At 45.9% G+C, this 144,179-nt stretch overlaps 3 long non-coding RNA genes and 2 pseudogenes across 7 annotated transcripts; all 5 read left to right on the top strand.

Annotated features, from left to right (window-relative positions):
* The first annotated feature begins 27,776 nt into the window (after positions 1 to 27,776).
* Positions 27,777 to 68,938, top strand: LOC131272996 (uncharacterized). 3 transcript variants are annotated; one of them, XR_011646158.1, is made up of 6 exons: positions 27,777 to 28,054; positions 56,077 to 56,188; positions 60,402 to 65,323; positions 65,447 to 65,575; positions 67,427 to 67,544; positions 68,053 to 68,938. It is a non-coding gene; the product is annotated as an uncharacterized lncRNA (long non-coding RNA). The 3 variants fall into 3 exon arrangements; XR_011646157.1 differs by lacking the exon at positions 27,777 to 28,054 and adding an exon at positions 54,777 to 55,233; XR_011646156.1 differs by lacking the exon at positions 27,777 to 28,054 and having other exon boundaries at positions 55,524 to 56,188.
* LOC131273756 (C-type lectin domain family 4 member F pseudogene) lies at positions 52,994 to 54,088 on the top strand (annotated as a pseudogene).
* Positions 68,939 to 72,698: 3,760 nt separating the features above from the next.
* Positions 72,699 to 115,877, top strand: LOC131273755 (factor in the germline alpha-like; annotated as a pseudogene).
* A 79-nt stretch (positions 115,878 to 115,956) lies between these two features.
* Positions 115,957 to 132,650, top strand: LOC131273995 (uncharacterized). The gene is made up of 3 exons (XR_009181193.2): positions 115,957 to 116,250; positions 127,992 to 128,025; positions 131,759 to 132,650. It is a non-coding gene; the product is annotated as an uncharacterized lncRNA (long non-coding RNA).
* A 728-nt stretch (positions 132,651 to 133,378) lies between these two features.
* Positions 133,379 to 141,427, top strand: LOC139436765 (uncharacterized). 3 transcript variants are annotated; one of them, XR_011646154.1, is made up of 2 exons: positions 133,379 to 139,394; positions 140,688 to 141,427. It is a non-coding gene; the product is annotated as an uncharacterized lncRNA (long non-coding RNA). The 3 variants fall into 3 exon arrangements; XR_011646153.1 differs by having other exon boundaries at positions 140,678 to 141,427; XR_011646155.1 differs by having other exon boundaries at positions 140,674 to 141,427.
* The last annotated feature ends 2,752 nt before the right edge of the window (positions 141,428 to 144,179 follow it).

Raw genomic sequence — 144,179 nt, 5'->3', positions numbered from 1 at the left:
GAGCAACTCTGTCCGATCAGAAACAGGCAAAATTTTGGCCTCAGCTTCCCACCCCTCTTCCCTTTGCTCAGAGACCCGGCACCTGTACCATCAGGCAACTAGGCAGCCCTTCCTTCTCTGCAGTGGCTGTACACTATGTGCTCCCATCCTTATCCCAAGGACTGACTCTAGCAAGCTGGCATTTAAAAGGACAGCAAGGAATTTAGGTCTCAGGGACCAAAATGGCAGTACTTGAGGATGGCATTAGTTTGGACCCAAAAGAAAGGGCTGGAGGCAGGAGCAAACCCAGTGAAAGCAATGTGTTCTGAGGTGCAGAGGTGCTCAGATACATCAGGCAGTCTGGAAAGGAGAAAATCCTTGTTAGGCCATTAGATCAGTGCGAGATGAGTGCAACTGGCGTAGGAGCTGTGTACCTCAACCAATGATATCATCAGCCTGGAAGACGATACTTATCCCCCAGTATTCCATAGGTATGTCTAATTCACTCATCTACCTAATCATTCATTCATTCATTCATTCACTCAACAAATACCTATTATGGGGACAGGGTAGTTGTGGCAAAAAAGTGAAAGATTTTACCTGAACAAGCAGGTTCTTGTTTCCACATGTTTCACTGCAAGCATCATATGTGCATTTGCTTTCTCATTCATTGTCCCACAAATGCCTGTGGAGTAGGTTTTATTTTTTAGAAGAGACCAAGTTGAGGTTCAGTGAGAGTATGTGACTTGCCCAAGGTCACATGGCTAGTGTCAGACTCCTGTGTCTGATTTCTAATACACCACAGATTTTGAATGATGCCTTTTGTTATTCAGAAAGGATATCAGGCCCTTCTTTCCTTGTTCATGTCACTAGAAGCTTGCATCTATCAGAGGGTTATTATCAGTTAGAGAGTGGGCTCTCTCAGATGTCAAACTCTTCACAAGTAAGTTAAGAGTCCTTTCTGTCCCAGGTGCTAACACAATGTCTGTCATATGAGCCATCAGTTTGAGTGAATGAATATATTAGGAGTAACTATACTTCTTCTGCCTTTAACACAGGGTTTTGAAGAACCAATGAGATTTACACAGATGAATATTTGTGTCAACTAAATGCTGTGTGGTGTCGGGGTATCAACACCAGTCACTCTCAGGTTTAACATGTTAGCTCACATGAGTTTATGATTGCTTTCCTTCAGAACAGATGGCTAACACACAAGAGGCCAAAAGTTAGAGCTGAGGTTGGTGCAGGGGGGAGAAGGAATAAAGGGAAGAATGTGGCTCATGTGACTGGGCTCCCGCCTACCATATAGGAGGTCCAGGGATCCATTCCTGGGGTCTCTTGCTGAAGGCAAGCTCATTCGTGTGGCGAGCTGGAGTGAGCGGAATGCCGGCCCAAGTAGGAGAGCAGGCCCACATGGAGAGCTGATGCCAGAAAAAGAGACACAGAGGAGAGACAGTAAAAGATGCAGCAGAACAGGGAGCTGAGGTGGTACAAGAGATTGAGCAACCCTCTCCCATTCTGGACGGTCCCAGGATTGGTTCCAGGTGCTGCCTAAAGAGAAGACAAGCAGACGCAGAAGAACACACACTCAATGGACATGAAAACAGATAGTGAATGCAAACACAATGGGGGAGGGGAGAAATAAATACATAAATCTTACAAAAAGAAAAGAAGAAGGAGTAAAGTCTGGGGTTCTCACACTGGACTCCTGATGTACACCAGCTTGCCCACTCAAGGGTTTGGCAATAAAATAGAATAATGATATTTTTGCTGTTCTCAAGGAAAACTAAGTGAATAGGTGAACTATCTCGATTCTAAGCTTCATTCCTACATAAATGGTTCTTGCTGCCTACCAGAAGATAACATCAAATGTACCTAGGCCAAACAAACTTGTTTTTCTTAAAAAAAAAAAAAACCTTTCTTTTTTTTTTTTACAAAAGTGGCTGATGTTTACTGTGAAAAATGCAAACAATGTAAAAGATGTGACCCACAGATCATACCTCACTCCCAGACTCACTGCTCAGGAACCATGGTTTACAATTTGGTGTGTCCTCTTCCTTTTCCTTTGCCCTTCCCTTAGAGAGGGGCACGACTGGGAGCTGGGGAGGAGGGAGCCAAGGGAGTGGCTGGTGTGCTTAGAAAATTGGCTCTGCACAGGGCAAATAAATCAATATATTGAGGATAATGGGGGTCAGGATTCTCACTGTTGGAGAAGGAAATTAAAAATAAGGAAAGGGGGAAGCTAGAGAGAAATCTGAGGTGTTGAGTTGGAACTGGAAATATTAATGTGCAGTCATGGCTTTAAAAATAAACACATGCATAAGATGTGCACACACATAGATGTAGATATAGGTGTATACGTGTAAGCACACAAGCATTCCGTAGGCTGAATCTGCCCAATGTTTCCTCATGTTGAGACTTAGTCAGGCCTTCTTGGCAGGGATCCCATAGAAACGGAGCTGGGCTTTTCTCCATACATCTCATCAGGAGTTGCATGATGTTACCTGTGCCCCCACTGCTGATGCTAACCTTGATCACCTGGTAAAAGGGGCGCCTGCCAGGTGGTTTCACCCTAAACTGACTAGTTTTTCTTTTGTCATTGAGAACTATTTCATGAGGAGCAACTCCTTGGTGTCCATGGTTGACTCCCTGATGGTGGCCAAATTGGTGGCATCTATTGTGAGAGAGCACTTTCCCTTCTCCAATTCGTATCAGCATGGGCCCATGTATTTCTGGAATCAGCATAGCCCAGACACAGTGAGAATTTCTTCTTCCTCTTCCTTCCTCCCTCCCTGTTGGAACATCATTTCTGCAACTTAAATAGTCCAGAAAAAGAATAATGAAAATGGGACTATTCATAGAAAAGGGTGATGGAGCAAATGTGATTAAATAGTAGAGAGAAGTGGAGGCAAGAGCTCTTTGTTATTATTCTTTCACCTTTTCTACAACATTTATGTGAAAATGGATTTCTAAAAACTTGCATTGCAGTTAATTTGTGTCTATGCTTACGTGCACACGTATGTGAATTTATGCATATGTACAGCTGTCTTTTTGAATACACATGTAGGAATAGAGCTGGAATCGTCTACTATGGACATGCTTCCCTCCCGCCCCCGCCCCCGCCCCCCGCCGGGGGATGGCAGGTGCAGTCAATTTCAGGAACCAGTGCTGTTCCTCAAGGCTCCTGGTAATCACCGGTGGAGCTAGTTAAAGCCGATCCCTGCCTTTAACCCTGGCGGCCCAATTCTCCCTGAGCGCGGCCTCTCCTCTGCCCAAAAGGGCAGGGGCTGCGGGGGGCGGGCGGGCCCGGCCTCGCGCTCAGCCATGGACGCTGCGCCTGAGCCCTCAGGGCCCAGCCCGGCGCCGCCGCCTTCCTGGACGCCCCGGAGGCCGAGGTGCTGCAGGACGTGCTGCGGGAGCAGTTCGGGCCCCTGCCCAGCTGGCTGCCATCTGCCGGCTCAGGCGTCTGCCCTCGGCGACTACGCGGCGACCCAGGACTTGCAGTTGGCGCTGGAGCAGCGGCGCGGGGCCAAGGCCAAGGAGCGCGGGCGTCCAGGGCCGTCGTTGCTCGGCCGCCTCCGACCCCTTCCCGCGGGCGGGCTGGCCCTGCCCTCTCAGCCTCCCCGGGCGGCCTCGCTCCCCTCGGCTTTGGACCTCCTGAGGTCCACCTCGTGCGCCTGGTTGACGGGGGAGTGACGGTGGCTTTGGTGCCCCTACCATAGCCGGCTGCTTTTTGCCCACCGCGCGGGTGGCCTCCTCACCGCCTGGCCTTGGGCGGGAACCGGGTCCCGGAGGGGGACAGCGGAGGCTCGCGACAACTGCAAAAATGTCTCCAGGGACAGGTGCTTTTAAAGAGCTGATTAGTGCATGTACTTTGAGCCTCATTTTCCGACCGTCTGGGCAGGTCCAGTGCTCAGGTCCTAAAGGACGCCCCCTTCAACCTTTTCCTCCACATTTCCGTCTCAAAGCAAATCCTGGCTGGTGTCCAGGGGGAGCCAGTTCCTCTAGGGCTGTGCCCTCCAGGGGCAAGGTCATCAGAGTTCCAGAACTTTAGAGCTGGACAGAGGGGGACGAGGTGTCACACTCCAGAGAAATGAGGTGCTGGTAGCCCAGGGCCTCCGGCCTGTCTGACAAAAAAATGAGGCACCTCACGCTCCATTTCAAGTGTCATCAACTACAGATTCTTTGGCCTCTATAACATTAGCTGAGCTAGAATATTGGAAGGGTTGGTGGCACAGTGCCTGAGTAGACAAGTGTGTGTCCATTTTAGTCATCATACCATTTACTGATGACTTTTAAGTGTGTGATGCTTGGTGAGGTGTTTTTACGTGTCCATTACATTGTACACCACAAAAAGCTACAGGGTTGGTATTCTCCACTTTTCAGATAAACAACCTGAGGCTGAGTGATTAAATACCCTACAGGCTTTATAAGGTAGTGAGTGGGGGAGGGGGTTTTCTGTCTGGGTGTAGCTGACTTGGAGTTTTTAACAAAGACTTCCTAGTGCTTCTCTACTACAGTGCAGTGGGCGCCCCTTCCAGTGGGTGGGGGACGGTCAAGGGACGATGTAGACGTACCCCCTGGTTCACCCACAGTGCTGAGTTTTGTGCTCCTTTTGCCCTGAAAGTCTCTGCCAGTGGAACTACTGCTCTTCAGAATATGCCTGCTTAGATTCCCCAGCCAGATAAAAGGGCTGTAGACATGAGCTTCACAAGCCCTTTCCATGGGTTGGGGAGGTATATGTACAAATTAGCTTCTCTGTGTCACTGTACCTTTTTGTTTTCTAGATAAAAATCTCAATCGTGGTTTTGCCAAACTGAAGGCACTTGTGCCATTCTTTCCGCAAAGCAGGAAGCCTAGCAAAGTTGATGTCCTTAAAGGGGCAACTGAATACATCCAAATTCTCAGTGATGTGTTGGAAGGAGCCAAAGATGCTGAGGTAAAGCCTTAAGAATTCAAAATGTCACTAGCTATCATCTAATGAGCCTTTTCTGTGTGCCTGGTACTTGATGTATACTTCCAGTTGGTGTCTGACAATTCTGTTGGCTAGTTCCAATCCCTGTTTTATAGAAGGAGCAACTAAAATTAAGCCCACAGAGCTAAGAAATATCAAGGCTGTGATTTGAATCCAGGTTTACATGAGCCTTGGTCACATTCCTAACCATCTATATACTTAGTTCTTGTCACTGTCCAGGGCACCTGGATCCTAACTGCTAAATATTTAACTGAATCTTGGCATGTAGAGAGCCTGCTTTGCAAAATGAAACCCCGGGTATCACCGCCGTTATCAGGGTGGCATCCTCAGAAGTGTCCAATAAGGCATTGGAAGGCTGGGTCTCGTTTTATGGGCTTATTCCACAGAAGGTGTGAAAATGGATCAATAAAAGGAAGAAGAGAGACCTTAGAAGTGAGCCCCAGGGAACACCTGTTGGCTAGAGGAAGGAGGAGCCATCAGAAAGAAGGTAGAGGAGCCAAGGTGGGGTCAAAAGATCAAGGGGGAGAGAGTTTTGGCCACCATGGGAAGCTGTGAGAAGCTACAGGGGTGCTGAGGAAGCGACCAGATTCAGCATTTGTTAGTAGAGGAGTGGGCTGGGAGTCAACCGGTAGGGAGAGCGTTGAGGGAATATAATTGGTAAAGATTTGGAATCAAACAGAGAGCAGTGGCAGAGTTCAAGTTCCAGTCAACCTGAAAGTCTGTTAGAAGAGGGATCAAAAGAATGGAAGCAAGAGAAAAGCCATTAGATCAAGTGAAGGTCATATGTTTGTATTTAAAGACAGATGAGGAGAGGGAGAAAAGAGAAGAGAAATATTTTGTCAAGTTAGGGCAGAAACAGCCAGGTGTACAATGTATTGCTGAATTGGTTCTTTCCTTCTGCTTGTCCCCCAGTACTGGTCAGGTGGTGCTGGGAGGACACATCCTGCAATGGGGATGGATTGTCTATTGGCCAAAGCGAATGGTTGGGTTGTGGTGTGGTCACAGTGTTTAGACTTGTGCAGGTGGCTGCCTTAGGTTTTCCTTGTGTTTTGTGCAACAGAAATGATTTTTTTTCTGCTTAAAGGCAGAGCAGTTAAGACTTTCCTATGCCGTAATATTTAGTTGCCCAGTACAGATCTTAAGGTTATAGAATAACAAAATTAGTTGACTGGGTAATACTTTTTTCTCCATACCTTCAACATTGCCCTTACTGCTTAAATGAAACTTGGTCAGTTAAACCTCTGGAATATATTGATTTAAATAGCCAAACTCTGCCATATTATACTGTTTGATACCAAATATAGTTTCTAGAAACAAGACCCAGATGATCTGAACTATAGCAAAAATAGTTCTGCACCCCATAAATCCGTGATTAGAGAATCATCCAGAAGCATCACCCTGCCTGCCAGCTGTACAGGCGCTCTGGGCAGAGGGTGGCAGTGGTGACTCAGCATACACTTGTCACCAGAGCATGCTGTCTACAACTGGAGTTATCTCCCCTATCAGGAGACTGGTAAAGTCTTCCTTCTTAAAGTCATCTAGGTGTCAATGTCTATAACTTGAATTTGAAGTGTGGCTATTTCCATGCTAAAACATTACAACAATTTTGTGAAAACTTACCATGCTATTCACACCTCGTACTCGTGTGATCCATTTAAAATAGATGAAAGCATACTTAAATAATTGTTCTACTTGCTCTAGTCCATGATTTAACTTGGGGTTCACTGTGTTCCTTGGATTTTAAAAAATTCTTATTCTAGTAACATGCATACAACCTAAAATGTGTTCTTTTAAAAATTTTTTATTCTTTAATATTTAAGTTTCCTATTAATTACATTCAAGTATGTAGTTATGTCCACAATGTTGTGCTCTAATCACTACAATCACCACCATCCATTACCAAAACTTTTCGTGATCCCAAGGAGAAAATGAGTACATCTTGAGCAATAACTCCTAGTATTACCTACCCCCACCCCATCCCCTGGTAAACGATAGTCTAGATTGACTGAGTTTTATTCTAATTATTTCATATCCATGAGATCATACATATTCTTTTGTGTCTGGCTTATTCACTCAAAATGATGTCTTCAGAGGCCATCTGTGTTGTGGCATGTATCACTGCGGTCACCCCTCGGGCTGAAGTGTGGTTTGCTGGCCTGGCAGGGGAGCGGCCGCGGTAGGCCTAATTCCGCTGCCCCCATAATAGGGTGGTTGGGCGGGCCCACCGCAACCCCTGAAGGAAGCTCGGCATGGGCGCAGAGTGCCCTCGGGTCTCCCCTTCTCGGCAGCCATGCTTCCGCGGCCGCCCCTCCTCCCAGATGGTGCCACCCGATGCCTTGTGGGGCGGCACCCTTCTTCTTCCTTCTCCCTGCGCAGGCGCAGGGCGGAAAAGTCCGGTCTGCCCTTTTCCCTCCCCACGACAGCAGCAACAGCCAGGCGTGGGCGGGAAACTCCAGTCTGCCCTCCAACCCAGCAACAGCAGCCACCAATCCCTAACCCTGCCCCTTCCCCCAGCAACAGCGACAGCCAATCCCTAACCACCACCCCTCCCCCGTCCAGTACCGCCCACTGACCTTTCTCCGGCAACCAATCAGAACAGGGCGTGGCTTTGACCAATCAGCCTTCCCCAGCCCCTATAAAACTGTTGCCTCTCCCTCAATAAAGTGGACTTGCGTGTTTACCTTGTCTCCGCGGTAGTTCTTCTGCCGTGCGCCCTCCAGTCCTGAGAGCCCCCAACAAGGGCCTGGCCTCCCTTGTCCCCAGTTCGTCGCCTGCTTCTCCGGGCGACCCCTTCGTCGCCTGCTTCTCCGGGCGACCCCTTCGTCGCCTGCTTCTCAGGGCGACCCCTTCGTCGCCTGCTTCTCCGGGCGACCCCTTCGTCGCCTGCTTCTCCGGGCGACCCCTTCGTCGCTGGCTTCGCCGGGCGACCCCGTCAGCCGAACCGCGCAACCCCTTGTGAGACCGATCCCTCATCTGCTGCCGGACCGACCCCTCGTCCCAAGTGGGACCGACCCCTCGTCCGCAGCCAGACCCCACCTCTACCGACCGAGCAAGCCGTCGCATATCACAATTTCCTTTTTATGGATGAATAATCCATTGTTTATATACCACACTTTTCTTCATTTGTGGATGGATACATGGGTTGCCTCCATCTTTGGGCAAGTGTAAATAAGGCCACTATGAACACGGGTATGAAAATATCTGAGTCCCTGCTTTCATTTCTTTTGGTTATGTAACTAGAAGTGAGATTGCTGGGTCATATGGTAGCTCTGTAATTTGAGGAACTGCCAGTTGCCTTCCATAGTGGCTGCACTGTTTTACATTCCCACCAGCAATGAATTAATTTGTTTCTACTTCCACTCAATAAATATCGTATAGATTTCCTTTTTTCTAATAGTAGCTATTCTAATGCATATGAAATGGTATATCATTATGCTTTTGATTTGCATTTTCCTAATGGCTGATGTTAAATATCATGTGCTTTTTATTTTTAGGTTTTTTTTTCTTTTTTTTTTAAGATTTATTTCTTTCTCTTCCCTTCCCCCCCACCCCCGACCCCGGTTGTCTGTTCTCTGTGTCTGTTTGCTGTGTCTTCATTGTCCGCTTCTGTTGTTGTCAGCGGCACAGGAATCTGTGTTTCTTTTTGTTGTGTCATCTTGTTGTGTCAGCTCTCCGTGTGTGCGGCACCATTCCTGGGCAGGCTGTGCTTTCTTTCGCACTGGGAGGCTCTCCTTACAGGACGCAGTCCTTGCACGTGGGTCTCCCCTTCGCAGGGGACACCCCTGAGTGGCAGGGCACTCCTTGTGCGTGTCAGCACTGTGCATGGGCCAGCTGCACACGGGTCAGGGAGGCCCAGGGTTTGAACTGCGAACCACTGGGCCAATTCCGCCGCCCCTCATGTGCTTTTTGATCACTTGTATATTTTCTTGTAGAAATGTCTATTCAAGTATTTTGCCAATTTTAAAAACTGTCTTTTTTGAGTTGTAGGATTTCTTTATATATTCTAGATATTAAATACTTGTTGAATATGTGGCTTCTAAATATTTTATCCCCTTGATTAGTTTATATTTTTACTTTCATGATAAAGTCCTTTGTACAAAAACTAATTTTGATGAAATGCCATTTATCTTTTTTTCACTTGTGCTTTGGGTGTAAAGTCTAAGAAACCTTCGTCTAACACAAAGTCCTGAAGGTGCTTCCTTATGTTTCCTTCTAGGGGTTCTATAGTTCTGGCTCTTATATTAGGTCTATGGTCCATTTTGAGTTTTTTTTATATATGCTATGAGGTATCGGGGTGAACTTTCATTCTCTTACACATGGACATCCTGGTTTCCCAGAATCGTTTGTTGAAGAGGCTCTTCTTTCCTCATTGACAGGACTGACAACCTTGTCAAATTTGTTGATCATAGATGTGAGGGTTAATTTCTGAACTGGATTAGATTCCACAGTGTTTGTTCTTGTAAGTACCATGCTGCTTTGATGACTGTAGCTTTGTAATAAGTTTTAAAATTGGGAACTGTGAGTCCTCTAACTTGGTGGTTCTTCAAGATGGTTTTGTCTATTCAGGGGACTTTGCCCTTGTATATAAATTTGGCGATTGGCTTTTCCATGTCTACAAAGAAGTCTGTTGAAATTGCCTGGGGTTGCCTTGAATCTGTAAATTTCTTTGTGTAAAATTGACATATTAATGACATTTAGTCTTCAAATGCATGAACACAGAATGCCCTTCCATTGGCCATCTTGGATTTTTTAGCAATGTCTTATAGTTTTCTGTAGACGTCCTTTACATCCTTGGTTAGATGTTTTTTTCCCTTTCCCATAGATATTTGATTCTTGTGGCTGCTATTGAATGATTGTTCATTACTAGTGTATATAATCACTACTGCCTTTTGCATATTGATCTTGCACCCTACTACTTTGATGAATTCATTTATTATTAGTTCCAGTAGCTCTATGGTTCTTCCCTCCCGTGTTCCCTCCATTTTTTCTTTTTATATAAGATAAAGCAATCTACAAATCAGGAAAGTTAATTTTTCCTTCTCAACTTAGATGGCTTTTCTTTCTAAGGCCTAATTGCGCTAGCTAAAATTTCCAGTACAATGTTGAATTAACAGGGGGGAAAGTGGACATCCTTGTCTTGTTCCTGATCTTAGAGGGGAGAAAGCTTTCAGTCTTTCACCATTAATTATATTAGCTGTGTGTTTTTCATAGATGCCTCCTTTCATGTCGAAGTTTCCTTCTGTTCCTAATTTTGAGTGTGCTTATGAAGGAGGAGTGCTGGATTATACCAAATGCCTTTTCTGCATCAATTAAGATGATGACTTAGCTTTTCCCCCTTCATTCTGTTAATGTGGTATATTCAATTAATTTTCTTACATTGACCCACCCTCGTATCCCTGATAGGAATCCCACTTGGTCATTGTGTATGATTGTTTTAACATGCTGTTGGATTCAGCTTGCTAGTATTTTGAGGATTTCTGCATCAGTATTAATAAGGGATATTGGTCTATAGTTTTCTCTTGCAGTATCTTTATATGGCTTTGGTATGAGGATGATACTGGCTTCCTATGTGTTAGGGAGTGTTCCTTCCTCTTCAGTTTTTTTTTGGGGGTGGGGTGGGGAAGAGTTTGAGCAGGATTGGTGTTCATTGTTCTGGAACACTGGTAAAATTCCCCTGAAGCCACCTGCTCCTATGCGGTCACCCCTCGGGCTGAAGTGTGGTTTGCTGGCATGGCGAGGGGCGGCGGCCGCGGTAGGCCTATTCCAAACCATTGCCCCCATAATAGGGTGGTTGGTAGGGCCCACCGCCACCCCTGAAGGAAGCTCGGCATGGGCGCAGAGTGCCCTCGGGTCTCCCCTTCTCGGCAGCCATGCTTCCGCGGCCGCCCCTCCTCCCAGATAGCGCCACACGATGCCTTCTTTCTCCCTGCACAGGCGCAGGGCGGAAAAATCCAGTCTGCCCTTTTCCCTCCCCCCGACAGCAGCAACAGCCAGGCGTGGGCGGGAAACTCAAGTCTGCCCTCTACCCCAGCAACAGCAGCCACCAATCCCTAAACCCTGCCCCTTCCCCCAGCAACAGCAACACCCAATCCCTAACCACCACCCCTCCCCCATCCAGTACCGCCCACTGACCTTTCTCCGGCAACCAATCAGAACAGGGCGTGGCTTCAACCAATCAGCCTTCCCCAGCCCCTATAAAACTGTTGCCTCTCCCTCAATAAAGTGGACTTGCGTGTTTACCTTGTCTCCGCAGTAGTTCTTCTGCCGTGCACCCTCCAGTCCTGAGAGCCCCCGACAAGGGCCTGGCCTCCCTTGTCCCCAGTTCGTCACCTGCTTCTCCGGGCGACCCCCTCGTCGCCGGCTTCACCGGGCGACCCCGTCAGCTGAACCGCGCAACCCCTGTGAGACCGACCCCTCGTCTGCTGCCGGACCGACCCCTCGTCCCAAGCTGGACCGACCCCTCGTCCGCAGCCAGACCCCACCTCTACCGACCGAGCAAGCCGTCGCACTCCTAGGCTCTTCTTTGGGAGATGCTTACTGATCTGATTTCTTTACTAGTTATTGGTTCACTGCTATCTATTTCTTCTTGAGTCAGTGTAGGTAGTTTGTGTTTCTAGGACTTTGCTCATTTCATCTAGGTTTTCCTATTCATTCCCGTGGGCTAGTGGTATTCTTTTTTCATTTCAGATTTTCTTCCTCTCTCTCCCTCTTTCCACCCCTTTCTGCCCCCTTACCCTCCCCCTTCTAGATAAATGATTTTTTTTGTTTTTTTTTTTTTCAGAGAACCAACTTCTGGATGATTTCTATTTAATTCTCATTTACTCCACTCTAATGTTTATTTCCTTCCTTCTGCTTGTTTTGAGATTAGTTGTTTTTCTAGATCTCGAGTTTTGAGGTAAGGTCTCTGATTTAAGATCTTTCTTCATATTTAAGCATTTAGAGCTACACATTTCCCTCAGCCCTGACTTTGCATCCCTTAAGTTTTTTTTTTTAAGATTTATTTTTTATTTATTTCTCTCCCCTTGCCCCCTCCCCGCCATTGTCTGTTCTCTGTGTCTATCGCCTGTGTGTTCTTCTTTGTCCACCTCTGTTGTTGTCAGCAGCACAGGAATCTGTGTTTCTTTTTGTTGAGTCATCTTGTTGTGTCAGCTCTCCATGTGTGTGACACCATTCCTGGGCAGGCTGTACTTTCTTCCACGCTGGGCGGCTCTTCTTTCGGGGTGCAGTCCTTGCGCATGGGGCTCCCCTACGTGGGGGACACCCCTGCGTGGCGCGGCACTCCTTGCGCGCATCAGCACTGCGCATGGGCCAGCTCCACACGAGTCAAGGAGGCCCACGGTTTGAACCGCGGACCTCCCATGTGGTAGACGGACGCCCTAACCACTGGGCCAAGTCCGTTTCCCGACTTTAAGTTTTGATTGTGTTTTTGTTTTAAGAGGTAGTGGGTATTGAACCTGGGGCCTCCCATGTGGGAAGCAAGTGGTCAACCACTTGAACCACGTACATTTCCCTCCCTCCCCCCTTTTTTATATTATTGCTTGCATGGCATATTTTTTTCCTCTGTCACTTTACTTTCAACCTACTTATGCCTTTTGAATTTAAGATGAGTCTTTTGTAGACAGCATATAATTAGGTAATACTTTATCCACTTCTGCCAATCTCTGCCTTTAGACTGGGGAGTTTAATCTACTTACATTTAAAGTAACTGCTGATAATGCAGTACTTTCTTTTGCCATTTTCCTATTTTGAATTTGCAAGTTATATGTGTATATATATATATTTGACCCTCAATTCTTTTAATGCCTACTCTCATATTTGGCTTTTGGTACTACGCCATTTTGAAAAACATTTCTTTGAAGATATTTTTATGTGTTTACTTGGTGATTACCTGTGGAGCTGAAATTTAACATCTTAACCCTAACAGTCATTTAATTCGGTACCTACTTCAATACCATCCACCTATACCGTTTCTGTATCTATCTTCTAGATCTCTGTCCTTTTTTTTCTTTAAAAATGTATTTATTTATTTATTTCTGTCCCCTTCCCCCTCACCCCCCCAACCTAGCTGTCTGTTCTCTGTGTCTATTTGCAGCGTCATCTTCTTTGTCCGCTTCTGTTGTCAGTGGCACAGGAATCTGTGTTTTTGTTGACTCATCTTGTTGTATCAGCTCTCCGTGTGGGTTTTGCCATTCTGAGGCAGGCTGCATTTTCTGTCCTAATGGGCATCTCTTCTTATTGGGCGCATGCCTTGCACCTCCGGCTCCCCTATGCAGGGGACACCCCTGCGTGGCACAGCACTCCCTGCGCGCATTAGCACTGCTCATGGGCTAGCTCCACATGGGTCAAGTAGGCCCGGGGTTTGAACCGTGGTCCTCGCATGTGGTAGGCGGGTGCCCTAACTACTGTGCCAAATCTGTTTCTCACTTTGTCTTTATTAATTTGCATTTTAGCTGCCGCAGTAAGAATTAGAATTGCATACCATAAAACACGACAGCACTGGAGTAACTGCCCCTATGGTTACCTCTACCAGGAGTTTCTGTTTCTCTATGTGTTTGAACCACTGTCTACTGTCCTTCCCTTTTACTCTAAATAGCTCCCTTTAGCATCGCCTGTAGGGCAGGTCTAGTGGGGGTGAATTCCCTCAGCTTTTGTTTATCTGGAAATGTCTTATTTTCTCCCTCATTTTTGAAAGGAAGTCACACTGGATTTAAAATTCTTGGTTGGCATTTGTCATCTTGCAGCAAGCTAAGTATTTCAACATACTGCCTCCTTGCCTCCACAGTTTCTTGTGAGCTGTGCACTTAATCTAATTGGGACTCCATTGCACATAACATTGCTTTCCTCAGGCAGCTTCAGAATATTTTCCTTGTCCTTTGCTTTCCCCAGTTTGATCAGGATGTGACAGGATGTATTTCTTCAACTTTATCCTGCTTGGTGTTCTCTGAGCTTGTTGGATGTTCATAGTAACGTCTCTTGCTGAGTCTAGGAAGTTGTTGTTTCCTTGAACATTCCTTGTCCCCTCTTCTTCTGGGACACCCAGAATGCAAATATTGGTATGCCTGATGGTATCCCAAAGGTCTCTTGGAATATTTTTGCTTTTTTGAATTCTTCTCCACCTGACTCTCTTGTCTTGTGTTTAGGTTCAGTCGTTCATTCTTCAGCCAGCTCTGATCTGCTGTTGAAAGCCTCCTGGGAATCTTTCATATTCATTATTGTGGTCGTCAGCAGTTCTGTTTGGTTCCTTTTGAAAACGTCTGGCTCTTTGAGATTCCTACATTCATTTTTTTTTAAATCCCCAAAAGCCTTTTATTCCTCCCCCTAACCCCCAACTTCATCTCCTTGAGCAATTTGAAGATCACTTTAAGTCTGTCTAGTACATCCACAGTCAGGTCATCTTCACTGTCCTCTGGATTTGTATCTCTTTTCGTTGAATGGACCATTGTTTCCAGTTTCTTTGATTTCTCATAGCGTACTATACATAATCATATATCACTGTTAGCGCACACTTATTCCTTGACCTGTTTCTTGAGTTTGTATCCAGCTCATGATAGAACAGGTTTTCTTGTGTGTCAGGAGCTAAGAAAACCAAATAAACCTTAGCAGAAACCCTTTCAGCAGTTTGCAAACTGGATATGCATTGTCTGGACTCTCTGCAGGGGTGAGCCTTCTTATCAGGGAGATCAGCCCGTGGTGAATGCAAAGTGCAGGGGCCTCCCTGTCTCTTCTGGCCTGTGTCTTGTGCTGGGCTTGTGCTTGCTAGTGGTGTTAGGAGTTCCCTGTTTATGGAGTTTGAAAGCTCCCTGTCCTCTACCTCTCAGGCCACAGACATTCTCCCTCTCCCTGGTGTTCCCCTGCAGGGGGTAAAGCAGGCCAGCCTTGGCAGCCTTTGCCCCAGCCACTGGCCTCCATTGTTTCTCTCACTGCCTTTGCAGTCTCCAGTTGCTTTTCCCTGGGGGGCAGATTCTGGGAAGAGGCAGGGGGTACACCAGAGAGGAATTTCCTAAGTTGGTCTTTCCCAGTTGGAGCAAGGCATGGGCCCCACAAAGGGAGCACTGGCTTACTCCAAACTGCCCTGAGACGGCTGCCAGGCTGGGTGCCTAGAGCTGCTTCTATGGCTCCCCAAAGCTGTGCTTTCTTGACTTGGCATTTGCCTACCAAATGCATCCCATCCATTGTCCTCCCGCAGCTCTGAAGAAGTATGTCATCTTTTAAGTCTCTTCTACTGCTTCTGTCCAGCGTGGGTTAGAACAATTGGCAGCTCTCAGTGCTAGGTGCCTAGCGGATTGAAGTAGCTTATCCAAAGGAGCAATCAGACCATTCTCTTCTTCCCACCCCCTGGATCTTGGAACTAGCTTTTGTCCCCTTCTAGCATCAGCAAATTATGCCAAGGGCTGGACCCCACTGCTGCCTGCCACGAGATTGGGGGTTGGGTGGTTGTAACAGCTATGCGGCATGTGTGATTCACTGGCATTTATTGCCATGTACCAGAATTTTCTCCCCATTGTTCCCTGAATGCTGTACGGTATTCTACTGGACTCCAGAGTTGTGAAATAGTTGATTCAGACAGTTACTGTCTAATAGTTCCCGGAGCTTCCTGCTTTGCCGTCTTCCCACAATTCTCTGGCTGGCCTTTATTTGACTACAGGTTCCTGGCTGTAGTGAGAGTTCTGTCCAGCTTATCCAAAGTGGGTGACTATGTAAGGTTTTCACGATCCTGGTCAGTTACCCTAACTGGAGACCCGGTGCCAGCTGATATGACACATTGGACTGAATGCTGGTGTGCAGAAGGGCCTAAGATTTGGGAGACAGTTTGCAGAGTAGATTATCTGGGAAGTAGAATCCTGGTGCTGGCAAGGACGGGCATTTATTGTGGGAGGCTGGGGGTAAAAACAGGTAGTACAAAATCAACGTTCCTGGAAGGCAAAGTCCTTAAAGTATATAAGAATTTGCTGATGGCAGGGATGGAGATTGACTTGTGTGGCCAGAGCAGGTTCACTTGGGGACTGAATTAGCAAGGATGTATGCTGGCAGAGGGACTAGAGCTGTGTGTAGCCACAGCATGTGGTTTTGCTAGAGACGGGGATTAAAAAAGTCCAGGAGAGGCTCATGTAGAACTGGTGGAGTTTCAGGATGGAGGCTTTTGCCATGTAGGGGTTGGGTATTGCTGTGTGTTAAAGGTGTTTGTTGCCTCACTTCATTTATTCTTTGTCACCCATGGCTATGACATGGGTATTTCTTGTCATTCAAGAGTGTGAATTTTGTTCAGAATTGTCTGTGATGTTGTTGAGGCTGTGTTTATGGAAAAGGGCCACTCGGGACGTGGATGTGGCCCAGGCGACTGAGCTCCCGCCTACCACATGGGAGGTCTGTAGTTCACTGTAGAAGACCAGGAATTGGTGTGATGGATAGGCGGGGCAGGCTGACACAACAAGATGATGCAAAAAAGAGATACAAGAAGAAAAAAACATACTAAGAGACAAAACAAAATCTTAGAGCAGAGGTTCCCAGGGCCTCCTAAAGAAAATGAGCAAGATAACAAGATGACGTGACTGGCAGGCACAGCAAGCTGATGCAATGAGATGATGCAACAAGATACACAAGAAGAAAAAACATTAAGAGAGACAAAGCAGGGAACGGAGGTGGCTCAAGCGAGTAGGCACTGCCTTCCCATACCGGAGGTCCCAGGTCCAGTTCCTGTGTGCCTCCTAAAGACACAGCACACAGCAAGTGCAAACAGTGTGGGGGTGGGGAGAAATAAATCTTTAAAAAAATAAATAAATAAAGCCATTCAGTTTTGGAGTGAGATGCCATGAGAGATGGGGGCACATATGGATGAAGACCATGTGTGGGGCCTGGATATGGCAGAGTCAAAGATTCAAGTGTTGGCATGTCACAGGAGCTTCCTTGGAAAGCTGCTGAGAGAAGGCTGCTCTGGGGGTGCTGGAATCCCACTAACCCCCTCCTCAGGTTGTGATCATCGATGCATAAAACTGATCACTGGGGAAACTTCCTTCAACAGTTTAAGCTCTGAAATGAGATGGCCTAGATAGTTGGGATAAACTTATTAGCACCCTGGAAACACCCCAAAGCCTCCTTGTCTCTCATTTTCCCCAGGTAGGAGCTACTTGTGACAGGAAAATTTCCCCACTGAAGGTGCCCTAGGCTTCTGCTTGGGGAGCGGCTCATCTGCTCCAGCATTCCCTCAAGGCAGGGCTTCTTAACATGGGGCCCGAAGGCCCTGAGCCCCAACAGACTTCAGCTCCTACAATCTGATTTATTGGACTCACCACACTCAGCTAAGATGGAGTTGAAGAAGGACAACCACCACACCATGGAGTCTAGAGGGCCTACAACTGAAAGCAAGAGGATTGCATCCAGTATCCATGTGGAATCTGAGCCTCCTCTTGACATAGAGGTGCAATGAACACAACCAATCCAAGGTCCACAGAGAAAAGGTGGCATTGGAGTGGGAAAAGCGGACATGGTGGCTGATGGGTATGTGGAATGGCAGGAAGAGATGAGAGGTAGAGGCACCTTTGGGACTTAGAGTTGCCCTGGATGGTGCTTCAGGGGCAATCACCAGACATTGTAAATCCTCCCATGACCCACTGGATGGAATGTGGGAGAGTATGGGCCATGATGTAGACCATTGACCATGGGGTGCAGAGATGCCCAGAGATGTACTTGCCAGGTGCAATGGATGAGTCATAATGATGGGAGTGAAGGTTGCTGTGGGGGGAGTGGTGGGGTGGGGGTGGTAGGGTTGAATGGGACCTCATATTTTTAAAGTAATAATTTTTACAAAATCAATTAAAAAAAAAAAAACACACAAGGGGCCCAAGAACTTGAAACTCAGACATTCGTGTGGGGATATGATAGTGTGGGTGTGATATATTTATTAAATAGTATACAGAATAGTGTGGACTTCGTTTGGGGTCTGTGGTTTTCACCTGACTAGCAAAGGGGTCCATGGAACAGGAAAAGGTAAGAATCTCTGACCATGGGAGGCTCACAGGGCATATTCTGAGGAGTTTGGCTAGAAGAGTATTCCAAACTGAACTTTGTTTGGATGGAGATGTTCTCTGGCTTGTCAGAGTCCCCACCCACCCCTTATTGTATCTCACTAGCCCATTCGACTTGTTCAGATGTCTAACTTGGTAGCCCTGGACTAAGGACGTTAGGGCTCAGAGGGAAGGCTATTCCAGTGGTTCACTGGGCTCTGAGACTTGACTGTTTCTCAATCCTTGGGGGTGGTTTAAGGGCAGGTGCTGGGGTGGTATGTGCTCTGGAAGTTGTCTGGCAGTTTGAAAAGGTGAGGGATCCAGAGCAGGTAAATGGAATGGAAGTAACCTTGGAGTGATGCCCCTTCCAGTGGTGGATTCTCCAGGCTGGGGCCACTGAGCAAGTGATGAAACCAGGCACCCAAGGAAGACTCTTAAGGCTGAATCTGACTGAGATAAGAAAATGTCAGAGGCTTCTATCTCTTGAAACTAAGAGGGAGATTCCCTTTGTTGGAACTCATTTTTCTATGGGGAAAAATTGAAATAATTGTGGAATCTCTTTATGGTATGAATTCTGGCACAACATCTGGACAAGAACTCTCACTGGTGTGTGCTGCCCAAGCTTGTCAGTGAGCTGAGCACAATTTGATAGAGCCAAAAATTCTATTTCTGACGTCCTGGGCCTGGTGGTTAAGTTGACTGAAGTTAGTCCTCATCCGTCCTAGTGGCTTCTAGAGGAAATGTTTCTAGGAGACGCTAGGAGAGGCTTTATAAAAGGCATGTCTCATTTGGTATAGCTGTGGTGTCCAGAACAGATCAGGGACAAAAGGGCTCCAAGGACCATGTTAATGGCAGATCTTTTAATGGGAGGAGAAGGGGTTTATAAAAAGTAGATTCTTTTAGGGACTCTTTTGGTCCTCTTTGTATCACTTCCTTTCTCTTTGGAAAGATTTTTCCCTTTTTTTATTTAATAAAAGGTTTATTTATTTTATTTTATTTCTCTCCCCCTACCCTGTTGTCTGCTCTCTGTATCCATTCACTATGTGTTCTTCTGTGTCCACTTGTGTTCTTGTCAGCGGCACCGGGAACCTCTGTCCTTCTTTGTTGTGTCATCTTGCTGCGTCAGATCTCCATGTGTGCAGCACCACACCTGGGCAAGCTGTGCTTTCTTTGCATAGGGCAGCTCTCTTTATGGGGCACACTCCTTGTGGGCATCAGCACTGCACATGGGGCAGCTCACCACAAGGTCAGGAGGCCCTGGGTTTGAACCTTGGACTGCCTATGTGGTAGGTGGACACTCTATCCTTTGAGCCAAATATTCTTCCCACTCTTCCCTTTTGGAATGTGTCCTTCAGGCAAATCAGGTGTGGAAGACAGGCCTGGGGCACCTGCTTTGTTGGGGAGACTTGGGGGGAGAGGAACAAAGTGGCAGAGTCCCCCAGCATTGTGAGATCTGGACCGGGACCTCAGGAAGAGACTAAGGCTCTATCAGGCTTGGTGGCCAAACCTCTACTTGTTATGAGGGGTTTGGGTAAGTATCATTTGCGTGAATTTCCCTCTGGATGTGTGAAGGCCTGGCTGTGGCCACAATGCCTGGTTCTGGTCTCTGGTACCTGCTGGACTTTCATGCACCCAAAGCAGGATTGTCAGTTATGAACATGACTTAGATGGGAAGAAATGTAACTTTACTTTCTGTAGCATCCTCAGCTTGTCAATGAGTTCCCTAATAAACCCTCATAATTCAGATGATAGGAACCTCTATCTTGCCCCTTTAAGGCCCATCATCTTTGAGTAAATAAAGTCAATTAGCTTTTGACTGTAATCAGTGAGCTTCTTCATGGTTTCAATACCTGAACTTCCTGATTATGATTTGAGTGACTATCTTTTTAACTGTGGATTCAGTTTTCAAGTTGAAATTTCAGAAAATTGAGAAGACTCAGTGATCTTACCACCCTGGTAGAACCAATGACGGAAATACTCTAAATGTTGGTTTTTCCCCTATAGAACAGATTTAAATTTTCTTAGGGTACATAACATTGTGTCCTGTTTTCTTTTACCATTGGCATGTCCAGAGGCTACTTATGTAATCTCGCTAACAAATTTTAGTAGTCCACCAAATAGACAGTTCACTGCTATTTAAATTGTCTTGTTTTCTTCTCAAACATGGCAAATAACTTGACATGGTTAGCCCTTTCCCCATGTGTACTTTGTTTTTCAGGACAGATCCTGAGAAGTGGAGCTCCTGAGTCGTGGGTGTAGGTACTCCCTATGACTTGATGTACGATACCACCTTCTAATACCAAAACGCTCCTGACCTCCTCACATCCTAGCCAGCAGTGGGATATATTAAAGTGATGGGACTTTAATGGGTACAGAATGGTATCTTTAAATGGAAGCATCTATTAGTGAAGCTAAATGTTCTACATTTTGTTTAGTTACATTTCTTCTGTCTGCTTTTATCCTTTAGCCATTTACAATAGGTTTTCTTCTGTTTCAGCCTTCCCCAAGTATGAAAGTAAAAAGGTGCAGGGCTACTGTCTAGAGAAAAATAAGTGCAGTCTTGAAAGTTTTGGAGACTCTGAAATGTTTCGTGATAACTCATTTAACAACTACCCTTTAAATGACCTTGCCGGTCACAAACTTACTGAACACTATTTTTATCTTAACTTTCTAACTTGGAGAAATAAGCTTCAGGGCCTATAGCCCTTGCAGTGTCCCCCAGCTCCCCTCCCACTCTTTGGGGCTCTCTATCTTCTCTAGGACTTACACCTAATATCTTACTCTATTTTCATCATTTAGGAATAAGGGACTGTTACCTGTCTGGGGAAACTAGCCTTTAACAAGAATAAAAACATAAGCTATAGTGTGTGGAGTTGTACACTTTGACCAATGGGAGTGAGAATTTAGGGCTCTCTAAATAAATATGCAGCAGGGCTATGTGGCACAATTGTGCAAGTTAGACACCCAAGGGCCTTGACCATGAAGACAGTCTTCACTTTATACAATAACTAACAACGATGCAGGACTTAATGTCCACTCGGTTTTGTTCACCATGCTTTGTACATGCTAATTTGTTCTCACTACAATCCTATGAAGTAGGTACCACTATCCCTGTCTTACACATGAAGAAACTGGAACAGAAATGCTGAAAGACTTGCACAAGGCCACATATAAAGTGGCAATTCCTTTGATAATAGCTACCCCATTTAAAATTCCAAATGCATCATCTGTGGCAATACCTACAGTTGCCTTAAATTTAACATCCCTCCAGCCTTACCTGTAATGCGGGATTTTTGGTTTTCTATCTATTGGATTTGGGACCTTTGTCTTCATTGGGGTCAGTGAATAGAAACAGAAAAGAATGGAAGAAGGATTGGGGAGAGCCAACTTTCTTCATTAGAGAAGAAATGGTGCTGCCCACGGAAGAAAGGAAGGCAGAAGGAAGGCTAGGGGTTCCTGATGGTATAAGACTAAGTTGGATGAAGACTTGCAAAACTTCTCAATGTGTTGGAAGTGGGAGTTCTTTTGACCATGGGACTGTGTGTCACTGAGTCTCAGGGCAAGGACAAAGAGGCTCCTACTGACGTCATATGCCCTAAGCGGGATCTGTGGAATGAGACCAGTCTGCTGGTTCTAGGCTACTGAGGGGCACTGGGGAACTAAGAGAACCAGAGTCCTGGGAACAAAATGCTCTGGCCTTTTGTTCGGAGGCATTAGCCCTAAGGCTCAACCCTGACTCCAAGAGTAACAACTCTGGAATATAGTAAGTCCTGCCAGGCAAGTCATCACTGGAAAAGGTTCTGAAATCTTCCTGTACCTTCCACGGGACTGGGAGGGAGGAACTAATAATGACTTAGCCTGGATCCCACCCCCATGCCATGAGAGACTTTTGTATCATGAAGGCTGAATACAGTTCTAGCTGTAGCCCTTGACATTTAGAGCTTCCATGAGGGTGACAATTGGAATCTGGGGGTCCTCTCTCCCGCTCCTCTGTCCCTGAGCCTCTTGGTTTTTCTCCGATATGCTGGAGTTATAGTTGCTCATTGCCTTACTTTAATCAGTAATTGGACCATAAGAACTTGGTGTACCACTTTATTTGCATGAGAATGCTGGGGAGCAGGATAGGAGGAGGGCATGCACTGTTACCCCTTTCTCCTTATGCCATAAAGTCTCTGGGACTGAGTCTGGAGCTTCAAGCTCTGGACTTTCTGTTCTTTCCACAGGCCTCACCACAGAGTTGGTTGAATGTTCATTTATCTGGAGGGTGGCGTCTCTAGGACATCTAGACTTAGAATTAGCCACTGTCTGGTTTGAAAGCACTGTCTTGCCTCTTATTAGAGAAGTTGTAGGCTTACATCCTGCTGAAGAGTTCCCATATACTACCCCCCATTAACACTTCTATCCTTCTTAACCTTCAATTGAGTTCCCTCAAATGCAGATTCTGAGACAGAGCTTTAAGCAGTAGTTATTACGTGAAGCACCACCAGGGCAGAGGGAGGAAAAGCCCGTCAAAGATGTATACCTGAGCAGGCTACTGCTGTGGGCAACTCTGGGAGGCACTGTGGAACGTGCCCCAGCGTTGTCCCCTCAGCACTCAGGGATGAGGAAGCCAGGTGTATACTAAGCCTGACCATCATTGAAGCAGGCGATGAACTGGGGACAAGGGAGGCCAGGCCCTTGTCGGGGGCTCTCAGGACTGGAGGGCGCACGGCAGAAGAACTACCGCAGAGACAAGGTAAACACGCAAGTCCACTTTATTGAGGGAGACGCAACAGTTTTATAGGGGCTGGGGAAGGCTGATTGGTCGAAGCCACGCCCTGTTCTGATTGGTTGCCGGTGAAAGGTCAGTGGGCGGTACTGGATGGGGGAGGGGTGGTGGTTAGGGATTGGCTGTCGCTGTTGCTGGGGGAAGGGGCAGGGTTTAGGGATTGGTGGCTGCTGTTGCTGGGGTGGAGGGCAGACTTGAGTTTCCCGCCCACGCCTAGCTGTTGCTGCTGTCGGGGGAAGGGAAAAGGGCAGACTGGATTTTTCCGCCCACGCCTGGCTGTTGCTGCTGTCGGGGGAGGGGAAAAGGGCAGACTGGAATTTTCCGCCCTGTGCCTGCGCAGGGAGAAAGAAGAAGAAGGGTGCCGCCCCACAGGCATCGTGTGGCGCCATCCAGGAGGAGGGGTGGCCACGGAAGCATGGCTGCCGAGAAGGGGAGACCTGAGGGCACTCTGCGCCCATGCCGAGCTCCCTTCAGGGGTGGCGGTGAGTCCGACCAGCCACCCTATTATGGGGGCAGCAGCTTGGCCTGCCGCAGCTGCTCCCCCGCCAGGTCAGCAAACCACACTTCAGCCCGAGGGGTGACCGCATTTCCCCCTTCTTTTCAAATAAGGGCCAGGATGGCAGCAGCAACAAGTAGCCGAGGCCCAAGAGGCAGTAAGCAATGAGGGAAGCGGGGCTGAAGAGGGAGGTGAGTATGACGGGGATATAAATGTACAATTTAGGGGGCGATATCTTGCCGTTTCAAGCAAGGGTGGCCAATGTCCAATTCTTGTTGATCTCGGCGGCTATAAGGTCTATCTGCTGTTAAAAGTCCAGGGTGACAGCGCGTTACAGGTAGTTGATCTCTTCTTGGCGGCAAAGAGCAGCAGAGGCAGACTGTGTGATGGTCTGGAGGATAGCAGCTGTGAGGACAAGTCACGCCAGGGCACCAGCGGCGGTGGTGGCGGCAGCGTCGGGAGTGGTGGAGACGTAGGCGAGGACAGCAAGAAGGCCAAAGTCTCCACGGGTGCGAGAGAGGCCGATGTTAACGGTGCGGGCTGACATGGGGCGGCCCAATCTGCAACGCAATGGAGGTTCAAACAAAAAAGGAGGGGGGCGGGACGAGAAAGGATGCTTTGGATGGCTGAGAAGAGGAGTGAGGTCGAGACAGGAGGAAGCTCCGCAGAAGTATGGGGAGGCGAAAGCAGAAACGTTATTAGATGCTAGAAAGCAGGCCGCGGGCTGGGGAAAGCGGGTTGCGGGCCGTTTAGCGGGGCTGGAGCTGCTTGAGAGTGATGGCAGCATGGGGGGCCGCAGTTACAGAAGACTTGGGGCTGTTTCAAAGAGATCTTACACCGGTGAGTGTCTAGGAGACCGGCGAGGGCCCGAACTTGTGGGGCTTGCTTAGCAGATAGGATGTTATCCATTGCTAATGGCCTTTTGGAGCCGATAAGAAAAGGGGCCCTTACCTTGAGAGCGCGGCGGTGGGAGCCGAGGTGCGCGGTGAGACGAGGGGTCAGAGCCGGTGGGGCTCCGACGGTGGTCGCGGGCCAAGAGAAGGCCCCGACGAGGGGAGGGTGGGACGACGAGCAGTGGAGCAAGGCAAAGGGGAGCAAGTGCGGAGGGGAGGAGGCAGAGGTGAAGGCAGGAGAGATGCTCAGGCACACGCTCCTGAGAGTTTTATTGGCACCTCTTAATCATAGCGGGTCGGTATAAGCCCCCGACATGGAAGGAGAAAGCCATCCAGCGATTCTCCCAGACCGCCGTGGATCGTATGAGGTCGCCAAGTTTCAGGAGCAGCAATGCAGAGCGAAAAGATAGGGGTGAGAAGAGAGGAGGGTGTAGGGCTGTGGTAGGGTTACTTCAGATGTGCAAGCGCGTGCTCCCGAGAAATCCAAGGCTCCTCTTAAACATAGCGGGTCGGTATAAGCCCCCGACATGGAAGGAGAAAGCCATCCAGCGATTCTCCCAGACCGCCATGGATCATATGAGGTAGCCAAGGCTCAGGTAGCAGCAATGTTGCATGAGAGAAGTCCCACGGTGAGAAGAGTGGAGGGGGGGGCCGCCAGGTTATGGAGTGAGGCTGTAGTGGGGTTGCCTTGCCCCACGTTGGGCGCCAGCTGCGGCGGCTTGCTCGGTTGGTAGAGGTGGGGTCTGGCTGCGGACGAGGGGTCGGTCCAGCTCTGGACGAGGGGTCGGTCCCGCTTGGGACGAGGGGTCGGTCCCACTTGGGACGAGGGGTCGGTCCGGCAGCAGACGAGAGATCGGTCTCACAAGGGGTTGCGCGGTTCGGCTGACGGGGTCGCCCGGCGAAGCCAGCGACGAACTGGGGACAAGGGAGGCCAGGCCCTTGTCGGGGGCTCTCAGGACTGGAGGGCGCATGGCAGAGAACTACCGCGGAGACAAGGTAAACACGCAAGTCCACTTTACTGAGGGAGAGGCAACAGTTTTATAGGGGCTGGGGAAGGCTGATTGGTCGAAGCCACGCCCTGTTCTGATTGGTTGCCAGCGAAAGGTCAGTGGGCGGTACTGGATGGGGGAGGGGTGGTGGTTAGGGATTGGCTGTCGCTGTTGCTGGGGGAAGGGGCAGGGTTTAGGGATTGGTGGCTGCTGTTGCTGGGGTGGAGGGCAGACTTGAGTTTCCCGCCCACGCCTGACTGTTGCTGCTGTCGGGGGAAGGGAAAAGGGCAGACTGGATTTTTCCACCCACGCCTGGCTGTTGCTGCTGTCGGGGGAGGGGAAAAGGGCAGACTGGAATTTTCCGCCCACGCCTGGCTGTTGCTGCTGTCGGGGGAGGGGAAAAGGGCAGACTGGAATTTTCCACCCTGCGCCTGCGCAGGGAGAAAGAAGAAGGGTGCCGCCCTACAGGCATCGTGTGGCGCCATCCGGGAGGAGGGGCGGCCGCGGAAGCATGGCTGCCGAGAAGGGGAGACCCGAGGGCAGTCTGCGCCCATGTCGAGCTCCCTTCAGGGGTGGCGGTGAGTCCGACCAGCCACCCTATTATGGGGGCAGCGGCTTGGCCTGCCGCGGCTGCTCCCCCGCCAGGCCAGCAAACCACACTTCAGCCCGAGGGGTGACCGCAGAGCCACATTGGCCTCACCGGATGCACTTTTTTTAAGACCCAGTTCTGTTAGGGGACAGTCACTCCCTCTCCCACCCACCCCCTTTTTTTTTTCTTATTTTCCTTTTCAGAAAAGTACAGTGTGGCCAGTGTGTTATATTAGTTGCTTTTAAAAATAAATCACATTTAATAAAATCGTAGGGTAGCAACCTTAAATCTGAAACACAATAGCATGTAGCATTGGGATAACCTAGAGCAGCTTTGCTCTTGTCTCTGGGAGGCCATGCCATGGAATGCTCTGGAACCAGGGCCCCTGAGTGGAATCCTGGCTGGGCCACCCACTAGTATGACCTTGGGCGAGTTACCAAACCTCTGTCCACAGATTCTTCACCTGAAAAATGGGAATAATAGTACCCTCCTCAGAGCTGTTGTGTGGGTTAAATGAGTAGAAATGCAAGGAAAGCCTCAGAATAACACCAGGAGCCACCAGCGGCTTGTGACTTGAGACCTGCATGCACCAGGGAGGGCATCTGAAGATGTGTGGCCATGCAGTCTCAGACCTGGTATTTCTGGACTAAATGAAAACTGCTCATTTAGGGGCTCATTTATTTTTTTTGCTTTTCACTTACCAGTGATGCCAGGGCCCTGCCTTCCCCCTGCTGTTGCTCGCTGGCACTAACAGTGCCACAGCCCCCCAAAGTGTCTCAGACTCGTCACCTCGTAGCTTTGCACAGATGGGCTCCTCGCGGGGGGAAGCCGAGTTTGTCCTGACTCTTCTAGCAGGTTTTGACAGCAGAATAGGCAACGGCTAGTGGACTTCTTGCTTCTGGAGAAGGAATGGGAATGAGTGGGAAGCCCTGGGTGGGGGGAGAAGGTGCAGGAGTGGGCGTGAGGACGTTAGAGCAGGAAGGAGCTTTCCCCTGGCACTGGCCAGGGACCGCCTGCTGGTGGTTCTGGGGCCCTTGTGGTGGGTTCTCTTGGTCAGTGTGCAAAGGGGTCACGTGGGCTGCTTGTTTCCAAACTTCAGTTCCTGGGCTCACCTCCAGAGACTGAGCACAGGCAGGCCCCATGGTGGGGTCTGAGGGCTGTGGTGGTTCAGATCCTTGGGGGGCGACGATCTGGGGGCCGTGACGGGGGCTTGCCCTGCAGACACAGCCTTCCAGCCACTTAGAGAAATGCTGACTGAGGGGAATATGAGGAGCTGGTAGATAGCCTGGGGGTCTAACATCCAAGGTACCCACTGATGTCCTGCTCCTCGAGGGCACTCTTGAGAAACACTGCCAGCAAGTATTAGACCCCGAAGCTGCCTTTTTAGGTACACTGTCATTTTCCGGGTGAAGATGAGACCCAGAGAGGTCCTGGCTTTATCAAGGTCACACAGCGAATTAATGGCAGGACTCAGACTGCAACCAGGCGTCCTGGCTCCGCATTCAGTTTCCTCCTCACTCACACCTTTTCCTGAGGAGTGGGAGGTCAGCGAGGATGAAGAGGTGAGGCGAGTTAGTAACTAGAATTTAGGGAGCTGGACAAGTCCCATAACCCCAGCGGGCTCAGCAAGACAAAGATTTTTGTCCTAGTTGGAAATGGAATCAGAATTAGTTTAGGGGTAATCTTGGCTTTGAACTTAAACGGTCCAACAGTTCCTGTTAAAATCACTAACAGCGTTACTTCTCAGGGCACGATGTACCTACTTCCTGGACAAAAACATTCTAAGTGAGGCTTCATTTTTCACCCAGGGAGGATTCAGATTTCCCCCTGGTAAGTTAATGCTATTAGCTCTCGGCTGCTGTGAGGGGCTCCCCAGTGGGTGAAGGTGGGCGTGAGAGCAGGGGAGCTGCCCGCGGGGGCCCGGGACTGCGGCAGCGCGGGGCGGGCACTGCAGCCCCCGCCCTCCCGGCGCCCGCCCCGCGGCCGCTAGAGGAGGCTGTGCGGGCGCCGGGGCGCGGGCTTTTGTCAGCGCGCACGGGGAGGAGCGCGTATCCTCGCAGCCCCCGGCGGGAGATGGATTTAGTTCTGATGGCAGCGCTGTAAGCGAGGCGCTGGAAGGAAAACTTTGTCAAGGAGCAGCAGCCTCTGTTGACTGTGATCCCCACTGACCCGAAGAAGCAGCGAATGGCTGGGGGATTTCAGGCAGATGTGGGTAGAGAAACCCTTTCGGCCGCTCTGACCAGCGCGGGACTGCAGGAGGGGTAGGAAATATTGTCCTGCAGGTTAGCTGGGTGGATTTATTCAGCTGACTTAGAGGAGAATCCTACAGGGAAGACCAGAGATGGATGCGATGCCACGCAGGAGGTAAGACCCTTAGGCTTGCCTTGGTTTTGTTAACTTTCATGGAATTCCCGAGCGTTCCGGCATCCCTCCCCTTCCCAGAGCTGCTGGGTGCAGATAGAGGAGTGCCTTGTCTGATTTTGTTGGCATCTGCGCTGCAGCCCTTCCTAGTGGCAGGGTATGTATTTCACACCTACCGATTTCTGTTGGTGTAACATTGGAGGCTTTTTCGGAAATCAGGGCTGCCAGGCGCTGGTCTGCGCATGGGGGGCTGTGGGCCGGTTTGTCAGGAGAACGACGTCTGCCTGGTGGGGCTTTCCTCTGGGTTCCCTGCCTTCCCGCTTGGCCGCCGCCCTGGGCGCGCTCCCTTGGGGCCGGGTGGGCGTCCGCAGCGTGGTTGCAGCTGTTGGTGAGCAGGTGTGAGGTCTGCAGCCGCCAGCATTTTGTTAAAGGGAGCTGGCAGGTGACCTGGCCCGGGTGGGTTTGAATTTTTGTGCAACTCAACCACTTTGGAGGGAAGCAAAAAACCCCACGGTCCGTGAGGAGGTCTTGACAGTCTGTTCATCTCAGCTCCCATCTCCTTTCCTCGGTTTCCTTGCCTCCCTCCCCTCCTCCATCCAGGGAGGCAGCGGGGAGTCCAGGTCCACGTCTGCTGGTTTTGATATCCAGACCGCAGAGTACCTGGTGTTGGGGGTGGGGGCAGGAGGGGGATGGGAAGGGCAGGCAGCTTTAGGTGCTCAGCAGGCGCTCTGGTCTGGCCTACTGTCTTGCCTTTTTTCTTCTCGCCCCTAATCTCCATCCCCTAAAAATGAAAAATGCTCCAGCCCACACCCTATCCAATTCTTCCAAAAACTCTCATTTATCTACGACATGACTATTACCCATCTGTTTCTTTACACCCACTCCTCCCTCTTCTTGCAGTTTGTCGTCTAAGATTTAACTGACTCAAATGAGTCTAATAAATAAGAGAAACCAAATTTCAGTTTCATAAATGGACATCCTGTGTCTTCTGACTAACCCCTAAGGAGGGCTGGTCTGGCCTCCCAACAGAAGCAAATGCACTGGGGGTGCACTCAGCTCTTCTCAGGTTGGAGGATATGAAATGTTTAACTTGTGCAGCGTGAGGTGTTCTCATGATGGGATTTTGAAATTGTTTTAAGGGAAAGTATTTGGTTGACATTTGAAGTGATATAGATAAAGAAACTAATTGTGGAATTTCAGACTTGGAAGTATCTCTTCCCACTAGCATATAAATAATGAATACTAGAGATTTTTTAAAGGGGTGTAAGTTATTCGTTAATAGTTTTACTTTATGATGCCTTAACTTCGTTTTTGTAATGTGAGCAGACTCTTCTCAATGCCTGACCAGGATCTTGCCCAGCCCTCCTCACTGCCCCCAGTCTCCATTCCCCCTCCAAATAGGGCACAAGTAAAAGCAAAGTGTCTATTAGGATGTCTACATCTCTGGTCCAAAATCCATAAATCTACGTTGGTTCTTAGATACTAGGTTGCCTAGCTCTCTCAGAAAGGGCTTGTCACATACACAATACACACAAATGACTGAAATGACATACCACATGTAGTTTCTAGGCTTGGAGCAAATTTGCTGTAAGAGGGTGGCGGACTTGGCCCAGTGCTTAGGGCGTCCATCTACCACATGGGAGGTCCGCTGTTCAAACCCCAGGGCCTCCTTGACCCGTGTGGAGCTGGCCCATGCGCAGTGCTGAAGCAGGCAAAGAGTGCCCTGCCACGCAGGGGTGTCCCCCACGTAGGAGAGTCCCACGTGCAAGGAGTGCACCCCGGAAGGAGAGCCACCCAGCACGGAAGAAAGTACAGCCTGCCCAGGAATGGCGCCCCACACATGGAGAGCTGACACAACAAAAAGAAACACAGAAGCGAACAAAGAAGACGCAGCAAATAGACACAGAGAACACACAATGGGGGGAGGGGGAAATAAATATATCTTTTAAGAAAAATTTGCTGTAAGAATTACTGTAGTACTGGAACTAGCAAACCTCAACTATTCTTTTTTTTTTTTGTAAAGATTTTATTTTTTATTTCTTTCTCTCCCCTTCCCCCCACCTCCCCCGAGTTGTCTGCTTTCTGTGTCCATTCCCTGTGTGTTCTTCTGTGACCACTTCTATCGTTACCATCGCCACCGCGAGTTTGTGTTCCTTTTTGTTGTGTCATCCTGCTGTGTCAGCTCTCCATGTGTGCGGCGCCATTCTTGGGCAGGCTGTGCTTTGTTTTGCACTGGGCGGCTCTCCTTACGGGGTGCACTCCGTGTGCATGGGGGTCCCCTACGCGAAGGGCATCCCTGTGTGGCACGGCACTCCTGTGGGCATCAGCACTGCGTGTGTGCCAGCTCACCACACGGGTCAGGAGGCCTGGGTTTGAACCTTGGACCTCCTGTGTGGTAGTTGGATGCCCTATCCATTGGGCCAAATCCACTTCCCCTTCTCGACTCCTAGACCCAGGTTTTTTGTTTTGTTTTTTTTTAAGCAGTATATGCTTTTGCTTTCCAGAATTATTTTTGATATATTTATGTTTCATAACCATATTATCAGCTACTATTTAGACTGAGTTTTATATGGGCTACAGCATTCAATCCATATCCGATGCTTAATCTTATTATTATTATTTTTTTTACTAATTCCTTGATTAATTGCATTTTTTTTTCAGGAGAAGCCGGACATTTTCTTAGTTCTTGCATGTGTAAAAACTTTATATTATTCTCACACAGTAATACCATTATCTTGAGACATATAATTCTTCATCTAAACCTTTGCATCTGCAATTTTTTTTTTCCTCTTCTGGCATTTTGTATTACAGAAAAGAAGTTTGTTGGCAATATCTGTAAAATCAGTATACAAAAGTCCACAAAAGATTTTTCCCTTCTAATGCCTATTTTCTTTTAAAAATTTAAAAATGTATAGCATAATATACATAGAAAAATGCACAAAACATGTATAGCTCAGAGTATTACAAGGTGAAACACTAGACTACATTTTTGTCTTTTTTTGTGGTAACATGTAATATAAATTTTGCCATTTTAAGGCCATTTTTACTGCATTAAGTACATCATACATTTTTAGGTGTATAATTCAGTGGCATTAATTATATTTACAGTATCATACCCCCATATCTACCAACATTTCCAAAACCTTTTCATCAGCCCAAACAAATTCTTTACCCATTAAGTAGTAATTCCCATTGCCCCTTCCCCTCAGCTCCTGGTAACCTTTAATTAACTTTGTCTCTATGCATTCGCTTATTCCAGATATTTCATTTAAGTGGAACCATGCAATATCTGTCCTTTTGTGCCTGGCCTATTTCAGTGAGCGTAATGATTTCAAGGTTCATTCACGTTGTGGCATGTGGCAGCGCCACTACTTCTTATGGTTGAATAATAGCTTGTAGGGCTGGAGCTCGGGTCTCTGTTCATCTTTGGACACTGGCTCCCCCTGTTGGCTGTGGTGAATAATGCCGCTGTGAACATGGGCGTGCATGTAACTGAGTTCCTGTTTTCAAGTCTCCACCTGCCTGCCTTTTATGGTCATCATTTCCTTGCTTTTATAGTTTTGTGCTCTGTAGATCAGACTTGTTTCTTTGAAACTTCATGAAATTGGAATTGTAGTTTGTCTTGCTCAGGGTTATGACTTTAACTGCTCCATGATGACTACTTTTATCAAATTCATCATAAGCATTCGGAGCCCTTTGCTAGTTCCCTCAGCTCAGCTGGTCTGACTGTGGCTGATGCAACAGCACAGCTGAGGGAAAGAGGTTGTGCAGGACAGTGGCCAGTTTTAGACAAGCTTGAGGCGGGGATGGCTGGTAGAGAGCAGCTCCAGAGCAGACCAGGTCTCCTCCCTGCTTCTAGCCTGACCTCCCTCCCGCCAGAGTGGTCTTCCTGAAAAAAAATCTAATCTGTCCCTCCACTCCCCTACGGATAAAACTCCAGCTCCTCACCCACCTCTCCTGCGTTACTTCTTCCTTCATGCTCTGTCCTGGGCACAGACTGAGGCTCATTGTCCTTCCTGATGGTGTACAGCCAGCCTCCAGCCTACCTTGGGTTCCTTCTGCTGTCTCACGTGCTTTCTCCCCACTTTTTGTCCTCCAAATTGCTTCTTTTGGAAAACCAATAAAATAGAGAAACTTCTGGCAAACGTGTTTAAGACAAAAAAGAAAAAATCAATATTGGAAATGGCATGCAGAGTGAAGGGGAGCAGAGACTTGAAACTGTAACACCATGCATTATCATATCCTAGCATGTGTGAAAAGCTTGACAAAATGGCCAGCGTTCACTGAAAATATAAAGTGCCAATATTTACTCAAGAAATAGAATACTTTCCTGGGTGGGAAAATCCAATGTTGCAGTTGTCAATTCTCACAGTTTCTCTCATGTGGATGCTGCCCTCCTGATAACAAGAAGTGAGGCAAGTTTATTCCTACCTCTATATTCCTTTGGCAATTTTCTGTGGAATTTTGGAAGGGGTAGTTAAATGCTTGTGCTCAAATGTGAATCATCTTAAGGAAAAGTCAATAGAATTACATTTGTCACCGAAGTATTTTTCTTGAACAAGTGAGCTTATTAAACATTTTAAAAAACATTAATTTATTTAATGGGTATTTTTTTGTCTTTATTTATTTTTTTAATACTACATTAAAAAAATATGAGGTCCCCATATACCCCCACTGCCCTCACCCCACTCCTTCCCCCATAACAACAACCTCCTCCATCATCATGAGACATTCATTGCACTTGGTGAGTACATCTCTGAGCACCGCTGCACCTCATGGTCAATGGTCCACACCATAGCCCATTAAACTTTGAAATGCATGGCGACTTTATGAAGATAGAACTTCACTGAACAGCAGGCACGGTTTTCTGCCCATGTTACTTTATCGAGTATGAGTTCTGTCATGTTTGCTTTCTCTACACGGCAAGGAGCTCACATAACAATCTCTTGACCTTTACTCTTCAAAATCCATGGTGAAAAGACACAGGAAAAGTGAAGGCGGGTTCAGTTCTTTCTTCCTTTCCTTGTGTTAGATGGCAGAGCATCTGTACTGATTGTCCCAGTATTCCTTTATTTAGAATTTATTTTCCTTCCCGCTTACCACCACCTTTCTCTTAGATCCTTCCAACACCCTCATTTGTGTCCTAAATTAGCTCCATTTGTTACCACAAAAATGCAGTGTCCAGCTTAACCTGTTTCATGCTGTCCCTACTGTACTGTGAGTTTTCCTTTCTCTTATTGCTTAAAAGATGGCATTTTCTTCTCCTGTCCCCCAATTTTTATTTTTAAGTTGATGCATGTGCACAGTTCATCAATAGGACTGAACAATTCTAATGACAAATAACAATCACTGCCCCACCCCAATCCCTTATTTTTTTTTTAAAGATTTATTTTTATTTATTTAATTCCCCTCCCCTCCCCCGCTTGTCTGTTTTCTGTGTCTTTTTGCTGCGACTTGTTTCTTTGTCCACTTCTGTTGTTGTCAGCGGCACGGGAAGTGTGGGCGGCGCCATTCCTGGGCAGGCTGCACTTTCTTTCTCGCTGGGCGGCTCTCCTTACGGGGCGCACTCCTTGCACGTGGGGCTCCCCCACGCGGGGGACACCCCTGTGTGGGGCGGCACTCCTTGCGCACATCAGCACTGCGCATGGGCCAGCTCCACACGGGTCAAGGAGGCCCGGGGTTTGAACCATGGACCTCCCATATGGTAGACGGATGCCCTAACCACTGGGCCAAGTCCGTTTCCCCCAATCCCTTATTTACAGGCATCCTATTTTTGCTATGTTTTTCATTCTGCTATAGTTACCTCCATATCTCAAAATAATATGCAAATACTGCAGTTTCTGAGTTTAACTTTGATCCATCTCCTTGCCTGCTTGCTCCTTCCTGCTAGCTGTACATTTATTTCTTTTCCATCATCAGAGTTGAGAAGGTGTTCACTCTGTTTCATAAGCACGGCTGAGTTTCTGTGCTTTGTCTGTGGGTGATTCTAAAAGCTGAAAACAGTTCATTATCTGACTGGGTTGATACTGTTCACTGCCTGATAAATAACGCACTTGCTAGGATTTCATATCCTTCTCGGGGACTCCAGTCTCTCATTCCTTCAGTCACTAAGTGGAAAGCTTTACAGGGTGAAGTTCAAATGGGTTTTAGACGCGGGTGCCCTGAGTGACTGGCTAGAAGGGCTGTAGGCTGGGGCACCATCGTCAACCAAGCTGCTCTGGTTCTCCCCCTGCAGTGTGTGCTGCTTCTCTAGAGAAGACCACTCAGCCAGTGCCTAACTGTAGGCCCCTGGAGTGGGAGGGGGTGTGACGGGGGACTAGTCTGTTTCCTAGGAGACCTGAAGTTCCAGACATCTTCAGGGCTCTGCCAGACAGATCAACTGCCTCCTTGGCTCAGCATCCTTTGTCTGAAATCTAGACTGACGCTGCTCAAACATTGGTCACCAGCCTACCATCTGCTTTTCACCCTCCAGAAACATCTCCGTTAGTGATGATCCAATTCTTCATTGTTATCGCAGGATTATATATTTCTATTTCCTTATGACCAGTTTTGTGGGGTCTAGGGTCAGAAGACGTAAGGGATTGGTGGAATAGGCCTGCCATCTTGAATTGGAAGCCTGGGGCATTAATTTTTAATCGAGCCATGCGTAGCAATAAAACAGACCTTTGGCATGGCCATGATTTAAATTCAAGGCCTAGCAGAAGTTGACTTTTCTTTGTTATGAATGTCTTCCAATCACAGCAGTACCTGTCAAGTCAGCTCCAGCACGTTCTCTGATCTGGAATAGTCTAGACACTTGACATACCTTCTTCAACCTTCCACTCAAAGGTTAATGACATTTGATTACATAAAACTCTTAAGAAGTTCAATTATTTCTCTCCAGAGACTCCAGCAAAGTAGAAGGGGGCAAAGTAAAAATAAGTTTGGCTAGTCCTCTAAGAGGGAATAGGGTAAAAATGAGCAATGAGAAACTGAGAACTTTTCCTGGGAGCCTGGAAGGTAGCTGTTGCCCGAGTGCTATGGAAGATATTGGTCAGGGTTGCCAACACTTGATTTAGACCAGGAGACTAAGGAATTGTCTCAGTGAACTCACAAATGATGGGGAGCGGAAGCTGCCTGTTTTCACCTGGACTAGAAGGGATGTGTGTTCAGAAAGTAAGTCTGGAGTTTCTATGCATGAGAAACTTCGGTTGTCTCTGTTTCCATCTAAGTTGCCAAATTTTTCAACTTTAGCAATGATCACTAATACCAGAGATGGACTTTGGGATCCTGATATATTTATATATATATTTAAAACTCTGTTTAAGTTATAGACTGTCAAACTGTTGTTTTGAAGCTTGAATTTATACTTGGTTCTGAATTGAAGACATCAAGATGAAGGATGTCAAAGAATTAAAATCCTTTTAAAAAGTATTTATAGATGAAAATGAAATGTCTAGGATTTGTTTCAAAAAAATATTTTTTGGGGGAGTGATGAATTAGAGATGAATTATCATCTAAACTGGCACACTCCAACCAATCTGAAACTGGATGATTGGTACTTGGGGATTCATTATAGTATTCTTTCTAAATTTTCATAGGTTCAAAATTTTCCATAATTAAAAATTTTCCATAATTAAAGAAAATCCATGGAGCTGAAAAAAGTCAGTTTTGCATTGTCTGTGTCTTATTGAAACGGGAGACTTTCATCCTGAACCATGATGTTAAAAATTAACTTAAAACACAAAATGAAAATACCTAGAGAATATTGCTGAAGGACAAATCTATTTAGTCAGTTTATAATGGGACAAAAATCTATGGATCCTGCAAGTTCGACATGCAGGAAGTAGTAATTAACTTGACAATGTTATGAACCAGATCTTTAGCTCCAGTTTATGCAAAAGAGCTTTTTCTTTAGTGTTGCAAATTGGGTTCATATTTTGTTTATTTGAAAGATTTATTTCTTTCTCCCCGCTCCCTCCATTGTCTGCTCTCTGGGTCCATTAACTGTGGTTCTTCTGTGTCTGTTTGTATTCTCATTAGGTGGCTCCAGGAACCGATTGTGGAGCCTTCTGGAGTGGGAGAGAGGCGATTATTCTCTTGCACCACCTCAGCTCCCTGGTCTACTAAGTCTCTTAGTGTCTTTCCTCTGTGTCTCTTTTTGTTGCGTCATGTTGCTGCGTCAGCTTTCCACCTTGGCTGGCACTCCTGCACAGGCCAGCTCTCCATATGGGCCAGCTCACCACAAGGGCCAGCTTGCCTTCACTAGGAGGCCCTGGGTATCAAACCCTGGACCTCCTATATGGTAGATGGGAGCCCAATTGCGTGAGCCACTTCTGCGTCACATAGAGATTTATGCACAGGTGGATGTAAGCCCAGAAAAAGCATGTTATCGTTTTGTTCGTTCCTGGGGCAAAAAAATCCAGACTGCTTTTCTATTTGCTTACTTATGTAAGGCAAGCTTATTGAGATATATATACAGCACAATCCACTTTTTTTTAGATGTACAGTCTTATTGATTTTGACAAACTCAGTCATATGACCTCCACCAGTGTTAAGACATAGAACAGTTCCCCTGTGCCCCTTTGTTGTGGATCCTCTCCCTCCACCCCCAGCCCCTGGCAACCATCAGTCCCTATAGTTTCCTCTTCTCCAGAAAGGCATATAATGGAATCATACAGTGTTTGCTTTTGTGTCTGTCTGCTTTCACTGAGGACAATGCTTGAGATTCATCCAGATTACTATGGATGTTCTAAAATAACTATTGGATATACTACATATATACAATGGATCCATATGTATGGATTACGTATGGATACACTACAGTTTATTTAACCACTCATCACTGAAGGACATTTGGAGTTGTTTCCAGTGGTTGACAATTATCAATAGAGGTGCAGTATAAATTGGCATAAAGACTTGTGTGTGAGATTCCAGTTCCCTTGGATAAATACCTAGGAATGGGATTGCAGTGTGGTGTCTTTTGTGTATGTGTAACTTCACAAGGCACTGCCAAACTCTTTCCAGAATGTACCATTTTGTGTCACCATCAGCAATGTATGAGAATTCTAGTTGTTATTGTCTTTTAAAAATTAAATCACATTGGTGTGGAGCAGTATGTCATTTTTAATTTGCATTTCCCTATGCCAAATGATGCTGAGCATCTTTTCATGGGCTTCATTCCACAATATCTCTTCTTTAGTTGTCTGTTAGTGTTTTAAGTGGCAGCAGACAGGGGAAGGGTGTTTGTTTCCTTAGTCTGAGAATAGGAACAGGTGCAGCCCTGGAGGCCATCATGGGGGCGTGGAGGAGAGAGGCCAAAGGAAAGGCGATGTTCAGGGGATGAAGGCGGGAGCTGGGGGATCTGAGTCCTGCTCAGGCTGCTTCTGGGGTTCTTCTCTGGAGGATTCTGTAGTTTGAATAATGAGGGGGCTATTTCCTCAGGGAGAGAGGGAAGAGGGAGAGATGGAGGAAGGAAGGGAAATGAGCTATAATATTGATTCCTTTTTTTTTGCTTATTCTGATTTGTGAACTTTATACCTTTAGTTCAGTAAATTTTGTGCTGTTTTTTTTTTTTTTTTTTCTGTAAATTTTGGGCCAGGGATTGGACCTCAGACCTCACATGTGGGAAGCTGGTGGTCATCCACTGAGCCACATTGTCTCCCCCGAGTTGTTTTTTTTTCATTTGTGATGCTTGTTGTTTGTTTTTGTATCTTACAGGAGGCACTGGGAGCCCTAGGACCTCCCATGTGAGAGGCAGGGGCTCAAGGGCCTGAGCCACATCTGCTCCCACTGTAAATTTTTTTTCTTTTGAGGGATGGTTTTATTTATATATTTTAAAAAAATATTTTTATTGTCTTTTTTTAAATGGAGAAATAGATCACACAAAATGTTACATTAAAAAGCATGAGGTTCCCATATATCCCACTCCCCACCCCCCACTCCTGCTCCCCCCACGTCAACATCCCCCTTCATCAGTGAGGCACATTCATTGCATTTGGTGAACACACCCTGGAGTGCTGCCACAGCTCATGGACCATAGTTTACATTGTAGTTCACACTCTCCCCCAGTTCATCCAGTGGGTCATGGCAGGATAAACAGTGTCCTGCATCTTTCCCTGCAATATCATTCAGAACAACTTCAAGTCCCAAAAATGCCCCATATCACACTTCTTCCTGCCTCTCCCTGCCCTCAGCAACTCCCGTGGCCACCGTCTCCACATCAATGATACAATTTCTTCCATTGCTAGCGTCACTACAGTTCTATAGTAGAATACCTGCAAGTCCACTCTAATCCGATTCTTCCATCTTGTGGACCCTGGGATGGTGATGTCCATTCCACCTCCAAATCGAGAGGAGACTTAGATCCCACATGGCTGATGGATGTGATTCTCCTCCTTGCAGTTGTAGACACTCTCAGTTTCCTGGTGTTGTGGTTGACCATTCTCACCTCCCCATCAGCTGACCTAGGTGCATCCAATGAACTGGAGAGTAGCTGTTGCAACTCTGCTGAGGCTCAGGGCCCAGCTGGCACATGGACAGTTCAGAGATTCAAGTCTCCTGCATATACATAAACCCCAGCACCAGTCACAGGTTCAGTAAAAGTGACAAATGAGGCGTGTGTAGAGAGGACACATCTGAGTCGAACTCCATCACAATCAGGAGCACAAATTGCAGAGTAGGACCCACTGGCAAGGCAGTGAACTCTATAGAGTCATTTGTTATGACATAGAACCTGTGTGTTTCATAGCTCTCAGGAGCACCACTACCTGGGGTTGTATCTTCATTGACTGTCTCTGGGATCCTGCTCAGATGTGCATAAGCGTGACCCCTCTGATGACCTCCTGACTAATTTTGAAGTCTCTTAGCCATATAAACTCATTTCTCTTTACAATTTCCCCCTTTTAGTCAAGGTCTTTCTCTAGTTGGATCACCAGCTGGTGATGGTAGTAATCCCTTGGTGCCAGGGAGGCTCATCCCCAGGAGTCCTGTCCCAACTTGGGGGAGTGTCATGCCTTTACATACTGAGTTTGGCTTAGAGAGTGGCCACATCTGAGCAACATGGAGGCTCTCAGGAGGTAACTCTTAGGCACCCTGCAGCTCTAGGCCTAGTTGAAATTTCAAGCACACAGGCTCATAAGCATAGTTATCAGTATCAAGGGCCCATCACTGGACCATTCTTCTTCATTGTCTTTGTCCTTGCACTTGGGGGATTGTTGCTCTTCCACAGGGGAATACAACAGAGCTCCCCAGGATGGAAACTCAGCAGTCCCTTGTTGTGATGTGTAACTCTATCCACTATGAGAAGACCCAGTGAACATCTGAACATATCTAAACCCTATATACATGCCCTGAAGAACTCCCTCCCACCCATGCATCCCCCATCAATGACAACCCACTTCAGCGCTCCTCCTGTGCCACAGTTGAACCCCTCTGTAATCAAAAACTTCCTAAAAATGAAGCCTAATATTTCCAGATTCAATTACCAGGAAAATGAAATAGTATTGACAGGTTTAATTTAGAAATAGAATACATAATAATTAAGAAAAACAAAGTAAAAAATAAGTTGGGGTATTTAAAAATGAAAAATATCATAAAATCATTGCTGGGGAAGTGGGAAAAAGGTTTGATGTTTGGTATACGGGCGTTCCTATATTGTATATGTGACTTTACTGTGATCTAAAACTTATTAGAAATCAAATTTAGAAAAAAAGGATGTAGACACTGAGGAAGGAATGGACGAGATTGCCTTGCTACTGTACATGCAGGGTAACACCTATTAATGTGCTGAAAAGCAAAATGTCAAAAACAAAGTTTTATTTTAAATGTTTCTTAAACAAAAATAAACTTGGCCCAGATAGAAGCCCTACAGTTAATTCTCCTGGGAAGGGTAAAGAAAGATCCCATAAAACATATCCATGAAAACTTTTAAAAATTGAGATATACTAGCAACAATGAGTAAAGTATCATGTATAGCAGGCACTTCTGTATGGTTTAAGCAGACATCTTCCTAAACATCCCCTATGTGCAGTTACTATTCCCAGTGGTGGGGGGGAGGGGGGCAGTGTTGGATGCCAGGAGTAGGGAGGCAGATGCTACTTGTGCAAACAAAGCAACATGCTAACCACTGACCCCTGTTAAAAAGAAATATTCAGGTAACATGAAGGAGTGATTACAGGAGGGTGCTTTAGCAGTGGCCAGGATGGCCAGGGAAGGCCTCTCTGAGGAAGTAGCATTGAGTTGACTCAGGTGGGTTGGTGGGATTGGGTCAGAGGATTAGGTAGTGTGGCCAACTGCAGCCATTTTCATGATGTGATTTGAGATGACATCATGGGCTGAGTGGGGATAAGGAGGGTGATGAGATTTGAGGAGGAGGTGAGAAGGTGGAAAATTGTCCCCCTGAAGCGTCTATACCAGGGAAGGGCAGATTGTCTGGCAATGCTAAATCCTCTGAAATGGATAAAGGTAATTTTGAAGTGAGTCAGTCAGCACAGTTGTATGCAAGTGCCAACTGCTCAGATGCAGACGGGGAGCAAGTTGATGTTGGATTTAAGCAAGCTGAGGACTCTGTGGGGTGGGAAGAGTGGAGGGAGAGAGGAGTAGAGGAATTAGAGGTGTTTTACAAGGACTGCTTGATTTAAGTTAGATGAGGAGGGATGCAAAGAGTAGAGGTTGTAGGGAGAGAAGGGAAAGAGTAGGAAGTCTCTCAGGCATGGGAGAATTGCTGGAGTGGAGCAGCCAGAGTACATGGGCTGGAAGGGGTTGGTCAGGGAAAGTAGGATGTCAAAATCCAGACTTTGGAAGTGGTGATCTTCTTGGTGATGGCGAGATCTAGGAAATATGACCACGGGGAGGCGTGGCTGAGGCTGCTGTGGAAGAAGGAGGGGTGATGGGAGTTCAAGTTTGAGGATGGGTGCTTCCAAGATGATGGGGGTTTTTGAAGGAGAAGAGGATGGAGGTGGCTGTAAGGCCCAAGGAGGTTATGTACCCTTGTCCCGGTCCTAGGGCATGTGGGATGTGGGAGTTGAGCCAGCTGCCACAGGACAGTGCTTGTAGGGAAAAGGTGCCGTGGTGAGCCTGGCTTGAGAGGCTTGAATTTTGGATCATGTAAATGGGCTTTACATAGCTGGATTAGGGGGTGCTGCACAGCATTACATGATTGTTCAATGAGATTGGTTTCCAAGCAGAAATGAAGGTACCCAAGGAGGCATTATTGAGTTTGGGATCATTCAAAACTCTATTAAAAGCAATTAACAGTATCTGGTATTGTTTCCGAAGTATCAGTCTCATGAAGGACCACCTAGCAGTTCTTGTGAACTGTAAGAAGAGGAGAAAAACTCCCTTTCTTCAGGCATCTGTTCTCATGTCACTAATTCCTGTATCCTTCCAGCCTCAGCCATAAATCTCATGGCGATGACAGAAGGCATCTATCCTTTCTCATCATCATCTTGCTGTGGCTCCAAGATGACTCCCTTGTCCAGCTCTGTTCTCACGGTGACCTTTAATGTAATAAAATAATTATAGGATTAATGAGGATTGATGGGAAGATGCTGTATTTTCTAGTGATTTGTGTATGTATGCCTTGGAACAGAACACTTCCTGAGGAATGAAACATGATAGAGGATAAGATGGATTGAAAAATAATATCCATGGCCCAGAATCTGAATACCCCACACTACCTGGCTTTTCTGAGGTTGTTCACTTTCACACTCCTAAAGGACTAATCCCTCTTCTCCAAATCTCTTTCCCTTCCCATTTCCTCTCTCCCTGCTGATGTTCTTGCCTTTGACATGATTAAGAAATATTACAGCAATGAGCCAGGTGCTCCCTTATCTTCTTACTGCTAAATCTACCAGCCTCCCTGCATCTGTACCTGCTTTCCCACCTCTAGCTTTGGCTCAGGTGGCCTGCCTTCTATCAGAGGCCATTGTTCCTCCTGGGCTCTGGGCCCCGTCCTTGTCACCTTCTCAAACACTACTCTAGGACTTGGTCCTGCTCCTTCCTGCATCAGTTCCATTCTCTCTTGTCCTCCCTCATCCCATCCCTCTCTCTCTTGTAATTTTCCCATTGGCATTCAGCCATATTCTAATATTGCTTACCTAAATAATTCCAGCTACGGTCCCATTTCTCTATCTTCCCAACACAACTCCTTGAAAGAGTTGCCCTTGTTCACTGTCTGAATTGCTCTTCCTGCTGTCTGCTCTTGGGCTTCTATCCCCTGCTCTTGTTAAGGTCATTGATGACCCCTACATTGCCATGTCTTATGACCTTTTCTGTTTTTTCCTTACGCCATCAGCAGCATTTAACATAATTGACCACTTCTTGAAACATTCAGGTCTCTTGCCTTCTGGGGTACCTCATTCTCCTGGTTTTCCCTTGGCCTCACTGGCTGTTGATCATCTTTGTGGTTCCCTTCTCTTTCTCTAGACCTGTAGGTGTGGGAAGGCCAATGACTCTGCCCAGGGTCACTTACTTTCACTCCAGCCTCTGTCTGGGAGAGCTCATTTAATCTGGCATTAGACTCCCTTTGTATGCTAATAGTCCACGATCTATCTCCCAAGAACTCTAGTCCATGGGCTGTCAAGTTTTAATAGGGAATTTTAATGTGGGGGGAATGGAAAATTTGCTTGTTTGGGACAGGGCTTGAAATTCTGCATTTCTAAGAAGCTCCCAGTTGCTGCTGCTGATCCTTAGATCCTCCTTTGAGTTTGTGAGGCTGCAGACTTTTATATCCAACTGTCTCCTTTACATATTCACATGGATGTCTTGTCGGCATCTCAGAACCAGATGAGCAAGGCCCAGTTAGAGCTCCTGGCTTCTTTCTTCATAGCTCCTTCTTCTGCATTTTCCTTACCTCAGCATCCCAGTCACTTAAGCCAAAATCTTGGTGTTGTCCTTGGTTTCTCTCTTTCCTTCACTCTACCATCCAATCCATCAGTAAGTTTTGTTGTCTCAGTGACCCAAACATACCCCTGGTGTTTCCACTTGCTCCATAATCACAGCAGTAGCAGACATTGATTACTTCCTGTATGTTCACCTGTTTGCTAATGATAGATTTTTAAAATTTATATACATTTAAAGTCTAATAATAAAAACCCCATGAACTAGATGCTATTATTAATCTCTTTTGTGTGAGAAACATGGACACACAGGCAATAAATATTTGTGGGTTCTATAAAGAATAAATTTTAACTTATAACTAGATAACACCTATCTATGGTTTATGACTTAACCCCAATTCATTCTTTTGGTTTCTTTTTCTCCGTTGTTAAAAATAAAATAGTCACTAGTGTTATTGATATACTTTGAGATTAGGGAACCAGTATCATATTTTAAGTCATCTGTGTCCTTGCTAAATGCAAATTACATTGAAAATACCCATAGGCAAATATCCAAAGTGTGTGCCTGTTAGAATTTATACTCACTGTGGCTTCCTCAAACCATTTTTTGACAAGGTCTGTATGCATTTAAGACATTAAAAATATTTATGTCTAATTACAGTATTGTAATGCACCCTCTTAAGACACTGTCTACTTGCAAAAAGCAGTGATTCTTTTATTTCTCATTACATCACTGCATATTCTGTAACTTGTGGGATATACTGAGAAATGACATTCAAGCTCCAATATTGTTTTCCTCTTCTATCATAATTTTCTTTTGTGTTCAGCCATTCTGAGACTATTGTGATCTTTGTAAGTCATCATGCTTGTAAAGGAGATGAGAAATGCCAGGGGTTCGGGAATAAGCATCCTAACTGGTCAAGCAGGTAGAAACTAGTTCGTATGAAGAAAGTTTAAAGAAACTTGGGTTTAGGTTGGAGAAGAGCAGGTTAAGGAAATACTTGATGCTATTTACTTCAAAGGAAATCTTTAGTAAATTTGTTCTTAAAGACATCTTTTATAATGTGAATAATTTACCTGATTCTATATGTAAGTTTCTCTTAAGGTTAAGAGAGAGTTACATTCATTTTTGTCTTAGTAATTTCTAACACGGCACTATCTAAAGAATCAGTCCTCTCAGTTAGAACTCTCCGTGCACCAAGGCCCAGGGCTCTGACCCCAGGCCAGGCAGGTAACTAATGCCAAATGCAGGGTTCCTGAAAAGTGCCTCTTCAGGGCTTTTCTTTTTAATGTCAACTTCTCCCTTGTTAAATGTCAGAATTCAAGATGTTATTTGCTTTCAAGGTAAAGAGAAAGAAAGAATAAGATATGGCAGAGGAGATGGGTGGGGAAGAGACAGGTTCTCTGGGCAACCAGACCTTGGTGCTGACCCAAGTTCTCATCCCTGGGATGGAAAAAGTTAAAATGATTTTAAGAGTCTGCGATCAAGTTTTACATTAAAACTCTTACTAAGAACTTATGTTTATGTCCTACAAAGACATGTTGTTTCACTGGGCCCAGGAGAGAGAGCTGGACAAAGCACTCAAAACACTGTTCCCCAAAATATATTTGGTAGGACACTGGTCCCAAGAAAGGTAATGTGAAATAAAAGCTTCCATAGTCAAAAGAAATTGGGCAACACTGTACCCTTCTCTTGGACTGTAACTGAGCATCTCAGATAAAAAGGCTTGCAGAGGTCCTCTAATGAAGATTTGTTTTTACCCCATTAATTGCCAAACATATTGAACAGGGTAATTTTTGTCTAACACTCTATGTTGGTTAAAGATTGCATCCAGCTACCTGAAGCAGAAACCCAACCACAGTGACTTAGCCAAAGGGGGGTTTATTTCCCTCAACCACAGTGACTTAGCCACACCCTCATTGTCTGCTCTCTTTGTCCACTGGCTGTGTGTTTTTCTGCGTGTGCTTGCATTATCCTCTGGCACTGGGAAACTGTGTCTCTTTTTGTTGCATCATCTTGTTGCATCAGCTCTCTGTGTGTATGGTGCCACTCCTGGGTAGGCTGCACTATTTTCGCGTGGGTCAGCTCTCCTTGAGAGGTGCACTCCTTTGCATGGGACTCCCCTACGCGGGGGACATCCCTGTGTGGCACGGCACTCCTTGCACACATCAGCACTGCATGTGAGCCAGCTGACCACATGGGTCAGAGGCCCTGGGTTTGAACCCTGGACCTCCCATATGGGAGGCGGATGCTCTATCAGTTTAATCAAATCTGCTTCTCAGGGTGTTACTTCTTGCTGCCTGCTTAATTCTCCCTTTCTTAGCTTTAAATGAAAAAAAAAAGTATCATTTAAAGTCCCTCCTGGGGGAACTCTGTTTAAAATGACACCTGCCTCAAGGTCTTCTCATTTCCCTCTCAAGCAGCTAGGAAGACATAGAAAGAGGCAAAGCTGGGAAGCGGCTGTGGCTCAACTAGTTGGGCTCCTGCCTACCATATGGGAGGCCTCGGGTTCATGTCCATCAGGGCCTCCGTGTGAGGGTGAGCTGGCCTGTGCACCGGAGAGCTGCCTGCCTGGGGGTGGCAGAGAGCTGGGGCAGGAAGAGGAGCAGCAGAGGGAGACAAGCAGATACAGAAAAAACAAAAGAGGCGCAGTGAATGGCCACAGAGTGGAGACAGCAAAAGAATGGAACAAGCTGCAGGGGGTGGGGGGTAATAAATAAATAAATAAATCAAAAAAAAATAAATAAATAAATAAATAAATAACTTAAAAAACAAAAACAAAATCACGGATTTCTGCTCTTAACCCAAGCTGCCCAATTTTCCCTGAGCGCGGCCTCTCCTCTACCCAGCAGCCAGGGGCTGTGGGGGGTGGGCCCGGCCTCCCGCTCAGCCATGGACGCTGCGCCTGAGCCGTCAGGGCCCAGCCCGGCGCCGCCGCCTTCCTGGACGCCCCGGAGGCCGAGGTGCTGCAGGACGTGCTGCGGGAGCAGTTCGGGCCCCTGCCCAGCTGGCTGCCACCTGCCGGGTCAGGCGTCTGCCCTCGGCGACTCCTCGGCGACCCAGGACGTGCAGTTGGCGCTGGAGCGGCGGCGTGGGGCCAAGGCCAAGGAGCGCGGGCGTCCAGGGCCGTCGCTGCTCCGCCGCCTCCGACCCCTTCCCGCGGGCGGGCTGGCCCTGCCCTCTCAGCCTCCCCGGGCGGCCTCGCTCCCCGCGGCTTCAGACCTCCTGAGGTCCCCCTCGTGCGCCTGGTTGGCGGGGGAGTGACGGTGGCTTTGGAGCCCCTACCGTCGCCGGGCTGGTTTTGCGCGCCACGCGGGTGGCCTCCTCACCACCTGGGCTTGCTCGGGAACCGGTTCCGGGATGAGGACAGCTGAGGCTCGCGACAGCTGCAAAATTATCTCCCGCCGAAAGGTGCTTTTAAAGAGATTAGTGCAGGTACGCGGAGCCTCAGTTTCCCGGCCGTGTGTGCTGGCCCAGTGCTCAGGTGGCAAAGGACGCCCCCTTCCACCTTTCTCCGCATCTCGGTCTCAAAGCAAATCCCAGTGGGAGGAGAGCCGCGGGCGGTTCCTTTGAGTAAGGAGCGCACGGGCCTGCGTGCACCAGGCTCCCCTCCACCCCCTGTGGGTGCTCGCGGTCATTGACTGAACGCAGTGCTCCATGGGCTGCTGTTGAGCGGCATCTACTGGTAGCTTTTAATGTCGTGTCTTGCCCTGGAGCACCAACTGGGTTTGACACTTGCAGGCAGGTCAAATCTGGTCTCATTCCCACCTCTGCAGTCTTTGGGTTTGGTGCTGCAGGGGCGCATCCCGTGGCCCAGGGAGGGGTGCGTGGCTTTGGGGCCGGGCTTGGAGAAGTTCTGCTGGGAGCTGTTCCTGAAGACCCCAGGCCCGTTAGAAACGTGGCCTGGGAGCGAACCAGGAGCTTGCCTTTGGGAAAAGGTGTGAGGAGAAAGGCTTGTGGAAACAGGAGCAGACTTGAGGGGAAGTGGAGAAAATTGCAAGGCTGGGGCCGCCTGCTTTGACCAGGCACTAGACCCTTGATGAAAAGAATCCTGTTATCTGACCTGGTACCTCTAAAAGGAGATTCAGATCTAATATTTTGTTTTAAGTGGGCCTTATCACTCTGAAGAAATTTTCTTCAGAAACCTGCCCTGGTTTTAGCCATGGCTTTTAAATTAGTGACATTTATTCTTTATAACAAAATTAAATCACCTGGAAAATATGGACATGACTGAAGAGGGACTTGAGACACATAACCCAGATGGAGCTACCCAAACATTTCTGTGTATCCTTCTAGTCTTTTTTTCCCTCTAGTTGTGTGTAAAAGTGTAATATCCCATACATCTTTCACTTATTTTCACATAAGATTATTGAGAGCATTTCTTTTTTTTTTTTTTTTTTTTTAAAGATTTATTTATTTATTTAATTTCCCCCCCTCCCCTGGTTGTCTGTTCTTGGTGTCTATTTGTTGCGTCTTGTTTCTTTGTCTGCTTTTGTTTCTTTGTCCGCTTCTGTTGTCGTCAGCGGCACAGGAAGTGTGGGCGGCGCCATTCCGGGGCAGGCTGCACTTTCTTTTCACGCTGGGCGGCTCTCCTCACGGGCGCACTCCTTGCGCGTGGGGGCTCCCCCACGCGGGGGACACCCTTGCGTGGCACGGCACTCCTTGCGCGCATCAGCGCTGCACATGGCCAGCTCCACACGGGTCAAGGAGGCCCGGGGTTTGAACCGCGGACCTCCCATGTGGTAGACGGACGCCCTAACCACTGTGCCAAAGTCCGTTTCCCAAGAGCATTTCTTCATTCTTAAGGTTTTCCTTCAAAGAACAGCTTTTGATTGCATAGTCTGTCGTATAGATGGACTGTAACTTATCCAGTACCTTGTTGGGCATATGTGTCACCTGCAGCTCTTTACTGGAACATCCACGTGTACATGTTAGATTGCTGCCTTAGAATAAAATGCTAGAAGTGAAAAATTACTGGGACATGGAACATGTACACTCATCTGATTTTTTTTTTTTTGGATACAAGTTGCCAATTGCTTTCTAGAAAGACATAACAATTGATATACCCTCTTATAGGAAGAAGACTGTTCCCTTTTCATTCTCTCCCCAATGTTGGGTATGATTTTTAAAATGTTGCCAGCTTGGTAGATACAAAATGGCATCTAGTTTCTATTTTAGTTTGTAGTACTTTGATTAAAATTAAATATTTTCGTATATCCTTGTGCGGTCCTTGTGTTCTGTTAGTTGACTATGCCCACTGCCCACTTTACCACTCTGGGGTGGAAGGGGATCAGTATAAATAAGGATCTTGGCTGCATGGTTCCCAGGGGGAGCCAGTTCTTCTAGGGCCTGTATCCTCCAGGAGCAAGGTCATCAGAGTTCCAGGCCTTTAGAGCTGGGAAAGAGGGGGGCGAGGTGTCACACTCCAGAGAAATGAGGTGCTGGTAGCCCAGGGCCTCTGGCCTGTCTGACAAAAAAATGATTCACCTCACTCTAGTTTCAAGTGTCATCAACTACAGATTCTTTGGCCACTATAACATTAGCTCAGCTGGAAAAGTTTGAAGGGTTCGTGGCACAGTGCTTGAGTAGACAAATGTGTGTCCATTTTAGTCATCAGTGCCATTTATTGATTACTTTCTAAGTGTGCCACGCTTGGTGAGGTATTTCTACGTGTCCATTACGTTGTTCACCACAAAAAACTACAGGGTTGGTGTCCTCCACTTTGCAGATAAACAACTGTCAGAGTCTTGTTCAGTGACCCGAGGTATCGGGAATGAAAGACAAAGAAAGATTGAGTTCAGGGGATCTGAGAGCATTGATCTCTCAAGCTCATCAGACAACTTTATTGAGTCAAGGGGCTAGTATATATACCCCTAACATACGTGACATTCAGCACACAATCAAGTTACCTATTACCCTTACCTCATACTATATTAACTAGTGATTGATGAAAACCCAACAAACTTTACTGGAACTATTATTATGAAAATCAGTAACTATACTCAAATCCTGTTACCCAGGTGGTTCTGTTCTAGGTATTGTTCTGCCTGCAGGTGTGCTGACCCAGCCAAGATTGTGCTCCGCACCGATAATCATAAGGGACAGCTTGACTCAGTGGTCAAAGAAGTAACTTCTTCCATGGAAACAACATGCCTTTGTATCCCACAAACAACCTGAGGCTGAGTGATTTAAATACCCTACAGGCTTTATAAGGTAGTTAATGGGGAGGGGGTTTTCCATCTGGGTGTAGCTGACTTCGAGTTTTTAACAAAGACTTCCTAGTGCTTCTCTACTACAGTGCACTGGGTGCCCTCTCCAGTGGGTGGGGGATGGTCAAGGGACGATGTAGACGTACCCCCTGGCTCACCCACAGAGCTGAGATTTGCTGCTCCTTTTGCCCTGAAAGTCTCTGCCAGTGGAAGGAACTACTGCTCTTCAGAATATGCCTGCTTAGATTCGCCAGCCAGATAAAAGGGCTGTGGACATGAGCTTCACAAGCCCGTTCCATGGTTTGGGGTGTCCCCAGCCTGCTGCCATTTCTCTGAGCCCCTCCCTGGCAGGCCAGAGCTCAGCTTGTTGCTCTTCTGGCCTGAAGAATAAACAGGGTCAGGCCGAGGACCCTGGAGCACACATCCCAGTCCCCAGAGCCTTTCCCTTGGGGATGACACCCTGGTAAGAGGAAGGGGGTGAACGTAAACTTGATGGGCCTGGTTTTAAGTCACAGCTGCTCACCTCAGGATCCTGGGACTCGCTCACTCTCCACCCTTAGCGGGTTTCCTTGAACGCGCTTTATTCTGAAGCTAGAGCTGCAGGCCCGGCCCATCTCACAACCCAGGCGGCATTGTGACCTCCAGCAGGGAGGCTCTAGGACTGACACTCTGAGGCAGAGGCTCTTTCTCAGGATCCAGGGACCCCGTGCCGGGGTGTGGGGTGGTGGCAGCCCCACAGGGTGTGAGCTTGCTGTGGGCAGGACCCGTGAAGCAGCTTTGCTCCTGTTTGTTCGTTTGCTCCATCCTTCCTTCCGACAGGCTTGCAGAACTCCTCTTCTGTGGGTCCCCCCGCCCCCGCCATCCTCCTCCATTTCTGGGTGCTGTGCTCCCAGCTGGACTACCTGGATGTGTGATGCTACAATGCCCCAGGTGCCCCTTTCATCTCAGAGGCTCCTTTTTCTTCTCCAGAATCCCTGTGTGATCTGCATGGCTGTTGTTCTCACCCACAGGACAGACAAGGAGACTGAGGGGGCAGGAGCACGGAGCACACGCTCGTCCTGGACACTGGCTTCTCGCACAGGGATGGGCCCCGCGGCAGTGGTTTCTGTGGCCCCCAAGATGAGGAGGCGAGTTGAGGCCACGCTGGTGTTGGCGGTGGTGGCCGCGCTCTCCCCCCTCGTGGCTCTCCTTGTTGTGGGTGAGCCCCTCGCGCATCTGAACCCCAATGGCTCTTCCTCCTCGTCCTGCACAAAGCCCTCTAGGGGACCCCGAATGCACCCAGAGGGTCACTCCACCACCAGCCCCAGGTCTGGGCCAGATGCTTCCTGGGTCCAGACAGAGGCCACCATCCAAGGGGGGAGGGTCCTCTCCAGAACCAAAGCTTATGAGGGAAGACCCTGAGAGGGGCTTGGAGCCAACTCCCCCCTTCTGGAATCCAACGCTAGGGGGTGTGTGCACCCTGTCCCCAGGCCCCAGGTGAGAGGTGGTGTTGACCCAGGAGTGGGGTCTTTCAATTCTACAACCTCGGGCAGATTCCTTATTCCAGGAGTTTCAGTTCCACCTGGGAGACAACACCTGGCCACCACCTGTGGAACCAGACAGTGAGTAGCCACAGTGGAGGGAGGGAGGGCCGGAAGGGAGCCGGTGTGGGGAGGCCCAGAACCCAGGACAAGCCTCTCCCCTGCCATCCCCAGGCCCCTCAGTGGGTCTGACCTCTTTAGAGGAGGGCATAATCTTTTTCTTTTTAATGTAGCTATAAGCATAATGTGCATCTCAAAGTGCACATAAAGTGCACAACCTGTTTTGATACATGTACACCCATGAAACCATCACCACAGTAAGATGCTGAACACATTCACCACCTGCCTACCCCCCACCAAAGTTTTTAACCCTTTGTAATCCCTCTACTCCATTTTCCATCCTCCCCAGGCAACTGCGGCTCTATTTTCTGTCTCCGTGCATTAGTTTGCATTTTCTCCTTATAGGCATATAAGGGATGGACTGGACATACTCTTTTTTTTCTCCTCTGGCTTCTTCCATTCAACATAATTATCCTGAGTTTCACCCTTGCCGTGGCTTGCACAGTAGTTCATTCCTTTTTATTGCTGAGCTGGGTTCCATTTTATGGCTACGCCACGACTTACCCACTCTGCTGTTGACGGGATTTGGGTTGTTTCCAGTTTTTGATTTCAAATCTGCTCTGTCTAGTTAAAAATGGGTTTGTCATCTTGTTGAATATTGAGAATTCTTCATGTATTCTAGATACAAGTCCTTTATCAAATGTGTGATTTGCAAATACCTTCTCTCAGTCTGCTTGCCTTGCCCAAAGTCATGAAGATATTCTCCCATTTTCTTCCAGAAATTTTAAAGTTTAGGTCAATGATTCATTTGGAGTTAGTGTTTGCGTAAAGGTGTGAGGTGTGAAGTGAAGTTCACTTTTTTAAAAAAAGATTTATTTATTTTATTTACTTAGTCCTACCTCCTCCTCCCCCCCCCCAGTTATCTGCTCTCTCTGTCCATTCACTGCATGTTCTTCTGTGACCACTTCTATCCTTATCAGCGGTACCGAGAATCTGTCTTTCTTTTTCTTGTGTCATCTTCTTGTGTCAACTCTCTGAGTTGCAGTGCTACTCCGGGGCAGGCTGCACTTTCTCTCTTGCTCAGTGGCTCTCCTTACAGGACACACTTCTTGTGCATGGGGCTCCCCTACATGGCACGGCACTCCTCGTGCACATGAGCACTGTGCATGTGCCAGCTCCACGTGGGTTAAGGGGGCCCCGGGTTTGAACCATGGAACTCCCATGTGGCAGGTGGACACCCTATCTATTGGACCAAGTCTGCTTCCCTGAAGTTCATTTTCATTTGTTTGGATATTACTATTCAATTGTTCCAGGGCCATCTGTTGAAAGGATTATCCTTTCTCTACGGAATTGCCTTTGCTTCTTTGTTGAATATCAACCTGGACTTCCTTTCTGTTCTTCTCACACCTGCAAAGGCCAGGTGGTCTCCCACTTCCCCTAGCCAGGGCTTGAGGAATAGGGCAGGGGTCCTGAGGGGAGGAAGGAACCAGGCAGTGACCATGGATGTGTGAAATTGAGTCCTTGCTCATGAGGAGAGCCAAGGCTGATGGCAAGACCAGGGGCAGTGGCCGGTGGGCTTGCTGGGAAGGAACCTGCAGAGGAAAGGGCTGCAGTTTCCTTGAACGGCCCTGGTGGCCAAGATCTCTCACTCAGGGCTCTCATATCCCCAAATTGCTCTGAAGGGACTCTTGTCCCTTCTGTTTTCTGTAGGGGTGCCCAGACCTTTCAGAGGCAATTTCAGCTCAGAGGCCCCAGGTGACCTGAAGGTGTGGCACACCTGCATCATAGCACTGCGGATTGAACAGGGACCTTCTGCCAGGGGCACCTATTTTGCTCCTATTGTTCCCCCCCCCCCCGAATTTGTAATCAGAAAATTTGTTTCTGGTTTACATGGTTTTCAGGATTAACAATAATAGGTCAAGAAGGTCAATGGTTGTTGTACAAATATAGCTCAGGACTAAAAATGGGGGCCTTATTCACATCTTCTTTTTCTCTATGAATCTTCTAATGGTGAAATTTCTGTGGAATTAAACTTCAACAGCTCTAAGTTACATAATGAGTTATTTTCAAGTTCAGTTACCACAGCAAAAGAATCCAAGTCTCACCAGCGTGACTTCTGGTGTGTGTGGGGGTAACTAGTTTACAGTAAGCAAGATTTTCAATGCTTTGGATCTGTTAGTTCATGTGTGATGGCTAATTAGGTCTTTGGCTATTGCTTGGTCCAGGGTCAGGGAGGCGACAGGCCACTGGGGGTGCTCTCAGGGCCATGGTGTAGGCATCTCCCCATGGAAATCTTTAGAACGTGCTGGTTGATCTCTATGCTTCCCCATGAAATGGACCTCTTTGCTGGACCTCTGCATTTCCCCCCTGAAGATTCCCACCATTTTGGCGTGGTGGCCGAGATAAGGAAGCGCTGCAGCTGTTTAAAGAGCATTCTAGCACCTGGGCTGTGGAGATGCAGATGCTGAAGTTCAAGGTGGACAATGTCTGTTCTCAGATCCAGATGCTCAGCAGCCACATGGAAAACACCAGTGCTGACATCCGGATGGCCAAAGGAGTTCTAGAAGATGCTGGCACCTGCCATATCCAGACCGAGATGTTAAGGAATTCCTTGGAGGGGGCTGATGCTGAGATCCAGGGCCTAAAGAGAGCTCTGGAAAAGGCAAACACGTTGAATTCCCAGACCCATGATTTCTTACAAAGCAGTTCAGAAAACACCAGGGTTGCACCCCACATGTGAAGCCGAGACCTAGAAAATGCCAATGCTGAAATTCAGGTGTTAAAGTTCGGTTTACACTTGTCAAATATGAGTTTACAGAAGGCCAGTGTTCAGACCCAACTTTTGAATGGCCATCTGGAGAGGGTCAGTGTTTTAAGGACCCAGCACCAGGTGTTAAGCAGCAGTTTGGAAGGGCCCAGTGCTGAGATCCAGAGGCTCTGGGAAGCTCTGGGAATTGCAAGTGCTTTCAATTCCCAGACCCAGCCCTTTATAAAAGGCAGTGTAGACAACAGCACTTTTGAGATCCAGTTATTAAGAGGTCAGTTGGACAGGGCTGGTGAAGTGATTCAGTTGTTAAAAAGATATTTGGAAACTGCCATTGCCCAGACCCAAATGGCAAAGGGCAGGATGGAGCAGACAAAAGCTGAGCTCCCAGGAATAAGAGCAGTATTGGAAAATGCCAGGGGAGTTAGAGACCCTAACACAAGGAATGAAAGGTGCTGCCGTAAATTCCCAGACCCACATGTGAGAAAACAGAGTGTAGGAGGCACAGGTTGAGATCCAGAGGCTACAAGTTAATGTGAGTAATACCAACTCACTAAGCATGAAAATCCAGGAGCAGCAGAGCAGCCTGGAGACCCTCCGTGCAGCCTGTGCTTCACAGGAGCAGCTACAAAGGACCCAAAGTAAGTGGTAGGGAGGGTCCACCCTGTGGAGGGCAGAGTTGCTGGGATGTTTCTGCCCATTTAGCCTCAAGCATGTGTCCCCTCTGGGAAAGAGCAAGGGTGGTAGAGAGAGGACAAATCGAATAAACACAGCTCTTTTGTGCCCAGGCGGTAGCGCAGAAGACATGAGAAACTATGGCCCTGCTCTCAGGTGGCTTATAATCTCTCCACAAAATATCTCCATTTGCAAACCAGATCTTTGTGATGAAGGCATGTGGTAATGGCAAAGTGTACTTGTAGGGCCAGACAACATGTTTGTGACTTCCAGCTATCACAAACTGTGTGAACCTGAACAAGTTGTTTCCCTTTTCTGAGTATCACTTGCAAAATGGGGGCAATAGGATTTGCTTCACAGGGAGGATCAAATGAATCAACATATGTAATGCACTTAAGCTAGTAGGCTGGATTCAAGCATGTGTCTGACACTTTCATGAACATCTACCATGTGTCAGGGGGTTAAAAATGAATAAGAAATAATGCCTGCTCTTGAGAAGGTTACAAGATGCAAGATGGAGACAGACCTGTAAGCAAAGTCATATAGATTGGTGAAGGAGGTGTTAAGTTAGAAGGAAGTACTGGGAACTGAGTGGGGGGAGGCAAAAAGAAGGGGGAGAAGGAACCTTTTGTGGAAGGGGGGAAGGGAATCTATTTATCTAATCATCTATGTAATCTATCTATGCAAGTTTCAAAAAGCAAAACCTTTCCTGCATGAATTCACTCTGACATTTTATATTTATTCTTTAAAAAAAGAGCAAAGCTTGTCAAAATTGGAAAACCAAATTTATGACCCACTAATGGGTTGGTGGTTGCAATTTGAAAAACACTGGGCTAGAGAAGTGGGCAGGGCTGGAGAGACACGGGCTAGATTAGAAGGCCTCTGAGTGAGCTTGGCTTTCATCATCCAGAAAGTGAGGAGCCACTGAAGGGTTTTAAGGAGAACCCTGAGGTTCTCACTTGGGTGGCTGAACAGAGGGGTCCCCAACTGAGGAATAAAGGAGGAAGAGGAGCAGCAAGATTTGGACATGCTGGCTGCGGTGCTTTGGGGGACATCCAAGTGGACGTCACCTGCAGGCTGTCTGGAGTTGAGGAGAGAGGCCAGGGCTGCAGACATAGGCTTGGGTGGCCCCAGGTATGTTGGTTCTGGTTGCAGCAGTCGAAGTGGGGGTTTGCATGAGACAAAACACAGAAGAGGGCCGAGGGTGGGGACAGGAATCAACCTTCAGGAGGCAAGAAGGGAAAGACGTGTGTGTGAACCAACTGAGGACAGGGGAATTGGGAAATGTGCATTTGGGAAAGCCAAAAGAGGAGAGAATTTCAAGATGGGAGTGGTCAGTTCTGGCACATGCCAGAGAGGCCATGTAAAATAAGAACTGAGAAGCATCCACTGAGGCTGGGCAATTAATAACTCATTGGAATGAAGTTTCGGTGGAAGCAGATCACGGTTGTTGGGCGTGAATCAATCAGGTGTATCAGTCTGTCAAGGAGCATAGCTGAGAGGGAAGGTGAGAAGGTGTGGGAAACAAAGGCATGTTGTTTCCATGGAAGCAAGTTACTTTCTGACCACTGGGTCATGCTGTCCCTGGAGATGTATGTGCAGGTGACTAATCTCTCTGGGAAACATAACATTCCAGCAGAACCCAGACTTGATATCTCAAGTAACCTGGACAACAAGATTAATGAGTATATTTGTTTCAATAATATAATAGAACACTATGAGTTTTAGTAACTGTCTTATCCACTGTACACTGTGTTATTTAGAATGAGGTAATGGGAATAGTTAGCTAGAATAGTTGCTGGTTCTCACAATTGCTTGGGGTATATAAAGAAGCCCCTTGAGATTAATAAATTTGTCTGATGAGCTTGAGAAATCAATGCTCTCAGAACCCCTGATCCCAATCTCTCTTTGTCTTTCATTCCCGATACCCTTCGGGTCCATCACTCCGACATTTGGTGCCCACCGTGGGGCCCAAAGTAGTGACTGCAGCAGAGATTCTTCCAAACCAGTAAAGGGAACGCGGAACTGAAAACCTTCCAGAAAGGTTGAGGCATCCATCAAAAGGTGACTCGAGTCTGACCACACAGTGGTAAGAATTTTAATTAATCCTGTTTTCCGCTAGCATCAGGGTATGGGTAATCAACCAGGATGGATGGAAGAATATTCACAGGTACTAAAATCTCTTTTAAATACTGTCAGAGTTTCAGTAAAAAAGGCTGATTTACTTGAGCTTTTTGCCTTAGTTCAGAAACATTGTTACTGGTTTCAGCCTCAGGGGTGTAATGTTTTAAATTTGAAACAGTGGAAATGTGTAATGAAAGCTTTAGGAAGAGTATATCAAAGAGGGGAATCCATTCCTTTATCTGTGTGGGCTTTGTGCCAGCAAATTGTTGCCGCCTTAGATCCTTTACAGTCTGAAGAAGGAGAGAAAGATGAAATTACTATATTTTCTAAGCCCATAAGTAAATTTAAAATGAAAGGAAGTAAATTGGAACAAAAACAGGAAGTTGAGGTGAATGGGGAACCATCATGTTTTTTCCCCTCATCCTGATATTAACCCTTTCATCAATAAAAGCTCAGTGAAGTGTCTTAATGAAATATCTTCTGTGTAGCCAGTACAACTCTCTGCACCTACTGAATTGCCTTCTGTTACTAAGCCTAAATTAGAAATGTTTTCAGATGTTGCCGATGCTTTGCCTTATGTTAAACAATTATTATCTGCTTTCCCCGTAACATTACATGCGATACCACCAGATACAAATAATTTGCAAGGGGGTGTCAAGTTTCATCCTGAGCCAAAAACTTTTAAACTATTGAAAGATTCAAAATGGGCAAAGATACTAAATAATGTCCTTGTTAGTGAAATCAGGCTTGTAAGAAAACTCTCTGTTAAAGTGTTAACTAAGATAAGGAAATTGTTCTGGCAGCAACTCTGCAACCCCCCTGCTGTCTACATGACAATGTAGCTGTGGGCTAGTGGGGGTTAATAGAGTTAAGCCACTGGAAAAAGAGAAAAACATGGCAACATTGGTGTTCTGTTTTATTTCCATGCTAATTCTAATTGGGCTTATTTAACCATGATATTAAAATTAGTACAAAAATTTTATCAAGGTTTAAAAAGGAATTTTCAGTTTTAAATCAATAGTTTACTCCTGAACTTCAAGTCTCAGTATAGTCTTACAGAGTAATAATCCAAAACTGTGTGTTAATGGTCTGTCTCAAGTTATCTTAACTGATTGCTGATAACTAATAAAAATGTTTCCAAGCACAAGCTTGCATGTTACAGGCAACATGGATTCCAGAGGAAATCTTAATAAGAACTTAAAAGCAGGTATACCAAGAAAGTAAGAATTATGAGTTAATTGTAAACTGTATGTTTCTGTTACTGTGTTGTGATTGTTCTGTGTTTGTCTGTTCGTTCAATGTCAGTGTATATTTTGATACCTCCGGATGGTAATATAAATTAATAAAAATTTATAAAAGAGCTCTATTCAAATGGCCAAAAATTAAATAAGTGCTTATATTAATACATAAGTTTAAATGTTAATAAGATCTCTACCATGATAAAAATTGTAAGTCTTGATTAACAAAATTACTATGTCTTTTTATAAAAAGTTGTTCTTGCCTAGATTGAAATGAATAACTTATTTTTCTTCACAGGATAAGATGAAAGATGTAAAACTTAAATGAATATTAAAGATTAAAAGTTTGTGGAAATGCTGACTGACATTTAATAAGTTCTTTCTAAAAAGTGTGTTTTGTCCTAAAGTAGGATGCCTAATTTTCATAAACTCTTGGAACTTAAATGCATGTGGAAAGTTGTAGAAAGTATTGTGGTAACTTTAAGTAAAGAAATGTGTTCTGTAAAAGTAAAATTAGTCTTCAAATAATATAATTATAGTCTATATGGTTATAAATAATTATAAAAAGTCTTATGAAGCATTGTTTAAATTAAAATGTTTAAGTGGCTAATTCCAAAAGGTCATTATTAAACAAACCTGAATTAATAATAATAATAATAATAAAAGGTAATTTTATAACAGAAAAGCTTGGCTGCAGTCAGCCTCCCTTGACAACTTGCTTTTAGGAAACTGTTTCTGATATTGCATGCTATTAAGTATTTAAAGTAAAGAAAAGTTCATTATTTTAACAAGCTTGTTTAGTGTTAATGGTATTATAAGAAGTTTGCTTGATAACTTTGTATGTAGGCTATATGGAATGTGTTTTTATTATTAAGGAAACAGGAGATGATTTTGTCCTAAGATAAAATGATTGGTTATTAAGAAAGAGTAAAATATGGAATATAATCTGAGTGAATACTGAAAGTGCAGAAGTTTCATGGAAAAGGAATTTTTATGGTTAAAGTTGAATAAGATTTGATGGGTCTATCTATAAAATTTTAAAAGCTTTAATATCAAGTAGTATACTAACGCAAAGTTAAAAATTTTGTTCTCTCTCAAGGCCTCTCAAATCAATCTGTTTTGGTAAAAGTTTTTATCCTCAATAATCGGTATAAAAAGAAAGTCTGTTTTATCAAAACAGCTTCTTGTGCTCATAATTTCCTCGGTGTTCCAAGAAAGGAAAGTTTTATCTCTTTTAAAGGAACATAATGTTCAAAATTGCTTTCTCAAAATCAAATCCTGAAAAGTAGCCTTTTATTCCAAACTAATTATAAGAGATTTGTTCTTTTACCTTGAAAGAAAAATTAAAGTAATAATTAAGTTCATTTAATATGTTATAAGTTGAATAAAAGGTGTTTTAAAGTGTTATAAAATTAACAAGTTTTTTCTTTCCTTTAACCCTCTGTTAATTAAAGTTGTATGAGTAAAAGGTTTCTATAAATGCTTAAAAGTGTGTAAAGTTACCAATATTTCAGCATAATATTAAAAAGAAAATTACAATGTGGTTAATTATGGTTTTAATTATTATAAAAGAGTGTGTGTCACAGAAACAACCTCTTATCATAGATTAAAGTAACAACACTGTAGTATGCAGCAATCCCAAACACTGCTAATATGTTGCATAAAATTAATGTCCAACTGTATTGCTATCACTTTGTTTTAAAACTTGCTAAGACTTTCTTCAGTGTCTTCTTAGACAAATCAAGCCAGCTGCATTCCTCTATCTGTAAAAAACCCAACAGTAAACGTTTGCAGTGCTTTTCAGGGCTATGTGCATAGCCCAACCATCTTGTACAGTATTTACTGATAGTAATAGTAATAAAAAAGCAGCATACATTATTTCTCAAAAAGAACAGGTTTGGCAAACTCCTTATTCATCTGCTCAATGCACAGAGCTTTCAGCCATCATTAAGGTTTTACAAATGTTTGAGAGCCCTTGAACATTGTCTCTGACTCTGAATATGTATGTCTTACTGTCAAGCATATTGAAACAGCTCATATCTTTGCTACTAATGAGTTATCTCAACTTTTTGCTGACTTGCAACATCTCATCAGGTTAAGACAGCATCCTATTTACATTACTCATATACGCTTTCATACCTCTTTGCCTGGTCCTATGACAGCAAATAATGCTTGAGCTGATTTATTAGTAGGGTGTTTACAAAGTGCTCATGATTACCATGTTTTAACTCACATTAATGCTAAAGGCCTGCGAAATAAATATCAAAAGTTAACAAGACTACAGGCACAAGAAATTATTCGCACTTGTCCTACTTGTGGACCACTAACAGTGGTGCCTCTTCAGGCTGGAACTAATCCCAGAGGCCTGACTCCTAATCAATTATGGCAGATGGATGTTACTCACATACCATCCTTTGGTAAACTACAGTATGTTCATGTTTATATTGACACTTATTCTCATTTTATGTGGGCTACTGCTCAAAGTGGGGAACGGTTTCATCATGTTCACTCACACCTCTGGTCTGCTTTTGCTGTAATGGGATGCCCTCTGAAAATTAAAACTGATAATAAATCTTCTTACATTAGTAAATCCTTTGAATCTTTCTGTTTAAAATATGGTATTGAACATGTTACCAGCATTCCTTATAATCCTAAAGGTCAAGCCATAGTTGAACACAGCCATCATACCCTAAAAACTACGCTTTTAAAACAAAAAGGGGGAGATGATGGTATTATAACACCAAAAGATCAATTGGCAAAAGCTTTATTTACTTTAAATTTTCTTATGTTTATAATTCATTGACACCTGCGGAATGTCACTTTGGAAAATGTCAGATATCTACAGTGGACGCAGGAAATGAAGATCAACCAATATAAGCAATGAATGGAAAAAAGGCAGGATTAAAGTAAGGGGGCAAGGCTATGCTCTTATCATTTCAGAAAATGGAGAACAAATTTGGCTACCTGTAAAGAGGATTAAACCCCAGAATGAAGAGATGGGGTCTCCTGCAACTTCTGATAATGGTGATCGTAAGTAATGAAGAAGCTGCCAGTAATTACACTTATTGGGCTTATATACCTAACCCCCCATTACTTAAAGTGTTAACCTGGAAAGATCCATTCTTTCATATATATATCTGAATAAAACCCATATATTCCCTGGACCAATTGATGATTCATTGCCAATTAAACTCTATGAAGAAGGACAAAGAATCAATAATCTCGTATTACCATTTGATTATCGACCCTTATGCATTGGTAACCATCCTTCCTGTATATATGTTAAAAATTGGGCCATAACTATCTTCAAAAATAATAATACTCAGTTTATTGTGACTTTATTTCCCTCTTCCAATTTATTCATGACCAAAAATCCTACTTATGATTGTCCACTAAAAGACAGTAGGGATAAAGAAGGATGGCAAGAGTGCCATATAGGAAGAGGATCTGTCATTTTTAATGATTCCTATGGAATAGTGTGGGAAAGTGCTTCTATGGGGAGTTCCATTGAATATAATGACAGATTTATTTGGCATGGTCTAAATAGTAAAGGACAACAAAAAATATTTTTTACTAAAAATAATAGTGTTTGGAAACAGAAAGGGAAATTAATCCCTTCTCCATGGTGTAATATTACATCTATACACAAGCAGAAGCATCTGTGGAAAGTTTTTCTAGGAATAGCTCCTACTATAGAATGGATTGGGAATAATAGTAAGAATGGTCAATATCTGCATTTAAATCAAATTCATCATCTTCAGGCATGTGTAAGAGATCCTTATGTGTTTGTGGTTGGAAAATTAACTATAACCAAGAATGCTCTATTTTATAAAAGTAGGGCCTTGCATACTTATTTGTCTGAGAACATTTTACAGAATGGAGATTTCATTACAATGACTCGAAGGTGGCGGGGAATGTGGATCCCAGTGCGACTGAACCAAATTTGGCAATCGTCACCTGAGAGTCAACTGCTGTTCCATATGGCTCGAGAAAACCTGAAGCGCTCGAAGCAATTTGTGGGACTGATAATAGCTGGCATCTTAGGAATGATTGGTGTCATTGCAGCTGCCACTATAGCTATCATGGCCTTGCATGAGACGGTGCAGACTCAACAATACATGCATGAATGGCATAAGAATGCTAGTGACTTATGGCATAGTCAAGAATATATTGATGGAGAATTAAACAGTAGAGTTAATAATTTAGAATCAGCTGTTTTGCATATTGGAGATCAATTGTATAATTTAAACTTAAGGGGATTGAAATGTGATTAGAATGAAAGTAAATTTTGTATTACTCCACTTGCTTATAATAATTCTATATTTGATTAGGAAAAGATTAAAAATCATTTAATAGGTCATAAAGGTAATATGTCCTAAGAAATAGAAGAATTACAGAAAAAGATATTAGAAATGTCTCATAATCAGATTTATGTAGCTGAAGATAAGGATATCTTTAATGATTTAATTTCTCATATTAATAAGTTTAATCCAGTAGATTGGTGGAAGTCTCAGCATTTTTTATGAGCATTAGGAATAGGACTTTGTGTATTAATCTTGTTGCTTATTGTGGTTGCTTGTCTGGGACGAGAAATATGCCAAAGACGGCACCATGTCGACGCGATGGGACAAGCTAATAATTTGGTACTTGCTAAAACCCTGATATAATTCCCCATGGTCAGAGCGCTTGGCTGGTAGTCAGTGATGGGTAAGACTCTCAGAGGAGGGCAACCTAAGACAGGCACAGTCACCCTGACTAAAACAAAAAGGGGGATATGTGGGAAACAAAGGCATGTTGTTTCCATGGAAGCAAGTTACTTTCTGACCACTAGGTCATGCTGTCCCTGGAGAGTTACATGCAGGTGGCTAATCTCTCTGGGAAACATAACATTCCAGCAGAACCCAGACTTGATATCTCAAGTAACCTGGACAACAAGATTAATGAGTATATTTGTTTCAATAATATAATAGAACATTATGAGTTTTAGTAACTATCTTATCCACTGTGCACTGTGTTATTTAGAATGAAGTAATGGGAATAGTTAGTTAGAATAGTTGCTGGTTCTCACAATTGCTTGGGGTATATAAAGAAGCCCCCGAGATTAATAAACTATCTGATGACCTTGAGAAATCAATGCTCTCAGAACCCCTGATCCCAATCTCTTTGTCTTTCATTCCCGATACCCTTTGGTCCGTCACTCCGACAAGAAGGGGGGAGGAGTGAAAAACAAATCATCTATTCCTCCATTACAACATCTATCTGTTAATTAAAGACAGTGTGGCAAATATTAAAAAATTGCAAGATGAGAAAGCAAGCATCAGTATTGCCATGAAAATTTGCCTACTTTCCATCAGAACCACTTGCTAATATTTTGGTGAACTTGAGAGTGAGTTTCTAGATTCAGATAGGCTTCACCTGAGGTTTAAGGAAGGGGAACAGCAAAGAGGTGGAGGTTGAAGATAGGGAAGGAGAGAGGGAGGAGAGTCAAATGCATTTTGCATCACTGGCCTTGAAGAAGGTTGGGATGGTACTTGAATCTCTGAGGCTGGGAGGGAGCAGGTGTGGAAGTTGGTGTCCACCCTACTGTGCAGATGTGGGAACATGAAACTGTGAGAGCTGGTATTAACCACATCTGTTTCTGGATTGCATAGGAGGTCACTTGCTAAGGAGGAGGATGCCTGTACGGAACGGGGGGAGAGAAGGAATGGTTGGGAGGAGCTGCTGGAGAGATGGGGGCTGACAAAGGAGGGACTTGGCAGGCAGTGCCAAGCCCCTGTTCTTTACCCTGTCTCCAGTTGAGTCTAAGGAATCACTGGCCATGCAGACCAGTGCCTGGAAGTCTTTCCTCCTTCCTGCTTCTCCTCGAGCCCCACTGCTGCCCTCCTGCTTTAGTATGGACTGAGAGGTGCTCCATCCTGGCTGTGCATTGGAGTCACCCAAGCACATGCCTGGTACTCATGTAAAGAAATCTTATGGATTTTGGTTTGCAATGTAGCATGAGCACCAGGAAGTTTGAAACATGGGTCGGGTTTGGATGACTGGTTCTGATGGATGTCTCTGGCCCAAACGGGATGGTCTTTTTTTCCTGTTGTGCCTTCACATTACATCACTTTGAAATATTTACAATGCAAACCTGAGCCATTGGGTAAAACCCTTCAGGGCCTCCCATTGCTCACAGGGAAAAATCCAAATTCCTTGTCATGGGCATAAGATGTAGTGCTGGAAGCCTCTCCAGGCTCCTCTCCCACCCCTTGCATGGGGGCCATAGCCCAGGTTTTGCAGAGATCAGCTCGAGCCTTGCTGTTTCCTGCCTGCCTGCATCTGTACCTGCCATTTCCCCTGTCTGGAAGGCTTTTCTTGGACCCGATCACTTGGCAAATCTTCCTCAGTTTTTTTTTTTTACTTTTTAAAAGTGATTTTCTGATTATAAATTTTAAATTTTATAGCAGTTGTAGGTTTACAGGAAAATCCTGCAGAAAGTACAGAGCTTTGCCCATGATTAACGTTTTCCCTTAGTGGGTACATTTGTTACAATTGATGAACCAATATTATTATAATCATATGATTAACTATAGTCCATAGTTTAGAGTAGGGTTCACTCTTTGTATTGTACAGCTCTTCATTTTCTTAAAATTTTTTTATTGTGGTAACATATCTATAACATAAAATCTCCCATTTTTACTCTTTCTGTATAGACATTCACCAACATTGTGCAACCATCGTCATCGTTTCTGGCTGGAAGCTTTCCTTGGCTCCAAACGGAAACTCTCTACCAATTAAATATAAATTTCCCATTCCCTACACCTTCAGTTTTGTTTTTTTTTATGACTCATCTCAAGGAACATCTCATCCCAGATTCCCTTGCTAACTGCCCCCCCCAGCCCAGGTGACATAGACGACACCCTCTTTCATGCCTCTATTCTAACCCGTGCATGGCATTTAATTGGTGCATCTTCCATCCCCTTATTACCTTATTACATCTGTCTCATTTCACAAGACTGTAAATTCCTCAAGGACATGAATCTTGTCTTATTGGTCTTTTTATAGCAGTCCCCAGCTCATAGAAGCTAAGGAATGTGGAACAATGAATGTATGAATGTTGAACATACGGATGAAGAAATGAGTGTTGTGGCACCATTTTAAATAGATGCAGTAGAGATGATGTTACAGAGCAGGGTGTGGTGACAAGGAGGGAGGAAAGAGCTGAGACTTGGGGCTCCTGGTGACAGGATGAGCTCTTAGTGTGTGACACCTGTGAGGACAGGCAGAGCAGGTGATGAGGAAGTCCTGGGATAGTAATGGGTGTGGGTAGCCAAAGTGCATGGAGATCAAGTCAAGGAAGTAAGGGAGACTCTGGATGGATGGACAACTTCCTAGACAGATGGTGGGAATTGAGGTGGAGAGGACTGTACAGTGGCAGCAGTGAGATGGGAAATAAAGTGACATGGTCACAAAAAAAATGTCTCAGCAGAGAGTTTTTCTGGGTAGCAGAGCCGAGTGTCCCAGGAGTACTGAGCCAGGAGTCTTGAGCTGCAGCTCTCTGGGGAATTGGGTAGTGGGATAGGGGCGTGGTCTCAGCAGCACTTGCCCTTGGGGAACCGAGCCTCAAGGACGTGGGCCTCAGTGGCCAGCTGCTGGCGGGTTCAGGAAGGCCAGCTCTGGGACATGCACCATCATCCCCCTGTTCCCTCTCCTCCCACCTCTGCTGCAGCTCAGCTTCTCTGGCTGCTCCTGCAAGGCTGGAAGTTCTTCAGGGGGAACTTGTATTACTTTTCTGATGTCAAGAAGTCTTGGAGGAGGCTGAGCAGTTCTGTGTGTCCCAAGGAGCTCACCTGGCATCGGTGACCTCCGAGGAAGAGCAGGTCAGAGCTGGGGGCTTGGGGTGGTTCTGACAGGGTTGGTGTGTGACAAGGGACTTTGGTGCTTTGATCTTCCTCCTCTATGGGAGGGCACAGCCCATAACCTTCATGTCTCCTGTCAAGCAGGGAACAAATGTTGAATTCCTCTGAGCATCTTGCACTGGAGGTGGAAACCTGGACAACAAACCCCACTGTCCTCAATGAGTGGGGAGATTCCTGGAGGTGGACAGATGCCAGCAGCACAGCAGGGCAGAGGTGGGTGGTGGGGTGGGCACCCTGAGAGTGTGAGGGAGCATGCTTTTCCCTCAGCCCCTCAATTCCTTTGGGCTTCCTCTCCAGTCATCAGTCTTGATTTTTTAAATTTTTTTATACCCCCCTACTTGAGGCTTGCTTGCCATCTGCTGTGTCCATTTGCTGTGCATTCTTCTGTGTCTCTGTATTCATTCACTTTAAAATTATCCCACGCCTCCCTTGAGGCTTGCTTGTGGTCTGCTCTCTGTGTCTATTTGCTGCTTGCTTTTCTCTGTTTCTACTTGTCTCCCTTTTTGCTGTGTCCCCTTGCTGAGTCAGCTCTCCTTAGGCCTTGCAGGCCAGCAGCTCTCTGTGAGGTACGGGCGAGCCTGCCTTCACAAAGAGGCCCCAGGACATGAACCCAGGGCCTCCCATATGGTAGATGGAAGCTCATCTGATTGAGCCACAGCCACTTCCACAATCTTGACTTTTTCAAATGAAAAAGTTGAATGTTTTATTAGTAGGATAATAAGCAATAATTACAATATCATATAAGGCTTATGATAACAATGTTACCCTTGAATTACACAATTTTTAGAAGTAGTTTTTATTTTCAGGTCATTTTGTGAATTCTGAATATAATAACTAGATTGTAGCCTAAGTCACAGGGTGCTGTGAAAAAAATACCCTGTATTATGTTTATGTGCAATTATTTCAAAGTTTATTTCAATAGTATAGCTGCAACATGTAGCTTTTCCATTGATCCTGCAAAAAGTTGCCATTTTAAATCTCTATCTACCACAATTGAAAATAACTATTCTGGATGAAGTTGCTTCAGGTTGGTTTATTTTCATTCCTAAATAGATTTTACATATTTCTCAAATGCTGCTTCACTCCATTGTTGAACAAGTTCTGAAGGTTTGCTCAGTGTCTTCTTGATCACCAACCACATGCATAACAAGATTTGTTGATAAGTCCAGGATTTTCTGCAACAACTTCATAAAGTTCTGTTGCTTCTCCTGATAGAGAACAATAGAGTTTGCTAGTAGCTTTTGGGCTTTCCGAAGCACCCTGCTCATCTCGTTTGTTCAGTTTTGTCCCAACTTTGAGAAGACTAGAGGAAACAACATGTCCCAAAGCTTCCTGTGCAAAACTGCTGAGTCCCGCGTTCCAGCACTGTTTTCTGCTGTTATCTGTTCAGGCTTGCCTGTGAATTTCTGCACTGAGAGCAGAGCCGACCGGTGCGCAGCATCCAATTGGCACCGGTGCCCACCCCCATGCCCCTGGCCCACAGGGTGCAGATCAATCTCTATTTTAATGTCAGTCAATCCCATGGCTGTGGAGGGCACGTGAGCAGGAGACCCAGGCTTCCTGGGAAGGCCAAGCACTCACATTCGATTTGAGGAGCACCAATGCCATCGAGGCCCAGGGTGGCCATCTGGTGGGGTCAGTGTCAGGATGTGTCAAGGTTATTAACAAAAGACCTCACTAGCTCTGGTCATTTCAGTTGACGTGACCGCCCAGCCCACAGGGCGCTCCTGACACTGTTCTGTGGGTGTGAAAAAGGCTGTGCTGCACGTGAAGTGTCCTGAGAAACTCTGGCCACATGTTGTCCCAGGACAGCACACCTCGTATCCAGGGCTGGGACTAGGTAGGCACAGTCACGTGACGGGAAGCTGGGTCTCCCCGAGGGGCCCTGGCTGCTGCTTAGACGCTGGACACACCAGGGAAGGACAGGGAGGGGTCCAGCTCTGCAGGATCATGGGTTTCATGGCCCTGCGACCGGGAGGGGATGGCCCGGACTCCTCTCCATATGTCTTGGAGAAGCTGCTCCTCACACCCAGAGTCAGACAACCCACTGTCTCCTCTCTACAGGTGTTTCTGACCAAGTTCACGAGTGCCCCTCACCATGGGATTGGCCTCACTCACAGCGGCAGGTGGGCTCCTGGCGCTGGGTGGACGGGACGCCTTTCAATGCTGCCTTGAGCCAAAGGTGAGTCCATCCATTGGACACACACGTCCAGGCCTGGCTGGAGTTGCGTGTGTGTCCTTGCCCAGTAAGTGTTAGTGCTGTGTGTGTCACAGAGGCACGGAGCCTCGCCTGGATCCCTCCACAGAGGACATCAGGACAGGACAGGGCCTGGGGCTGCAGAGGGTCCTCCTGTTCTCTTCTTTGACTGCTCCCCTTCTTACACCTGCTCAGGCCTTGTTGCAAGGGGCCCTATCTGAAAGGGATCTGAGTGTGAGCTCTGGGGTGGAAGCTGAAAGGTCCCTACCCTCTCCTTTCCCCAACTTGCTGCTTCACAGACACCCTCCCCATCCTTGGATCATCAGTGACTCAGGATGTCCTCAGCCGACCCAGGTCCGCAGGGCAATGCAGCTCTGTCCCTGTTCTGGGGCTGCAAGGGGACTGGGGAGCTGTGTCACTTTAGCTCCATGTGCCCCAGCAGGGACAAGGGCCACTGCCTGTGTCTAGCTGAATAACATCCCTCTGTTTCCAGGTTTTTGAGCAGGGACCAGCTGGACAACTGGACAATGGGAATGGGCACACAGAGGACTGTGTCCATACTCAGCAGATGTGCAATGACATATACTGTGATGCCACCTACCACTGGGTCTGCAAGAAATCCGTGGGCCACGATGTGGCCTGAGTGCAGAGCAGAGCCGAGGGGACCCTCCTGGAGGCCAGCTCTGGGCCTCCTCCGTGCTGCCTGCGAGCCTCTGGCCTCTGCTTGCTCTCTGAGGCTTCCACTTGGCCTCCTGGGTGTCCTGCCTTGAACTGTTGTTTAACACTTTGGAGGCAGGATAGATAGGGACCTAAGGAGGAAGGGGCAGAAAAACCTAACAAGCCTGGCAAGAGAAACTGAGGCATTGGCCTGCTGGCTAGCATGAATGTGCTGAGCACAGGGGCAAATTAGGAAGGGGCAGCTAACAAGCACACACCGTGCAGCTTACAGCACATAGCGCACACCCAGCGGCTCTGTGATCAGGAGGCAACCTCGTTACATGGCGGAAAAGAGGGACAGAGCAAGGGAGGCAGCACCCCCACCCCCACCCACTTTCAGGTTACCTCACGCCTCATTGACAGTGACCAGAGGCTGATCACCGGTGGTCAGCACAGCCTGCAGAGCTCGTGGACAGCAGCCAGAAGCCAACCACCCCCCACCAGCTTCCCCTAACCCAGCCCCTAACCTGCTAAGGGAATTGGATCTCCCAGTAGAGTTCCCCTGCTGTGTCTCAAGTATGCCAATCGGCACCCCTGGAGTCCTGAACCCCCACATATCAGGGGACCTCAGGGGAGAACTTTGCATTTCCTCCCTTGTGTGCATCCCTGCAGGTACACTTCCCTTCTCTTGCTTCACCCCAATAAATTGTTTGCCTGATTAATTTGTGGCTAGTCCTTGAATTCTTTCTCAAGAAGAAGCTGAGAACCTCAGTACTGGCTCTGATCACACTTCAAGATGTTGGCCCCATGTAAGCAGGGGGACCAATGGTGTGCCCTGGTGTGCTCCTCAGTGTCCACCTCCACAACCAGCACAGGCTGTCACACAGCAGGTCCTCAGTCAACACTTGATGAATGAATGAAAGCCCTTTGGGTGTTTTTCTCTTACAGCCCCCCGCCCCCACACTCACCTGCCCTCAGGGTGTGTCTGTCCTGCAATAAGCACACTTTTATTTTTTATTTCAGGGTTTGCAGCTAGTTAGTGCATTGAAAAACAGTAGAGGTTTTTCAATAGGGACTTTGTAAGGGTTCCAATACCCAGGAAGTCCTAGGCATCACTCTGGTTCCCTGGATTTCCTTTGTGTGCATAGGGGACTGGGGCTGGATTTTACTAGCAATTTGCCAACTCCAAAAACCTTTTTTTTCTATTCTTTGGACTTGCCTCATCTCTATCAGAGATTTATATTTGGCTTCAGCCTCTTCCTGAGATCCCCATTCCCCCTTCTAGGGACTCTGCTGTCTGCCAGCTGGGCAAGACATACTACATAGCCTGTGCATAACTTCAAACTTATTTTATACCCAAATGTGTCTAGAAAGCCAGTTGAGAAGTATAAACTCTGTAGGCTTTGGGTACTCAGGGAGGATGCCAGCCAAATGTGTCAAGCCCACCTGGAAGGTGGGGGATATTTAACTCAAGCTCACCTGGAGGAAATAATCTAATACTCAGATAAGACACTTAAACTAAGAAAGAGTCCTGTTGCATACAAGCACTGTTTGACTCCCCACTCATAGCCTCTGAATAAAAGGGACCTAAAAATTCTATTCAGGGCTCTGTATTTATCAGGACAAGAGTCCACCGAGTCTGGCCAGTCAAAACAAATCATCTTCCTTCTCAGAATTCTCATGTCCTGGCCATGGATACCGCCTACACCCGACTGCTCTTTGCTACCACAATACAATGAGGATTTCTAGAATATTCTTTGCTGGGTCTGAGGTCTACCATTCTGTGCATGCACAGGGAACCCTATGCAGATTTCTGGAGCTCTGCCTCTGCAAAGTTCCTCCTCTGTATCCTCTGGCCCCAACTTCCACTGCTCTCAGTCTCCTGAAGCTTCCATCCCACTTGGCCCTTGCCTCAGCTCAGCGAGACTGTCATGCCCCATTTGGAAACCCCTTCTCACAGGACCTGATCTGGAAAGACCCTCCAGGAAGAAACACAGGGGGTTGTAGGGCTTCCTGGTCACAGTTTTGCTTTCCCTGCTTGATGTGGGCTATGGGTGGGAGGCTGTTCATCTCTTCGTAGATCACCTAAGCTGTGTGTGTCCTGACTTGTGGGTGTGGGACAGTGAGAAGCTGCAGCCTTGCCCTTTGTAACCATGGCAACGACTCCTGTTGGGGAGGTAATTTAGCATTGCAAACTCTATATGCATACCAGTCAGTCCAAGGAGACTCTGATGGTGGTGATGCCGAAGCTTAAGGGGACTTGGATTTGGCCTCAAGTGGGAAATATAACATAGCCTCTGCATAAATTCAAAATTATCTAATTCTGTATCCAAGTGTGCCTAGTCTCTAGAAATCCAGTTAAGTGATATAGACCCTATAGGCTGTGAATGTTCAGAAAGGATGTAAGGGTAAATGCCATTTCAAAGTTGCATCTAGAGGGAATGTAGTCGAGATGCTAATTTAAGCTCACCTGAAATGTGGGAGATATGTTAATTCAAACCTACCTGGTACTCAGGCAAACACTTAACTAACAAAGAAGGTCGTTTTCTTTCATAAAAGCACCATTTGACTCCCACCCTGTATAAATGGAACTTGAAAATCTTGTTCAGGGCTCTGGTTTGAAACAGAAATTTCCTGAGTCTGGCCGGCCTTCAATAAACCATTTTTCCTTCTCAAAATCATTCCTGAGTCCTGGCCTTTCTGTACCCAAATAATTGAACCTCTCTTGACTTCTACAACAGGGGAAGAAGGGAAGTTAGAGAATGAGGAGGGTGGAGGTGGGGTGCTGTCCCAGGAATACATGGAGGCAGTGCAGGGGGGCAGAAAGGAGGAAGAAGAAAGCTTTTGAAGAGTTTTTTGGTGTAAAAGAAGAACAGGATACAAGATGAGAGAAGGCCTGAGCATAAGGAATCTTGCATGTCTGCCACTGGTCTGGATAAAGTTCTTTAAGTTTTGGAGAACTTGGGAATTAAAATGCATTGATTTTTATTGTCCAATGGGTATTGCTGTAGAAGTCAAGAGGGTCAAGTATTTGCATACAGAAAGATCAGGACTCAGGAATAATTTTTGGGAAGGAAAAATGACTTATTTACAACCACCCAGGCTCTGAGCTTCTCATTCCAAAAATCCCAACAGGAACAAGATTTTTGAGTTCCTTTCATACAGAGGAAGGGCCAATGGTTCTTTGTCTCAGTGCTCAATAGGCTTGAATTAGCATATATCTTTCACATCCTAGGTAAGCTTTTAGCATGGATGTTTTACATTCTAGACAAGCTTTTAGCACATTTAGGTTGCATTTCCCCTGAATATTTAAAGTTTATAGAGTTAGCATTGCTAAACAGTTTCTCTGGGACTGGAGTTGTTGTCATAGTTACCAAGGGCAGGGCTGCAGTTCTTACTGTTCCAAAGGCACCGCTCACAAAACATACCGCTCAGGTGATCTACGAAAATATGAACAGCCCCCACCCAGAGCCTACATCAGTGTTGCGGCCACAAAGAGGTCGAATAGAAAATGAGTTTTTTAGGTCTGATGTCTCCTTTCAGGTACAGAATTTTAAGTTTATGAAGGAAACAGCCAAGAGGTGTGGTTTGGGGGGAGGCGAACTTGAATTCCCCATTTTAGGTGGCCTGGGCAAAACTAGGGATCTCTAGAACGGGCAAGATTCTGAGAGAGACAGGTGTCCCCAAGAATCAGTCAGATATCTACAAGGAAATGGGAAACGGCTCTTGCAGCCAGACATCCCTGGAGCCAAGTGGTTTCTTCCCACAAGGACGCAGGCATACCGCCTGGCATGGCCCTTGGGGAATGATGGGGATCCTGACCTCACGCTAGGTTTTCCCAGTGGGTTGTCCTGGACAACATGAAAGGAGAGAGAGAGAGACAGCAGGATCATCTGGTGGAGAAATCCGTAACTCAACCAGCCGAGATCCGATGTCCATTGTTGGATGGGCATTCAGCCCTGGAGGAGGGGAGACCCCTCACCAGTCAATCAGTTTCAACAGGACCCCAGTCCCGGGCTTTCGGCACCATATGCTGGAGAAAAATGGTGTTCACTGGGACACGGAGACTGACTGAGCATAAGCAAAGAATTTATTGAGCAGCTCTCCCAACAGAGAGGGTCTGAAGAACAGACTTCAGTCCCCCCACCAGCATGGTGGGGTCTGAAGAGAGACCTCAGCCCCCTCGTGGAAGGTGCAGATGTGAATTTATACAGCACAGCAGTAGGCGGGGAAATGTTGGTTCAGGGGGAGGGGGTTAGGGTCCAAGTACAGCCTTGGGTCAATAAAGGGCTGTAAGAGTGAGTTCTTGTGTATGGCTTGGGGTGGTGGGCTAGGAAGTAGGGTTTTCTTGGAATGCAGGAGAGTTTGATGGCCTGGAAGGGATGAAGGTCCTTCTCTGCTCCATTCTCACAGTGATATGGCTCATGCTTGGGGGGAGAGACGCTGTCTTCCACACGTAGGCAGCTTGCTCAGTCAGTCGGAATGGAGCCACAGCCTGATGACCTGGTAATCATGGCAAATGTCTAACACCATGATTGTTCTTTTCTGGAATTTACTCCTCTTACATTTTTGTTGTTGTTGTATTGGTAAAGCTTCCAGAACAATGTTGCCTGGAAGCAGTGATAGCAGACATCCTTGTCTTGTTCCTTACATTAATGTGACTATTTCTAGTTTTGCGCTATTGCTTATTGCTTGTTGATTTGGGATAATTACTCTTTATAAAGTAAAGGAAATTCCCTTCAGTTCCAAATCAAAAAGAGGTATTTTTAAAATTACAATTGAATGTTGAATTTTACCGAATGGTTTTTCAATGTCTATCAAAATAATAATAATAATCTTTATCCTTTACTCTGTTAACATAGTGAATCACATGAAAAATTTCCTCATGACGAATGACCTTTGCATGTCTTGAATAGCAACCTATTTGGTTATAGTGTATGATTTTCTTAGTATGTTGCTGGAATTTGACTTCCTGATAGTTTATTCATTGTTTTCTTATTTTGTGTCATTTATAACTGTAAGTGAGATGCGTTTATTGATTTCTTGGCCTGTATTTCTTTTCTTTGTTTGAGGGTTTTCTTGCTTTGTGTCATTAGAAGCCAGTATTCAATAATATGTCCTACGTTTTTGGAATTTACTGAGATTTTCTTATTGGTTAGTACATGTTCATTTTCTAAAATTGATCCATAGGCTAAACATTTATTAGATTAGGATTGTAACTTTTAGTATTCAAAGAGACTACAATAAAACATATGTTTTGTCTACTCAACCTGCCAATTTCTCTGATGATTTTTTTTAACTCTTCTAATATGATGATCATTTTGCCACTTTCTCCTTCTATTTCTAATAGCTTTTGCTGTATATATTTCAGTGTTATTATTTAATATGTGAAGATTGATAACCACTAAATCTAAAGACTTCATTATATTTTTTAGGAGATACCAGGGATTGAACCCAGGACCTCGTATCTGAGAGCCATGACCTCAACCACTAAGCTAAATCTGCACTCAGGAATTTTACTTTTTAAGCAATATGCATTCATTCAAGGAATATTTATTGTACCCCTACTATGTAGCAAACACTCTTCTAGGTTTCAGGGATTCATCAGTGAAGCAAACAGATAAAAAGCCCCACCCCAATGAAGCCCGTGTTTCATAAGGAGGCGAGGTAGTGAGCAGCTCAAGTCCCTCCTCAGAGCTGCAGTAAGGAGTCCTGTGGAGCTGGAAATTGGGGGTGTGACAGTCTGGAGGAGCAGGCAGCTGTGCATCATTAATCCAGCCCACCTTAGCCTGGGGCTCTCCAAAGATACAGGGAGAGGTGGTGGACAGAGGCAGGCCAGTGAGAGGGGATTCCAACCCCACCCCCAACCTGCTAACACCCAGGGCCACTTCTCAGGCCTGGACTGGCCCCTTCTCTCCTTCTGAAGGATGCTGAAAATCCCCCAAAAGAATGTCAGAAAGGCATAATTAAGTTCTCTGTAGCCTGACTAGAGCCATCTGAGGGGACAGTGACTACTCAGCTGACTGGAGGGAAGTTTTCAGTTTGTCCTGTGGAATGCCTGCACCGCCCTGCCTGCTCTGTGTGAAACCTGCACAGCTGTCCCCTCCGTGACTCTGGATTCCAGGGATGGACAATGGCCACCACAACTCAACCCCGGAGAGGCAGGGTGTTACTTCTCGCTGCCTGTCTAACTCTCCCTTTCTTAGCTTTAAATGGAAAAAATAAATGTATTATGGAAAGTGCCTACTAGGGGCACTCTGTTTAAAATGGCACCTGTTTTGAGGTCTTCTCATTTCCCTCTCAAGTAGCTAGGAAGACAGAGGAAAAGACAAAACTGGCAGCAGCAGTGGAAACTCACACAGGAGTGACTCCATTGCTGGAGAAGTTGTACCCCTACCTACCATACCCCAGGAGCAGGCCTGAGAAGCATAATATGGAAAAAGTGGACACCCTGCTTTTAAAAAACAGAGCAACTCTGTCCAATCAGAAACAGGCAAAATTTTGGCCTCAGCTTCCCACCCCTCTCCCCTTTGCTCAGAGACCCGGCATCTGCACCATCAGGTAACTAGGCAGCCCTTCCTTTTCTGCAGTGGCACTGTACACTGTGTGCTCCCATCCTTATCCCAAGGACTGACTCCAGCAAGCTGGCATTTAAAAGGACAGCAAGGAATTTAGGACTCAGGGACCAAAATGGCAGTACTTGAGGATGGCATTAGTTTGGACCCAAAAGAAAGGGCTGGAGGCAGGAGCAAACCCAGTGAAAGCAATGTATTCTGAGGTGCAGAGGTGCTCAGATACGTCAGGCAGTCTGGAAAGCAGAAAATCCTTGCTAGGCCATTAGATCAGTGCGAGATGAGTGCAACTGTCATAGGAGCTGTGTACCTCAACCAATGATATCATCAGCCTGGAAGACGATACTTATCCCCTAGTATTCCATAGGAATGTCTAATTCACTCATCTACCTAATCATTCATTCATTCATTCACTCATCAAATACGTATTATGTGGGCAGGATAGTTGTGGCAAAAAAGTGAAAGACTTTGCCTGAACAAGCAGGTTCTTGTTTCCACATGTTTCACTGCAAGCATCATATGTGCATTTGCTTTCTCATTCATTGTCCCACAAATGCCTGTGGAGTAGGTTTTATTTTTCAGAAGAGGAAGTTGAGGCTCAGTGAGAGTATGTGACTTGCCCAAGGTCACATGGCTAGTGTCAGACTCCTGTGTCTGAGTTCTTACCCACAACAGATTTTGAATGATGCCTTTTTTTATTCAGAAAGGATATCAGGCCCTTCTTTCCTTGTTCATGTCACTAGAAGCTTGCATCATATCAGAGGGTTATTATCAGTCAGAGAGTGGGCTCTCTCAGATGTCAAACTCTTCAGGAGTAAGTTAATAGTCCTTTCTGTCCCAGGTCCTAAGACAATGTCTGTCATAGGAGTCATCAATGAATATATTTGAGTGAATGAATACATTAGGAGTAACTATACTTCTTCTGCCTTTAACACAGGGTTATGAGGAACCAATGAGATTTACACAGATGAAAATTTGTGTCAACTAAATGCTATGTGGTGTCAAGGTATCAACACCAGTCACTCTCATGTTTAACATGTTAGCTCACATGAGTTTATGATTGCTTTCCTTCAGAACAGATGGCTAACACACGAGAGGCCAGAAAGTTAGAGCTGGGGTTGCTTCAGGAGGAAGAAGGAATAAAGGGAAGGATGGGGCTCATGTGACTGGGTGCCCGTCTACCATATAGGAGGTCCAGGGATCCATTCCTGGGGTCTCTTGCTGAAGGCAAGCTGGTTCGTGAGGTGAGCTGGCGTGAGCGGAGTGCTGGCCCAAGTAGGAGAGCAGGCCCACGTGGAGAACTGATGCAAGAAAAAGAGACACAGAGGAGAGACAGTAAAAGATGCAGCAGAACAGGGAGCTGAGGTGGTACAAGAGATTGAGCAACCCTCTCCCATTCTGGACGGTCCCAGGATTGGTTCCCAGTGCCGACTAAAGAGAAGACAAGCAGACATAGAAGAACACAGACCCAATGGACACAGAAAGCAGATAGTGAATGCAAACACAATGGGGGAGGGGAGAAATAAATACATAAATCTTAAAAAAAGAAAATAAGCAGTAAAGTCTGGGGTTCTCAAACTGGACTCCTGATGTACACCAGCTTGCCTACTCAAGGGTTTGGCAATAAAATAGAATAATGATATTTTTGCTGTTCTCAAGGAAAACTAAGTGGCTAGGTGAACTATCTCCATTCTAAGCTTCATTCCTACACAAATGGTTCTGGCTGCCTTCTGTCTGCATACCAGAAGATAATATCAAATGTACCTAGGCCAAACAAACTTGTTTTTCTTAAAAAAAAAATCCTTTTTTTTTTTTTTTTTTTTACAAAAGTGGCCGATGTTCACTGTGAAAAATGCGAGCAATGTAAAAGAGGTGATGAACAGATCATATCTCAGTCCCAGACTCGCTGCTTAGGAACCATGGTTTACAATTTGGTGTGTCCTCTTCTTTTTCCTTTGCCCTTCCCTTAGAGAGGGGCATGGCTGGGAGCTGGGGAGGAGGAGGGAGCCAAGGGAGTGGCTGTTGTGCTTAGGAAATTGGCTCTGCACAGCAACTGGGCAAATAAATCACTATATTGAGGATAATGGGGGTCAGGATTCTCACTCTTGGAGAAGGAAATTAAAAATAAGGAAAGGGGGAAGACTAGAGAGAAATCTGAGGTGTTGGGTTGGAATTGGAAATATTAATGTGCACTCATGGCTTTAAAAATAAACACATGCATAAGATACACACACACATAGATGTAGATTTAGGTGTATATGTGTAAGCACACAAGCATTCTGTAGGCTGAATCTGCCCAATGTTTCCTCATGTTGAGACTTAGGTCAGGCCTTCTTGGCAGGGATCCCATAGAAATGGAGCTCGGCTTTTCTCCGTGCATCTCATCAGGAGCTGCATGATGTTACCTGTGCCCCCACTGCTGATGCTAACCTTGATCACCTGGTCAAAGGGGTGCCTGCCAGGTGGTTTCACCCTAAACTGACTAGTTTTCCTTTTGTCATTGAGAACTATTTCGTGAGGAGCAACTCCTTGGTGTCCACTGTTGACTCCCTGATGGTGGCCAAATTGGTGGCATCTATAGTGAGAGAGCACTTTCCCTTCTCCAATTCGTATCAGTATGGGCCCAGGAATTTCTGGAATCAGCATAGCCCAGACACAATGAGGATTTCTTCTTCCTCTTCCTTCTTCCCTCCCTGTTGGAACATCATTTCTGCAGCTTAAATAGTTCAGAAAAAGAATAATGAAAATGGGACAATTCATAGAAAAGGGTGATGGAGCAAATGTGATTAAATAGTAGAAGTGGAGGCAGGAGCTCTCTGTTATTATTCTTTCACCTTTTTCTACAACATTTATGTGAAAATGGATTTCTAAAACCTTGCATTGCAGTCAATTTGTGTCTATGCATACGTGTACGTGCATGTGAATTTACGCATATATACAGATGTCTTTTTGAATACACATGTAGGAATAGGGCTGGAATCGTCTATTATGGACTTGCTTCCCTCCCGCCCCCGGCCCCGCCCGGGGATGGCAGGTGCAGTCAATTTCAGGAACCAGTGCTGTTCGTCAAGGCTCATGGTAATCACTGGTGGAGCTAGTTAAAAGCCGATCCATGCCTTAACCCTGGCGGCCCAATTTTCCCTGAGCGCGGCCTCTCCTCTGCCCAGCAGGGCAGGGGCTGTGGAGGGCGGGCCCGGCCTCGCGCTCAGCCATAGACGCTGCGCCTGAGCCGTCAGGGCCCAGCCCGGCGCCGCCGCCTTCCTGGACGCCCCGGAGGCCGAGGTGCTGGAGGACGTGCTGCGGGAGCAGTTCGGGCCGCTGCCCAGCTGGCTGCCACCTGCCGGCTCAGGCGTCTGCCCTCGGCGACTCCTCGGCGACCCAGGACGTGCAGTTGGCGCTGGAGCGGCGGCGCGGGGCCAAGGCCAAGGAGCGCGGGCGTCCAGGGCCGTCGCTGCTCCGCCGCCCCCACCCCTTCCCGCGGGCGGGCTGGCCCTGCCCTCTCAGCCTCCCCGGGCAGCCTCGCTCCCCGCGGCTTTGGACCTCCTGAGGTCCCCCTCGTGCGCCTGGTTGGCGGGGGAGAGAAGGTGGCTTTGGTGCCCCTACCATAGCCGGCTGCTTTTTGAGCGCCTCTCGTGTGGCCTCCTCACCGCCTGGCCTTGGGCGGGAACCGGGTCCCGGAGGGGGACAGCTGAGGCTCCTGACAGCTGCAAAAATGTCTCCACCGACAGGTGCTTTTAAAGAGCTCATTAGTACAGGTACGTTGAGCCTCAGTTTCCCGATCGTGTGAGCTGGTCCAGTGCTCAGGTCGCAAAGGATGCCCCCTTCCACATTTTCCTCCACAATTCGGTCTCAAAGTAAATCCTTGGTGGTGTCCAGGGGGAGCCAGTTCCTCTAGGGCCTGTGTCCTCCAGGGACAAGGTCATCAGAGTTCCAGGACTTTAGAGCTGGAAAAGAGGGTGGTGAGGTGTCACACTCCAGTAAAATGAGGTGCTGGTAGCCCAGGGCCTCTGGCCTCTCTGACAAAAAAAAAGAGTCACCTCAAGCTACGTTTCAAGTGTCGTCAACTACAGATTCTTTGGCCACTATAACATTAGCTCAGCTAGAAAAGTTTGAAGTGTTGGTGGCACAGTGCCTGAGTAGACAAGTGTGTGTCCATTTTAGTCATTAGTACCATTTACTGATGACTTTCTAAGCCTGCGATGCTTGGTGAGGTATTTTTACCTGTCAGTACATTATTCACCACAAAAAGCTGCAAGGTTGGTGTTCTCCACTTTGCAGCTAAACAACCCGAGGCTGAGTGATTTAAATACCCTACAGGCTTTATAAAGGTAGTGAATGGGGGAGGGGGTTTTCCATCCTGGTGTAGTTGACTTGGAGTTTTTAACAAAGACTTCCTAGTGCTTCTCTACTACAGTGCATTGGGTGCCCTCTCCAGTGGGTGGGGGACGGTCAAGGGACGATGTAGACGTACCCCCTGGCTCAGCCACAGTGCTGAGTTTTGCTGCTCCTTTTGCCCTGAAAGTCTCTGCCAGTGGAAGGAACTACTGCTCTTCAGAATATGCCTGCTTAGATTCGCCAGCCAGCTAAAAGGGCTGTAGACATGAGCTGCACAGCCCCGTTCCATGGGTTCGGGAGGTATATGTACAAATTAGCTTCTCTGTGTCACTGTACCTTTTTGTTTTCTAGATAAAAATCTCAGTCGTGTTTTCGTCAAACTGAAGGCACTTGTGCCATTCCTTCCACAAAGCAGGAAGCCTAGCAAAGTTGATGTCATTAAAGGGGCAACTGAATACATACAAATTCTCAGTGATGTGTTGGAAGGAGCCAAAGATGCTGAGGTAAAGCCTTAGGAATTCAGAATGTCACTAGCTATCATCTAATGAGCCTTTTCTGTGTGCCTGGTACTTGATGTATACTTCCAGTTCGTGTCTGACAATTCTGTCAGCTAGTTCCAATCCCTGTTTTATAGAAGGAGCAACTAAAATTAAGACCACAGAGCTAAGAAATGTCAAGGCTGAGATTTGAATCCAGGTTTACATGAGCTTTGCTCACATTCCTAACCATCTATACACTTAGCTCTTGCCACTGTCCAGGGCACCTGGATGATAAATGCTAAGTACTTAACTGAACCTTGGCATGTAGAGAGCCTGTTTTGCAAAATGAAACCCCGGGTATCACTGCCGTTATCAGAGTGGCATAGCTCAGAAGTGTCCAAAAGGCATTGGAAGGCTGGGCTGGTTTTATGGGCTTGTTCTACAGAAGGTGTGAAAATGAATCAATAAAGGGAAGGTGAGAGACCTTAGAAGTGAGCCCCAGGGAACACCTGTTGGCTAGAGGAAGGAGGAGCCATGAGAAAGAAGGTAGGGGAGCCAAGGTGGGGTCAAAAGATGCAGGAGGAGAGAGTTTTGGCCACCATGGGAAGCTGTGAGAAGCTACAGGGGTGCTGAGGTAGCAACCAGATTCAGCATTTGTTAGTAGAGGAGTGGGCTGGAAGTCAACTTGTACAGAGAGGGTTGAGGGAATATTATTGGTAAAGATTTGGTGTCCAAGCAGAGAAAAGTCACAAAGTTCAAGTTCCAGTCAACCTGCAAGTCTGATAGAAGAGGGATGAAAAGAATGGAAGCAAGAGAAAAGCCGTCAGATCAAGTGAAGGTCATAGGTTTGTATTTAAAGACAGATGAGGAGAGAGAAAAGAGAAGAGAAATATTTTGCCAAGTTTGGGCAGAAACAGCCAGGTGTACAATGTGTTGCTGAATTGGTTCTTTCCTTCTGCTTGTCCCCCAGTACTGGTCAGGTGGTGCTAGGAGGACACATCCTGCAATGGGAATCGATTGTCTATTGGCCAAAGCGAATGGTTGGGTTGTGGTGTGGTCACAGTGTTTAGACTTGTGCAGGTGGCTGCCTTAGGTTTTCCTTGTGTTTTGTACAACAAAAATGATTTTTTTTTCTGCTTAAAGGCAGAGCAGTTAAGATTTTCCTATGCTGTAATATTTAGTTGCCCAGTACAGAAGATCTTAAGGTTATAGAATAATAGAATTAGTCAACTGGGTAAAACTTTTCTCTTCATACCTTCAATATTGCCCTTACTGCTTAAATGAAACTTGGTCAGTTAAACCTCTGGAATATATTGATTTAAATTGCCAAACTCAGAGGAGGAGGCAAGATGGTCGCTGAGTGAACTTGCCTTAGCAGTCTGTCCCGGGAAGAGATGGCTGGGCGCGGCTGCAGGTTCTCCAAGGCGGGGCTTTTTCAGGATTTTTGCAGGGCAGAAGTGCCTGGACATCGATTGGGTGGAAAGGTAACGGAGAGGATTGGTCTAGTAGATATAATTTGGGTTCTATTGCCTGCAGGTGAGACCCGCGCACGGGCTCCTCCCTATTAGGGGTGAGGGGAACCCCGGTCCTGCCCGGCGGCTCAGCTTTTAGATGGGTCTGAGGTGCTAAGGAGTTCGCGAGTTCTGGGCGAGCTGTTGGCGGGTTGATGCGACGGGTCGCCTTTGTGGATCGATTTGGGAAGATAGACGGTGTTTTGTTGTGAAGCGGGAGAAACTTTTGATTGCGAACACAAACAATAGCGCTTTTGCCTGAAGCCCCGCCCCCAAAAGCCCGGCAGCCGATCTCCAACCCAAATAGGCTGTAGGCAATAAAGAGACGTAAATGGAAAATTGTTTTAGGCTGCGGTAAGGGAGGGGGACACGTCTGGAAGCCGATTAGGGAATATTCTGCGAAGCTTGGGAATTCCGGTTTTGGAATCTGTTTTCGGTGTCACAGGCCAGGCTTAGGATCTGTACTAGTAAAGTGGCTGCGGTGTAGAGGCGCCCTCTAGTGGCAGTGGTTTGGAATCACAGGACGGGAGCTGTCCAAAAGCTGAAGTGAGATATACCAATACTAATGAGCCCAGATAAGTAAGTGAATTGCAGGGTTCAGTCATAATATAGAGTTTGCGGATCTGACTTCCCCCATAGGGCTGGCACCCAGCTGTGGGGATCCCTGAGGGCTGTGTTACACTGTGGGGCTCCCAGGCTTCCTGTCGACCAGATTGGAGGTTGCCAGGCCTGAATTCCCTAAACTCTGGTGGCCCACCCCACAGAGACTCACACCTCTTGAGTCCTCAATATCTCAGACTTTCCATCCCTGAATCCATCACGCACTGAGGTTCATCTGAGGTCCTTAAATGCCCTAGCCTTCAATGTTGACGTTTTTTTCTTTATCGTTTCATTTTGTTTTGTTTTTATTTTCATTTTGACTTATTCTTTACTTTTTTCAATTCCCTGATTGCTAACACCGCATTATCCCCTAGTCTTCTCTCACAGCGTATCCCCCAAAGTCTTTTTTTACTCAGTTATTTAAGGTTTTTTTTTGTGTGTGTGGTAGGTGCTGTGTAGTGGGTGTTTTAATTCTGGTTCGTGTATATCTGTTTTTTTTTTTTTTCTTTCCCCTACCTGTTCCCCACCCTGTGCCCACCCTCTTTTCCTTTCTTCCTCTCGTCCCTTCCCCCCCCCTTTTTTTTCTTTTTTCTTTTTTTCTGTTGTCTCTCTCCCTCTTGTCCCTCATATTCTACTTAGTTTATTTTAACTCAGTTATACAATAGGTGCGGCAGGAAACACCTCACATTCGCTGGGTTTTCTCATCCTCCACTGCCTCATTTCTGTGTGAACTGATTTAGGCTACCTACACTATCCTCTTTCCCCTACATCTTGATATCTGCCACCATCTACTGTCTCTCCTATATTCCACCTCCCACCTCCCTTTCTTCGATCCACGAAGGGTCTAAGTCTTAATTCCTAATACCTTTGTTTTGTTTTCTGTCTGTTATCCACTCTTGAAACTATTACCTTTCTTTGCTCTTTCCCTCTCTCATGAAAACAATAGCTTTTTAGCTCATACCATATCCCTCCCATATTCAATCATCTACCTCATAATAAGTACTCTACCTACTGCTATAACTCTACACAATTTACATGAATCTAACCTCCATCCTCCCAGAACTCATATTCTTGCTTTGTTAACATATATCACCAATACTACTTTACACTTTTCCCTTGCTTACACAATTGCCTTTCCCCAACACTAATACTTACCTTTAAAGTGAACTTAACCAACAAGAAGAAATTAGAATAAGAAGAAAAAAGTGACAAAGAGAAGATATAACACCTATGCAAAAATAACAGCTAATTAACCTCCAAGAGTAGACAAAGAAGCTAAGGAACTGATTAAATCCGTCAAGAGAAAGAGATGACCAGAAAGCAACAAAAATCTACAAACCAAACCAGTAATCAGGAAAACATGGCTGAATCCATTCAACAAACCAAAAATCATGAAGGGGAGCAAAACTTTGCACAAGCAATGAAAGATCTCAGAACATTTATCACCGACAAATTTGACAAAGTAATGAAAGAGGTTAACAACATGAAGACATCACTTGGAGGGGAAATTGCAGACATATGCAAAAACATAACAGATATGATGGGAATGAACACCACAGTTCAAGAAATCAAAAATACACTTGCAGCAAATATCAGCAGACTAGAAGAGACAGAGCAGAGAATTAGTGATGTGGAAGATAGTACATCAGAAATCAAACAGATAGTAGAAGGGGTCAATAAGAAGATAGAAAAAATCCAGGTAGGACTTAGGGACCTGAATGACAATGCAAAATGCTCAAACATATGTATTATAGGCATTCCAGAAGGTGAAGAGAAGGGAAAGGGGTCAGAAGGAGTGTTGCAGGAAATAATGGCTGAAAACTTCCCAAATCTACTGAAAGAGACAGATGTGCATATCTGTGGTCACCCCTCGGGCTGAAGTGTGGTTTGCTGGCCTGGCGGGGGAGCGGCTGCGGCAGGCCAAGCCGCTGCCCCCATAATAGGGTGGCTGGTCGGACTCACTGCCACCCCTGAAGGGAGCTCGGCATGGGCGCAGAGTGCCCTCGGGTCTCCCCTTCTCGGCAGCCATGCTTCCGCGGCCACCCCTCCTCCCAGATAGCGCCACACGATGCCTTCTTTCTCCCTGCGCAGGCGCAGGGCGGAAAATTCCAGTCTGCCCTTTTCCCCGCCCCCGACAACAGCAACAGCCAGGCATGGGCGGAAAAATCCAGTCTGCCCTTTCCCCTCCCCCGACAGCAGCAACAGCCAGGCGTGGGCGGAAAAATCCAGTCTGCCCTTTCCCCTCCCCCGACAGCAGCAACAGCCAGGCGTGGGCGGAAAAATCCAGTCTGCCCTTTTCCCTTCCCCGGACAGCAGCAACAGCCAGGCGTGGGCGGGAAACTCAAGTCTGCCCTCTACCCCAGCAACAGCAGCCACCAATCACTAAACCCTGCCACTTCCCCCAGCAACAGCGACAGCCAATCCCTAACCACCACCTCTCCCCCGTCCAGTACCGCCCACTGACCTTTCGCCGGCAACCAATCAGAACAGGGCGTGGCTTCGACCAATCAGCCTTCCCCAGCCCCTATAAAACTGTTGCCTCTCCCTCAATAAAGTGGACTTGCGTGTTTACCTTGTCTCCGCGGTAGTTCTTCTGCCGTGCGCCCTCCAGTCCTGAGAGCCCCCGACAAGGGCCTGGCCTCCCTTGTCCCCAGTTCGTCGCCTGCTTCTCCGGGCGACCCCTTCGTCGCCTGCTTCTCCGGGCGACCCCTTCGTCGCCGGCTTCGCCGGGCGACCCCTTCGTCGCCGGCTTCGCCGGGCGACCCCGTCAGCCGAACCGCGCAACCCCTTGTGAGACCGATCCCTCGTCTGCTGCCGGACCGACCCCTCGTCCCAAGTGGGACCAACCCCTCGTCCCAAGCGGGACCGACCCCTCGTCCAGAGCTGGACCGACCCCTCGTCCGCAGCCAGACCCCACCTCTACCGACCGAGCAAGCCGCCGCAGTTGGCGCCCAACGTGGGGCAAGGCAACCCCACCACAGCCTCACTCCATAACCTGGCAGCCCCCCCCTCCTCTCTTCTCACCTTGGGACTTCTCTCGTGCAACATTGCTGCTACCTGAGCCTTGGCTACCTCATATGATCCACGGCGGTCTGGGAGAATCGCTGGATGGCTTTCTCCTTCCATGTCGGGGGCTTATACCGACCCGCTATGATTAAGAGGAGCCTTGGATTTCTTGGGAGCGCGCGCTTGCATGTCTGAAGTAATCCTACCACAGCCCTACGCCCTCCTCTCTTCTCACCTTGGGACTTCTCTCGTGCAACATTGCTGCTACCTGAGCCTTGGCTACCTCATACGATCCACGGCGGTCTGGGAGAATCGCTGGATGGCTTTCTCCTTCCATGTCGGGGGCTTATACCGACCCGCTATGATTAAGAGGAGCCTTGGATTTCTCGGGAGCACGCGCTTGCACGTCTGAAGTAACCCTACCATAGCCCTACGCTCTCCTCTCTTCTCACCCCTATCTTTTCGCTCTGCATTGCTGCTCCTGAACCTTGGTGACCTCATATGATCCATGGCGGTCTGGGAGAATCGCTGGATGGCTTTCTCCTTCCATGTCGGGGGCTTATACCGACCCGCTATGATTAAGAGGCGCCAATAAAACTCTCAGGAGCGCGTGCCTGAGCACCTCCACCCCGCCTTCACCTCTGCCTCCTCCCCTCTGCGCTTGCTCCCCTTTGCCTTGCTCCACTGCTCGTCGTCCCGCCCTCCCCTCGTCAGGGCCTTCTCTTGGCCCGCGACCACCGTCGGAGCCCCACCGGCTCCGACCCCTCGTCTCACCGCGCACCTCGGCTCCCATCGCCGCGCTCTCAAGGTAAGGGCCCCTTTTCTTATCGGCTCCAAAAGGCCATTAGCAATGGGTAACATCCTATCTGCTAAGCAAGCCCCACAAGTTCGGGCTCTCGCCGGTCTCCTAGACACTCACCGGTGTAAGATCTCTTTCAAACAGCTTCAAGTATATTGGGACCTTTTTCTCCCCTTTAATCCGTGGCTTACCATGTGTCGGCTCTGGGACCCGGACACCTACACTCGCCTTATAGATAGGGTCACTTTTGCTGTGGAGCAGGAAGGTAAAAGATTCCCTCCTGGCTTATTACAGGCAACATGAAGTCCACAAGAAATCTTGAAGGGTATAATCTATGATATGCTATATAAAAAAAGATTTAAAAGGAGCTATACCAAGAAAGTAAGAATTATGAGTCAACTGTAAATAAATTATATATTTCTGTTGATGTGTTGTAATTGTTCTGTGTTTGTCTGTCTGTTCGTTCAATGTCAACGTATATTGTGATACCTCCGGATGGTAAATATAAATTACTAGAAATCTTTAAAAGAGCTCTATTCAAATGGCCAAAAATTAAATAAGCGCTTATATTAATACTTAAGTTTATTATATTAATACATAAGTTTAAATGTTAATAAGATATCTACAATTAAAAAAAATTGTAAGTCTTAATTAACAAAATTAACTGTACGTCTTCATAAAAAGTTGTTCTTGCCTAGATTAAAATGAATAACTTATTTTTCTTCACAGGATAATATGAAGAATGTAAAACTTATATGAATATTAAAAAGGTTAAAAGTTTGTAAAAATGCTAACGGAAATGTAATAAGTTTTGCAAAAAGACGTATTTTGTCCTAAAGTAAGATGGCTAATTTTTCATAAACTCTTGAAACTTAATTTGCATGCGGCAAGTGTAAAAGGTATTGTGATAACTTTACGTGGGGGAATGTGTTCTGTAAAGATAAAATTTATCTTCAATAGTTTACATTAAGGTATTAAATGGCTAATTCCAAAAGGTCATTCTTAAATATATATATAAAACTAAATTGATGATAATAATAATAAAAGGTAATTTTATAACAGGAAAGATTAACAGCAACCAAGCTCCCCTACCAACTTGCTTTTAGGAAACGGTTTCTAATATTGCATGCTACTAAGTATTTAAAGAAAAGTTATTCTTAAGGAAACAGAAGATGATTTTGTCTTTGCAGCCATTGTCTATTTAGCAACACCCCTCGCTATAGGCCTAGCCACTGTTGCGCTGGACGATTGGAACCTTAAACAAAGACTCCTCCTCACTGTCATCTTCCTATCTATCGTTACTATATTTACTGCCCTCATTCTCCTTCGTTTATAAAGCAGTCTCCTACAAACCACAAAGCTTCTGTCTTAAACATACCATTCTCAACCCTATCCTCTAAATGATCTTCTCACTTCCCCCACAGCCTTTAATACTCTATTTCTTCCTCATAACCTTTGCTTTCTTGATAATATTTTCCGCCATCTGTCTAGCCACTACCACCCCAGAAGATTGTAACCACGGCCCCCCATGCCGCCATCGCTCTCAAGCAGCTCCAGCCCCGCGAAACGGCCCGCAACCCGCTTTCCCCGGCCCGCGGCCTGCTTTCTAGCATCCAATAACGCTTCTGCTCTTGCCTCCCCATACTTCTGCGGAGCTTCCTCCTGTCTCGACCTCACTCCTCTTCTCAGCCATCCAAAGCGTCCTTTCTCGTCCCCCGTCCCCCTCCTTTTTTCGCTTGAACCCCTACTGCGTTGCAGATTGGGCCGCCCCATGTCGGCCCGCCCCATTAACATCGGCCTCTCTCGCACCCGTGAAGACTTTGGCCTTCTTATTGTCCTCGCCTACGTCTCCACCACTCCCGACGCTGCCGCCACCACCATCGCTGGTGCCCTGACGCGACTTGTCCTCACTGCTGCGATCCTCCAGACCATCACACAGTCTGCCTCTACCGCTCTTCGCCGCCAAGAAGAGATCAACTACCTGTAACGCGCTGTCACCCTGGACTTTTAACAAGCAGATGGACCTTATAGCCACCGAGATCAACAAGAATTGGACATTGGCCACCCTTGCTTGCAACGGCAAGATACTGCCCCCCAAATTGTACATTTATATCCCCGGCATACTCACCTCCCTCTTCAGCCCTGCTTCCCTCATTGCTTGCTGCCTCTTGGGCCTCGGCTATTTGCTACTGCTGCCATCCTGGCCTTTATTTGAAAAGAAGGGGGAAATGTGGTCACCCCTCGGGCTGAAGTGTGGTTTGCTGGCCTGGCGGGGGAGCGGCTGCGGCAGGCCAAGCCGCTGCCCCCATAATAGGGTGGCTGGTCGGACTCACTGCCACCCCTGAAGGGAGCTCGGCATGGGCGCAGAGTGCCCTCGGGTCTCCCCTTCTCGGCAGCCATGCTTCCGCGGCCGCCCCTCCTCCCAGATAGCGCCACACGATGCCTTCTTTCTCCCTGCGCAGGCGCAGGGCAGAAAATTCCAGTCTGCCCTTTTCCCCGCCCCCGACAACAGCAACAGCCAGGCATGGGCGGAAAAATCCAGTCTGCCCTTTCCCCTCCCCCGACAGCAGCAACAGCCAGGCGTGGGCGGAAAAATCCAGTCTGCCCTTTCCCCTCCCCCGACAGCAGCAACAGCCAGGCGTGGGCGGAAAAATCCAGTCTGCCCTTTTCCCTTCCCCGGACAGCAGCAACAGCCAGGCGTGGGCGGGAAACTCAAGTCTGCCCTCTACCCCAGCAACAGCAGCCACCAATCACTAAACCCTGCCACTTCCCCCAGCAACAGCGACAGCCAATCCCTAACCACCACCTCTCCCCCGTCCAGTACCGCCCACTGACCTTTCGCCGGCAACCAATCAGAACAGGGCGTGGCTTCGACCAATCAGCCTTCCCCAGCCCCTATAAAACTGTTGCCTCTCCCTCAATAAAGTGGACTTGCGTGTTTACCTTGTCTCCGCGGTAGTTCTTCTGCCGTGCGCCCTCCAGTCCTGAGAGCCCCCGACAAGGGCCTGGCCTCCCTTGTCCCCAGTTCGTCGCCTGCTTCTCCGGGCGACCCCTTCGTCGCCGGCTTCGCCGGGCGACCCCTTCGTCGCCGGCTTCGCCGGGCGACCCCGTCAGCCGAACCGCGCAACCCCTTGTGAGACCGATCCCTCGTCTGCTGCCGGACCGACCCCTCGTCCCAAGTGGGACCAACCCCTCGTCCCAAGCGGGACCGACCCCTCCTCCAGAGCTGGACCGACCCCTCGTCCGCAGCCAGACCCCACCTCTACCGACCGAGCAAGCCGCCGCACATATCCAAGAAGCACAGCGCACTCCACTAGTCATAAACCCCAACAGGCCCACCGCAAGACATATACTTGTCAAATTATCCAATGCTCAAGACAAAGAGAAAATCCTAAAAGCAGCAAGAGAAAAGAAAACCATCACATACAAGGGAAGCTCAATTAGATTAAGAGCTGATTTCTCATCTGAAACCATGGAGGCAAGAAGGCAGTGGTATGATATAGTCAAGGTACTAAAGGAAAAAAATTTCTAACCAAGAATACTCTATCCAGCTAAACTAGCATTCAAGCATGATGGAGAGTTCAAAATATTTGCAGACAAACGGAAACTGAAAGAGTATACCAGCAAGAAACCTTCCCTTCAAGAAACGCTAAAGGGAGTCCTGCAGGAAGAAAGGAAAAAACAGGAAAGGCAGAGTTGGAGGAGAGTATAAGAACAACAACAACAACAAAAAAGACAAAAAAAATACAAACAAAATATGACAAACACAAATCCAATCAAAATATGGCTAACACAAATAATTCCTTGAAAGTAATAACACTGAATGTCAACGGATTAAACTCACCTATCAAAAGATTCAGAGTGGGACATTGGATAAGGAAATATGACCCATCCGTATGCTGTCTACAAGAGACACATCTTAGACCCAGAGACGCATGGAGATTGAAGGTGAATGGCTGGAAAACAATCATACAAGCTAACAATAACCAAAAAAAGGCAGGAGTAGCTATATTAATATCAGACAAAATAGACTTTAAATGTGAAACAATTGTGAGAGACAAAGAAGGATACTACATTTTAGTGAAAGGGAAATTCTGTCAAGAAGATCGAACAATCATAAATATTTATGCCCCTAACAAGGGTGCCTCTAAATACGTGAGGCAAACGCTGGAAAAACTAAGTGAAAGAATAGATACATCTACAATTATAGTGGGGGATTTTAATACACCACTATCAACTCTGGACAGAACATCTCAAAAGAGAATCACCAAAGAAACAAAACATCTGAACAGTATATTAGAGGAGCTGGATCTAATAGACATATATAGATCGCTACACCCAAACACAGCAGGATATACATTTTTCTCAAGCGCACATGGATCATTCTCCAAGATAGATCATATGCTAGGCCACAAAGAAAGGCTGAATGAATTCAGAAAGATTGAAATCATACAAAACAATATCTCTGACCACAGTGGAGTCAAGCTGGAAATTTGCAAGGGACAGAAGCCCAGATTTCACACCACGATTTGGAAATTAAACAGCACACTCTTAGAAAAACAGTGGGTCAAAGAGGAAATCTCAAAAGAAATCAATGACTACCTTGAATCAAATGATAATGATAACACAACATACCAAAATTTATGGGATGCAGCAAAAGCAGTACTGAGAGGAAAATTTATAGCCATAAATTCATATATCAAAAAAGAAGAAAGAGCAAAAATTGAAGAACTAACTGCACATTTGAAGGAATTAGAAAAACAACAACAAAGTAACCTAACAGGAAGAAGAAGGAAGGAAATAACAAAGATAAGAGCAGAACTAAATGAAATAGAAAATAACAAAGCACTTGAAAAGATAAACAAGACCAAGAGCTGGTTTTCTGAGAAGATCAACAAAATTGACAAACCTTTAGCGAGACTAACAAAGAAAAAAAGAGAGAAGATGCAAATACACAAAATAAGAAATGAGAAAGGCAATATCACCACTGACCCCACAGAAATAAAGACTATCATAAGAGGATACTTTGAAAAACTATATTCCAACAAAAATGACAATCTAGAGGAAATGGACAAATTCCTAGAAACACATAAGCAGCCCATATTGACAAAAGAAAAAATTGATGATCTTAACAAACCAATCACAAGCAGAGAGATAGAATCAGTTATTAAAAATCTCCCAACTAAGAAGAGCCCAGGGCCAGATGGCTTCACAGGTGAATTCTACAAAACATTCCGGAAAGAACTGACACCAATCCTGCTGAAACTATTCCAAAAAATCTAAACAGAAAGAACATTACCCAACTCCTTCTATGATGCCAACATTACCCTAGTACCAAAGCCAAACAAAGACATCACAAGAAAAGAAAATTACAGACCAATTTCTCTAATGAACCTAGACGCAAAAATACTTAACAAAATACTTGCTAATCGTATTCAACAACACATTAAACGAATTATACACCACGACCAAGTGGGATTTATCCCAGGTATGCAAGGATGGTTCAACATAAGAAAATCAATCAACGTAATACACCATATAAACAGATTGAAGGTAAAAAATCACATGATTATATCTATTGATGCAGAAAAAGCATTTGACAAAATACAGCAACCTTTCTTGATAAAAACACTCCAAAAGATTGGAATACAAGGAAATTTTTTGAACATGATAAAAAGTATATATGAAAAACCTAAAGCCAATATTGTTTACAATGGAGAAATCCTAGACACCTTCCCTCTAAACTCAGGAACAAGACAAGGATGCCCACTGTCTCCGCTCCTATTTAACATTTTCTTGGAAGTACTTGCTCGAGCACTGAGGCAAGAACCAGAAATAAAAGGCATTCAAATTGGAAAGGAAGAAGTAAAAATTCCATTATTTACAGATGACATGATCCTATACATAGAAAACCCTGAGAGATCTACAACAAAGATTCTAGAACTCATAAATGAGTTTAGTAAAGTCACAGGTTATAAGATCAATGCGCAAAAATCAGTAGCATTTCTGTACACCAATAATGAGCAAGATCAGGAGGAAATCAAGAAACAAATACCATTCACAATAGTAAATAAAAAAATCAAATACTTAGGAATAAATTTAACTAAAGAGGTAAAGAACTTATACACCGAGAACTATACAAGATTGTTCAAGGAAATCAAAGAAGACCTAAATAAATGGAAGACTATTCCTTGTTCATGGATAGGAAGACTGAACATTATTAAGATGTCTATCCTACCAAAACTGATCTACACATTCAATGCAATCCCAATAAAAATCAACACAGCCTTCTTTAAGGAACTAGAAAAACTATGAAATATATTTGGAAAGGAAAGAGACCCCGAATAGCCAAAGACATACTGAAAAAGAAAAACGAAATTGGAGGAATCACACTACCTGACTTCAAAACATACTACAAAGCTATGGTGGTGAAAACAGCATGGTACTGGCATAAGGAGAGACACATAGACCAATGGAATCGAATTGAAAGCTCTGATATAGAACCTCACATATACAGCCACATAATATTCAATAAAGCCACCAAACCCTCTCAACTGGGAGAGAGTGGCCTATTCAACAAATGGTGTCTGGAGAACTGGATAGCCATATGTAGAAGAATGAAAGAGGATTACCATATCACACCTTATACAAAGATCAACTCAAGATGGATCAAAGACCTAAATATAAGAGCCAAGACCATAAAAACCTTAGAAAGCAGTGTAGGGAAACATCTACAGGACCTTGTAATAGGAAATGGATTTATGAATATCTCACCAAAAGCACGAGCAGCAAAAGAACTAATAGATAAATGGGACTTCCTCAAAATTAAAGCCTTCTGCACCTCAAAGGAGTTTGTCAAGAAAGTAAAAAGGGAGCCCACACAGTGGGAGAAAATATTTGGCAACCATATATCTGATAAGAAACTTATAACTTGCATATATAAAGAACTCCTATATCTTGAAAATAAAAAGATAAACAACCCATTTAAAAAATGGGAAAAAGACTTAAACAGACACTTCTCCAAAGAAGAAATACAAATGGCAAAAAAGCACATGAAAAAATGTTCCAAATCTCTAGCTATCAGGGAAATGCAAATCAAAACCACAATGAGATACCATCTTACACCCATAAGATTGGCAGCTATGAAAAAAACAGAAGAATACAAGTTCTGGAGAGGATGTGAAGAAAGGGGAACACTCATCCACTGCTGGTGGGAATGCAGAAGGATCCAACCATTCTGGAGGACAGTATGGCGGTTTCTCAAAAAACTAGCCATAGATTTGCCATATGACCCAGCAATACCACTGCTGGGTATATACCCAGCAGAACTGAAAACAAGGACACAAACCGATATATGTACACCTATGTTCATAGCAGCATTGTTCACTATCGCCAAAAGTTGGAATCAACCCAAATGCCCATCAACCGATGAGTGGATCAATAAAATGTGGTATATACACACAATGGAATACTACTCGGCTGTAAGAACAAACACACTACAAACACATGTGATAACATAGATGAATCTTGAGAACCTTATGTTGAGTGAAGCAACCCAGACATTAAAGGACAAATACTACATGACCTCAATGATATGAAATAACCAAGCTGCCCTAGACAGCAAGAGACGGATCGATAGGCTTACAGGAAATTGGAGGGTGGAGGAAGGATGTGAGCCGATGTCTGCAGGGGTGGAATTTAAGATGAGATGGTGGTAAGTATGAACACAAAGAAGAGATAAAAGGGGGGCAAGGGGTTGCCTTTGGTTGGGGCTTTGTGGGTTTGAGGGTGGCTGGGGAGGGGTGGATGGGTAACATTGCCCAAAAGTGGGGGGAGGGAGGGGTAGCATACGAACACAGGAGAGGGTCAGGTGTTGGTGGAGAGTAAAATGCCGAGAAAATCATATCAAAATATAATAAAGAGGGTTACCTGTTTAGAATGCTCGGAGGGGAGGGTCTGTTGCAGGACAGGATCCTGGGAAATGTCTAAATGCTCATTCTGCCAGAGTGGGTGACACCATGGGGTAGAAACCCAAGTAGTGAGAGTGGGGGTGGACCCACATCCTGGGGAGGACTAATGCCATCAAATAGAGGGAACTGTATCTCTCGAGACAAAGGGTGGCTCCCAGGGCATTGGGGCAGTTGAGCAAGTTAGGCCCTGAACACTATTCCATCTATCTCTGGAAGTGGCTCCTCGGGAAACGGAGGTTGGCTGTCACTGTGGGCACCAAGGTGGAAGGGAAAATGGACGTTAAATGTGTGGAACCAAGGTAAATGGGGGGTAAGAGAGGAGTTTCGTGAGAGTACACAAGGATGGATATAAAACATGTAATATTACACCATAACATATAGGAGATGACAGACTGATAATGTAAACCATAATGTAAAACATAGGATAACTAAGAATGTAAAAAACTGTGTATCTTAAAGTATGCACCACAATGTAAGCACAGATGTCACCTTGTTAGAAAGCTATTGTCTCAGACTGTGTACATCACGTTAAGTAAATATGATGTGAATAGGGTGTAAGAGTATCAATGTGGAAGGGAAAAGGTTTTGTGGTGGATGTATGGGAGTGCTGTATATTATATATATGCATTGCTGTGGTCTAGGACTCCTGTGAAGAGAAGCTCAATAATTAGGGGAAAAAAAAAAAAAAAAAGAAAAAGATAGGATGTAGAATTTTTTCCAAGTCAACACGTATTCTTTATCTAACCTTTAAACCCATCGCTATATGACATTTCCTAGTAAGGGACCCTGACATTATATTGGGCTTCAAATTTCAGGGAGTTCTGGATCACAGAGTGGTTCAACAATGGCAATGGAGGGATACTGGTATGGGATACCATTGACAGGTGATATATGGCTGACAGGGAGCTATACAGAACATATGTCCAGGGTGCATGGTAATGTTTGGATATACTCATAGTGGCAACAATTAAAAACCACAGCAGGGGGTGTACGGGGTTCCTGGCCAGTGGTGCTCTGTCGTGGTCCCTAGGGGAGCAGTGACAGTCTCTCAGGTGCAGCGGCGGGGACCGGGAGGGAGTGAGGGTTCAACAGTGAGCCCCTGACGCTAATGACTATGCTTGTGAGCTGATAAGCCTAAAATAAGAACAAGGCCTACAGCAGCATTGTGCCTGGGAATTTCCTCCTGTCAGCCTTCATGTTACTCAAATGTGGCCAGTCTCAAAGCCAAACTCAGCATGTAAATGCAATGCCTTCCCCCTAGCGTGGGACATGACACCCAGGGATGAGCCTCCCTGGCACCGAGGGACCACTATCAACTACCAACTGATGATGCAACTGGAAAATGACCTTATACGGAAGGTTCAATGCAGATCGGCAGAATATCCCTGTCTACATAAAATAACATGACTTTAAAATGCTGTTTGACCTAATGTAAGGGGGAAATGGAAAGGAGAAATGAGTTTATATGGCTATGAGTCTCTAAAAAAGAGCCTGGTGGCTGTCAGAGGGATTGCCCTTATGCACAACTGAGCAGAGTCTGAGAGACAGATAAAGCAGATACAACCCCCAGTTATTGGTTCCTTTGAGGGTTAAAGAGACCCATGAGAGTTATGGTCATGGCCGATGGGGTTAACTACCAGGTCAGATGGCCCCTCATTGGAAATGGTGTTTATGTGTGATGAATCTGGACTCAGATGGGATATCTCTTCATAAGACTTTCATGCTAATGTGCTGGAGGTGCAGTTAGTGTTGGGGTTTAAGATATATTTAGGGGATTTGAATCTCTGGACTGACAATGTGATAGCCAGGTCCTGAGCCTCAACAGACTCCAGCACCTACAATCTGATTCGTTGGACTCACCACACTCAGCTAAGATGGAGTTGAAGAAGGACAACCACCACACCATGGAGCCTAGAGTGATTACAACTGAATGTGGGAGGATCGCATCCAGCATCCATGTGGTATCTGAGCATCCTCTTGACATAGAGGTGCAATGGACACAACCAATCCAATGTCCACATAGAAAAGGTGGCATTGGATTGGGAAAAGTGGACATGGTGGCTGATGGGTATGGGGAAAGGCAGGAAGAGATGAGAGGTGGAGGCGTCTTTGGGACATAGAGCTGCCCTGGATGGTGCTTCAGGGGCAATCACTGGACATTGTAAATCCTCACAGGGCCCACTGGATGGAATGGGGGAGAGTATGGGCCATGATGTGGACCATTGACCATGAGGTGCAGAGGTGCCCAAAGATGTACTTACCAAATGCAATGGATGTGTCATGATGATGGGAATGAGTGTTGCTGGGGGTGGGAGAGATGGGGTGGAGGTGGTGGGGTTGAATGGGACCTCATATATATATACTTTTTTTTAATGTAATATTATTACAAAGTCAATAAAAAAAAATTGCCGAACTCTGCCATATTATACTGTTTGATACCAAATATGGTTTCTAGAAACAAGACCCAGATGATCTGAACTGTAGCAAAAATACTTCTGCACCCCATATATCCGTGGTTAGAGAATCATCCAGAAGGATCACCCTGCCTGCCAGCTGTACGGTGGGCTTGAAAAACGAGGACAGGCTCTGGGCAGAGGGTGGCAGTGGCGACTCAGCATACATTTGTTACCAGAGCATGCTGTCTACACCTGGAGTTATCTCCCCCATCAGGAGACTGGTAAAGTGTTCCTTCTTAAAGTCATCTAGGTGTCAACGTCTATAACTTGAAGTATGGCTATTTCCATGCTAAAACATTACAACAATTTTGTGAAAACTTACCATGCTATTCACACTTCACATTGGTGTGATCCATTTAAAATAGATGAAATCACACTTACATAATTGTTCTACTTGCTGTAGTCCATGATTTAACTTGGGGTTCACTGTGTTCCTTGGATTTAAAACAATTCTTATTCTAGTAACATGCATACAACCTAAAATGTTTCCTTTTAAAAAATTTTTATTTTTTAATTTTTGAATTTCCTTTTAATTACATTCAAGTAGGTAGTTAGGTCCACAACGTTGTTCTCTAATCACTACAGTCACCACCATTCATTACCAAAACTTTTCATGATCCCAACAAGAAAATGAGTACATCTTGAGCATTAACTCCTAGTATTACCTACCCCCACCCAATCCCCTGGTAAATGATATTCTAGATTGACTGAGTTTTTTTCTAATTATTTCATATCCATGAGATCATACAATATTCTTTTGTGTCTGGCTTAGTCACTCAAAATGATATCTTCAGGGGCCATCCGTGTGTGGCATGATTCAGAATTTCCTTTTTATGGCTGAATAATCCATTGTTTATATACCACTCTTTTCTTCAATTGTGGATGGATACGTGGGTTGCTTCCATCTTTGGGCAAGTGTAAATAATGCCACTATGAACACAGGTATGAGTCCCTGCTTTCATTTCTTTTGGTTATGGAACTAGAAGTGAGCTTGCTGGGTCATATGGTAGCTCTGTAATTTGAGGAACTGCCAGTGCCTTCCACAGTGGCTGCACCATTTTACATTCCCACCAGCAATGAATTAATTTGTTCCTGTTTCCACTCATCAATACTTTTAGTTTTCCTTTTTTCTAATAGTAGCTATTCTAATAGGTATGAAATGGTATATCGTTATGCTTTTGATTTGCGTTTTCCTAATGGCTGATGTTAAATATCATGTGCTTTTTTTTTTAAGTTTTTCTTTGTTTTTTTTTTAAGATTTATTTATTTCTCTCCCTCTCCTCACCCCTACCCTGGTTGTCTGTTCTCTGTGTCTGTTCTCTGTGTCTGTTTGCTGTGTCTTCTTTGTCTGCTTTTGTTGTTGTCAGCGACACGGGGACATCTGCTTCTTTTTGTTGTGTCATCTTGTTGTGTCAGCTCTCCGTGTGTGCGGCACCATTCCTGGGCAGGCTGCACTTTCTTTCGCACTGGGTGGCTCTCCTTATGGGGTGTGCTCCTTGCACGTGGGTCTCCCCTACTCGGGGGACACCTCTGCATGGCAAGGCACTCCTTGTGAGCATCAGCACTGTGCATGGGCCAGCTGCACACGGGTCAAGGAGGCCCAGGGATTGAACCGCAGACCTCCCATGTGGTAGGCGGATGTCCTAAGCACTGGGCCAATTCCGCCGCCCCTCATGTGCTTTTCGATCACTTGTATATTTTCTTGGAGAAATGTCCATTCAAGTATTTGCCAATTTTAAAAACTGTCTTTTCTGATTTGTAGGATTTCTTTATATATTCTAGATATTAAATACTTGTTGAATATGTGGATTCTAAATATTTTATCTGCTTGATTAGTTTATATTTTTACTTTTATGATAAAGTCCTTTGTACAAAAACTGATTTTGATGAAGTCCCATTTATCTTTTATTACTTGTGCTTTGGGTGTAAAGTCTAACAAACTTTCGTCTAACACAAAGTCCTGAAGATGCTTCCTTATGTTTCCTTCTAGGGGTTCTGTAGTTCTGGCTATTATATTAGGTCTGTGGTCCATTTTGAGTTTTTTTGTATATGATATGAGGTATAGGGGTGAACTTTCATTCTCTTGCACATGGACATCCTGGTTTCCCAGAATCATTTGTTGAAGAGGCTCTTCTTTCCTCATTGACAGGATTTGGCAACCTTGTCAAATTAGTTGATCATAGATGTGAGGGTTAATTTCTGAACTGGGTTAGATTCCATAGTCTTTGTTCTTGTAAGTACCATGCTGCTTTGATGACTGTAGCTTTGTAATTAGTTTTAAAATTGGGAACTGTGAGTCCTCCAACTTGGTGGTTCTTCTTCAAGATGTTTTGGCTATTCAGGGGCCTTTACCCTTGTATATAAATTTGGCAATTGGCTTTTCCATATCTACAAAGAAGTCTGTTGAAATTGCCTGGGGTTGCCTTGAATCTGTAAATTTCTTTGTGTAAAATTGACATATTAATGACATTTAGTCTTCTAATGCATGAACACAGAATGCCCTTTCATTGGCCATCTTGGATTTTTTAGCAATGTCTTATAGTTTTCTGTAGAAGTCCTTTACATCCTTGGTTAGATGTTTTTTTCCTTTCCCATAGACATTTGATTTTTGTGGCTGCTATTGAATGATTGTTCATTACTAGTGCATATAATCACTACTGCCTTTCGCATATTGATCTTGCACCCTACTACTTTGCTGAATTCATTTATTAGTTCCAGTAGCTCTATGGTTCTTCCCTCCCCTGTTCCCCCATTTTTTTTTTTTTATAGATAATGCAATCTACAAATCAGGAAAGTTAATGTTTCCTTCTCAACTTAGATGGCTTTTTCTTTCTAAGGCCTAATTGCTCGAGCTAAAATTTCCAGTACAATGTTGAATTAACAGGGGGGGAAAGTGGACATCCTTGTCTTGTTCCTGATCTTAGAGGGGAGAAAGCTTTCAGTCTTTCACCATTAATTATATTAGCTGTGTGTTTTTCATAGATGCCTCCTTTCCTGTCGAAGTTTCCTTCTGTTCCTAATTCTGAGTGTGCTTATGAAGGAGGAGTGCTGGATTATACCAAATGCCTTTTCTGCACCAATTAAGATGATGACTTAGCTTTTCCCCCTTCATTCTGTTAATGTGGTATATTCAATTAATTTTCTTACATTGACCCACCCTTGTATCCCTGATAGGAATCCCACTTGGTCATTGTGTATGATTGTTTTAACATGCTGTTGGATTCAGCTTGCTAGTTTTTTGAGGATAATAAGGGATATTGGTCTATAGTTTTCTCTTACAGTATCTTTATCTGGCTTTGGTATGAGGATGATACTGGCTTCCAATGTGTTAGGGAGTGTTCCTTCCTCTTCAGGTTTTTTGGGGGAGTGGGGATGAGTTTGAGCAGGATTGCTGTTCATTGTTCTGGAACACTGGTAAAATTCCCCTGAAGCCACCTCCTCCTAGGCTCTTCTTTGTGAGATGCTTACTGATCTGATTTCTTTACTAGTTATTGGTTCACTGCTATCTATTTCTTCCTGAGTCAGTGTTGGTAGTTTGTGTTTCTAGGACTTTGTTCATTTCATCTAGGTTTTCCTATTCATTTCTGTGGCCTAGTGGTATTTTTTCATTTCAGATTTTCTTCCCCTCTTTCCCTCTTTCCACCCCTTTCTGCCCCCTTACCCTCCCCCTTATAGATAAATGGTTTTGTTGTTGTTGTTGTTTTTTTTTCAGATAACCAACTTCTGGATGATTTCTATTTAATTCTCATATACTCCACTCTAATGTCTATTTCCTTCCTTCTTGTTTTGCGATTGGTTGTTATTCTAGATCTCGAGTTTTGAGGTAAGGTCTCTTTTTTAAGACCTTTCTTCATATTTAAGCATTTAGAGCTAAAGATTTCCCTCAGCCCTACCTTTGCATCCCTTAAGTTTTTGTATGTTGTGTGTTCTCTTCCATTCACATCAAAATACTTCCTAACTTGCCTTGTGACTTCTTCTTTAACCCATTGGTTGTTTAATTTCCACATTTGTGAATTTTCCATTTCTCCCTCAGATATTTCTAGTTTCATTCCATTTTGTTTAGAGAATATACCTTGTATGACTTCAATATTTTTGAATGAGACTTCTTTTATGACCTAAGATATGGCCTGCCCTGGAGAATAATCCATTTGTATTTGAGAAGAATGTATATTCTGATGTTGGATGAAGTGTTCTGTATATGTGTGTTCAGTCTAGTTGGTTGAGAGTATAGTTCAATTCTTCTCTTTCCTTATTGGTCTTCCGTCTAGATGTTCTAGACATTATTGAAAGTGGTATATTGAAATTTCCTAATGTAGAACTGTTTATTTTGTTTATTTCTCCCTTCAAATCTGTCAATATTTGCTGAATATATTTTAGGACTCTGCTGCTAAGTGTATGTGTATATTTATAACTGTCTAGTTGCATTGATCCCTTTACCAGTATCAATGACCATATTTGTCCCTCGTAGCTGCTTTTGACTTAGGTCTACTTTGTGTTATTAGTATAGCTATACCTGCTCTGTTTTTTTTTGTTGTTTTTTTTTTTTAGGTATCAGAGCTTGAACCTAGGACCTTGTATGTGGGAAGCCGATGTTCAACCACTGAGCTTCATTGGCTGTCCTGAGTTGACTTTCTGTTTTGCTTGTGTTGTTGTTTGTTTTAAGAGGTACTGGGGACTGAACCTGGGGCCTCCCATGTGGGAAGCAGGTGGTCAACCACTTGAACTACATACATTTCCCTTCCTCCCCCTTTTTTTATATTACTACTTGCATGGCATATTTTTTTCCTCTGTCACTTTACTTTCAACCTACTTATGACTTTTGAATTTAAGATGAGTCTTTGTAGACAGCATATAATTAGGTAATACTTTATCCACTTTTGCCAATCTCTACCTTTTGACTGGGGAGTTTAATCTATTACATTTAAAGTAACTGCTGATAATGCAGTACTTTCTTTTGCCATTTTCCTATTTTGAGTTTGCAAGTTTTCTCTATATATATTTGACCCTCAATTCTTTTAATTCCTACTCTCATATTTGGCTTTTGGTACTACGCCATATTGAAAAACATTTCTTTGAAGATATTTTTCATGTGTTTACTTGGTGATTACCCGTGGAGCTGAAACTTAACATCTTAACCCTAACAGTCATTTAATTTGGTACCTACTTAAATAGCATCCACATATACCATTCCTGTATCTATCTTCTAGATCTCTGTCCTTTTTTTTCTTTTTAATGATGTATTTATTTATTTATTTCTGTCCCCTTCCCCCTCACCCCCCCACCCTGGCTGTCTGTTCTCTGTGTCTATTTGCTGCATCATCTTCTTTGTCCACTTCTGTTGTCAGTGGCATGGGAATGTGTGTTTTTGTTGACTCATCTTGTTGTATCAGCTCTCCATGTGGGCGGTGCCATTCTGAGGCAGGCTGCATTTTCTTTCCTAATGGGCATCTCTTCTTATGGGGCACACGACTTGCATGTCAGGCTCCCCTATGTGGGTGACAACACTGCGTGGCACAGCACTCCCTGTGCACGTTAGCACTGCTCATGAGGTAGCTCCACATGGGTCAAGTAGGCCCGGGGTTTGAACCGTGGTCCTCGCATGTGGTAGGCGGATGCCCTAACTACTGTGCCAAACTACTGGATCAAATCTGATTCCCACTCTGTCCTTATTAATTTGCATTTTAGCTGCCGCGGTAAGAATTAGAATTGCGTACCATAAAATACAACAGCCCTGGAGTAACTGCCCCTATGGTTACCTCTACCAGGAGTCTCTGTTTCTCTGTGTGTTTGAACCACTGTCTACTGTCCTTCCCTTTTACTCTAAATAGCTCCCTTTAGCATCGCCTGTAGGGCAGGTCTAGTGGGGGTGAATTCCCTCAGCTTTTGTTTATCTGGAAATGTCTTATTTTCTCCCTCATTGTTAAAAGGAAGTCTCACTGGATATAAAATTCTTGGTTGGCATTTGTCGTTTTGCAGCACGCAAAGTATTTCAACATACTGCCTCCTTGCCTCCACCATTTCTGGTGAGCTCCACACTTAATCTAATTGGGACTCCATTGCACATAACATTGCTTTCCTCAGGCAGCTTCAGAACATTCTCCTTGTCCTTTGCTTTCCCCAGTTTGATCAGGATGTGACAGGGTGTATTTCTTCAACTTTATCCTGTTTGGTGTTCTCTGGGCTTCTTGGATGTTCATATTAACATCTCATGCTGAGTTTAGGTAATTGTTGTTGCTTTCAACATTCCTTGTCCCCTCTTCTTCTGGGAGCCCCAGAATGCAAATATTAGTATGCCTGGTGGTATCCCAGAGGTCTCTTGGACTATTTTTGCTTTTTTGAATTCTTCTCCACCTGACTCATTTGTCTTGTGTTTAGGTTCAGTGATTCATTCTTCAACCAGCTCTGATCTGCTATTGAAAGCCTCCTGGGAATTTTTCATATTCATTATTGTGGTCTTCAGCAGTTCTGTTTGGTTCCTTTATAAAACTTCTAGCTCTTTGAGACTCCCACATTCGTTTTTTTTTTTTAATCCCCAAAAGTGTTTCATTCCTCTCCCCCCAACTTCATCTCCTTGAGTAATTTGAAGATCACTTTAAGTCTGTCTAGTACATCCACAGTCACGTCATCTTCACTGTCCTCTGGATTTGTATCTCTTTACTTTGAATGGACCATTGTTTCCAGTTTCTTTGATTTCTCATAGCATACTATACATAATCATATATCAATGTTAGCTCAGACTTATTCCTTGACCTGTTTCTTGAGTTTGTATCCAGCTCATGATATTACAGGTTTTCTTGTGTGTCAGGAGCTAAGAAAACCAAATAAACCTTAGCAGAAACCCCTTCAGCAGTTTGCAAACTGGATATGCATTGGCTGGACTCTCTGCAGGGGTGAGCCTTCTTATCAGGGAGGTCAGCCCGTGGTGAATGCAAAGTGCAGGGGCCTCCCTGTCTCTTCTGGCCTGTGTCTTGTGCTGGACTTGTGCTTGCTTGTGGTGTTAGGGGTTCCCTGTTTATGGAGTGTGAAAGCCCCCTGTCCTCTACTTCTCAGGCCACAGACCTTCTCCCTCTCCCTGGTGATCCCCTGCAGGGGGTAAAGCAGGCCAGCCTTGGCAGCCTTTGCCTAGGCCACTGGCCTCCATGGTTTCTCTCACTGCCTTTGTAGTCTCCAGTTGCTTTTCCCTGGGGGGCACATTCTGGGAAGAAGTTGGGGAACACCAGAGAGGAATTTCCTAATTTGGTCTTTCCCAGCTGGAGCAAGGCCAGGGCCCCTCAAAGGGAGCACTGGCTGGCTCCAATCTGCCCTGAGGGGACAGCCAGGTTGGGTGCCTAGAGCTGCTTCTATGGCTCCCCAAAGCTGTGCTTTCTTGACTTGGCATTTGCCTACCAAATGCGTCCCCTCCACTGTCCTCCCGCAGCTCTGAAGAAGTATGTCGTCTTTTAAGTCTCTTCTACTGCTTCTGTCCAATGTGGGTTAGAACATTGGCAGCTCTCAGCGCTGGATGCCCAGCAGTTTGAAGTAGCTAATCCAAAGGAGCATTTCTTTTTTGTTTTTAAAGATTTATTTATTTATTTCTCTCCCCTTCCCCTTCCCCGACCCCAGTTGTCTGTTCTCCTTATCTGTTTGCTGCATCTTCTTTGTCTTCTTCTGTTGTCAGCAGCAAGGAAATCTGTGTTTCTTTTTCTTGCATCATCTTGTGTGTTCTCCGTGTGTGTGGCAGCATTCCTGGGCAGGCTGCACTTTCTTTCACACTGGGCGGCTCTCCTTACAGGGCGCACTCCTTGCACATGAGGCTCCCCTATGCAGGGGAGACTCGGTGTGGCAGGGCACTCCTTAGGCGCATCAGCACTGTGCATGGGCCAGCTCCACACGGGTCAAGGAGGCCTGGGTTTGAACCGCGGACCTCCAATGTGGTAGATGGACGCCCTAAACACTGGGCCAAGTCCCCGCCCTCCAAAGGAGCATTTGGTCCATTCTCTTCCTCCCATCCCCTGGATCTTGGAACTAGTTTTTGTTCTCTTCTGGCACCAACAAATTATGCCAAGGGCTGGACCCCGCTGTTGCCTGCCACGAGATTGGGGGTTGGGTAGTTGTAACAGCTGTGCTGTAAGTGTGATTCTCTGGCATTTATTTCCATGTAGCAGAATTTTCTCCCCATTGTTCCCTAGATGCTGTATGGTATTCTACTGGACTCCAGAGTTTTGAAATAGTTGATTGAGACAGTTACTGTCTAATAGTTCCCGGAGCTTCCTGCTTTGCCATCTTCCCACAATTCTCTGGCTGCCCTTTATATGACTAAAGGTTCCTGGCTCTGGTTAGAGTCCTGTCCAGCTTATCCAAAGGGGATGGCTATGTAAGGTTTTCAGGATCCTGGTCAGATACCCTAACTGGAGACCCAGTGCCAGCTGATATGACACATTGGACTGAATGCTGGTGTGCAGAAGGGCCTAAGATTTGGGAGGCAGTTTGCAGAGTAGTTTCCTCTTCCTGCCGTTGGAGAGGACCTGGGAAGTAGAATCCTGGTGCTGGCAAGGATGGGCATTTATTTTGGGAGGCTGGGGGTAAAAACAGGTAGTACAAAATCAACATCCCTGGAACGCAAAGTCCTTAAAGTATATAAGAATTTACTGATGGCAGGGATGGAGATTGACTTGTGTGGCCAGAACAGGTTCACTTGGTGATTGAATTGACAAGGGTGTGTGCTGACAGAGGGACTAGAGCTGTGTGTAGACACAGCATGTGGTTTTGGTAGAGATGGGGATTAAAAAAAGTCCAGGAGAGGCTCATGTAGAACTGGTGGAGTTTCAGGATGGAGGCTTTTACTGTGTAGGGGTTGGGTATTGCTGGGTGGTAAAGGTGTTTGCTGCCTCACTTTGTTTTTCTTTGTCGTGCACGGCTATGACATGGGTATTTCTCATCATTCAAGAGTGTGAATCTTTTGTTCAGAATTGTCTGTGATATTGTTGAGGCTGTGACTCTGGAAAAGGGACACATGGGAAGTGGATGTGGCCCAGGTGACTGAGCTCCCGCCTACCACATGAGAGTTCTGTAGTTCACTGTGGAATATCAGGAATTGGTGTGATGGATAGGCGGGGCAAGCTGACATAACAAGATGATGCAACAAGAGATATAAGAAGAAAAAACATAACAAAAGACACAACAAAATCTTGGAGCAGAGGTTCCCTTTGCCTCCTAAAGAAAATGAGCAAGATAACAAGATGATGTGACTGGCGGGCACAGCAAGCTGATGCAACGAGATGATGCAACAAGATACACAAGAAGAAAAAACATTGAGAGACAAAGCAGGGAATGGAGGTGGCTCAAGTGAGTAGGCACTGCCTTCCCATACCAGAGGTCCCAGGTCCAGTTCCTCTGTGCCTCCTAAAGGCATAGCACACAGCAAATGCAAACAGTGTGGGGGTGGGGAGAAATAAATCTCAAAAAATAAATAAATAAATAAAACCTATCAGTTTTGGAGTGAGATGCCATGAGAGCTGGGGGACACATATGGATGAAGACCATGTGTGGGGCCTGGATATGGCATAGTCAAAGATTCAAGTGTTGGCATGTCACAGGAGCTTCCTTGGAAAGCTGCGGTCACCCCTCGGGCTGAAGTGTGGTTTGCTGGCCTGGCAGGGGAGCGGCCGCGGTAGGCCTAATCCCGCTGCCCCCATAATAGGGTGGTTGCTCGGGCCCACCGCCACCCCTGAAGGAAGCTCGGCATGGGCGCAGAGTGCCCTCGGGTCTCCCCTTCTCGGCAGCCATGCTTCCGCGGCCGCCCCTCCTCCCAGATGGCGCCACCCGATGCCTTGTGGGGCGGCACCCTTCTTCCTTCTCCCTGCGCAGGCGCAGGGCAGAAAATTCCAGTCTGCCCTTTTCCCCTCCCCCGACAGCAGCAACAGCCAGGTGTGGGCGGAAAAATCCAGCCCGCCCTTTTCCCCTCCCCCGACAGCAGCAACAGCCAGGTGTGGGCGGAAAAATCCAGCCCGCCCTTTTCCCTTCCCCCGACAGCAGCAACAGCCAGGCGTGGGCGGGAAACTCAAGTCTGCCCTCCACCCCAGCAACAGCAGCAACAGCCAGGTGTGGGCGGAAAAATCCAGCCCGCCCTTTTCCCCTCCCCCGACAGCAGCAACAGCCAGGTGTGGGCAGAAAAATCCAGCCCGCCCTTTTCCCTTCCCCCGACAGCAGCAACAGCCAGGCGTGGCGGGAAACTCAAGTCTGCCCTCCACCCCAGCAACAGCAGCAACAGCCAGGTGTGGGCGGAAAAATCCAGCCCGCCCTTTTCCCCTCCCCCGACAGCAGCAACAGCCAGGCGTGGGCGGAAAAATCCAGTCTGCCCTCCACCCCAGCAACAGCAGCCACCAATCCCTAAACCCTGCCCCTTCCCCCAGCAACAGCGACAGCCAATCCCTAACCACCACCCCTCCCCCGTCCAGTACCGCCCACTGACCTTTCGCCAGCAACCAATCAGAACAGGGTGTGGCTTCGACCAATCAGCCTTCCCCAGCCCCTATAAAACTGTTGCCTCTCCCTCAGTAAAGTGGACTTGCGTGTTTACCTTGTCTCCGCGGTAGTTCTTCTGCCGTGCGCCCTCCAGTCCTGAGAGCCCCCGACAAGGGCCTGGCCTCCCTTGTCCCCAGTTCATCGCCGGCTTCGCCGGGCGACCCCGTCAGCCGAACCGCGCAACCCCTTGTGAGACCAATCCCTCGTCTGCTGCTGGACCGACCCCTCGTCCCAGGTGGGACCGACCCCTCGTCCCAAGCGGGACCGACCCCTCGTCCAGAGCTGGACCGACCCCTCATCCGCAGCCAGACCCCACCTCTACCGACCGAGCAAGCCGCCGCAGAAAGCTGCTGAAAGAAGGCTGCTCTGTGGGTGCTGGAGTCCCACTAACCCCCTCCTCAGGTTGTGATCATCGGTGCATAAAACTGATCACTTGGGAAACTTCCTTTAACATTTTAAGCTCTGAAATGAGATGGCCTAGACGGTTGGGATAAACTTATTAGCACCCTGGAAACACCCCGAAGCCTTCTTGTCTCTCCTTTTCCCCAGGTAGGAGCTACTTGTGACAGGAAAATTTCCCCCTGAAGCTGCCCTAGGCTTCTGCTTGGGGAGGGGCTCATCTGCTCCAGCGTTCCCTCAGGGCAGGGCTTCCTAACAAGGGGCCTGACTACTTGAAACTCAGACATTCCTGTGGGGATATGTCAGTGTGGGTGTGATATATTTATTAAATAGTACACAGTATAGTGTGGACTTAGTAAGTGGTCTCTGGTTTTCACCTGACTAGCAAAGGGGTCCATGGAATAGGAAAAGGTAAGAATCTCTGACCATGGGAGGCTCACACGGCATATTCTGAGGAGTTTGGCTAGAAGAGTATTCCAAACTGAACTTTGCTTTGAAGGAGATGTTCTCTGGCTTGTCAGAGTCCCCACCCACCCCTTATTGTATCTCACTAGCCCATTCGACTTGTTCAGATGTCTAACTTGGTAGCCCTGGACTAAGGACCTTAGCGCTCAGAGGGAAGGCTATTCCAGTGGTTCACTGGGCTCTGAGACTTGACTGTTTCTCAATCCTTGGGGGTGGTTTAAGGGCTGGTGCTGGGGTGGTATGTGCTCTGGAAGTTGTCTGGCAGTTTGAAAAGGTGAGGGATCCAGAGCAGGTAGATGGGATGGAAGTAACCTTGGAGTGATGCCCCTTCCAGTGGTGGATCTCCAGGCTGGGGCCACTGAACAAGCGATGAAACCAGACACCCAAGGAAGACTCTTAAGGCTGAATCTGACTGAGATAAGAAAATGTCAGAGGGAACACAGGCTTCTATCTCTTGAACATGAGAGGGAGATTCCCTTTGTGGGAACTCATTTTTCTATGGGGTAGAATTGAAATAATCGTGGAAGTAGGTTTATGGTATGGAGTTTAGCATGTTGGACAAAAACTCTCACTGGTGTGTGCTGCCCAAGCTTGTCAGTGAGCTGAGCATAATTCAAAAGAGCCAAAAATTCTATTTCTGACGTCCTGGGCCTGGTGCTTAAGTTGACTGAAGTTAGTCCTCATCCATCCTAGTGGACTTCTAGAAGAAATGTTTCTAGGAGACGCTAGGAGAGGCTTTATAAAAGGCATGTCTCATTTGGTATAGCTGTGGTGTCCAGAACAGATCAGGGACAAAATGGCTCCAAGGACCATGTTAATGGCAGATCTTTTAATGGGAGGAGAAGGGGTTTATAAAAAGTAGGTTATTTTAGGGACTCTTCTGGACTTCTTTGTATCACTTCCTTTCTCTTTGGAAAGATTTTCCTTTTTTTTTAAATAAAAGGTTTATTTATTTTATTTTATTTCTCTCCCCCTATCCTGTTGTCTGCTCTCTGTATCCATTTGCTATGTGTTCTTCTGTGTCCACTTGTGTTCTTGTCTGCAGCATCAGGAACCTCTGTCTCTTTGTTGTGTCATCTTGCTGCGTCAGCTCTCCATGTGTGCAGGGCCACACCTGGGCGGGCTGCACTTTCTTTGTGTAGGGCAGCTCTCTTTATGGGGCGCACTCCTTGTGGGCATCAGCACTGCACATGGGCCAGTTCACCACAAGGTCAGGAGGCTGGCGTTTGAACCTTGCACTGCCTATGTGGTAGATGGACACTCTATCCTTTGAGCCAAATATTCTTCGATTTTTCCCTTTTGGAATGTGTCCTTCAGGCAAATCAGGTGTGGAAGACAAGCCTGGGGCACCTGCTTTGTTGGGGAGACTTGGGGGAAGAGGAACCAAGTGGCAGAGTCCCCCAGCATTGTGAGATCTGGACCGGGACCTCAGGAAGAGACTGAGGCGCTATCAGGCTTGGTGGCCAAACCTCTACTTTTTATGAGGGGTTTGGGGAAGGATCATTTGTGGGACTTTCCCTCTGGATGTGCGAAGGCCTGGCTGTGGCCACAATGCCTGGTTCTGGTCTCTGGTTCCTGCTGGACTTTCATGCACCCAAAGCAGGATTGTCAGTTATGAACATGACTTAGATGGGAAGAAATGTGACTTTACTTTCTTACCATCCTCAGCTTGTCAATGAGTTCCCTAATAAACCCTCATAATTCAGATGATAGGAACCTCTATCTTGCCCCTTTAAGGCCCATCATCTTTGAGTAAATAAAGAACCATGTTCAGGATTTAAAGTCAATGTCTGAATCCTTGTGGGGGTTCTTTGCCTCTTAAGCATCCTCTGTCTTTCCTCACTCCAGATGAGTATTTGTACATGGAGGCTGAAATGAGAGTCAGTGATGTGTTGGGTAGAGGATGTGGTGATAATGTTACACCCTTGAGCCACTTTATTCTGCCAAACTACCCTCAGTGTAAACTAGTGGACTAGAAAATTTGAGTTAAAGCATTTGACTGTTATCAGTGAGTTTCTTCATGGTTTCAATATCTGAACTGCCTGATTATGATTTGAGTGACTGTCCTTTTAGTCATGGATTCACTTTTCAAGTTGAAATTTCAGAAAATTGAGAATACTCAGTGATCTTACCACCCTGGTAGAACCACTGATAGAAATATACTAAATGTTGGTTTTTTTCCCTATACAACAGAATTAAGTTTTCTTAGGGTACATAACATTGTGTCTTGTTTTCTTTTATCATTGGCATGTTCAGAGGCTACTTATGTAATCTCATTAACAAATTTTAGAAGTCCACCAAATAGACAGTTCTCTGCCATTCAAACTGGCTTGATTTATTCTCAAACATGGCAAATAACTTGACATGTTTAGCCCTTTCTCCGTGTGTACTTTTGTGTTTTAGGATAGATCCTGAGAAGTGGAACTCCTGAGTCGTGGGGTGTAGGTACGCCCTATGACTTGATGTACGATACCACCTTCTAATACCAAAAGGCTCCTGACCTCCTCACATCTTAGCCAGCAGCGGGATATATTAATGGGTACTTTAATGGGTACAAAATGGTAACATTAAATTGAAGAATCTATCAGTGAAACTAAATGTTCTACATTTTGGTTAGTTACATTTCTTCTGTCTGCTGTTATCCTTCAGCTGTTTACAATAGGTTTTCTTCTGTTTCAGCCTTCCACAAGTATGAAAATTGAAAAGGCCCAGAGCTACTTTCTAGAGAAAAATAAGTGCAGTCTTGAAAGTTTTGGAGATTCTGAAATTTTTCGTGGTAACTCATTTAACATCTACCCTTTAAATGACCTTGCCTGTGACAAACTTACTGAACTCTATTTTTATCTTAACTTTATAACTTGAAGAAATAAGCTTCAGGGCCTATAGCACTTGCAGTGTCCCCCCGCTCCCCTCCCACTCTTTGGGGTTCTCTATCTTCTCTAGGACTTACACCTAATATCTTACTCTATTTTCATCATTTAGGAATAAGGGACTGTTACCTGTCTGGGGAAACTAGCCTTTAACAAGAATAAAAACATAAGCTATAGTGTGTGGAGTTGTACACTTTGACCAATGGGAGTGAGAATTTAGGGCTCTCTAAATAAATACACAGCCAGGGCTATATGGCACAATTGTGCAAGTTAGACACCCAAGGGCCTTGACCATGAAGACAGTCTTCACTTTTTACAATAACTAACAAAGATGCAGGACTTAATGTACACTGGGTTTTGTTCACCATGCTTTGTACATGCTAATTTGTTCTCACAACAATCCTATGAAGGAGGTACCACTATCCCTGTCTTACACATCAAGAAACTGGAACAGAAAGGCTGAAAGACTTGCACAAGGTCACATATAAAGTGGCAATTCCTTTGATAACAGCTACCCCCTGTTTAAAATTCCAAATGCCTCATCTGTGGCAATACCTACAGTTGCCTTAAATTTAACATTCCCTCCAGCCTTACCTCTAAAGCGGGATTTTTGGTTTTCTATCTATTGGATTTGGGGACTTTGTCTTCATTGGGGTCAGTGAATAGAAACAGAAAAGAATGGAAGAAGGATTGGTGAGAGGCCAATTTTCTTCATTAGAGAAGAAATGGTGCTGTCCACGGAAGAAAGGAAGGGAGGAGGAAGGCTAAGGGTTCCTGATGGTATAAGACTAAGTTGGATAAAGACTTGCAAAACTTCCCAAGGTGTTGAAAGTGGGAGTTCTTTTGATCATGGGACTGTGTGTCACTGGGTCTCAGGGCAAGGACAAGGAGGCCCCTACTGACGTCATACGCCCTAAGTGGGATCTGTGGAATGAGACCAGTCTGCTGGTTCTAGGCTCCTGAGGGGCACTGGGGAACTAAGACAACCAGAGTCCTGGGAACAAAATGCTCTGGTCTTTTGTTCAGAGGCATTAGCCCTAAGGCTCAACACTGACTCCAAGAGTAACAACTCTGGTATATAGTAAGTCCTGCTGGGCAAGTCATCACTTGAAAAGTCTCCTTTCTGAAACCTTCCTGTAGCTTCCAAAGGACTGGGAAGGAGGAACTAATAATGACTTAGCCTAGATCCCACTCCCAATGCCATGAGAGACTTTTGTATCATGAAGGCTGAATACAGTTCTAACTATAGCCCTTGACATTTAGAGCTTCCATGAGGGTGACAATTGGAATCTGGGGGTCCTTACTCCCGCTCCCCTGTCCCTGAGCCTGTTGGTTTTTCTCCGATATGGCTGGAGTTATAGTTGCTGGAGTTATAGATGTCTCACTTTAATTAGTAATTAAACCATAAGAACTTGGTGTACCAGTTTATTGGCATGACAATGCTGGGGAGTAGGATAGGAGGAGGGCAGGCACTGTTACCCCTTTCTCCTTATGCCATAAAGTCACTGGGACTGAGTCTGGGGCTCCAGGCTCTGGACTTTCTGTTCTTTCCACAGGCCTCACCACAGAGTTGGTTGAATGTTCATTTATCTGGAGGGTGGTGTCTCTAGGACATCTAGACTTAGAATTAGCCCCTGACTGGTTTGAAAGCACTGTCTTGCCTCTTATTAGAGAAATTGTAGGCTTACATCCTGCTGAAGAGTTCCCATATACTACCCCCCATTAACACTTCTATCCTTCTTAACCTTCAATTGAGTTCCCTCAAATGCAGACTCTCAGACAGAGCTTTAAGTAGTAGTTATTACGTGAAGCTCCAACAGGGCAGAGGGAGGAAAAGCCCGTCAAAGATGTATACCTGAGCAGGCTACTGCTGTGGGCAACTCTGGGAGGCACTGTGGAACGTGCCCCAGCGTTGTCCCCTCAGCACTCAGGGATGAGGAAGCCAGGTGTATACTAAGCCTGACCATCATTGAACTTGGCCAGATCCCAGGGCATGTGGCTTCCTCCAGCACTTCCGGCCTGCCCTAGGGGAAGGCCAGCCAGAGTAGTGCCTTGTCACCCTCAGATCTAGGCAAGATTAGCTACTACTGTGAAACCAATCTCGATCTTAGCAACTTAAAACAATGTGCTTTATCTCAACTGCTGTGGGTTAGGAGTCCATTTGAGCAGTCTATCTATATCCTCTGTTCTGAGGTCTTTAACAAGGCAAAATTCAAGGTGTCAGTCATAGCTGGGGTCTCATCTAAAGGCTTGACTGGAGTTGTTACTGGGAAAACTCAATTCCTCTGGGACTCTTTGGCTGAGGGCCTCTGATTCCAGCTGTCTGATGGATGGAAATCACCCTCTGTTCCTTGCCACATCGGCCTTTCCAATATGACTACTGGACTAACCAAAGCATACAAGCCAACGGGCTCTAGAGTGTGACAGGATGATGAATTTTATGTAACCTACACAGAAGTGACATTCCATTCCCTCTGCTATGTTCTATGGGTTAGAAGCAAGTCACAGGTCCTGCTGGCATCTCGGGAGGGATTCTGTAAGGATGTGAAGGCCAGGAGGTGGGGGCGACTGAGCCACCTTAGAAACCACCTAGCATTCATGCTGCTTGAGTTTCCCATACTTCCACCTGCTCTCCAGAAGTGACTGCTGGCTAGAAGCACTTGTCACAAAGACTTGGAGGTTTAAAATCTTGCAAATCAGTCAAATGTAACACTAAAATCCTGACCTGGCCCTTGGTGGCTAGCCAAATGTGAGTTTTGGGGTCTGACATTGAGTCTCCTGTGCTTTGCTGTCCCTTGTTTAAGGCCAGGCATCTCACACTTTCTGCTGTAGGAGCTGTGAATCTTCATGGTCTCACAGGGATAGACTGTGGGGCCAAACAGTTAATGGTTCTCATTGAATTTCAAGGTGAGTTTGGATTTGGGTGTGTGGGTGGAAGGGTATGAGACCTTCAGGAAGAATTTCTGACAGGTTATTCATGTGGAAACTAACATAAAGAAGAAAGAAGTCTTGTTTCTTGACTGACACTTGAAAAACTCCTAAGGACACAGACTTGTGCCACTTTCTCAGCACCTGTAATCAGGTGGTGTCTGGGAGGAGCTGGACACTTTAAAACTTTGTGCCATTTCATATAACACTTCCCATCTGAACCACGTCTACGTGTATAACTCGCAGGTAGTAACTACACAGTGTGCTGCTGCCACCACCATCCATTGCCAAAACTTCCCTCCCCCTAACCAGCGGCTGTGTGCTAGGGATTAGCAACCCATTCCCCACTCCTGCCTCTGGTAGCCTGTCATTGTTCCATGTGAATGTGTAGTCTAGTTATTTTGGGAGTGACTGTACAGTATGTCCTCTAGTGTCTGGCTTGTTTTACTCAACATGTCTTTGGTGTTCACCCATTTTATGGTAGGTATCAGAGCTTCATTTGGTTGTACTTATTTTTTTTTTAAAGACTTTTCCCCACCCCTCCCTGGTGTTTCTGCTGTCTGTTTTTACTTGCTGTGTGATTTTCTATATCCATTTCTCTTTGTTCTCTTCTCATCTTTCTCTAGGATTCAGAAGGATTTGATCTTGGGGACCTGTGCTGTGGAGAGAGGTTCCCTGTCAATTGTGCCACCTCAGTACCTGGTCTCTGCTGTGCTTTACTTTGATACTCCCTTTGATCTTTTTCTTGTTGCATCATCTTGCTGCGAGACCCAGTAGCATGTGCACTCAGCTGACCACAGGCACACTTTCTCTTTTCACCAGGAGGTCCCAGAGGGTGAACCTGGGTCCTCCCCTATGGCAGGCAGGGGTCTTATCACTTGAGCCACATTGGCCTCACTGGATGCACGTTTTTTTAGACCCAGTTCTCTTAGAGGACAGTCACTCCCTCCCCCACCTCTCTTTTTTTTTTCCTTATTTTCCTTTTCAGAAAAGTACAGTGTGGACAGTGTGTTATATTAGTTGCTTTTTTAAAAAAATCACATTTAATAAAATTTTAGGGTAGCAACCTTAAATCTGAAACACAACAGCATGTAGCAATGGGATAACCTAGAGCAGCTTTGCTCTTGTCTCTGGGAGGCCATGCCATGGAATGCTCTGGAACCAGGGCCCCTGAGTGGAATCCTGGCTGGGCCACCCACTAGTGTGACCTTGGGCGAGTTACCAAACCTCTGTCCACAGATTCTTCACCTGAAAAATGGGAATATAGTACCACCCTCAGAGCTCTTGTGTGGGTTAAATGAGTAGAAGTGCAGGGAAAGCCTCAGAATAACGCCAGGAGCCACCAGCGGCTTGTGACTTGAGACCTGCATGCACCAGGGAGGGCATCTGAAGGCGTGTGGCCATGCAGTCTCAGACCTGGTATTTCTGGACTAAATGAAAGCTCCTCATTCTAGGATCTCGTTTTGTGATTGGTCTTCACTTACCTGTGATGCCAGGGCCCTGCCTTCCCCCTGTTTTTGCTCGCTGGAACTAACAGTGTCACAGCCCCCCAAAGTGTCTCAGACAGGTCACCTCGTAGCTTTGCACAGACGGGCTCCTCAAGGGGGAGCCGAGTTTGTCCTGACTCTTCTAGCAGGTTTTGACAGGAGAATGGGCAAGGGCTTGTGGACTCGGTACTTCTGGAGAAGGAATGGGAATAAGTGGGAAGCCCTGGGTGGGGGGAGAAGGTGCAGGAGTGGACGTGAGGACGCTAGAGCAGGAAGGAGCTTTCCCTGGCACTGGCCAGGGACCGCCTGCTGGTGGTTCTAGGGCCCTTGTGGTGGGTTCTCTTGGTCAGTGTGCAAAGGGGTCACGTGGGCTGCTTGTTTCCAAACTTCAGTTCCTGGGCTCACCTGCAGAGACTGAGCTCGGGCAGGCCCCATGGTGGGGTCTGAGGGCTGTGGTGGTTCAGGTCCTTGGGGGAGCAATGATCTGGGGGGCCGTGACGGGGGCTTGCCCTGCAGACACAGCCTTCCAACCCCTTAGAGGGAGTGTTGACTGAGGGGAATTTTGGGTGCTGGTAGCGGGCCTGGGGGTCTAACATCCAAGGTACCCTTTGATATGCTGCTCCTCGAGGGCACTCTTGAGAAACACTGCCAGCAAGTATTAGACCCCGAAGCTGCCTTTTTAGGTACACTGTCATTTTATGGTTGAAGATGAGACCCAGAGAGGTCCTGACTTTATCAAGGTCACACAGCGAATTAATGGCAGGACTCAGACTGCAACCAGGTGTCCTGGCTCCGCATCCAGTTTCCTCCTCACACCTTTTCTTGAGGAGTGGGAGGTCACCGAGGATGAAGGGGTGAGGCGAGTTAGTAACTAGAATTTAGGGAGCTGGACAAGTCCCATAACCCCAGCGGGCTCAGCAAGACAAAGATTTTTGTCCTAGTTGGAAATGGAATCAGAATTAGTATAGGGGTAATCTTGGCTTTAAAATTAAATTGTCCAATAGTTCCTATAAAAATCACTAACAGCGTTATTTCTAAGCCCAGGATGTACCTACTTCCTGGACAAAAACCTTCTAAGTGAGGCTTCATTTTTCACCCAGGGAGGATTCAGATTTCCCCCTGGTAAGTTACTGCTATTAGCTCTCGACTGCTGTGAGGGCTCCCTAGTGGGTGAAGGTGGGCGTGAGAGCAGGGCAGCTGCCCGCGGGGGCCCGGGACTGCGGCAGCGCGGGGCGGGCACTGCAGCCCCCGCCCTCCCGGCGCCCGCCCCGCGGCCGCTAGAGGGGGCTGTGCGGGCGCCGGGGCGCGGGCTGTCGTCAGCGCGCACGGGGAGGAGCGCGTTTCCTCGCAGCCCGGGGTGGGAGATGGATTAGTTCTGATGGCAGCACTGTAAGGGAGGCGCTGGAAGGAAAACTTCGTCAAGGAGCAGCAGCCTCTGTTGTCTGTGATCCCCACTGACCCGAAGAAGCAGCGAATGGCTGGGGGATTTCAGGCAGATGTGGGTAGAGAAACCCTTTCGGCCGCTCTGACCAGCGCGGGACTGCAGGAGGGGTAGGAAATATTGTCCTGCAGGTTAGCTGGGTGCATTTATTCAGCTGACTTAGAGGAGAATCCTACAGCGAAGACCAGAGATGGATGCGATGCCGCGCAGGAGGTAAGACCCTTAGGCTTGCCTTGGTTTTGTTAATTTTCATGGAATTCTCGAGCCTTCCGGCATCCCTCCCCTTCCCAGAGCTGCTGGGTCCAGACAGAGGAGTGCCCTCTCTGATTTTGTTCGCATCCGCGCTGCATTTCTTCCCAGCGAAAGGGTATGTATTTCACACCTACTGATTTCTGCTCATGTAACATTGGAGGCTTTTCAGAAATCAGGGCTGCCAGGCGCTGGTCTGCGCATGGGGGTCTGTGGGCCGGTTTGTCTGGAGAACGACGTCTGCCTGGGGCTTTCCTCTGGGTTCCCTGCCTTCCTGCTTGGCCTCCGCCTGCGGCGCCCGCAGCGCGGTTGCAGCTGCAGGTGAGCAGGTGCCAGGTCTGCAGCCACTAGCACTTTGATAAAGGGAGCTGGAAGGTGACCAGTCCCCGGTGGATTTGGATTTTTGTGCAACTCAACCACTTTGGAGGGAAACAAAAAACCCCCAAGGTCCCTGAGGAGGTCTTGACAGTCTGTTGATCTTACCTTCCGTCTCCTTTCCTTGGTTTCCCTGCCTCCCTTCCCTCCTACATCCGGGGAGGCGGCGGGGAGTCCGGGACCACGTCTGCTGGTTTTGATATCCAGACCGCAGAGTACCTGGTGTTGGGGGTGGGGGCAGGAGGGGGATGGGAAGGGCAGGCAGCTTTAGGGTGCTGAGCAGGCGCTCTGGTCTGGCCTATTGTCTTGCCTTTTTTCTTCTCGATCCTAATCTCCATCCCCTAAAAATGAAAAAAACTCCAGCCCACACCCTATCCAATTCTTCCAGAAACTCTCATTTATGTACAACATATGACTATTGGTCATGTGTTTCTTTACACCCACTCCTTCCTCCTCTTCCAGTTTGTCGTCTAAGATTTAACTGACTCAAATGAGCCTAATAATAGAAACCAAATTTCAGTTTCATAAATGGACGTTCTGTGTCTCCTGACTAACCCCTAAGGAGGGCTGGTCTGGCCTCCCGACAGAAGCAAATGCACTGGGGGTGGACTCAGCTCTTCTCAGGTTGGAGGATATGAAATGTTTAACTTGTGCAGCGTGAGGTGTTCTCATTATGGGATTTTGAAATTGTTTTAAGGGAAAGTACTTGGTCAAGATATGAAGTGATATGGCTAAAGAAAGTAATTGTAGAATTTCAGACTTGAAAGTAAATCCTCCCACTAGCACGTAAATAATTTATAGTAGAGATTTTTAAAAGGGGTTTAAGTTATTTGTTAATAGTTTTACTTCATGATGCCCTGCCTTCTTTTTTGTAATGTGAGCAGACTCTTCTCAAGGCCAGACCAGGATCTTGCCCAGCCTGCCTCACTGCCCCCAGTCTCCATTCCCCCTCCAAATAGGGCACAAGTGAAAGCAAACTGTCTATTAGGATGTCCATATATTTGGGAATCCTCTAAAGCGAGATCCTTTTTGGTCCAAAATCCATAACTCTATGTTGGTTCTTAGATACTAGGTTGCCTAGATCTCCTAGAAAAGGGCTTGTCACATACACAATACACACAAGTGACTGAAATGACCACTTGTAGTTTCTAGGCTTGGAGCAAATTTGCTCTAAGAATTAGCATAGTGCTGGACCTACCAAACCTCAACTATTCTTTTTTTTTTTTTAAGATTTTTTCATTTCTTTTTTCCCCCTTCTCCCCTCCCCTGCCCACAGTTTTCTACTCTTTCTGTCCATTCCCTGTGTGTTCTTCTGTGACCGCTTCTATCCTTAGCAGCAGCACTGGGAATCTGTGTTTCTTTTTCTTTTTTTTAAAGATTTATTTATTTATTTAATTTCCCTCCCCTCCCCCGGTTGTCTGTTCTCTGAGTCTTTTTGCTGCATCTTGTTTCTTTGTCCGCTTCTGTTGTCGCCAGCGGCACGGGAAGTGTGGGCGGTGCCATTCCTGGGCAGGCTGCACTTTCTCTCGTGGTGGGCGGCTCTCCTTACGGGTGCACTCCTTGAGCGTGGGGCTCCCCTACGCGGGGGACACCCCTGTGTGGCAGGGCACTCCTTGTGGGCATTAGCATGCGCATGGGTCAAGGAGGTCCGGGGTTTGAACTGCGGACCTGCCATGTGGTAGACGGATGCCCTAACCACTGGGCCAGGTCCATTTCCCTGTGTTTCTTTTTCTTGCATCATCTTGTTATGTCAGCTCTCCTTGTGTGCGGCACCATTCTTGCACAGGCTGCACTTTCTTTTGCACTGGGAGGCTCTCCTTACAAGGCCCACTCCTTGAACGTGGGGCTCCCCTACATGGAGGACACCCTTGTATGGCAGGGCGCTCCTTGCACGCATCAGTACTGCACATGGCCAGCTCCACACGGATCAAAGAGACCCAGGGTTTCAACCGGGACATCCCGTGTGTTAGGCAGATGCCCTAATCCCTGGACCAAGTCCACTTCGCCTCAACTGTTCTTAAGAGCTCACAGATGATCAGATGTTTGGCAGAGGGTTTAGTGTGAAGACTTTAAATATATATGTAAGACCTTGGCAAACATCTATTTATCACTTTGTTCTAAAGGGCTTTAAGGCAGCCTATAGAGATTCATAAAATATAGCAAGGCAGACTAAGAAGATGGGAAAGAAAGAAGGAAATTAAGTGTAGAGACACAAAATAGTATTAAGAAGGAGGCTAATACAAAAACACAAGGATAAGATCCTCTTCACTTGTTATGATATGCAAGAATCATTCAACTGTAAATTTTCTAGCAGCCCACACAAAAAAGGAAATTGACAAGTCCGTTGCTCATGTTTTATTTATTCATTGACTCATGCACTCACTTATTCAACAGACATTTGGTGAGGGCCTACTGTGCCAAGTTCTGTGAGAGGTACAGTGAAGCAGACAGACATCCTAATGGCACTTAATAGGGCAGAAAACAGACTGTCTCTTCAGACAGCACTTCAGACATTCATCAGGAAATCTCTCTAATGATCCTCTAATTACACACTGTGATAATAGCTATGAAGGGAGACACAAAATATACCATGTCCAGAAGATGAAAACAGAAAAAGACACACTTCCTAAGGGAAGCACAACCATTCCTGATTCCAAGACCATGCTTTTTCCAAGCATGGTACATGTCATTTCCTTGTCAGATGTAAGGATTAGTTTCACAGGGTCATTTTTTAATAGTGTCCCTCTCCACGAGCTCCCGCTACCCTCCTGCAGCACCATCAGATTGGGTAGCAGCTCTCAGCCCCTTTCTGGTTCTGAGAATATGTCTACCGAGGGGTCTGTGAATTCTCTCAAATTAGTGGCTTCATTTCAATCACCCTGATGGCAAGCCTAAAACAGACGCTGGGGCCTCTATTTGCTGCTTATTTTCCCAGTTGAGCCAGGGGCAGACCTGGTGACCTTGGCTCACTGGCAAGGGTGAAGGGGAGAGGAGTATGAATAGATGCGTGTGGGGGAGAGGAGGTGCCCAGGCTTGCACAGGCTGCACCTGGTGACCACTGCCCTATCAGCAAAGAAAGGAGCTGTCTTATGCCAATTCTATCTTCACGTGGATGAAAGTTGCTGTAATTTACCAGCAGCAGGTTTGGTAGTAAAAGCATAATGAAAAAGTTCCTGTTGCTGGTTTCCGTAGTAATGGGTTAGATCTCCATGTAATGCAGATCTAGTAATGCTGCAAAACTGACCTTGCGTCCAGTAGCTTGAGGCAGATGTTTTGGTGTAATGGTTTAGGGGAGCCAGACTGCCTGGCTTCAGATCCTGCTTTCCCCTCACTAGCTGTGAGACTTTGGGCAAGTGATTCAACTTTTCTGTTCTTCAGTCTCTCTTCTAATGTGGAGATTAGTTTCTGGTAAATCAGTATTTCATGATTAATGAGCAGATTAATAAGTTATATGTGAGAAGTGTACAACATATGTAAGGTTCACTATATCTTAGCTATCACTATTTTCATTAGTATGTACTGATACCATTTGTGTGGTCATTCCAGGATGGTTTCATAGAGGTTTTCATTATGGCATGAGATTACCTTCATGGAGTAAATACATATGTGAAGTTAATATTTTCCTGTACAACATATTTTGTGTGGTGTGTGTCAGTATTACCAAAGTCAAAACTTAGAAAAGGGAAGCGGACTTGACCCACTGGATAGGGCGTCCGTCTACCACATGGGAGGTCCGTAGTTCAAACCTTGGGCCTCCTTGACCCGTGTGGAGCTGGCCCACGTGCAGTCCAGATGCACGCAAGGAGTGCCCTGCCATTCAGGGTGTCCCTGCATAGGGGAGCCCCATGAGGAAGGAGTGCGCCCCATAAGGAGAGCCAAAGCGCGTGAGGGAAGACCCTGAGAGGGGCTTGGAGCCAACTCCCTCCTTCTGGAATCCAACCGCTAGGGGGTGTGTGCACCGTGTCCCCCAAGCCCCAGGCTGAGAGGTGGTGTTGACCCAGGAGTGGGGTCTTTCAGTTCTACAGATGCAGGCAGATCCCTCATTCCAGAAGTTTCAGTCCCACCTGGGAGACACCACCTGGCCACCACCTGTGGAACCAGACAGTGATTAGCCACGGTGGAAGGGAGGGAGGGCAGGAAGGGAGCCGGTGTCAGGAGGCCCAGAACCCAGGACAAGCCTCTCCCCTGCCATCCCCAGGCCCCTCAGTGGGTCTGACCTCTTTAGAGGAGGGCATAATCTTTTTCTTTTTAATGTAGCTATAAGTATAATGTGCATCTCAAAGTGCACATAAAGTGCACAGTCTAATATGTTTTGATATGTGTACACCCATGAAACCATCACCACAATCAAGATGCTGAACACATTCACCACCTGCCCTACCTGCACCATAGTTTGTAACCCTTTGTAATCCCTCTGCTCAGTTTTCCCTCCTCCCCAGGCAACTGCGGCTCTACTTTCTGTCTCTGTGGATTAGTTCACATTTTCTCCTTATAGACATATAAGGGATTGACTGGACATACTATTAATTTTCTTCTCTGGCTTCTTCCACTCAGCATAACTATCCTGAGTTTCACACATGCCATGGCATGCACAGTAGTTCATTCCTTTTTATTGCTGATCAGTGATCCATTTAATGGCTACGCCACGACTTACCCACTTAGCTGTTGACAGAATTTGGATTGTTTCCAGTTTTTTATTTCAAATAAAGGTGCTGTGAACATTCATCTATAAGTCCTTTTATTGAATAATCTTTATTTTATCATGGGTAAACGCCTAGGAGTAGAATGGCTGGGTCATAGGGTATGTGCATGTTTAACTTTTTAAGAAACTGCCAAGTTGCAAAATGTTTGTAGGATTTGTAGTCCCACCCACGGAGATGAGAGTTCCTTCTCCTTCACATCGTTTTCAACACTTGGGATGATGGGTCTTTTTCATTTCAGCCAGGCTAATAAGTAGGTAGGAGTGATATCTCATAGTGGTTTTAGTTTGCATTTCTCCAATTACTAATGATTTTGAGCATTTTACTTCGTATAGTTAAATATGTCACTGAAAAAAAATTTATCCATTCAAACTCTTGTCTAAATAAAAAATGAGTGTGTCATCTTGTTGAATATTGAGAGTTCTTTATGCATTCTAGACACAAGTCCTTTCTCAAATGTGTGATTTGCAAATATCTTCTCTCAGTCTGCTTGCCTTGCCCGAGGTCATGAAGATATTCTCCCATTTTCTTCCAGAAATTTTAAAGTTTAGGTCAATGTTTCATTTTGAGTTAGTGTTTGTGTAAAGGCGTGAGGTGTGGATTGAAGTTAATTTTTTAAAAGATTAATTTAATTAATTTATTTATTCCACCCCCACCCCCCGCCACAGTTTTCTTAATTCTGTGTCCAGTTGCTGCGTGTTCTTCTGTGACCAATTCCATCCTTATCAGCTGCACCGGGAATCTGAGTTTCTTTTTCTTGTGTCATCTTCTTGTGTCAGCTCTCCTTGTTGCAGTGCCACTCCAGGGCAGGCTGCACTTTCTTTCATGCTGGGTGGCTCTCCTTACAGGGCACACTCCTTGAGCTTGGTGCTCCTCTACATGGCACGGCACTCCTTGTGCCCATGAGCACTGCGCATGTGCCAGCTCGACACAGGTCAAGGAGGCCCGGGGTTTGACGAGGACCTCCCATGTGGTAGGTGGTCACCCTATCTGTTGGGTGAAGTCTGCTTCCCTAAAGTTCATTTTTATTTGTTTGGATATTACTATTCAATTGTTCCAGGGCCATCTCTTGAAAGGATTATGTTTTCTCCACTGAATTGCCTTTGCTTCTTTGTTGAAGATCAACCCTGACTTCCTGTTCTGTTCTCACACCTCCAAAGGCCAGGTGGTCTCACACGTCCCCTAGCCAGGGCTTGAGGAATAGGGCAGGGGTCCTGAGGGGAGGATGGAACCAGGAGGTGACCATGGATGTGTGAAATTGAGTCCTCGCTCATGAGGAGAGCCAAGGGTGATGGCAAGACCAGGGGCAGTGGCAGGTGGGCTTGCTGGGAAAGACCCTGCAGAGGAAAGGGCTGCAGTTTCCTTAAATGGCCGTGGTGGCCAAGATCTCTCACTCAGGGCTCTCATATCCCCAAATTGCTCTGAAGGGACTCTTGTCCTCTGTTTTCTGTAGGGGTGCCCAGCCCTTTCAGAGGCAATTTCAGCTCAGAGGCCCCGGGTGACCTGAAGGTGTGGCACCCCTCCATCATAGCACTGTGAATTGAACAGGGGCCTTCTGCCAGGAGCACCTATTTTGTTCCTGTGGTTTTTTTCCCCCCTGGAATTCGTAATCAGAAAATTTATGTTTGTGTCTACATGGTTTCAAGGAGTAACGATGATGAATCAAGAGGCTCAATGGTTGTTGTACAAATATAGCTCAGGACTAAACATGGGCCTTATTCACATCTTCTTTTTCTCTATGACTCTTCTAATGGTGAAATTTCTGTGGAATTAAACTTCAACAGCTCTGAGTTATATAATGAGTTATTTTCAAGTTCAGTTACAACAGCAAAAGAATCCAAGTCTCACCAGCATGACTTTTGGTGTGTGTGGGGGTAACTAGTTTACAGTAAGCAACAATTTCAATGCTTTGGATCCGTTAGTTCATGTGTGATGGCTAATTAGATCTTTGGCTATTGCTTGGTCCAGGGTCAGGGAGGGCACAGGCCATTGGTGGTGCTCTCAGGGCCATGGTGTAGGCATCTCCACACGGAAAACTTTAGAACACACTGGTTGATCTCTGTGCTTCCCCATGAAATGGGCCTCTTTGCCCGACCTCTGCATTTCCTCCCCTGAAGATTCCCACCATTTTGGCCCAGTGGCTGAGATAAAGAAGCTCTCCAGCTGTTTAAAGAGCATTCTAGCACCTGGGCTGTGGCGATGCAGATGCCGAAGTACAAGGTGGACAATGTCTGTGCTCAGATCCAGACGCTTAGCAGCCACATGGAAAACACCAGTGCTGTCATCCGGATGGTCAAAGGAGTTCTAGAGAATCCTGGCACCTTTCATATCCAGACCCAGATGTTAAGGAATTCCTTGGAGGGGTCTGATGCTGAGATACAGAGCCTAAAGAGAGCTCTGGAGAATGCAAACTCATTGAATTCCCAGACCCAAGATTTCTTACAAAGCAGTTCAGAAAACACAAGGGTTGTACCCCACATGTGAAGCCGAGGCCTAGAAAATGCCAACGCTGAAATTCAGGTGTTAAAGGCAGGTTTACACTTTGCAAACATGAGTTTACAGAATGCCAGTGTTCAGACCCACCTTTTGAAAGACAACCTGCACAAGGTCAGTGTTTTAAGGACCCAGCACCAGGTTTTAAGCAGCAGTTTGGAAGGGCCCAATGCTGAGATCTAGAGGCCCTGGGGAGGTCTGGGAAATGCAAGTGCTTTCAATTCCCAGACCCAGAACTTTATAAAAGGCAGAGTAGACAACAGCACTTTTGAGATCCAGTTATTAAGAGGTCGGTTGGACGGGGCTGGTGAAGTGATTCAGTTGTTAAAAAAGATTTGGAAACTGCCATTGCCCAGACCCAAATGACAAAGGGCAGGATGGAGCAGACAAAAGTTGATCTCCCAGGAATAAGAGCAGTATTGGAAAATGCCAGGGGAGTTAGAGACCATAACACAAGGAATGAAGGGTGCTGCCTTAAATTCCCAGACCCACATGTGAGAAAACAGACTGCAGGAGGCACAGGCTGAGATCCAGAGGCTGCAAGTTAATGTGAGTAATACCAACTCACTAAGCGTGAAAATCCAGGAGCAGGAGAGCAGCCTGGAGACCCTCCATGCAGCCTTTGTTTCACAGGAGCAGCTACAAAGGACCCAAAGTAAGTGGTAGGGAGAGTCCACCATGCAGAGGGCGGAGTTGCTGGGATGTTTCTGCCCATTTAGCCTCAAGCATGTGTCCCCTCTGGGAAAGAGCAAGGGTGGTGGAGAGAGGACAAATCCAATAAACGCTGCGGCTCCTCTGTGCCCAGGCAGTAGCGCAAAAGACATGAGAAACTATGTCCCTGCTCTCAGGTGGCTTATAATCTCTCCACAAAATTTCACCTTTTGCAAACCAGATCTTTGTGATGAAGGTGTGTGGTAATGGCAGAGTGTACTTGTAGGGCCAGACAACCTGTTTGTGACCTCCAGCTATCACAAACGGTGTGATCCTGAACAAGTTCCTTACCTTTGCTGAGCTTCACCTGCACAATGGGGGCAATAGGATTTGCTTCACAGGGAGGATCAAATGAATCAACATACGTAACGCACTTAACCTTGTAGCCAGCATTCATGCATGTGTCTGACAAAACTTTCATGAACATCTACCATGTGTCAGGGGGTTAAAGATGAATAAGACATGATGCCTGCTCTTGAGAAGGTTACAAGATGCAAAATGGAGACAGACCTGTAAGCAAAGTCATATAGATTGGTGGAAGAGGTGTTAAGTTAGAAGCAAGTACTGGGAACTGAGAGGGGGGGAGGCAAAAAGAAGGGGAGAAGGGACCTTTTGTGGAAGGGCAGAAGGAAATCTATTATCTTTCTATCTAATCATCTATGTAATCTATCTATGCAAGTTTCAAAAAGCAAAACCTTTCCTGCATGAACTCTGACATTTTATATTCTATTCTTTTAAAAAAGAGCAAAGCTTGTGAAAACTGATAAACCAAATTTATGACCCACTAATGAGTTGGTGATTGCAATTTGAAAAACCCTGGGCTAGAGGGGTGGCCAGGGCTGGAGAGACACGGGCTAGATTGGAAGGCCTCTGAGTAAGCTTGGCTTTCATCCTCCAGAAAATGAGGAGCCACTGAAGGGTTTTAAGGAGAACCCTGAGGTTCTGACTTGGGTGACTGAACAGAGGGTTCCCCAACTGAGGAATAAAGGAGGAAGAGGAGCAGCAAGGTTTGGACATGCTGGCTGTGGTGCTTTGGGGGACATCCAAGTGGACATCACCTGCAGGCTGTCTGGAGTTGAGGAGAGAGGCCAGGACTGCAGACATAGGCTTGGGTGCCCGGGTATGTTGGTTCTGGTTGCAGCAGTCGGAGTGGGTGGTTTGCATGAGACAAAACACAGAAGAGGGCTTAGGGTGGGGTCAGGAATCAAGGTTCAGGGGTCAAGAAGGGAAAGACGTGTGTGTGAACCAACTGAGGACAGTGGATTTGGGAGATGTGCATGTGGGAAAGCCAAAAGAGGAGAGAATTTCCAGATGGGAGTGGTCAGTTCTGGCACATGCCAGAGAGGCCATGTAAAATAATCGAAAAGCGTCCACCGAGGCTAGGCAATTAATAAGTCATTGGAATGAAATTTCGGTGGAAGCAGATCATGGTTGTTGGGCGTGAATCGATCAGGTGTATGAGTCTGTCAAGGAACATAGCTGAGAGGGAAGGTGAGAAGGGGGGAGGAGTAAAATTCAAATCATCTATTCCTCCATTACAACATCTATCTGTTAATTATAGACAGTGTGACAAATATTAAAAAATTGCAAGATGAGAAAAGAAGCATCAGTATTGCCATGAAAATTTGCCTGCTTTCCATCAGAACCACTTGCTAATATTTTGGTGAACTTGAGAGTGAGTTTCTAGATTCAGATAGGCTTCACCTGAGGTTCAAGGAAGGGAACAGGAAAGAGGTGGAGGCTGAAGATAGGGAGGAGAGTCAAATGCACGTTGCATGACTGGCTTTGAAGGAGGTTGGGATGGTACTTGAATCTCTGAGGCTGGGAGGGGAGCAGGTGTGGAAGTTGGTGTCCATGTGCAGCTGTGGAACACAAGACTGCGAGAGCTGCTGTTAACCACATCTCTTTTGGGGTGGCATAGGAGGTCACTTGCTAAGGAGGAGGATGCCTATAGGGAGCTGGGGGAGAGAAGGGATGGTTGGGAGAAGCTGCTGGAGAGATGGGGGCTGACAAATGAGGACTTGGCAGGCAGTGCCGAGCCCCTGCTCTTTCCCCTGTTTCCAGTTGAGTCTAAGGAATCACTGGCCATGCGGACCAGTGCCTGGAAGTCTTTCCTCCTTCCTGCCTCTCCTCGAGCCCCACTGCTGCCCTCCTGCTTTAGTATGGACTGAGAGGTGCTCCTTCCTGGCTGTGCATTGGAGTCACCCAAGCACATGCCTGGGACTCATGTACAGAAATCTTATGGATTTTGGTCTGGGATTTAGCCTGAGCACCACCAAGTTTTAAAACATGGGCAGTCAGGGTGCAGTATCAATACTTTAACTTTTCCTTAAAGGGCCAAATAGTAAAATTGAGACATGTGGGCCACAGTCTCTGTCAGGGCTCCTCAGTGCTGTCCTCTTGCACTGCTGAAGCAGCCAAAGAGAACGTGTAAATGAATGGGTGTGGCTGCTGCAGTGACACTGTTTATAAAAAGAGGCTACTGGTGGGCCCTAATTGGGTTGGGTTTGGATGACTGGTTCTGAGGCCTCAGAGCATAAGAATCACATGTGGCCTTGTTAAAAACAGATGGTTCAGAAACAATTTCAGAAAAAGCAGTTCTGCGCTGGGCCTGAGAAGGGGCATTTCTGCCGCATTCCCAGGAGGCGCGATGCTGCTCGTCCAGGGAACACACTTTGAGAACGCCTGGTCCATGCTGTCTGTCTCTTCCTGAGATCTTTGCATTTGGGTTCTGATGGATGTTTCTGGCCCAGATGGGATGGTCTTTTTTTCCTGTTGTGCCTTCACATTACACCACTTTGAAATATTTACAGTGCAAACCTGAGCCATTGGGTAAAACCCTTCAGGGCCTCCCATTGCTCACAGGGAAAAATCCAAATTCCTTGTTATGTGCATAAGATGTAGTGCTGGAAGCCTCTCCAGGCTCCTTTCCCACCCGTTGCATGGGGGCCATAGCCCAGGTTTGCACATGTCAGCTCCAGCCATGTAGTTTCATGCCTGCCTGCCTTTGTACCTGCCACTTCCCCTGTCTGGAAGGCTTTTCTTGGACCTGATCACCTGGAAAATCTTCCTCAGTTTTTTTTTGGATTTTTAAAAGTGATTTTCTGATTAAATATTTTAAATTTTAGAGCAGTTGTAGGTTTACAGGAAAATTCTGTGGAAAGTTCAGAGCTTTGCCCATGATTAACGTTCTCCCTTAGTGGGTATATTTGTTACAATCGATGAACCAATATTATTATAATCATATGATTAACTAGAGTCCATAGTTTAGAGTAGGGTTCACTCTTTGTATTGTACAGCTCTTTGTTTTCTTAAAATTTTTTTATTGTGGTAACATGTATATAACATAAAATCTCCCATTTTATCTATTTCTGTATATACATTCACCAATATTGTGCAACCATTGTCATCTTTTCTGGCTGGAAGCTTTCCTTGGCCCCAAATAGAAACTCTCTACCAAGTAAGTATTAATTCCCCATTCCCCAACCCTTCAGTTTTTTTTTTTTTTATGACTCATCTCTAGGAACATCTCATCCTGGACTCCCTTCCTAAACCCCACCCCCCACCCAGCACAGGTGACAGAGATGACACCCTCTTTCGTGCCTCTATTCTAACCTGTATGTGGTGTTTAATTAGTGCATCTTCTATACCCTTCTTATATCTTTCTCACTTCACAAGACTGTAAATTCCTTGAGGGCATGAATCGTGTTTTATTGGTCTTTTTATAACAGTCCCTGGGTCATAGAAGCTTAAGAATGTTGAGCAATGAATGCATGAATGTTGAACATATGAATGAAGAAATGAGTGTTGTGGTACCATTTTAAATAGCTGCAGTAGAGATGATATTACAGAGCAGGATGTGGTGACAGGGAGGGAGGAAAGAGCTGAGACTTGGGGCTCCTGGTGACAGGATGAGCTCTTAGTGTGTGACACCTGTGAGGGCAGGTAGAGCAGGTGATGAGGAAGTCCTGGGATAGTCCTGGGTGTGGGCAGCCAGAGTGGATGGAGATCAAGTCAAGGAAGTAAGGGAGTCTCTGGATGGATGGACAACTTCCTAGACAGATGGTGGGAATTGAGATGGAGAGGACTGTACGGTGGCAGCAGTGAGATGGGAAATAAAGTGACATGATCACAAAACACATGTCTCAGCAGAGAGTTTTTCTGGGTAGCAGAGCCGAGTGTCCCAGGAGTACTGAGCCAGGCGACTTGAGCTGCCCCTCCCTGGTTAATTGGGTAGTGGGATGGAGGCATGGTCTCAGCAGCACCTGCCCTTGGGGAACCAAACCTCAAGGACGTGGGTCTCAGTAGCCAGCCGCTGGCGGGTTCAGGAAGGCCAGCTCTGGGCCATCTGCCATCAGCCCCTGGTTCCCTCTCCTCCCACCTCTGCTGCAGCTCAGCTTCTCTGGCTGCTCCTGCAAGGCTGGAAGTTCTTCAGGGGGAGCTTCCATTACTTTTCTGATGTCAAGAAGTCTTGGAGGAGGCTGAGCAGTTCTGTGTGTCCCAAGGAACTCACCTGGCATCGGTGTCCTCTGAGGAAGGGCTGGTCAGAGCTGGAGGCTTGGGGTGGTTCTGACAGGGTTGGTGTGTGACAAGGGACTTTGGTGCTTTGACCTTCCTCCTCTAGGGGAGGGCACAGCCCATAACCTTCATGTCTCCTGTCAGGTGATAACAAATACTGAATTCCTCTGAGCATCTTGCACTGGAGGCGGAAACCTGGACAACAAACCCCACTGTCCTCATGACTGAGGGGGATTCCCGGAGCTCGACAGATGTCAGCAGCAGGGCATGTCAGAGGCAGGTGGCAGGGCGGCACTCTGAGAGCATGAGGGAGCATGCTTTTCCCTCAGCCCCTCAGGTCCCTTTGGGCTTCCTCTCCTGTCATCAATCTTGATTTTTTTTTATCCCCCCCCCTTGAGGCTTGCTTGCCGTCTGCTCTCTGTGTCTATTTGCTCTGCATTCTTCTGTATCTCTCTACTCATTTTTGAATTTATCCCACCGCATCCTTGAGGCTTGCTTGTTGTGTGCTCTCTGTGTCCATTTGCTGCGTGCTTTTCTGTGTTTCTACTTGTCTCCCTTTTTGCTGTGTCACCTTGCTGAGTCGGCTCTACATAGCACTTGCAGGCCAGTGGCTCTCAGGGATGTGCGGGCGAGGCTGCCTTCACAAGGAGGCCCTGAGGCATGAACCCAGGGCCTCCCATATGGTAGATGGAAGCTCAACTGATTGAGCCACAGCCACTTCCAGAATCTTGACTTTTTAAAATGAAGTTGAATGTTTCATTAGTAGGATATTAAGCAATAGTTACACTATTATAGAAGGTTTATGATAACAATGTTACCCTTGAATTACATAATTTTTAGAAGTAGTTTTTATTTTCAGGTCATTTTGTGAATTCTGAATATAATAACTAGACTGTAGCCTATGTCGCAGAGTGCTGTGAAAAAAAAGAAACACCCTGTATTATGTTTATCTACAATCATTTGAAAGTTTATTTCAGTAGTATAGCTGCAACATGTAGCTTTTCCATTGATATTACTACAAGTTGCCATTTTAAACTTCTATCCACCACAATTTAAAATAACTATTCTGGATTAAGTTGCTTCAGATTAGTTTATTTTCATTCCTAAATAGATGTTACATATTTCTCAAATGCTGCGCCATTCCTTCATTGAACAATTTCTGAAGGTTTACTCAGTATCTTCTTTTTTTTTTGAAGATTTATTTTTTATTTTATTTATTTCTCTCTCCCCCCGCCCCAGTTGTCTGTTCTCTGTGTCTATTTGCTGTGAGTTCTTGTTGTTGTTTTTGTTTTTTTGTTTCTTTTTGTTGTGTCATCTTGCTGCATCAACTCTCTGTGTGTGCCGTGCCATTCCTGGGCAGGCTGCACTTTCGTGCTGGGCGGCTCTCCTTATAGGGCGCACTCCTTGCGTGTGGGGCTCCTCTCTTGGGGGCACCCCTGTGAGCCACGGCACTCCTTGCGCACATCAGCACTGTGCGTAGACCAGCTCCACACGGGTCAAGGAGGCCTAGTTTTTGAACCACAGACCTCCCATGGGGTAGGCAGATGCGCTATCCACTGGGCCAAGTCCACTTCCCCAGTGTCTTCTTGTTACCACCGGGGTAACAAGATTTGTTGACAAGTCCTGGATTTTCTGCAGCAACTTCATAAATTTCTATTGTTTCTCCTGATAGAGGAGAATAGGATTCACTAGTAGCTTTTGCACTTTCTGAAGCACCCAGCTCATCTCGTTTGTTCAGTTTTGTCCCAACTTTGAGAAGATTAGAGGAAACAACATGTCCAAAAGCTTCCTGTGCAAAACTGCCGAGTCCCGCATTCCAGCACTGTTTTCTGCTGTTATCTGTTCATGCTTGCCTGGGAATTTCTGCACTGAGAGCAGACAGGGCCGGTGTGCAGCATCCGGGTGGCACCGGCACCCCCACACACACACCCTGCTCCACAGGTGCAGATCAATCTCGATTTTAATGTCAGTCAATCCCATGGCTGTGGAGGGCACGTGAGCAGGAGACCCAGGCTTCCTGGGAAGGCCAGGCACTCACATTCGATTTGAGGAGCACCAAGGCCATCGATGCCCAGGGTGGCCATCTGGTGGGGGTCAGCATCAGGATGTGTCAAGGTTATTAACAAAAGACCTCACTAGCTCTGGTCATTTCAGTTGACATGACCACCCAGGCCACAGGGTGCTCCTGAGACTGTTGTGTGGGTGTGAAAAAGGCCATGCTGCTTTGTAAAGCATCCTGAGAAGCTCTGGCCAGATGTTGTCCCAGGACAGCACACCTCGTATCCAGGGCTGGGACTAGGTAGGGAAAGTCACGTGATGGGATGCTGGGCCTCCCCGAGGGGCCCTGGCTGCTGCTTAGACCCTGGACACACCAGGGAAGGTGCAGGGAGGGGTCCAGCTCTGCAGGGAAGTGCGAGTTCTGGGGTGGAAGTTGAAAGGAAAGACCCCTCCCCTCTCTTCTCCCCAACTTGCTGCCTCACAGACACCCTCCCCATCCTTGGATCATCAGTGACTCAGGATGTCCTCCCCAGACCCAGGTCCGCAGGCATCGCAGCTCTGTCCCTGTTTTGGGGCTGCAAGGGGACTGGGGAGCCGCGTCAGTTTAGCTCCATGTGCCATAGCAGGGACAAGGACCACTGCCTGTGTCTAGCTGAATAACGTCCCTCTATTTCCAGGTTTTTGAGCAAGGAGCAGCTGGACAACTGGCAGCACAGGAACGGGCCCACAGGACTGTGTCCATACTCAGCAGATGTGGAATGACATATACTGTGATGCCACCTACCAGTGGGTCTGCAAGAAATCCGTGGGTCACGATGTGGCCTGAGTGCAGAGCAGAGCGGGGGGGGGGTCCCTCCCGGCGGCCAGCTCTAGGCCTCCTCTGTGCTGCCTGCGAGCCTCTGGCCTCCACTTCCTCTCTGGGGCTTCCACTTGGCCTCCTGGGTGTCCTGCCTTGAACTCTTGTTTAACCCTTTGGAGGCAGGATAGATAGGGACCTAAGGAGGAAGGGTAGAAAAACCTAATTAGCCTGGCAAGAGAAACTGAGGCACTGGCCTGCTGGCTAGCATGAATGTGCTGAGCACAGGGGCAAATTAGGAAGGGGCAGCTAACAAGCACACACCCTGCAGCTTACAGCACACAGCGCACACCCAGCGGCTCTGTGATCAGGAGGCAACCTCATCACATGGCGGAAAGAGGGACAGGGCGAGGGGGGCAGCACCGCCCCCCCCCCCACTTACAGGTTACCTCACGCCTCATTGACAGTGACCAGAGGCCGATCACCAGCGGTCAGCACAGCCTGCAGAGCTCGTGGACAGCAGCCAGAAGCCAATCACCCCCCACCAGCATCCCCTAACCCAGCCCCTAACCCATTAAGGGAATCGGATCACCTAGTAGAGTTCCCCTGCTGTGTCTCAAGCATGCCAATCAGGGCACACCTGGAGTCCTGTACCCCCATAAATCATGGACCCCATGGTAGAACTTTGCATTTCCCCCCCTTGCCTGCATCCCTGCAGGTATACTTTCCTTCTCTTTCCTCAACCCCATTAAATTCTTTGCTTGCCTGATTAATCTGTGGCTTGTCCTTGAATTATTTTTTGAGAAGAAGCTGAGAACCTAGATACTGGTTCTGATCACACTTCAAGACATTGACCACACATAAGCAGGGGGACCAATGGTGTGCCCTGGTGTGCTCCTCAGTGTCCACCTCCACAACCAGCACAGGCTGTCACACAGCAGGTCCTCAGTAAACACTTGAATGAATGAAAGCCCTTGGCTTGTTAATTTTTTTGGTTCCATTTTTCTTTATTAAAAAGACATGGAAAAACATTTGGGTCCTTACTGAAAATGGAATTTTTCTTGTTTCCATTTCATTATTGTTGATGCAGACCTTGCACATCTCTGTTAGGACATGATACTTTATTCTGATTAAAGAAGGATCATTCTTTGTTCCAAACACAACAGTCTTGAATACTCTCTCAGGAAAATTGGCTATGCTCTCCCTAAATCAGTTCCTTGTTTCCATTGCTTAAGGCAGAATTCTGAGTGGGATAAAACCTGGGGTTGAACTAAGGTGACATTCTCACCTTGTCTAGGTAAAAGGCTCGTGAGGAAGCAGATGCATCAGCATTTTGAACTTCTAAATAGTTCTAGTATCAGAGGTTAGAAGACTTGCTTCCTCCCGGGGTCAGCAGCACTCTGGCTGGCTGACAATTCTCAGGTTGCTTGACTTTCTGATCTTTTGAAGATGCCCTCTCCTTTGTCTTGCAGCTTCCATAGACTTCCAGATTCTAGCTCCTCCCCTTGCCTTTTGCTCGTTTATCTCTTATAGCCATTGTGTGCATGCACAGGGAACACTATGCAGAATTCTGGAGACAAGCCTCTGCAGTGTTCCTCCTCCGTAAACTTCCTCTGCTTTCAGTCTCCTGAAGCTCCCATCCCACTTGGACCTTGCCTGAGCTCAGTGAGACTGTCATGCCCCATTTGAAAACCCCCTTCTTGCACGACCTGATCCAGAAAGAGCCTCCAGGAAGAAACGCAGGGGTTAGAAGGCTTCCTTGTCTCAGTTTTGCTCTGCCTGTTCAATATCTAAAAACAATTATTTCATGTATTTTGTCCAGTTCCCTCATTGCTTGCAGCAAAAGGGCTAGTTGAATTATTCCACCATAACCAGAAGTGCTAATTTTGTCTTTGATGATACCTTTTCTTGAACAGAAACTTAATTCTATGGTACTCATGTTTATCAATCTTTTACTTTATGGCTTCTTCGATTTTTTTTTAATCAATCTTAGAAACTCCTCTTCTGTGCCAGGATTGAAATAACGCTTTGCTATATTCTAGTTCCTATATTTGTTTATTTTTACCTTTATATGGTTAATCACCTGGAATTTGTTTTTGAGACTATTGTGAGATAGTCATCTACTTTTCTCAAATATTAAATCATAACCTGTTCTTCAGTCATTTGGAAAGCCAAGTGTTAATGGTTTGCAGTAATTAACAAGCTGTAGCTCAGTTACCATCATATGCACTGGGGAAAGGCTACCCCCTCCCTCATAAGCCTATATGTCTAAGGATATTGCACTTCCCTGCAGTTTAAACAAAGAAACCAGGTAGAGGCAGGAGTAAGGGAGACAGAGATCTTGGCTGTGTGCATATCAGAAGGAGAGGAAAACCTTCAGTGCCTGCATGTCAAAGGGAGATAAAGAAACCCTTTACTCCCTACAGATCTAAGAAACAGCCAGTCCTCCAGCTTTCCAAGAAAGCCTAACTCCCTATCCCACTACCCTCTAGCCATACAAGGGAAATTTTTCACTTCTAGGGCTCCCCATTGGCCCCTGCACCTCACTGGGTCCCTCAACCCTCTCCCACTGACCATCATTTCCCCACCTAGGAAAGTTCCGTATCAATTGAAAAATTCAATTCCCCCCCTTCCAGGAGTGGGCTGAAGTCTCTCTTCAGACCCCCACCATGGTGGTTTTGGGGCTCAAGTCTGTTCTTCAGACCCCTTCCGATGGGAGAGCTCCTCAGTCAATTCTCTGCCTGTGGTCATATCAGTCTCCGTGTCCCAGTGAGCACTGTTTTTCTCCAACACCAACTCTATCTAATATGAAATGTATGAGCTTGTTTCTGGATTCTTGACTGCATTTCACTGAGCTCACTTTTCCTTTATTGGAACCACACTGTTTTCATTGTTATATCTTTATGTTTTGTTATCACCTGGGGCAAGCCCCTCTGGCTTTTTCAAAAATTTCTAGCTCTGTTTTTGGCCAGGTCTTGGTGACTGCTGAATTTCACTGAAGGGCCACAGGTGGCTGGCTGGAACATTCCTACATGTTTTCTTTATTGCTCCTTTTTCTGAAGTCTGTTAGTTTTATCACAAAGGAGTCCTCCAATCTTTTGCTAGAAAGATAGAAGCTCAGCTGCCAGTCTTCTACTGGCCTAGTGGGGTAAGGAGACACGGCATTTTACCATTTGGTATAGAGATGTGTCCTGAATCCCTCTGCTTTCAGCCTGGCTGTGCAAACCTCTCCTGGTATAAACCTCCTTTCTCTTCTGTAAGGGGCTAATGCCTGGTTACGGGAGGTAGAGGAGTGGATGGGTATGTCTCAATGGTCTCCATAAAACCCTTATAAACAGTTTTCCTGTTTTCAGCCTACCCTGCCTTTAGAGGTAATGGATACTTGTGAATTGTGAGCTTGCCATTGTTTTATAGCATGGACTGTCCCACTTTTTACTCACTCCCCCCATTACTGCTAAATCACTTACCATTCATTTACCCATTGCTAGCCTCCAAACTTTTGTTGCCATTTCTTGTCTTCTGTTAATTCCTCTTCCATTGTCTTCATCCTTATGGGCTATTCTCTTCTTTATTCCTTTACTGTCATTATAATTGTTTCTGGGAGGAAGCAGCTACGAATGTATATATTTAATCTAGCCCTTTTAACTGGAAGTTCATGATATTTTCTAATAAGGTATTAGGATACCAGGGAATGGCATTGAATTTTGTCTATCTCATATGTAGCCACTTTAACCAATATAGACATCATAATTTTTATTCATTCTCATGTTTTTTTCTAGTTAATTGCATTGAGTTTTCTGTGTAAATGAAATTCTATGCCAGTAATGATAACCATGTTTGTTCTTTTCCAGAATTTAGACCTTTTCCTTTTCCTTTTGTTGTTGCATTGGTAAAGCTTCCAGAACAGTGTTGCCTGGACGGAGTGATAGTAGACCTTCCTGTCTCCTTCCTTCCACTAATGTGACTGTTTCTGGTTTTGCACTATTGCTTATTGCTTGTTGTTGGTTTTGGATAATTACCCCTTATAAGGTAAAGAAAATTCCCTTCAGTTCCAAATCAACAAGAGTGTATTTTTAAAATTAGGATTGAATGTTGAATTGTACAAGTGGTTTTTCAATGTCTATCAAAGTACTCATCATTATCCCTTACCCTGTGAACATATTGATCACATTAATAGTTTCCTAATGATGAATTATCATTGCATTTCTTGAGTAGCAACCTCTTTGGTTATGGTATATTATTCTCTTAGTATGTTGCTGGATTTGAATTCCTGATAGTTTAGTCATTGCTTTCTTTTTTTTTTTTTCATTTACTGTTGTAGAAGAGGAGAGAGATTCAATTATTTGCATATAGAAAGGCCAGGACTCTGGAATGATCTTGGGAAGGAAAAAGATTTCAGTAAGGCCAGCAGGACTCAGGACTTGTCTGTTCAAAACCCGAGCTGCAACAAGATTTTCAAGTTCCTTTTGCACAGGGTGGGGAGTCACATGGTGATTTTATGAAAAAAAAATGACTTTCTTTGTTGTGTTTGCCTGAGTACCAGATAGCTTTTGAGTTAGCATAAAGGTTTTAAATTAACATATAGCCCAAATTCCCTCTGGATGCAACTTTGAATACACATCCTTTCAGAATATTCAAAGTCTAAAGGGCCTATATTACTTAATTGAATTTCTAGGCACAGTTGGATACAGAATTAGATAATTTTGAATTCAAACACAGGCTATATTTTATTTCCCCTTGAAGCAAAGTTTAATTTTATTTAAGATTCGGCATCCCTATTTTGAGAATCTCTCTGGACTGACTGGTATGTATATAGAGTTTGCATTGCTAAATTGTTTCCCAGGACTGGAGTGGTTGCCATGATTATCAAGGGCAGGGCTGCACCTTCTCACTGTCCCTCAGGCACAACTTAGTTTTATCTACGAAGAGATAAACAGCCTCCCACCCATAGCCTGGGGGCCACTGGCATTTACCTGCATTTCCTGTGGCTCCAGATCCATCTACTAATTTTATTTTACCCTTCCAGGGTTTATACTTTTGTCTTTAAGAGGTGATGAAGGGCGATGCTCTCTTTTCTGTAACTACTTCCTGCTGGCCTTGGCTTGTAGTCATTCCGTAATGTAAGAAACAAAGATTAGATTAGTTTTCACATAAAGGAAGAAAATATTTTTTAATGTAACCTGGCAGCCTACTGCCTCAGTCTCCCACTCCCATGTTAAGCAGGAAGAAAGGAAATCAGCTGAAGCCAGTGCTATAGGCAGCCAAAAAATGCCCAAGAAAGACCTAAGTCAATACCAATTCAGCACTAAATTCCATTCCTTATTTGGCAAAGAGGAGCAGGTAAAAACTAAAATGGTTGGAATGTGATGATGGAAGCGGTGAATCACAAACTTTTATGCGGGAAAGTTAGATCTTCTCCGATAGGCTGTCACTTCTGAAGTATCCAATCTGGAGAAAGAGAGGAAGGGCTTGCGTGCTAGGCTTAGGGCTATAAATTGTGGCATTTTTGTTTGCTTGGTGCACCAGCCACATTTTCTGGTTGTGTGCCCCTTCTTGCAAGATTGAGAATAAATTCTTTTCTTCTCCACAATCGGGTGAGCCTTATTTTCTTCCAGAAGAAGATTTTTTTCCAACAGGTTTGGGGGCTCATCTGGGATTCTGAGCCTTCAGAGAGCAGACCCCTGGAGTGGACGAAGAGAAGGCACGCCCCACTGTTTAAGTGGTCTTGGACTCCACCGGCAGGGGCCCCACTTCTTGCAGCCAAGAGGCCCAAGAACAGATGCTTAGATCTGCCAATTGTGGACCAGAAAAAGGGAAGGGAAAATCTTCCTCTCGTTGGCCAGGTGACTCCATGCATGGACCAAGGTAACAAGAAAGTCTATTAAATATTACCTTGGTGGATGGGAATTCTAATGAGTCTGAGGTTCACTGTGTGTGCCTGAGAATTGTGACATACGGTGGGAAGTGAGTGCAGAGTCCCGATTTGCATTTCCCTTCTCCCTTGAGGGAAAGGTCCAGAGACGGACAAAGCAAAAGATCCATAAGAAAGAGACCCAGACAAGATTCAGAATGGGAAATAGAGGCAGTCGGTCAACTGGGAAAAAGCAGAAGGGGGTATGTGCAGGATCCCCCAGAGACATTCCTCCAGATACTCCACTAGGGAGGATGTTAAGGCATTGGACCGATAGTGATTGGACCAAGGGAAAAGACAAGAAGAAAATGATTCAATACTGCTGTTGTATCTGGACCAAGGAAAGTATTTTACTGCCTGGTGTATTCTGGCCAAAATATGGGTCAGATGAGGATTGGCTTTGTGCTGACCTTGTACTGTATGTTAATGGAAAAATACCCTTCTCCAAAGAAGAGTCTGACTATGCCATGTGCTGGTTAAAGGGAAAGGGGGCCACTTTCTATCCTGTGAAAGCTGAAAATCCAGGCTCCAGGATTAAGCTTGCAGAAACTAAGGCTGCAGAAACTAAGGCTGCGGAAACTATGGCTGCAGAAAGAAAAGCTGTAGAAACTAAAGCCTGGGACCCCCTGTCTAATCTCCCTCCTCCACATGTTCCCCCTCTCCTCCCAGGAAAAGTGTCATTAGACATGGAGGGCCCAATAGAACCCATTCTAAACCCTTGGGAACTGGAGAATCAAGCAGAGTCAACAGCCACACCGGTTACCACCCACCAACAGCTGAGGAAAGAACTGGAAGAGTGTAAGAAAGATATACACAGTTTTCCATTCGCCAGAGCATCTGAGGAGAAGAGAGTGAAAAAACAAAACTTCATTCAGCCATTGTATCCACTGAGAGAAGTCCCAATGGGGCCAGGGGAGATTGGCTATGTCAATGCCCCAGTGACAAGTACTGAAGTAAGGAACTTCAAGGAGGAGATGAAATCTCTAATGGAAGATCCAGTGGGGCTGGCTGAACAAGTAGATCAATTCCTGGGTCCTAGATTATACACCTGGCCTGAACTTATGTCCATACTGATATCCTCTTTACGGGAGAAGAAAGAGGAATGGTGTGGAGGGCAGCTATGAAGGAGTGGGACAGGCAGCATCCACCTGGACAGGGGGTGATGGCAATAGAACAGAAGTTCCCAAACACAGACCCTAATTGGGATCATAATGACCTGGGTGACAGAACACAAATGAAAGATTTTAGAGACCTCATTATACAGGGGATCAAATTGGACATACCCAAATCTCAAAACTTGAAGAAGGCCTTTGAAGTAGCCCAGGAGAAGCATGAAATGCCCTCTGCTTACCTGCAACGATTGAGGGACCAAGTGAGGAAATATTCTGGGATGGACCCTGAAGATCCTGTGGCTCAGGGAATGTTAAAAGTCAGCTATGTAAAAGGTTCTTGGCCTGACATCCAGAAGAAGATTCTGAAAAAAGAAGGATGGATGGATAAGCCATTGGAAGAGTTATTGAGAGAATCCCAGAAAGTGTTTGTAAGAAGAGAGAAGGAAAAGCAGAAACAGAAAGCAAAGGTGGTGATTAGCAAAGTCGATCAAATGGTAAGAAAAAGACTGGAGCTGGGTCAGGGAGGGAATAGGCAGAGGCAAGATAAAGATGCAACTTGATCTTATTTAGATAAGGGGACAAGGAGAATGCAAGGCTCTGCATGGTGCTCTGACTGGGAGGATGGGTCATTTCAAAAGGGATTGCCGGAGTTTAATGAAAGAGAGTCCGGTAATTCCCCTCATGAATTTTGAGCATTCGGGGGGTCTGAGGCTCCTCACTTCTAAAGCCCACTGGGAGCCTTTAGTAAATCTAACGGTAGGCCCATGTCATAAAAAAATTACATTTCTAGTGGACACGGCACAGCCTGATCCTCTGTGACTTATCTCCCCAGAGGAACCAAATTTTCTGGAAGTTCCCTTACAGTCTCATGGATAAAAGGAGAAGGATTTGAGGTCCCCATTCTTTCTACCACTAATATTTGTTAGGTAGACAATCAAACTGTAAGCCCTTTGTTGTACATCCCAACCAGGTAGAAACATGGAGAGACGCATCATTTCCTATATTTGTGAATGAAATGCATGTGTTTCCTGGGCCTATAGATGACAGACTACCCTTAAAACCTGATGAAGAAGGGAGGAAATATATAATCTTATCCTTCCTTTTGATCATACACCATTATATATTGGAAAAAGTCCTCCTTGCATGCAAACAAAAAATTGGACTATGGTTACCATGACAAATAATGGTACAAAATTATTCATAACTTTGTTTCCTTCATATAATTCTTCAGTAACTGAAAAGCAAAATGATAATTGTCCACCCAAAAATCCTGAAAACAGGGATGGCAGGAATGCCATATAGGAAGAGGATCTGTCATTTTTAATGATTCCTATTGAATAGTGAGGGAAAGTGCTTCTATGGAGACCCCCAAAGAATATAATGGTAGATTTATATGGTATGGACTTAACAAGGGTCAACAAGTTAGACATATGCAATATCCTCTTTCAGAATCTCTATTCTTGGGTGAACAAGTGGTATATACTAACAATTTTACTGTTTGGAAATGTAAAGGAAAATGTTTACCAACCCCTTGAATTAATGACACCTATAGTCTTAATATACATAAAAACTTGTGGAAAGTATTTCTTGGAACTGCCCCTGCTTATGAATGGATTGATAATTACAGTCAAACAGGTTAATATCTACAATTAAATCAAATCTATCCATTGAAAGCATGTGTCAGGGATCCTTTCATATTCATTATTGGAAAAATAACTATAAAAGATAATGCCTTGTTTTATAAAAATGGTGCCTTGTATACTTATCTGTCAGAAAGTGTTTTGCAGGATTGAGACACCATCACAATAGCCAGAAGATGACAAGGTATATGGATTCCCATGCAAATGAACCGAATATGGCAGTCATCACATGAAAGTCAGCTATTGCTACACATGGCGCAAGAAATCATGAAATGGACAAAAAGATTTATTGGACTCCTAATAATTAGTATAATGGGACTAATTGGAATCATCAGAGCTGCTGCAACTGCTGCTGACGCTTTGCATGAGACTGTTCAGACTCAATAATACGTGCACAATTGGCATAAAAATGCTAGTGATTTGTGGCATAGCCAAGAACACATTGATGAACAGTTTAATAATCGGGTTAATGATTTAGAAATAGCTGTTTTGCATATTGGAGATAAATTGTATAATTTAAACTTGTTAAGGGGATTGAAATGTGATTCGAATGAAAGCCACTTTTGTATTACTCCTCTTGCCTGTAATTCATCTGATATAGAAAAAAGATTAATTATTTGCTAGGCCAGAAAAGTAATATCTCTCAGGAAATAATTGACTTAGAAAGAAAAATATTAGAAATGTCTCAAAATCAAATTCATGTAGCCAATATCAAGGATATTTTCTCAGATGATTCACATATTACAAAATTTAACCCAGTTACTTGGTGGAAATCACAGCATTTCCTGTCAGCTTTAGGAATAGGGTTAATCATATTTGTTCTGTTGCTCATGATTCTTGCCTGTGCTGGACACTGCTTTTGAAGAACATTGCAAAGCATAATAGCCAAGAGACATGCGAATAATCTGGTTCTAGGAAAAGCACTTCAAACACTTCCCCTAGTCGAAGAGCTTGGCTGGTAGTCAATGACGGGTAAGACTCTCAGAGGAGGGCAACCTAAGACAGGCACAGTCACCTCGACTAAAACAAAAAGGGGAGATGTTGGAAACTGAGGCACAGTGGCCTCACAAGGAGAAACGTGCTGTCTCCATGCTAGTACTGTCTCCATGCTAGTGCTGTCTCCATGGCTATGCTTGCACTCTCAGGAATGCAGTAATTAAGAGTTCCCATCAAATGGGATGAAGCAGTTAAAGGCTGAAAGAAAAGATGAGCACATACCTTTTGTAGTGAATAGAAAACATAGACTTTATACCTTCAGATGAGATTTTTAAAAATTCCTTAGACTATGGGTAATTCTGACAGTTAACTGCATGTTACTGTTTGTTGTCACATAGGCTATGTGTTGCTCCTTGTTCTCACATAGGCTACATGTTCCTGCTTGTTATCACGTAGATTGGGGTATATAGAGAGCTCCTTGTAAACAATAAAGTTGTCTGATGAGTCTCTACTTGCAGACCCCCTGATCGCAGCTCTCTTGTTCTTTCTTTTTCTTTCTTTCTCTTTCTTTCACTCTCCTTTTTTCTTTCTTTCATTCCTGATACACTACAAGCCCAAATCTCCCACAATCCCCAAAGAAATTGGAATCGCTGTATTCTCTGAAAAGGAAGTAAAAGAACTAGAACAACTGGGGCAACCTTAGATAACCAAGGGAAGTGGCTCCTCCCAGACAACCAGCAGTTTTTGAATAAGCAAATAATGAGGGAATTACTAGCAGTTTTACACCAAGGTAGTCAGTGGTGAGTAGAGGGCATGTATGACCTCATCCTCAAGCATTTTGGGTGTATGGGCCTTTCTACTATAGTGACACAAATAAGTGAACCATGCCTAATGTGTCAGAAAGTTAATCAGAAAGTCTTAAGGAAGCAAGTGCCAGGGGGCAGAGAGCCTGGTCTCAGACCATTCCAGAGCATTCAGGTTGATTATACTCAATTGGCCCATGTAGGTCGACCAAAGTATGTTCTGGTAATTGTGGATCACCTGACAGGGTGAGTAGAAGCATACCCTCTTGCTTCAGCTACAGCATCAGGGACTTCAAAAATTATCCTTGAAGAAAGCATTCCTGGATATGGGTTAGTAGAAAACATAGATTCAAACAATGGTAGTCACTTTACATCCAGAGTGTTGCAAAATATTATGCAGGGTCTAGGTGTCACATGGAATTTCCAAACACCCTGCACCCACCATCCTCAGGGAAAGTGAAAAGAATGAACCAAACCTTAAGAAAACATCTCTCTAAGTTGGTCTTAGAAACCAAATTACCATGGGTTAAATGTTTACCAGTAGGTCTGTTAAGAATCGAAACTGCCCCTAGGAGGGAACTGGGAATTTCTCCTTATGAAATGCTTTCTGGTCTGCCCTTCCCTGGGAAGCCTGGAGAACTCCCCTCCTTTGAGTTGAAGGATCTCTTTCTTCAAAATTATATACTGTCCTTGACTTCTACTTTGTCATCCCTCAGACATCAGGGTTTGCTGGCTCAAACTGCCTCTTGAATTTGCAGTCCACCAACAGTAACCTGGCAGCTGGGTCCTAATTAAGTCGTGGAAAGAGTCCAAACTCCAAACGACGTGGGAAGGACCTTATCAAGTCTTGCTGACAACTGAAACAGCAGTCCTAATGGCAGAAAAAGGCTGGACTCATTACACTCGAGTAAAGGGACCAGTACCTCAACTGGACAATACATTCCCAACAACTTCGTCTGAGTCTTGGACAATAATTTCTGCCCCAGATCCCTTAAAGATCACACTGAAAAAACAATGACTGGGGGGCGGTGGGAAGGGAATTGAGGAGTGTATTGTCCTAGTCAACAATTGCCCCCATCCTATCAGACTACCAAAGGAGAAACTCAGACCTTAATTTACAGATGAAAATAATCTTACTAGCCATGATGTTTCAAACCCAAGAAGCAATTAGCCCCATCAAATTAGTTAAAAATGTGACTGAAGGTCTGGAGTCCCAGATGGCGCAGTTTGATGCCTGCCAAATAATAGACTGTGGGAATTTAGAGCACCAGTGCTGGCTGAGTGGGAAAAATAAATACCTATGCCCAGAGCTGTGGGGAATGCCTAGTCAAGCCCCTCCTTGCCCCTCCTGGGATGATATATGGTGGACTACCCTGTTTAAGGGATGGACCATGAATAGGGATGGGTCTCACCAAGTTCAAGGCCATTAAAGGCTTAGGTAACCTTTTATAAAGGTAACACCCCACCAGACTGCAAAAGCCTTCAGTATTAGTAACTATTAAGAAAGCAGACAAACTTGAACCTGGGAGCTGTGGTAGGGACCAAGTGGTCAATATAGTATATGGAATGGGACCAGATGTTACAGGTAAAGATATGGGTGTCCTTCCTCCCCCTGTAGATATGACATCCACAATGCCCTCTCCACCTAACCCTTCAGGAAGACCACAGGAAAACTCACCAAAGGCCAGTTCCTCAATTCAAAATGATCCCAAAGCAGTTAGGATACTTAAGGCAGAAGATTTAAAGCAAACCATAGAAATGGAGACAGGATATAGGGACAAAAGTGCCTGGGTTGAATGGATCAAATATACAGTCCAGAGTATAAACAAAAGCAACTGTTATGCTCGTGCAGCAGGCCAGCCCACAGCTTAAATTGGACCCTTTCCGCTTGGTATGGAAA

Source organism: Dasypus novemcinctus, chromosome 17 (genome assembly GCF_030445035.2).
Source record: "Dasypus novemcinctus isolate mDasNov1 chromosome 17, mDasNov1.1.hap2, whole genome shotgun sequence".
Classification (NCBI taxonomy): domain Eukaryota; kingdom Metazoa; phylum Chordata; class Mammalia; order Cingulata; family Dasypodidae; genus Dasypus; species Dasypus novemcinctus.
Note: the sequence above shows the minus strand (reverse complement) of the source record. Positions and strands in the feature narration are given on the sequence as shown.